Genomic DNA, 144179 nt, shown 5'->3' with positions numbered 1-144179 from the left:
TCTTTCCTCCCCCCTACCTTCCTCCCTTCCTTCTTTCCACTGTCCTTCCTCCCCTCCCTCCCTCCTTCCCTCCTTCCTTCCTTCCTTTCTTCTTTCCTTCTTTCCTTCCTTCCTTCCTTCCTTCCTTCCTTCCTTGCTTCCTTCCTTCTATCCTCCATTATTCCTTCCTTCCCTTCCTTCCTCCCTCTTTTCCTTCCTTCCTCCCTCCCTCCTTTCCTTCCTTCTCCCTCCTTTCCTCCTTCTTTCTTTCCTCCATCCTTCCTTCCTTCCTTCCTTCTTTCCTTCCTTCCTTCCTTCCTTCCTTCCTTGACTAGAGGACAATAGGAGGGTTAAGCTCATAATAGTTCTTATTATGCTGTGTGTGTGTGTGTGTGTGTGTGTGTGTGTGTGTGTGTGTGTGTGTGTGTGTGTGTGTGTGTGTGTGTGTGTGTGTGTGTGTGCTCTCGTATCAGTCACCGTGAACACACATTTTAAAACTTTACTCTTAAAATACCATCCGTGGTTTTTTTCTTTCCTTTTCCGCTCATCTGCATCTGTACAGTAGTTGCACACGGTTGCCATGGTAACCCAGCATCAGTTTAGATAAAGGAAGGTCTTGTTTCCATGGCGTTTGGATGTATATGATGCAAACACACAAACTGGAATACACACTGACCAGATATTTCAGTTCATGTAGAGTTTACTTGTACCCCCCCCCCCCTCGCCCCCCCATCCTTCACCCCCCCCCCCCCCCTCCATCTCCTCACTCAGCAGCTTATCCTCTCCTCCACGCTCTCTCTCGCTCATCTTCCTGTCTCTTCATCTCTTCCTCTCCGGCTCCCTGGAAGAATAATCTCCTCACAGCTCCAGATTTAAGCTGCAGGAAATCCCCCCCCCCCCCCCCCAACCCTAACAGCCCCCCCCCCCCCCCCCCCCCCCCAACAAACCTCAGGACTCTTCTTTGTGTCCTAAAATCTTGCAGCCGTTGGATGTTAATGTGACTCCAGCGAGGTCAGCCTGCAGAGACTTAAAAGTTGTTTCATGGTAACGCAGAGAGATTTAACCCTCCTGTTGGAAAGGAGGAGGAAGGAAAGGAGGGAGAGAAGTAGGAAGGAAGGAAAGGAGGGAGGGAGGAAGGAAAGAGGGAAGGAAGAAGGGAGGAAGGAGAGAAGTAAGGAGGAAGGAGGAAGAAAGGAAAGGAGGGAAGGAGGTAAGGAAGAAAAGGAGGGAGGAGGAAGGAAGGAAGGAAGGAAAAGGAGGGAGGGAAGGAGGGAAAGAAGGAAGAAGGAAGAAAAGGAGGTAGGGAGGGAGAAAGGAAAGAAGGAAGGAAGGAGTAAGGAAGGAGGGAAAGAAGGAAGGAAGGAAGAAAAAGAAGACTAATAAAAGTCTGATGATAAAAATAAAAGACGTCACTTTAACAGAGTTCATTCAGACTGTCACGTCTTAACTCTGCTGTGTGTGTGTGTGTGTGTGTGTGTGTGTGTGTGTGGTGTGAGTGTGTGAGTGTGTGTGTGTGTGTGTGTGTGTGTGTGTGTGTGTGTGTGTGTGTGTGTGCTTCTTGAATGGAGGCCAGCTGACTGTAATCTTGGTGTAATCCTCGTTATCTTCAGTCAGACTCAGCGAGACGAATCACAGCCATCAGTAAATGTTTCTACTTCCTGTTGATCAGCTGATGCTCTCACAGTTTTATTATAATTAACAAAATAAAAGATCATTTCAACAGTCAGAGGATTAATGGATCAGATCAGAGGAGTCAAACTCATTTTCATTAAGAGCCACATACTTCCCAATTTAATCTCACGTGGGCCGGATCATTACAAGATGAAAGGAAGGAAGGAAGGGAGGATGGAGGAAAGAAGGAAGGAAGGAAAGATGGAAGGAAGAAAGGGAGGAAGGAAGGACAGATGGAAGGAAGAAAGGGAGGAAAAGAAGGAGGAGAAGGAAGAGTAGACAGGAATGAAAGACGGAAGGAATAAAGGAAGGAAGGATGGAAGGAAAGGAAGGAAGGAATGATGGAAGGAAGAAAGGGAGGAAAAGAAGGAGGAGAAGGAAGAAAGGGAGGAAAAGAAGAAGGAGGAGAAGGAAGAGTAGACAGGAATGAAAGACGGAAGGAATAAAGGAAGGAAGGAAGGAAGGTAGGAAGGAAAGATGGAAGGATGGAAGGAAAGATGGAAGGAAGGAAGGACCATCTTCCCTTCCTTCCTCACTCCTTGACTCCTTCCTCCCTCCCTCCCTTCCTTCCTTCCTTCCTTCCTTCTTTTTAATGATCCGGCCCACATCAGATCAAATTAAGTTTAAAAAAAAAACTTTAAATATGATAAAAACTAACGAGGACATTTAACTCAGGACGAGTCGATGAAATGAACAGTTTCATATAAACTATAACATTTATATTCTGTTTAAAGTCATCATCAGGAGTTAAAGAGTTTCTTTCTGTCTTTTCTGTGAGATCCTGAATGTGGAGCAGCGACTCTAAAAAGGACTGATGGGTTTTTTTAATAAGTGGGTTACAGTTTGTCCTGCTTTCAAAATAAAAGTCCTTCCTGTCAGATTCAGCAGAGCAATTATAACAAACTTTACTTCACTTTAAACCAAATCATCCGTCCTCCACTTTTATCCAGTTAATAAAGATTTTATATCCTAGTTTAACCCTCCTGTTGTCCTAGAGTCAAGGAGGAGACAAGGAGTGAGGAAGGAAGGGAAGATGGTAGGGAGAAAGGCCAAATGGAAGGAAGGAAGGAAAGGAGGTAGGGAGGGAGAGAAGGAAAGAAAGAAGGGAGGGAGAGAAGGAAAGAAAGAAGGGAGGGAGGCAAGGAAGGACAGACGGAAGGAAGGAAGGAAGGGAGGGAGGGAGGGAGAGAAGGAAAGAAAGAAGGGAGGAAAGAGGGGAGGGAGGCAAGGAAGGACAGACGGAGGGAAGGAAGGAAGGAAGGAAAGGAGGGAGGGAGGGAGAGAAGGAAATAAAGAAGGGAGGGAGGCAAGGAAGGACAGACGGAAGGAAGGAAGGAAGGGAGGAAAGGAAAGGAGGAAGGGAGGACGGAGGAAAAGAAGCAAGGAAGGAAGGAAGGAAGGAAGGAAGGAAACGAACAGGAACCTTCATGTAACCTCTGAAATCATCCTGACTGAACCACAGAAGAAGAAGAGCAGCAGACTTCAGTAAAACCTCTAATTACGAGTAGAGACGCCTCCTGACCCGCTCCCACACATTTCAGTCGCCATGGCAACAGACGGCGTTGTCACTGCAGATGTTCGATCACATCTGGTTTGAAGTTTGGAAGGAAGATAAAAACTAAAATGTTCTTTATTAAGTTAATTAGATTTGATTTATGTGATTTGTGTTAAATGATAAAATATATATAAAAACACACTTCTGGTCAACAGTTCAAACACTTTTAGAAAATCTGAACTGGAGGTTAATTAAACTGCAGGTAACCATGGCAACAGCATTGATGCTTCAGGCTCCATTAGCAGATAAAATAACCCTCAGTGTTTCTACTTGTTATATTATCCTCCTGAGACGAGATGATACCATCATTTACATTATAGCAGCAGTAAAAATAGAAAGAGCTAAACAGTAACATTATATATAAGAGTAATATTTTAAACAACAGTAAACCTGAATACTGATATTATAACAGTGTTTATCTGCTTAACTAAAGCACATTTATGAAGCACGTGTAGAAGTTTTGATCTTTTTGACTCTGCAGTTATAAAAATATAATAATTCATCTTCAGTTTTACACGTCGACCTCGTCTCGTCTTCTGAAAGATGAAACGCAGCGACCTATTTATCATGTGTGTTTGACATGAGTGAAGAGCTGGGTGTCCTACTTCCTCCTCAGGGTGTGTGTGTGTGTGTGTGTGTGTGTGTGTGTGTGTGTGTGTGTGTGTGTGTGTGTGTGTGTGAGTGTGAGTGTGAGTGTGTGAGTGTGAGTGTGAGTGTGTGTGTGTGTGTGTGCATCGTCCGCTCCGCTCAAATCAAAACAATGAACACACAGATTGATTTTATTGTCGGGGGCTTTATGCCCCTGGTAGAGTCACCCATGGCAGACAGGTCCGGGGGGGGGGACCAGACAAAATGTAGTTCCTACGGTTCCCTCGCCCCGGACGCGGGTCACCAGGGCCCCGCCCTGGGGGTGGGGCTCGGTGGCGAGCGCCTGGTGGCCGGGCCTTCACACATGGAACCCGGCCTGGCACAGCCCGAAAAGGGGACATGGGACCCTCCTCCCACAGACCCACCACCAGTGGGGGGGGCAAAGGGGTCGGGTGCGCTGTGAGCTGGGCGGCAGCCGAAGGCGGGGACCTTGGCGGTCCGATCCTCGGCTGTAGAAGCTAGCTCTAGGGACGTGGAACGTCACCTCTCTGGTGGGGAAGGAGCCTGAGCTGGTGCGTGAGGTTGAGAAGTTCCGGCTAGATATAGTCGGCCTCACCTCGACGCACAGCAAGGGCTCTGGAACCAGTCTCCTCCAGAGGGGTTGGACTCTCTTCCACTCTGGAGTTGCCACTGGTGAGAGGCGCCGGGCAGGGGTGGCAATACTTATTGCCCTCCGGCTTGGTGCCTGTATGTTGGAGTTTACCCCGGTAGACGAGAGGGTGGCCTCCCTCCGCCTTCGGGTGGGGGGACGGATCCTGACTGTTGTTTGTGCCTATGGTCCAAACAGCAGCTCAGAGTATCCACCCTTCTTGGACTCCTTGGAGGGGGTGCTGGAGAGTCTTCCTCTGGGGATTCCCTCGTTCTGCTGGGGGACTTCAACGCCCATGTTGGTAGCGACAGTGAGACCTGGAAGGGTGTGATTGGGAGGAACGGCCCCCCCGATCTGAACCTGAGCGGTGTTCTGTTATTGGACTTCTGTGCTCATCACAGATTGTCCATAACGAACACCATGTTCAAGCATAAGGGCCTGGGAACGCCTCGGGATCCCCCGGGAAGAGCTGGACGAGGTGGCTGGGGAGAGGGAAGTCTGGGCTTCCCTGCTTAGGCTGCTGCCCCCCCGACCCGACCCCGGATAAGCGGAAGAGGACGGACGGACGTAGTTGTTTGGGACAATGTAAATGAACACTGTGCAGTAACTGATGTTCTTCATATAGAGGTTATAGCTGCTGCTGGTTCTCATCTCCTGTCTGTGTTGAAGTTCTGAAGGGTTAGATAATAACTCTCATATTTAAAGAAGTGGAAAAGATTTCATGTTTGTTATTTGCTGGCTCGCGGCTCTCAGCAGCAGCAGAGTGTTCGTAGAGAACAGGAAGTGAATGTGTTTCTATGCTGAGAGAGAACAGGAGACGAGTGCAGTGATGCAGATTTCAGGTCAGTTTGAAGAGTTTGTTGTGAAGTATAACAGCTGACCTGTTTCTACGGCGACTACAAACACATACACACATACACACACACACAAACACAAACACACACACACACACACACAAACACAAACACACAAACACACACACACTCATACGTAATGAAGACGCTGTGTGTGTGTGTGTGTGTGTGTGTGTGATGTCAGCGCTGATGGCGTGGCTCCAGCTGGGTAACAGCTGTGTCTCTGCACACACACACACACACACACACACACACACATTCTGTCACACACACACACACACACACACACACACACACACACACACAGCCTGCAGCTTCCAAACACTGTAAACAACAAAGCAGAGCCGAGCGTCACGTTTGATTGGTCACGTGATCAAAGTGAGATGAAGCTGAAAGAGAAACATCAGAGAGAGAACGATGAAACCTTCTGCTGCGTGTTCGTTAGGAGAGAAAGATGGCAGACGTATCAGGAGGAATGTTTACTGTTTATTACAGCCGGCAGAGTTTCATTAAGATACAGAAAACACTTCTGTATCACCTGAAAGACGGAATATGATAAGAAAAGATAAGATACGATATAAGATACGATATAAGATACGATACAAGATATGATATAAGATACAATACAATAAGATACAATATAAGTTACGATACGATATAAGACACGATATAAGATACAGTACAATAAGATACGATATAAGATACAGTACAATAAGATACGATATAAGATACAGTACAATAAGATACGATATAAGATACAATATAAGATACGATATAAGTTACGATACGCTATAAGATACGATACAATAAGATACGATATAAGATACGATACAAGATACGATATAAGATACGATACAATAAGATACGATATAAGATACGATACAAGATACGATATAAGATACGATACAATAAGATACGATATAAGATACGATATAAGATACGATATAAGTTAGAATACGATATAAGATACGATACAAGATACGATACAATAAGATACGATATTATATTTCTATATTGGTCATGTGACTGCGGAGGCGTCAGTGTTTGGTCATGTGACTGTGGAGGCGTTAGTGTTTTGGTCATGTGACTGTGGAGGCGTTAGTGTTTGGTCATGTGACTGTGGAGGCGTTAGGGTTTGGTCATGTGACTGTGGAGGCGTTAGTGTTTGGTCATGTGACTGCGGAGGCGTTAGGGTTTGGTCATGTGACTGTGGAGGCGTTAGTGTTTTGGTCATGTGACTGCGGAGGCGTTAGTGTTTGGTCATGTGACTGTGGAGGCGTTGGCGTTTGGTCATGTGACTGCGGAGGCGTTAGTGTTTGGTCATGTGACTGCGGAGGCGTTAGTGTTTGGTCATGTGACTGTGGAGGCGTTAGTGTTTGGTCATGTGACTGTGGAGGCGTTAGTGTTTGGTCATGTGACTGTGGAGGTGTCAGTGTTTGGTCATGTGACTGTGGAGGCGTTGTCGTTTTGGTCATGTGACTGCGGAGGCGTTAGCGTTTTGGTCATGTGACTGTGGAGGCGTTAGTGTTTGGTCATGTGACTGTGGAGGCGTTGGCGTTTGGTCATGTGACTGTGGAGGCGTTGGCGTTTTGGTCATGTGACTGCGGAGGCGTTAGTGTTTTGGTCATGTGACTGCGGAGGCGTTAGTGTTTTGGTCATGTGACTGCGGAGGCGTTAGCGTTTTGGTCATGTGACTGTGGAGGCGTCAGTGTTTGGTCATGTGACTGTGGAGGCGTTGGTGTTTGGTCATGTGACTGTGGAGGCGTTAATGTTTGGTCATGTGACTGCGGAGGCGTTAGTGTTTGGTCATGTGACTGCGGAGGCGTTAGTGTTTGGTCATGTGACTGCGGAGGCGTTAGTGTTTGGTCATGTGACTGTGGAGGCGTTAGTGTTTTGGTCATGTGACTGCGGAGGCGTTAGTGTTTGGTCATGTGACTGTGGAGGCGTTGGCGTTTGGTCATGTGACTGTGGAGGCGTTGGCGTTTTGGTCATGTGACTGCGGAGGCGTTAGTGTTTGGTCATGTGACTGTGGAGGCGTTGGCGTTTGGTCATGTGACTGTGGAGGCGTTGGCGTTTTGGTCATGTGACTGCGGAGGCGTTAGTGTTTGGTCATGTGACTGTGGAGGCGTTAGGGTTTGGTCATGTGACTGTGGAGGCGTTAGTGTTTTGGTCATGTGACTGCGGAGGGGTCTGCTGATGTCGATGTGTGAAGAGTCTCTTCTGGTATTTTGGGCTCTGAGCTTCACTCTACTGCCGTCATTTAAATGTAATTTAACAACTCAAATCAAACCTTAAAGCCAGACCACTGATGTTATGAACGCTGGTTTAAAGACTTTATTTGACCTATGACCTCGAGGTCGGTCACTTGACGTCTGTTCCCACGACGACGAGCCGCCGAGCCGATACTCCGTCTGAGAGGAGACGCTAAGACGGATCAGACATTGCTCACCGCTCCCGTCATCGCTCAGTCAGCCTGCCGTCATTTCCCAGGAGGCTTTGGGGCACTCGAATATGAATCAGCCGACCCCAGCTGACCCGACCTCAGATGACCTCAGATGACCTCAGATGACCTCCGGACTGTCAGGATTTGGAGAGATGCTTATAGAAACCTTTAATAAACACCTGGTAGTCCAATGAAAGACTTGACTCAGTAAAAGTTTTCTTAGTGCAAGTCTTTATTTTTTAACATTTAAAACATCATTAATTTGACTTTTCTTTGCCCAGAAATCAAAATGTCTTTAGTACGAATGAATGGACGAATAATTAGAGACGTCTGAATGTGACGGACGGAGCTCAGGTGTCTTTAATGGAGATTAGATGCTTTTATCAAACCCTCCGAGGTTCCCTGCTGTTATCCTCACATTAAATAAACTGGTTAATAGTTTTGAGGCAGCTGTGGATCAACGTGTGGAGCCGAGCGTCTGCTAATCTGACGGTCGGCGGTTCGATACCCGACTCCTCATGTACCAAAGTCATCTTGTAAATTGTTGTTTTTTTATCATTTTAATACAAAATAGTGAAGTTAGATCACAGCTTGTGTCTCTCATGTCTTTAGAAGGAGACTTATTTCTCTTCATTTGCTTTGAGTCGTGTCCAAATGAGACAGAAGCTCTGAGGTTTGGGATGTGAGAACCATAAAGAGTCAATAAATCGTCTAACTTACATGTGAAAGTAAATGTCTGGTGGTTGTTTTAATCATACAGGCTGATGTGTTTGACCGATAGATGAACTGAAGTGACTCTGCTGTCTCCTCATTGTTCAGTAAAAGCTGTTTAAAGGTGCAGTTTGTAGAATTTAGGAACATAAGTATATTTTAATTAGTGTGTAATCTCATGAAAATCAGGATCATTGTGTTATTGTGTCTTCATCCCGTGTGTCGTGTCCTGTGTGTCCTGCAGGCTCAGATCGCCTTCCTGCAGGGAGAGAGACGAGGTCAGGAGAACCTGAAGAAGGATCTGGTGAGGCGGATCAAGATGTTGGAGTACGCTCTGAAACAGGAGAGGTATGAAACCCAACGCTGAGGAAACTCCTCACTCTTACTCTCTGGAAATGTCAACTAGAGACTGTGTAGTAAAAAGATGAATGATATATATATACATATATATATACATGTAATACATGATGTCATTTTTCATCCTCAGAGCTAAATATCATAAACAGAGATACGGGACAGAACTGAACCAAGGAGAGATCACAGCTCCCAGTTATGATTCAGGTACGTTTAAAGCTCCTCTGCAGACACACAGGGTCTTGTAGTTATCGTCCTCAGTGTGCACGGCTCTTTAAACAGCTGCTGCATCATCTGATCAGAGCGCCTCCTTGTGGACGCTATCTGCACATCCAGCTGGAAGAACACTGGATCACACTAAATATAAACCCAGGGTCCCTCCTGGGAGCACGGGGGATCCCAGGAGGATCAGAGCAGAGGAACATCCGGACCGCTTCTTTCCTCCCTCTCTCCCTCCCTCCTTCCTTTCCTTCCTTCTTCCTTCCTTCCTTCCTTTCTTTCCTTCCTTACCTCCTTCTCTCTTTCTTTCCTCCCTCCTTTCCTCTGTCCTTTCCTTCCTTCTTCCTTCCTTCTTCCCTCCTTTCCTTCCTTCTTCCTTCCTTCCTTCCTCCCTCCTTTCCTTCCTTCCTTCCTTCCTTCCTTCCTCCCTCCTTTCCTTCCTTCTTTCCTTCCTGACCTCCTTCTCTCTTTCTTTCCTCCCTCCTTCCTTCCTCCCTCCCTCCTTTCCTTCCTTCTTCCTTCCTTCCTTCCTCCCTTCTTCCCTCCTTGTGGACGCCATCTGCACAGACTGAATTACACTAAATATAAACCCAGGATCCCTCCTGGGAACACGGAGGATTCCAGGAGGATCCCAGGAGGGTCCCAGGAGGGTGCTAGGAGGATCAGAGGAACATCCGGACCGCTTGGCTCTGGGAACAGAAACATGAGTGATTGTGTTGTGTGTTTGATTCTCAGACGAAGGGAACGACAGCGAGGCTCCCAGCCCCCCCAACAGCAGCCATCAGCTCAGCTGGAAACAAGGACGCCAGCTGCTCAGACAGTGAGTTTACACACACACACACACACACACACACACACACACACACACACACACACACACACACACACACACACACACAGTGTCATGGGACGGCGTGTGTGTGTGTGTGTGTGTGTGTGTTTAAGTGTCTCAGAACAGAAAGCAGAGAGTCAATCTTCTTAAAGGAGATTAACACTTTTAATGGGAATCAAACACTAATCCACTGTGAACCTGTGTGTGTGTGTGTGTGTGTGTGTGTGTGTGTGTGTGTGTGTGTGTGTGAACATCATTTCCAACATATATATATAATTAACTTATATAATTACTACCAGTGTCTGCTTTTACCTTTTCACATCTGTGTAATTAATTAAATCGGTTTATTTATTATTAAAGCCCGGTTGCCATGGTTACGGTCAAATCGAGCCGCCTCACACTAACCTGATATAACAGAGTGTCGTGTTTTAATACTGATAACTTTATTTATAGATCACTTTTCAAAATCCTAAAGCAAGAATATAAAAAACATATTTAAAGGAGATGAAAGGAATAATTTAAGGAAGATTATTTATTTATAATATTATACATTATTATGTCATTTACTCACAGTCAGAGGAATAAAAGCTCTGTTCTGATTTCTTTTAACCAGACCTTTTCCTCATGTGACCAACAGTTTACAAACATGGAAATAAAATGCATCTTTTATTTTTTATTTTTTATTTTTGTGCAGCTGATGAACATTTTTATATACGTAAATGCACAAATCAGCATCAGTGAGAGTGTGTGTGTGTGTGTGTGTGTGTGTGTGTGTGTGTGTGTGTGTGTGTTTGTGACAGTGTGTGTGTGTGTGTTACTGTGTGTGTGTGTGTGTGTGTGTGTGACAGTGACAGTGAGTGTGTGTGTGTTACTGTGTGTGTGTGTGTGTGTGTGTGTGACAGTGACAGTGAGTGTGTGTGTGTGTGTGAGTGTGTGTGTGTGTGACTGTGAGTGTGTGTGTGTGTGTGAGTGTGTGTGTGTGTGACTGTGTGTGTGTGTGTGTGTGTGACAGTGACAGTGAGTGTGTGTGTGTTGAGCAGTGAATGGAGGATTGTGTGGAGCGGTGGAGGCCTCCTGCGATCGGAGAGGCTGGTACAGACGGAGGGAGGGAGGCCGACCTTCCTCCCTCCGTCTCTCCGTCTCTCCGTCTCTCCGTCTCTTCTTCTCTTCTGTGAACAAACACACTAGAAGCTTTCACATTCAGCGTCGCTCCGCTGGGGATAAAACCTCTCCGTTAAACACACACTGCTCACCAGTCAGACTGTCGCGCTGCTGCTCCTCTGCTTGCCTGAGAGACGAGGTACAGTACAGATACACTTCTATTCAACTCTAGATAGTTAAAGGCTCATTCTGCTAATTTAAAAACTCTAACATGAAGCATTTGTTGGTTTAAACAAAGTTCGAAATCAGCCAGAAAAAGCTTGAAAGTGTCATAAAATAAGCAGCTAAATAAAGGAGCTTTGACTTTTCAGAGCCACACAATAGTAATCTAAGTTAAAATCATAATCACGATTATTAAAACTTTAGAAACTTGCTGCATTTCTCGTCCATTCGGTTTAATTAATTTTCTCTCCATCAGCAGCCTTTTATCAACGCACAGCAGAAAATGTTTGGAGATATTACAGCTGAGCTGGTTACCATGACGACAGTTCACACATCACATCCTGGTTTTTAATAATTAATCAGTAAACTCAGCATCGTCTGACGCAGGCTGGAAACTCTGCACTTTTATTTACAAAGTTGGGGCTCGTAAAATTACGGGAGAAAAGACAAAACAGGAGAGTGGCGGGAGACAGGTCTAAAAATACAGGAGAAACCTGGGAAAACAGGAGTGTTGGCAGCTACAGTGATGCATGATGGGAGGAGGGACGGAAATACACGTGCAACTTTTCGCAGACTGTTTCTAAACAACGTTGCACAACTGAAAATGACAAAAAATCGTTTCCCCACAATTTTATTAGTTTTGAGATCGTTTGGCCCCAAAATCATAATCACGATCACATTTCGATTAATTGAGCAGCCTTAATCTAAGTATGCATGTTTTAGGTTTCTCTCCACTCTACCTCACCTGATTATAATTATTACCTCGTTATCAAACCCTTTGATGAGCTTCAGCTGCTTGATAACGAGTCAATCATTAGAGTCAGGTGAGTTAGAGCGGAGAGAAACTCAACAAATGCACCTGATTCGTCATCCTTTAAGCAGAACCAGATTCATTCCTCCAGTTTCTAGCTTCATGTACGATCTAGAGATATGGACAAAATCAAATATCACGATATTTTAGACCAAATATCTCGATATTGATATTACAACGATATTATAGAGATGACTGTCGATGAAATGTTTGATAAATAATCATCAGTAATGTGGATACAATGACAAAGTGGGTAAAAGGTTAATACCAGAACAGCTAGAACAGTCTGGTAAGTTCAGAAAATTATATATTTTACTGTAATGCATCATTTAAAAGCAGGAAAAGACGACTCTGATGACATATCGGGATATTACGATATCCTAAATCTAAGACGATATCTACTCTTAATTTGTTTATTAGTTTAACCACGTGATATTTGAAGGATCTGTTCTCATCGATCCAAATTACAAGATGTTTATATTCTGTAATAAATATTTGTATCATTGGTAGAGATGATGAGGTTATCATAAACAATATTTTTGGCTCTGGTGAAAAGGTTTAATCTGCGTTTCGGACAAACATTTATAATTTGAAGCATCTGCAGGACAGTACGGTAGAAGAGAGTATCGTCAGCATAACGATGTATTTTAATCCAGTTACAGCAGAAACGGTAATATTTCTACAGAGAGGACTGAGACTTGTGGAAGCTCTGAAACCATTTATATGCAATGTAATCAAATCTGATATTGTGAAGCCTTTTTAAACCCATTGCTTGGCCAACTGTACTGAATGCCTTTCAAAGACAAACAGAAAAGAGCTGCACAGTGTTTCCTTTCTTTCTTTCCAAAGCCGAAGTCATTCACAGTGGTTGTAACAGTGCTGCCTGGTCTATACTCACAATACAGAGAGCTAAGAGGAACGAGTTAATGATTTAATGATTTAAACTAAACATTTAGTGGAGATTATTCTGGTATCTTTGCTAGGTATGATGATTAAAAGACATATTTATAATAGTTAATCTGGGTTGTTCCACTGCTGTAATGTAATGGAGTTACTTAAACAGCTTTCCAGATGCTAGGAACAAAGGTTAAAAAGAATATTATATATCAGTGTCATTTCAGTCAAAGCCAAACAGTTTTGTTATCTTTCAGGAAAAAGTATGTTTTCAGAAGTTACTTTATTGGTCCAAATATAAGATGAGTCTTTATTAAGACTTTATTCTTAAAAAGTGGGATTGTCTTATTTCATAGATGAGACAAAATAAATGTGTTCAACAACATCAGAGATCCTTTCATAATGAACCACTACAACAGAGAGTGATGCATTATGGGTAGTTTATCTCTTTATAGTCTGTTCGAGTCCATCAGCACTAAAACTGTTTGCTTTGCTCAGTTTAACCTGCAGGACTTCCTGAAGGATCATGTAACAGGTTTTTTTTTTTTGGGAGGAAATGAATTCATGACGAGTCCAAACGACGTCTTTAGAAACACAACAAGGAACTGAATCATCTGTCAAACGGCCAAAGGGATGCTGTAACACGATGACGAGGAGCTCAAACACACAAAAACACAAAGAAACACGATCACTGTGGGAGAAAAACACAGTGAGCAGCTTCCAAGAGCCTGAAAGGAGAGACTGTCAGCGTGTAACCGATGACAAATACGCAATTAACTTTCTAATTTAAGGATCTCTTCTTCTTCTTATTCTTGGACCGACAGTGTCTCAGGGAAACCTTTCCAACAGTGTGGAAGTGTGTTATATCTTCAAAACGTTACAAAAGCAGTTTATTTTTGAGTCAATATGGTCAACTGGATCAACAACAGTCTGAAGGCACAAATTACGATTATTAAACATCATACCTACATCTTTTACGTATTAATGAATGTCCGTTCCATTCAAACTCTCACAGTGCTGATTGAACTGCTAAATAAATGTGTGTTTCAAAGTATGCAGAGCTTCTAAATCTCATGTCAGGTGTGACAGTCAGTTATGTGACACTCGAGACAATTTATCCATCTTTTCAAAGCTACAACACCAAGTTTCGGCCAATGGTGGACTGGCTCCAAGCATAATGGGATGAATCTCAGTAGGCCGATAGACCCTTAAAAAGTATGTTTTTGGGTTGATGGACCCTCTCTGTGTGCCCTTCATTGGGGATACATGTGAGAGCCTCCCATTTTAGGCGGCTGTGGTTCAGGAGGTAGAGCGGGTCGTCTGCTAATCGGAAACTTGGCAGTTCAATTCCCGGCTCCTCCAGTCCACATGTTGATATTTCCTTGGGCAAGATACTTAACCCTGAATTGCTCCTGCCATCAGTGTATGAATGGGTGAATATGACTTTTAATGTAAAAGAGCTTTCAGTGATCAGAAGACTAGAAAAGTGCTTCATAAATACAAATCATTTATCATTTACAACCTGCCTTTCTACTTCAAACAGAACTTAAAACCTTTACTGCAAAGCTTTTAGTTATTATTATTATTAGTAGTAGTAAGGCCTGACCGATACTGGATTTTAGGGGCCAATGCCAATACTGATGTTGGGGAGCAAAAATCCTCAGACATTAATATATTAGCCGATAATGTTATATGTACAGAATATGTACATAAACCCACATCTTTTTTGTATATATTACAGTTTAACAATAAACTTTGGGTTAGGATTAGGCTATAAAATTACATCAATGAACATATACATGTATATATTAAACTTGAATGGAGTAAAAGTATCAAATACACATAAAATGCCTATATCTTTAAAAATTAGGGTTAGGTTGACAGTATATTTGTTAATACTGATATTTCTATGATAGGCCAATATCTGCTGATAATATTGGCCTGACCAATACATCAGTCGGGCTCTAATTATTAGTTATTATAAGTTGACGTAATGTAAGTCTGGATTTATTGTCACTACATGGAGCGAGTTCACTGGAGTCAGAAGAGAGAAAAACTGTTGATGATCAAATGTTGGTGGTTGTCTCTCCTCCTGAGCCTCCTCTGACCCGTCTCCTGTCTCCTGTCTCCTCTCTCCTGTTTCCTATCTCCTCTCTCCTATCTCCTTTCTCCTGTCTCCTCTCTACTATCTCAGGTACCTGCAGGAGGTTGGATACACCGACACCATCCTGGATGTGAAGTCTCAGAGGGTGCGAGCGCTGCTGGGTCTGACCGGAGACTCAGGAGAGAAACCGTCAGAGAAGAAAACCGAACCGATGGTCAACGGCACCGAACCCTCGTCTCTGAAGGACAGCGGCATGGTCAGGTACGAGATCACACAGACTCAACTTCACTTTGATCACTCTACAGACATCTGAGGTTAATATAAGCTGTTCGTCTCTCTCTCTCCTTCCTGTCCTACAGTAAACCGGACATGTCCGACTCGGCCACCGTGTTGGAGGCCTTTAAGTTCATAGAGAGCGCTGCAGCAGAGTTCAGCGATGAGGATGAGGAGGAGGACAGCGAAGGACGGGATAAGACCATCCTGGATCTGGCTGCAGTAAGACGCTAGGTTTATGTGGAAGCATTGATAAATACGCTTCTGGCCAGGTGTTAAAGTCCTGCTTGGTTACATTTATATCTACAATTACACCTGATACACTCTGGGTCTGATTTATTAAAGGTCTACGTGTATAAAAATGTGCAAACTTGACATCACCTGCAAAAAATGTGCAAGCTGATCTACTAACGCAACGCACTGAGATAATACACGCTGTCCATTTAGTACATTTACCGTAATGAATGTAATATGAGGCGTTTTAACTCCTGTGTGCAAAATACAGGGAGCAGAAAATGCGAATTTACCAAATCTGAAGGTAATATTTCTCACGGTAACTGCGTCTATAAATAAAACCTTTGAAGGGCAGGTATTAACCGGCTGTTACTATGGAGACGAGGAGACGGAGACACAATGACAGAATACACACAGGACGGAGATTTTGTCCCTAATAATCTCCTATGTGTGGGTTTTTCTGGTAATATTAGTTTTTGTTATAACTCAATAGATTAGTTAACCTCTTCCACTAGAACCTGATCACATTTATAATCAATATATTAGTTAACCTCTTCCACTAGAACCTGATCACATTTATAATCAATATATTAGTTAACCTCTTCCACTAGAACCTGATCACATTTATAATCAATATATTAGTTAACCTCTTCCACTAGAACCCGATCACATTTATAATCAATATATTAGTTAACCTCTTCCACTAGAACCTGATCACATTTATAATCAATATATTAGTTAACCTCTTCACTAGAACCTGATCACATTTATAATCAATATATTAGTTAACCTCTTCCACTAGAACCTGATCACATTTATAATCAATATATTAGTTAACCTCTTCCACTAGAACCCGATCACATTTATAATCAATATATTAGTTAACCTCTTCACTAGAACCTGATCACATTTATAATCAATATATTAGTTAACCTCTTCACTAGAACCTGATCACATTTATAATCAATATATTAGTTAACCTCTTCCACTAGAACCTGATCACATTTATAATCAATATATTAGTTAACCTCTTCACTAGAACCTGATCACATTTATAATCAATATATTAGTTAACCTCTTCCACTAGAACCTGATCACATTTCATTTTGTTCTTGCAGCTTTCTGCTCGTCCAAACTCTCCATTAAGACACGAAACCCTCATTTAGATACTGCTGTCTGCACCTGTTGCTCCTGTTTTCATTAAGCAGTTATTCTTAGTAGATCACCTGCCAAAACACACGCTAATGAAATGTACAATCTATTACACTGTGCACGCTATTTACTGTCTTTTATTTGGGATCTTAGTAAATCAGGCCCTCTGTGAGCTCGTATTTTAACTTGCTGCTGCAGGAAGACGATGAATCTGTTGGATGACCGAACACCACCTCAATTTATTGGTGGGTGGTTGAGTTTAATGTAAAATCTCTTCACAGATGGTGAGGAAGAAACAGTCGTCCACTCCGTCTTCCACGACCTCTGACCTCAGCGACGACCCCGACACAGAGGAGGCACTGAAGGGTTTCGATTTCTTGGCGAGTCCCGACGAAATGGACGGATCACCTGACCGGAGCGGAGAGGACAGCGGAGAGTGGGGTGAGTCCACAGCTCAGTGGTTCACATGTTAAACCGAGATTTAACATGAGCTTCAAGAGACTTTACAGCCGATGAATGTGAGAAAGAAACTCTGCACAGACAGGAGAACAATATCCAACTGAAGGAACAAGAAGAAAAAAAGGTTTTTGATGTGAAGAGGACTTTAAACTGTAGATTTATAGATTATAGTCCTGTCAGTCTTCTGTAGGTTTGGATGCTTGTTGCAGAAACAGAAAAGAAAACACAGATGCAACAAATCTAAATACTTAAAAACAAACAAAGCCAATGTATCTGAGTGGGTCGATCCTGTACAGTTAAATGTAAAACTCTCTTTTACAAAATAAAGTTCCCAACTGGTGACCTGGCTGCCCCCGCAGTTTACACAAAACCCCCTTTTACCACCGTTACCTAGCAACACATTCAATGTCATCGGGCCAATGACAAAGAGCATCCCCACGCAGTTCGTGATTCAACACTTCACAGTCCAGATAGTTGTAAAGGAGTGCTGACTCAGCACAGCTCGTCCGATGTCTCTCTCCACACACACACACACACACACACACACACACACACACACACATCGAGGCATTAAACTGAGTGTGTGGATTTGGTTAAAGAGGGAAAATTTAGCGTTTTTCTTTGTAATTTTTCTATTTTCAAAATCTTAAGTGTTTTATTTTCCCTTTACAGACTGAGCTAATCAGCCCACACGTAACAAAGGACAGTCAAAAACAGTCTGTTTGGCTGCGTGCCGCTCTGTTATGAAACACATTTGTCATTTCTCACTCCGAAGCCTTTTCTTCTTGAACCCACGCCACCTCCACAACCCAGCGCATCAGTCGCCCCGGGCTACCAGGAGGGATGATGAGATCCTTTCTTTCCCTCTGTCGGCATGCTGTTATCACGGCTGCAGTCGTTCCTGCACACTCCCCCACAGCGATCACGAACCCTCTGACCAACCTCACACCACGGCTATTTTTATCACCGTTTCAGTCGACAGGGAAAGTTGAAGGAATTCTGTTGTCTGAACTTTCCACAAGTAGAAAGTTAATCGTCAAACTGATCTGACAGCAGGAACGTCAAGAACCTACAGATGCCATTTTCATAACACTTTGCAGATGATTCTCCACAAGGACGCGCTGTTTGGTCCTTTTCAGACCAGTTTATACACCAGAAAACTCATAACCATGGATGTATAAAGAGAACTGGATACAGCATCGGAGGTTTGGCCGCACTCATTCCTATGAAAGTTGCTCAATGGTGCATTAACCCAAAAAAAGACACTTCCTGAAAGCATACTGTACATATTCTACGGACTGAATGTGAACATTTGAGCATAGAGACGTCTGCCAGTCATTAACTTTCGGTTGAGCCCTCAGACTAACTTTGGGCATAAAATGCTTCAATCATGTGACTCTTCTATACTTTAAAAATGTACTATTATTACTATCAGATCAATTTGGTCCGATAATATTTAAGAAATTGCAAAGATCCATCATTATATCCCCATTCAAGTGAGTGGAGAGTCAACAAGTTAGCCGGTTTGGCCAGAGGAAGTCTCTACTGAGCCCAACAATCAGAGAGAGGGAGCAGCATCCCTGTAATGTCAGTCTGGACTAAGGTACTGGACTAAGAAGCAGACTGACAGCTAGCACTACTAAAGACATGCAGATTTAAATATTTGTCTGTAGGTGGCAGCAACATTAAAAAATCCAGCTGCTGTTACTTTCTGTTCTTGCAGGAGGCGACATCAGGAGGCTCCGCAGTTAGACGACGTTAGCTGAGCTGTTTTTCAGACGCTATTCAAAGACACTGATGATGTCATGTGTCTTTGTAGTGGTTTCATTACTTTGACTGTAATTCAGGGGTTTGACTTCTGGACCTTTTTACACCTCTGCTGTTTCCAAGGAGACTTAAAGATGTTTGTGTGTCTCTGATGAGTCATGACCATCCCTGTGAAATGTTGAGTTCTTCTTCTCACACTTAAAAGCGTTTTGTTCTTTATGTGAAAAAGTGTCTTTATTGTCTGCATTTACATTTCACTTTCAGAACAGCTGAGAAGCATCGAGAATTGTTGAGTTTCATGTGGACGTGGTTATTCTCCATGTGTGTGTCCGTTGAATCTTTTTTGGTCTTGTGTTCATTTGTGTTTCACTCATTCACTAACACAGACACACTTCCCTGTTACCTGTCTGTCTGTCAGTCAGTAGAGGAGAATTTGAGAGAAATTCTCCGACAAATCCTTAAAATCCTTTCTCATCATCCTATGTGCTGTGTGGTTTGTCAAAATAAAGTTGTTGGATATGTAGTGCATCCAGACACTTACCACAGGTTTCTACCCCACCTCCTTCCTCCTCCTCCTCCTCCTCCTCCTCTTCCTCCTGCTGGCCTGTAGAAAAGGAAGAGCAGTCTCCTATGGGTGAACTGGCCTGGGATGTGGACCAGGGACTGATAGCCCAGCTCAAGGAGCAGTACAGGAAGGAACGCAAGGGCAAGAAGGGGGTGAAGAGTAAGTCCAGCACCGGGCCTGTGGTTCATCCTGTTTCTTCCAACTCTCTTTCATCGCTCTTCTGACTCTTCTTGTTTTTTCTGTCATTTTTCTCACTCGGTTTTATTTCCTCTTAGTCAGACGGAACGATTTACGCTGCAGCTCAGGATATGACTACACCTTTTCTTACAATAACGACAGCAGTGTAATTAAGTTTAAAAGCAATTTTTACGATACCAGTACTAATTCAAGTACCTTTTAAAGTGATACTGATACCAGCTGAGTACTTCATCAGATTCCCATTAACATATTTAGGTCTCTGTCTTTTATGGTGTGTAACAGGCGTGTAGTGTAGACTCACTTTAGAGCGTTTAGGAGGCATCTTGGCTACTGAACTGCTAAATGTGCTAACTCAAATTCACCACGACTTCACCACCACAGACGGGTCGTAGCTGCTGTGGCGGTGGGCCAATCACAAGATGCATTAAATCTAAGACAATTTGTGTTGATTGGCTGTGAGCCAAGTCCATACAAATAGTTATATTTTCTAAGTCTGGGTGCAAAAAGGATCGATTGCAGGTATCGATTGATGGGAAACAGCCTTAATTATGAAGAGTTTTATCATGTTAGTTTGTTTAGTCTCCAAAGACTAATAACTGTGATCATTTTCAGTCTCTGAGTAGTTCTGTGTAAGGCAGACGCCATACTTTGGAGCCGTTTCTACTTAACATTTGTGGCTCTTCCCAAAAGTCCTGGTTGGATTTTTTATATCCACCAGTTTCAGACATATTTCTGTATTTTTCAAACATTGTTGAGTTACAAGAATGAATCGGCCGCTGCACTGGGTGACATGTTTTTAATAGTTTTTGAACAACAACGGAGGACTAAGATATCAGACTTTGATAAACACACAAACGTGAGATTTGTTGGAAATAAGTAAAATATAGAAAATCACCAGAATTATCTTTTAAAATAACATCAATACTGCTGTCATCAGAGGTTTGAGTGGACATCACTCCCATCTTCTTTGTCTTTTTTATTCTACTCTTTTCTTGGTGGTACTCCTCCTTTCTTTTATTCCTCCCTCTTTTTTATCATCTTCACCTCTTTTTTTAACTTCTTGTTGATGTCCTGAATCTCTGCACGTTTCCCAAAACTCTCAAAGAAATTCACCGACTTTAATCACTTTCATTAAACACATCCTTCACTCTGATCCATGATTGAACTGTTAGTTTAAAGAAATGATTCAGTTTAAATCTGATTTTTAGATCTGCTTTACTTTGGATTCTGTTGTCATGCAGTTTTCTAATCCTGATGAATCCAGATAATAACCATAATGATATCAGTGCATCTCTGTTTCTGTCTTTGTGTCTGTGTGTTGATGAATCTGCAGCTGCTTCTTGTACATTTCATCTGTTTCTGCAGAGATTCTTCTTATTTCTATCCATTTTTATTTTCTCTTTCTTTCTGTTGGATCCTCTCAGAGCTGCTGCTGCCGCCACTGCATCCATCTAATGCTTTACTTTCATCCTTCATGCTGTTTGCATCACTCAGATTTAATTGTATTTTTTATGACAATACAAACTCTTTAATCTTCTGCCTCCATTTCACTGATATCTGTTTGCCATCTCTCTCCCAAACTCCTTTTCTTTAAATTTTTTTCCTTTCCTCTCTCCTGCCTCCATATTTGTGTTTCCCTGTTCATCTCCCATCTTCTCCTTGTTGTTGCGTCACTTTCTTCCTCCTCTTCCTCCTCCTCCAGGACCAAACCGGTCCAAGCTCCAGGACATGCTCGCCAACCTGCGGGAGGCTGAGGATCTTCCCTCCATGCAGCCTCCTGTGACGCCCCCCTCTCGGCCCAGTCTGCCCAGACTCAGTGAGCACGAAGTGGGACGCCCGGAAGATGGTCAGCTGCTGATTCACCAGTTCATTTACTCATTTAAGGTCCTAACACCTGCAGTAGATGACATGGCCAGGTGTATTTAAACCCTGCTACCTCTGTTCTCTCCGTAGAGGCCATGACGTTCCTGCCATCGTCGGGGAAGTCGTTCATACTGGGCAGAGTGGACGAGGCGGTTTCTAATGAGCTTGGACTGGGAGAACTGGCTGGGCTGACTGTCGCCAACGAGGCCGACAGCCTGGCGTTTGACGTGAGTTAAAGCAACACGCAGAAAGACGATCTAATGGGCACTGAGAAGAAAAACAGCCTGTCGTTACAGCAATGCAAATATTGTGTTTGATGACCATGATATATGATCCACGGAGGCCAGTTAGAGAAGGAGAAGGTTTATCAGACTGTAAAAACAACGGCTTCTAATATGAGACAAGACTCACAAGATAAAGCAGTAGAAATGTAGTGTTCACATTAGAAAAAGAAATCCAAGCATTGCATACTTACACAGACAGACAGGCTGTTTTTGTTTGTTTTGTGCATTTTTTGAGCAGGTGTGAAGTCAGTCTGGGGGTTAATTGTATGTTTTAAGTTTCTCAAATTACATGTTTTTCTGTTTTATGTAAAGCACATTGAGTTGCCATTGTGTATGAAATGCGCTATACAAATAAAACTGCCTTGCCTTGCCTTGAACGCAGCCTTTCTCTGGATTTGAGGCATAGAAAGGCTGCGCTCTTTAGCAATCCTCCCAAAACTTGAAGTCAAATGAAAAGCTGGCAAATTTAACTTTAAGTTACCCCAACAGTCAGTTTTGGATTTGTTTTCCATTTTTTTCAATTTGTCTTTTTGTGTTCTTGATTTGTTATCTCAGTACATATTTACTGGTTGTGATTTCGTTTTTCTTTTTTGGCTCTGCTCTGGTGTTGTTTTTACTGTTTTTACTGTTAGTTTACTCTTTGGTTGATCTGTTATAGCATTCCTCTTAAATTCTGATAATAGTTTTATGTCTATACACAGTAAATGTAGAAATAACAGGGTTTTTTTTTAAGTATATTTTTTCAGGCTTTTTTTGCCTTTAATGTACAGGACAGTGAAGATAGACAGGAAACAGGAGGCAGAGAGGGGGGGGAATGACACGCAGGATAAGACCGCTTGGCTCGGGATTCGAACCGGGATCACCTGCACCGAGGACTATAGCCTCAACACATGGGGCGGTTGTTGATGTTTTTGCTCATGTGTCTTTCATAGTGAAACAGCATAAAACCTTTTGCTGACATTTACACCAAAGGTTCACTGCCTCAGAGATCCAGAGCTGTGAAACGCTGCTTTAAAGAGCAATGATGTCCATTGGAGTAAATGAGAAACTTCCTTTGTTTCAGATCACCAATAACAAAGACGCCCTGAGGAAGACGTGGAACCCTAAGTTCACCCTGAGGAGCCACTTCGACTCGGTGCGCGGCCTGGCCTTCCACCCGGTGGAGCCTGTCCTGGTCACCGCCTCCGAGGATCACACCCTCAAACTGTGGAACCTGCAGAAGACGGCGCCCGCCAAGAAGTGAGACGCATTCATATACTGTTAATCATTTGTTTACCTCAACTGAAGACGGATACACAACTTTATTTAAAACAGCTTTATATAAGATACAATCCTTTATTCATCCACTGTTTTATAAATATATTCCATCATATCTGAGTGAGATGTTTCTTACATTTTTTTATTTTGGCTCATGTCCCATCTGCTAACATAGAGGGGATGACCTATACTGCAGCCAGCCACTAGGGGGCGATCCAGATGTTTTGGCTTCTCTTTCGTGGAGCTTATATACAGTGAATGGGCTCAACAGTGAGACATTATATATCAAATGTTAGATGATGAACAGTGTTGCTCTCTGCTTTAATGTTCCAGATGTGCTGCTTTAGATGTGGAGCCCATCTACACATTCAGAGCTCACAGGTGAGGTCAGGTTCATGTCTTACCTGTTTGTTTGAAAGGCAGAGCTCTGACAGTAAACATCCACCGGCTTCGACCATAACTGTGACTGTAGATATCATGTTGGTTATTATAGCAGCTGCAGGTGTGTTTGAAACTATGACCATGTCTCTACTCTTTACATCTCATTATCAATGAACCTGCTGATTATTTTATTGGTTCATTGCTTCATTGTTTGGATTTTAATGTCAGAAGTTGATGAAAATGTTGATGACTGTTTCCCAGAGTCCTCAAAACTCTTATTTTGCTCCAACCAACCCGAAGATATTTAAAGACTAAAGAAACCAGAAAATACTCACAATTATTTATATATTTATATCTTAACTCTTTCTTAATATGTGACTCAAAATGTTTAATCGATTATCAAAATTGTTTCTTCTCAACGCCAGCAAAGCAAGTCAAGTCAATTTTATTTATATAGCAACAAATCACAACAGAAGTTATTTCAGGGTACTTTTCACATTGATCAGGACTTTAATTTACTCAGACCCAATGTTCCTCCATGAGCAGCACTTGGCAGCGAGGAAAATCTCCTTTTTAATGGGAAGAAACCTCAAGCAGAACCAGGCAGCATTAATCCACTGCACACACACACACACACACACACACACACACACACACACACACACACACACACACACACACACACACACCCATTAAAAACTAATGTGTCACTGCCATGGCATTTATAAAGCACAGGCAGTGTTACAGAAGCCGAGAGTCATAACACACTGCAGAGAGTTCATTAAACTCGCCCTCACTAGTTATCTTCACATTAGCTGCAGAGATACAGACCTGCAGCTGAGGATTCAGCCTCTCACACTACAAGAAGAGCCTGTAATCATCTTACATTATACATCCATACTGTATGTTACTGTTAAAGGTTGGCCTTCCTCAAAAATGGGGGCTGTAATTTTGAGTAAATCATGAAATAGTGATGGTAAACGTCATGATTCTTGTGTAATATCAGCGTAAAATTGAGATGAATCCTAAAAGTCCAAACATGTCGCTTTAATCCTGTTCCATAAACGTCTCATTTTAAGGCTTTTCAAGTGAAATTGCATTCGAGAGACAGTCAGCATGTTGGACCTTCAGGGTTGATGAGTTACTGAGGTATAATAACTTCCTGCTGTCTGATCCCGTGCAGTGGTGCGGTCCTGTGTGTCACCATGAGCTCTACTGGTGAGCAGTGTTTCAGTGGAGGGGTGGACGGTACCATTCAGAGCTGGAACACTCCAAACCCCAACGTCGACCCCTACGACTCATATGGTACGTTCCAGTTAGTCCCATTGATACAACATCATGTGTTTCGTTTTGTTTTATTCTTCCTCTGAAGCCCATTTCAAGTGTAGAATGTAAGATATATGTTGTAGAAAATGTATTTTAAAGGACTGGTGTGTGGGATTTAGTGGCATCTAGTGGTGAGGTTGCAAACTGCAGTTAAATGAATGTCCCTCCTCTCACTCTCTATTTTTGAGAGAAGGCAAAAGTCCCTCTTTTGAGTCTGTTTGGTTGGCCCGCTCATGCAACGCTTCTCATTAATTTCCATTTCTGCTCGATGCCACTACGTTGTACACAATGCACCTTTAATTAGTCTTCTCTCTTTCTCTCTCTCTCTCTGTGTCATGTTTTACTGCAGAGTCGTCGGTCCTGCGGGGGGCGCTGTGCGGTCACACAGATTTTGTGTGGGGTGTGGTCTACAGCGCTGCTCACCACCGCCTCCTCTCCTGCTCGGCTGATGGAACGGTCCGACTCTGGAACGCCGCCGACACCTCGCCGTCTCTCGCTGTTTTCAACGAGCGAGGAGGTTAGAAACGTTCAGAGCTACTTCCTGCTCAGTCACAGTCAAGCTTTTAAAAATCTGTCATAGCACTTAGCGACATCGTCCAGTCTGTGAGTCCATCTCTTAAACATCGTGACAACCAGTTTTCGTCTGTCCTCTGATTGGTCTCTGCTGTCTGATGTCTCTCAGAGCTCGGCGTCCCGACCTCGGTGGACTTGGTGAGCAGTGATCCGGCTCACATGGTGACGTCGTTCACCACCGGTCACATCGGACTCTTCAACATGGAGACGCAGCAGCTCGTCCTGAAGCTGGAGTCTGCCGGCCCGCCAGGTAAGTCAACCAATCACAGACCCAAACATGGTGACCTCGATACTCAGAGAGAGAATGTTTGGTGCTGTTTGATTTGTGAGTTTGATAAGTGTATTAAACATCAGACATCTCCGACTGTTTAATTACTTTCATATTTAAAAATCACACATTTTCTTACGGTTTTGTTCTACTGGAGAGAAAGTTTAAGCAGATTTATACATTTAGAGTTGTGACTGACTAGTGTCTTCAAGACCAAAAATCAACCTGTCAGGTACTAAAATTTGGCGAACATTTGTTAGATATGTACTCGTGTTAACATATTTACTGATCAAGGCTGTCCTGCCACGAAAAATGACACAACAGGTCATAATTTCAGTATTTCAGTCGTCCAAAAATGATCTATCCATCTACTGACCGTAGTAATGCAGTAGTAGTGGTGCTTCTGGCCTGCAGTAGTGGTGCACTAAAATGTTTTCATGTACACATCGTCCATGTTTTACTGAGGATGACTTCAACAGAAAAATGTGCTGTGTTGCCTACATAAAGGTCTGACTCCTACCTGAGACGTTTTCACTCAAAGATATGATTGAATGATAATTATAGCAGTTATGAAACAGGACTTTTGTAACTTATTCCCATCATGCGGTTCTCAGTCTGACAGCTTGTTGCCTCGATGCTTTCAGTCTGTGACAGAAACCATCTTTCACAAAGTGCCTCCAGTCCTTGTTGATGGACTGAAGATTGTAGGTTTTAAAGACTAATGTTTGCTCTTCTCACGTCCGCCTCCACGCAGAAGCTCCCTGCAAGATCAACAAAGTGCTGAGTCATCCCACGCTGCCAATCACCATCACAGCCCAGGAGGACCGGCACATCCAGTTCTTCGATAATAACACAGGTGGACACACGGAGGAGGAGTGACTGTCACATCTGTTAGATCCACATTTAAAATGACAAAGCTGTCGATTTTCTCTCTCTTGTTACTGTCGACAAATCTCATGTTTAGCTCCATACTAACAATTCAGCGGTGTGTCATTGTTGGATCCAAACATGAGATTTGTTTACAAGAAAATAATTTTGAAACTAGACACATGCTTTGATAGAATAAATCTTGTTAGTAAAGAAAAATACTTTGTCAAACTGTGATCAGCTCAGCACATTGGGTCTTTAAAGACTTTTACCAAAACTGGAAAAATGATTTTTTGTTTCATCCGTTTTGAATTTGCAGGTAAACTGATTCACTCAATGGTCGCCCACCTGGACTCCGTCACAAGTCTCGCTGTGGATCCAAATGGACTGTACCTCATGTCTGGAAGTGAGTACAACCTTTTTAGTGACCAGTGATTTAAAACATTATGTTGACTGAATTTCTACTGACACTGGATAAAAACTCCATATCTGCCTCCTGCAAATATTATTCTCAAAACATCTGGTTTGATATTAAAGACCTACTACCGCCTTCAAAATAAAATGCATGTATTGTGAAACGCGTGCAGGAAGTGAAGAGTCAATATCAGCAGTAGCTTTACACATCACTATTAACTTACAGCAAATGAACAGGTGCAGAACTTTATTTGGCCTAATACATGATCTGATTAATAGGTCAGCATTGAAGCCAATATCATTCCAACAGATTGGATTCCTGCGTCTCCGATGTATTTGTCTGCTGCCCTTTTTCTTAGTCTTTACTTTTTGTCGTCTGATGCAGTACGCTAATGTCACTGTAGGTGGCAGCAACACACTGAAACTGCATCTACACTGGAAGCAAGTCCAAGCATCGACTTCACATTATTAACACTAAAGTTTTCACCTCAGCTAAACAAGACTTCTCTCTTTTTTTAATCTTATTTATGCCTTTGTTTTGTCAGTTGCTACCACATAAAATATATACTGTATATATTAAGTTATGAAATTAAATATCTTGCAGGGGAGGGGTTGTCTTTGTCCTGTTTTCACCTTTGATAAAAAGTCAGAAACAAAAACAGAATTCTTTGATTTCATGATGACGTCCCCTAATTTTACAATCACTCAGTTAGATATGGTTCCATAATCTGTCAGTACCAAGTTTGAACTCCAAAGTCCAAACTCTGTATGAAGAAAACAGAAGAGTAGGAGTGCTACCTGGAACTTTTGAATTAAGAGTAAAGATGGTGCTCTTTGGCTAAGGGCTGAAACAACATTGAAAATAAGAAGACACCAAGGCGCTCTATTTTAAGGGCAGTACATGTTTCGGCTAAGGAGCCTTCGTCAGGAAGTGATCAATGAATCTGCAACATGTCAGGTTAAACATCCAACAGGTGTGGACAATCAATAATTAGCCAGTGGCAGACTCAGACAAAGGAAGCCAGAACCACACAGGGTAACCAAAAAACTAAATACGAAATACAGGTGAACAGCAGTGGGCCTTGTATCTCCCCAAGAGAGTAGAAATCTGTATAGAAGAAAAAAATCAAACATCAAACACACAAGCAAACAATGGAAAACAGCTGCTGTCAATCAAACACAGACACGCCTCTTTCCAAAAGACTAACATTAGTTTTAACTGCAGAAACTGTGATCTCAGGTATATTTTATACACAAATTAAATGCTCAGGTGGATGTAAATGTACTTTTATAAGTCTGACATGCATCCTCACTGACTTCCTGTCTTCTTCCTTACAGGCCACGACTGCTCCATCCGTCTGTGGAACATGGAGAGCAAGACGTGCATCCAGGAGTTCACCGCCCACCGCAAGAAGTTCGAGGAGTCCATCCACGACGTGGCGTTCCACCCCACCAAGTGCTACATCGGCAGCGCCGGGGCCGACGCACTCGCCAAAGTTTTCGTATGACCCGACACCGATCTGCAGCTGACTGTCGGACTCGAACGTCACGAACGGGAGATGCTGTGATGGAAGAGGGTTTGTTTTGGGTTTGTTTTGGACAATTGGAGGAGGAATCATCAGGTGCTCAGCTGGTGACAGTGACCCTGACTGCTCATTAAAGATTTGTCAAATATTTTCCCCCACCCCTCCACCCACTGGACTCGGGCTGGCCTGGGTCCCGAAACAAACAAACCTCTGGATGAAATGATGAATGAGAGTGAAAGAGGAAAAGGCAAACAAAAAGAAAGAAAGAAAGAAAAACAGGAACCCTCGGTACACTTTACTAAAGCTGGAATCTATTTTCTTTTTCTTCAACACACAGTAAACACACAGACTCTCCTCATTAACCCCGAAATCATCCTGTCCACATGTTGCTTTGAAACATTTGTCATGATAATGTGCCTTTTTTTCTTCAGAGCATAAATTCTTTTAGGTGTTGAGGAAAATTGATTTTGAATTGATCAGAAGAAGTGGAAGCCAGTTTGAGGTTTTTTCTTCCTCCAAACAGCAAATTAACAAACCGAATAAGTATCAAGAGTTTATCCAACATGTGAAGAAGGAAACTAAAGCCCAACGTTTATGATCCAAACTATAATGAGCGCTATGATTTCACCTCAAGATGACGTCCGACTGCACAGGACTTATGCTTTTAAATTCATTTGGTGTGATTTTTATTTTTTCTTGTCTGAAGTATTTTCCTGAAACCTGAAGAAGAAGAAGAGTTTGATTTTGGAGAGCGAACGACGTCACGATGGCAGAGATTCATTCCTCTGGAGGTCAGATCTGAGACACCTGAAAATTTACTTCTATAAGATTCTTTTTAGATGTTTTGAACACTGTGACGTCTGCTAAATGATATGAAATTAATTCTTCGTACTCAGTCTGACCAGAAAATTTGTTCCCACATTCTCAGAAAATAGGTTGTGATAGCAGTTTTTCTGTAAAAATGGTTCTTCACACAGTAGATTCAAGGAAAGAGAGATTCCTGTCTCTTTATTGAGACAACGCAACATCTGTTTTGTGCAGTCGTTTATACTGAAGCAGAATCAGACATTAACTATCTGCTCCCTCACAGGTAGTCAGAGTTGAGCTATAGATGAAAGTAAGTCCACTTATCATGGTCACTGGTCTGAAATGTTTCTGTTACTTGCAGAAATATGCTCCAACCAATCCAACAATGAACAGATCTACCAACATGTATTGTATGTGTATCAAAGTCTGATACATCCGATTCCTCTGTTGTTGTCCAGAAGCTATTAAAAACCCACCAGAATAATAAAGGAGCACGTTAGTTTGTTTAGAAAAGTTTCGATACACTTATACAGTCTCCATTAACAGTCCTGTGAGTCAGAAGCTGCTGTCTGCTGTGATGGTCCAACAACTAGCACTGATCACTGAGATACTGTCATGTTAGTTTAGAAACGTCTCTGAAGACTAATAACAGTGATCATGTTTTCAGTCTCTGAGAGTCCTTCTATGTAAGGCAGACGCTACTGAGCATGTGCAGACACGTATTTAACAACTACATTGTAAAGAACTTCAGTACAAAGTCCAGAGGTTGTGAAATGCAGCAGCTACAGAACTACGTTCCTGCACATGCTCAGTAGCCTCACCCAGTGCAACGTTGTGACCAGGCGGGGAGTTCTGGTCCTCTGAAATGAGGCCAACGCGGAAGTAACTTAGAACTGCATTCTATCAAAATGCCACCAGGGGGCGACCGTCTCTATACAAGTCAATGGAGAATTCACCAACTTCTCACTTGATTTCTAACCTCAGTAAACGTTTTCAAAATGTGTTTATGGTCTCAATCGCTAGTTTAAAGCCTTCTTCAATGCAGTATGATGTTCATTTGGGACATTTTGGCCTCCCTGATTTTATATGTGACGATAAAGCAGGGTATGCATTAGGGCGTGGCTACGTCCTGATTGACAGGTTGATTGCCCAATGTCCTCGAGATCCAGCCCTTGTAACTATAGCAACCTCCCCGCTCCGCCGTTGGCTGCGCCCATACTTCCACCCATGGCCCCGCCTCATGCCCATATAAGTAGAATCCGTGTTTTTATTTTTCCTAGCATGCACCTGAAATTTTCAAGATGGCGCTGCCCAGATTCGATACTATTGGCTTCCGAGCAGCAGTCCACAAACCAATGGGTGACGTCACGGATGTTACGTCCATTTCTTTTATACAATCTATGAGTGTGACTCACTGATGTGTTTCAATAGTTTTTGGACAACAACGGAGGAATAAGATCAGACTTTGATACACACACAATACTTGTTCGTCTTTTCAAACCAAAGCTTATGAACGAGGTTATACACACAGTCTAGTTTGATTTCCAACATTTGTGACTCTTCCCAACCATCCTGGTTGGATTTTTAATATCCTCCAGTTTCAAACATCTTTCTATATTTTTCATACATTGTTTAGTTTCAAGAATAAACCTCAGACTTCAGTTTCTTTGTAGAATAACTGATTTGATGAATTAACTGGGAGTTTATGTCTGTTGGCTGCAAATAATCTAGTTCCATTAAGTTAAGATATTTTTGTAAAACGAGGTAAAAGTGGAGTTAAGGTGTAGCCAAGTCGGCTTAGTGATTCTTCTTGACATCACTGTGCTGCTGCAGTTTTTTAAAGTCAACACAGATTTATTTTAAATCCTCCTTATTTCCACCTAAACACCACAAACGCTCTCACTTTATGATCTATTTTCAGCCCCACACTGAAAGAAAATGAACACTATTTTCTCTTTTCTTACAAAGTATCTATCATTTTGAGATGTGAGATGAAGTGTTTGGAGACGCTGCTGCGACCGAGCCTCCACATCTGCTTCTTTTAAATCTCCACTCAGACCCTTTTTTTTAAACTGTCCTAAAATGACAGAAAACGTTTCAGGTTTGAGATCTTGGCCACCAAGTGTCAGGTGGATGTAAAAATGTTTTAGATTGAGTTTCTTCTGATCGTGTAGTTTTGATCAACGTTGTCTTGACGAGGCTCGACGTAAAACCCTGCTGCTTTTTATTGTATATTTATAGTCGGAGATCCTGACGAACTGCAGCAAAAAATAATCTGCAGTGAAGTTTTTTCTCATTTATTTTACTTTGACCACAAAAAGTATTTATTACGACTCTAAAACGCCAAAAGATTAAACCAAGTGTCGTCTTTAGCGACAAGATGCTTCCTACTAAACCTGACAGCTGCTGTTGCTAATTAGCTCATTTTGTTTTGTAACTCCCGTTGAGTCTCCAAAATGCACAAAAGCCCCCAGTCTGACTTGTTTCTGCTTTATATGCTGAATGCCTGAAAATATTGTATTTTGTGTAATTATTATTATTATTATTACTATTATTATTATTATTATTATTTGGAGCAATTACTAGTTTTTTAAATGACTCTTTGTGTTTGGTGACAGATTGTAAGATACAGCTAGATATTTTTTTTAAAGACGTGTTCTCTGTTTTACTTGAAAAGTGAATTTATTCCTTTTAGGTGTCTGCTGGTGTTATAATAAGAAGTATGTAGGCTAAACATGACGTCACCTCTCAGCACTACGTTATATTTTTGTTGCTTTTTACCAAAACGGCAGATGATTTATTTACCTGGAACAGACGGAAACTTTAAAATTACAAAAAGGTTGTTTTGTGTTTTTGCTTTTCTTTAAAGGTAATTAGCCAAACTGTAAAACGGGAATGTGTGTGTGTGTGTGTGTGTGTGGGTGTGTGTGTGTGTGCGCGCGCGCTGTTTTAAGTATTAAATCAGATGTATTTATTATTCTGGAGTTAAGGGGACATTAAGGGACATTTCAGCCGCAAAGTGAATTAGCTGATGATTTAACTTGTGTGTGTTAGCCGAATGATCAAACATCCAACTACAAAGACACACAGCGAGTTAGCAGCTGCATTTCAAAGTCTGATTTGATTTAAATTATACAGAAAAATGAATGGAGTTTGGTTGTTTGGGTGTTTAGATTCAGTTCCTGCTCCAGTGTGACGGAAAGGTTTTAATTATATCTTTAATTCTGGCTCTTTGTACGTTCATCCATCATGTCAATAAATACTTGTCAGTTTAAAGCTGTCGATCTCAAACCAAAGCTCCTCCAGCAGCTGCAGCCTGGAAACTGAACCGGACACTAAAACTCTCATTTGATGGTTAAAATTTGAAGCTTTGCGTTTTTAATCGTATTTTTATTTTGTATTTAGACAGGTTTTTTTTGTGTGTGTGTGTCAAATGAAAACTGGAAAACCATCCGCAGCAGACGTTTGGGTTTTCAGAAACAGAAAAAATGATTAACAAGACGGGAAATAAGAAAAACAACATATTTATTAATTCTGTTTGATTTCTTTTTTCATTGTGAAATACTGGAAGGGTTTTATCTATTCAGGCCTCTAAAACGGTTAAAATGAAACAGTCAGAAAGAAGAACATGAGACGTCTTGATGAGTTACAGGAAATGATTTTCTTTTCTGATTTTCTTCTTTTTCCGGACAAAGTGAATCATAGATAAGAGAGAGAAAGAGATGAGTCGATAATGTAAAAAAGTGCAGGAAATAAAGCTGAAATGTTGCTTTCATCTGCCTTTTCCAATTAAAATGACAAGAATAGAAACAGAATGAGAAAATAAAACCATGAACACGTTAACGTCGTCTCTTTGGTTTCACTTTCAGAGCAGTAGGTTGAGTACGTTTGCCAACATTATGATTAATTCTTCACCATTTTCACACCAGAATCTGATTATTAAACCTTTCAGAGCCACTCATACAGTACACACGTTGTCTGTCTCTACACAGACACAGTAACACCGGTCTGTATGAAGCAGCTGAACTGTGTCACTCTAACTTTCCTCAACATCACATTTTGTCGTCAGTGGCCAAAAAAAGCAGAAGTGAAACCTGGAAGCTTGTCAGGTCTGGTTTTCCTGTAAATGATTATTATTGCCCCTAAACATGTCAAGTGAAACGTATTAAACAGAGATTATAGACGCTCATACATGAAGTACACTGAGCTGTTTTCTTTTTTCATTGTTCTTTTATTATTTTTTCATTTTGAAAATGGGAGAGTGATTTATTGGTAACAACAATAAAGGAACATGTTGTGTATCATGATGATGTGTTTAATGAACTCAGTGTGATGAGTTATTTTTAAAGCTTCACATATTAAATACATACATACGTATTATATATAAACAATAAAACAATGCTTTCATATAAATTAAGTTCGTACCGTACCTTACCGTCCTCTTCCGCTTATCCAGGCTGGGTCCCCAGCCACTTCGTCCAACTCTTCCCGGGGGACCCCGAGGAGTTCCCAGGCCAGCCGAGAGACATAGTCTCTCCAGCGTGTCCTGGGTCTTCCCCGGGGTCTCCTACGGTGGGACGTGCCCTGACTAGATACCCGAGCCTCCTCATCTGGCTCCTCTCGATGCGAATTAAGTTCGTAATAAAAGTAAAATGTATTTGAAGATCATCTGCAGACATGTAAAAGATATAAAAGTACAATAATGTCACTGCTGTTGATTTATTGGCAGAATTTTAATTTTTACTTTAAATTATGATCATTTATATTTCTTTTTTTTTGATCAAGGTCTCTTTTATTTTTCAAATATAACAAACAAAGGATACACAACTCACACATGAAATAGTCAAGTCTAGTTCCTGTCCATACAAACCAACCAAGATATATTTAAGGTCAGCATCAAACTTTAACATCTTAAAGTGGAGTGTGCTTTTTAAACTTCTTGCTGTATTTAGAATGAAAAGAAATCTCATATAAGGTCTACATCAGGACTGATTATTTCATATTATATAAGTCAATATTAATAATCTTGCACTGTTAAATTCTAAGATGTTCATTTTGGGTGATGGTGTTTATCCCGTCGACTGCTGACTCAACTAATTAAAAGTTTATATGTCCAAACTTTTTTTTTTTTCAAGGATGTTAAAAAACATAAAACCATCAAAAACTGAAGTCATCCAAAGTTAATCAGTACTGACAATAAATAGGTTTGATTGTAGGAATCATATAGTAGGAAGTTGCTTCTGCATGATGTCAACCTGAGTCATCACTGACTGAAATACAGAAAGTTTAGTAATGATATTAACAATGTTATCTTTAATTACAGTTATCACAAGAAACACAACAATTAGGTCACATTATAATGTACAAGGAATATAAAGGAATGTTGAAAAGAAAAGATTTAGTGTTTGAGGTTGTGCTTTTTTTGGCTTTCACATAAGAATCACGGAGTGTGTAACTATATTAGACTAAATATGAAAGCAGAACTGACTGCCAGCTCATTGAACGTGCTTTGCGTAATGAAATGTCGAAAGGTCAGCAAGTCACACTAAAGAGGAAGTAAAAACCTCATAAAAAAGCTGCAAAAGAAAAAAGCCTCAAATATTCTCAGAAACACGAGAAGCTGCTGGTGACACAACTCTTTTCTCTTCATTCTCAACGACCGACTGAAACACTGGTGAGTACAGCTGATTATATTTACTGTGTTTCAACAACCAGCATTAACACAAAACTTACGTCTCTCCTCACAAGCTAAAATACAAACCAACTGTGACTGGTTTCCAGTATCACCTCAGAACTGGGATGAACTGCAACACAGTTAAACAGCTTAAAGTAAACGATCTTCAAAGTTAGAGTGGAAGCGTCAGTTAGCTTGAGTGTGAGAGGCAGTAAAAAATAACCTTAGTTTTTATTTTTAACTCGAGCTAACGGCCAAACCGTAAAAAGGAGACAAATATTTTTTTGTCAAAATGTAGACATATGTGTTGGGATTCATAAAATGTGAAATTGACAGGCGGGGTCTACACAAAATTTAAATGGGGGGGCCGAGACCGGCAGCAATACCTGTCTCACTCCCCACTGACTCTAATGTAATTGTCTTTTTTTTTTTTTTTCAAAAGACTCTCACTCGGTCTTCACACTGAGCTTACTCGCTCATTTTAATGAATATCTGAATAAAATAAACTCTGTCAGAATCTGCCGGCTTCTGTGTCTCTCACAGTGTTTTCGGTTTTTGGACAGGAGTTACCGTTTTCTCACAGTTTGAAATTGTTCGGACCTTGTCAGAAGCCAAATTCTGGGGCATTTTGAGAATTTTTTCTAAACAGATTCTCACATCGCCGTACCAACTGTAGGGCTTTAGCTGCCCTTAGCAACCGTAGGGCCTTAGCAGCCCTTAGCAACGGCAGGGCCTTAGCTGCCCTTAGCAACCGTAGGGCCTTAGCTGCCGTTAGCAACCTGTTGCTGGGCAGAAACTGGGCTACTTTTTTGTGATTGGCCAATTCTTCCTGTCTGTCTGTTTTGCCAGTTAACCGAGCTAATATATATATATATGAATTATTTTGACACTCTTACTACTCAAAAGCAGGCAGGTATGGTGTGTGTGTGTGTCTGTACACACTGTGTTGTGTGCTAATACAGGGTATGTGTGAAGAACTAATTATGAGAAATGGTTGTAAACCTTGGGAACTAACCTGGAAGACATTATGATTACTACTACTACAGTCTACAGTTAGCCAGTTAGCTGAGTTAACTGCCGAGCTAGCTGCTGAATTAGCCGCCGAGCGGTTGAACTCAGATTGTATGTTGACTGAGCCCATGTATGAATATGTGCATACACCATGTATGTTTGGTCAGAAACAAAGAGTATGTGAAGCAGAGCTCTAAACTTTCTGTTAAATATGTGTGTAGCTTAAATTTAATTCAGTTAAGTTGAGTTTTATTTATATGGTGTCAAAGCCTTTACTGCTCAATCAAGTGTTTTAATAAAAAGTCTGGATCATGCTCCTTTTGCACCCAGCACTGATTTTCAAGCTATGAGCATAAATACACAGACTAGACCGTCTTTCTTTAAACCGTTTTTTCTTGATTTGCTTTGTGCAAAAACCTCCATGATATCTAGATCAAAGGTTCAGGTCCTATTCATTTAGCATCTGATAGTTATTACTGTGTCTCATTTAAAAACAAGACATTGGAGACTAAACAAAAAAAGTTGATGTATGCTTCTTTCTACTGCCTGTTGTCTTTTTGTGGGAAAACAGAGGAAATCAGGAATCAGCTGCAGGGCTCTCTTTCAGTTAGGTACAATGTATATTAATTACATTGACTTACATTCTCAGAGCAACAAGCTGCCAAACCAAGAGTCTGTGCTGGAACCAAACTGAAGGCCTGTCTGGTGTTTCTGGGGATTCTGATGTTTCTGGTGATTCTGGTGTGTCGTGTCTTCATCTGCTGTGAGGCTCAATTCAATTCATTAATATATACATATAACTAAAGGAGATGGCAGTGAGTAGAATATGGTCATTTGAAGTGAATGTCTACCTGTTGTGACAGGAAGTGACATATTTAGCAGTTTCATCTCAAGTTTTGGAAATGATTGCTCTCTAATATTTCTGTAGTGTTGGCATCCAAAGACGGGACTGTGATCAGCGTCCACCATCCATCATCATATAATGAGACAACAACTGTGGGGACAACTGTGGGGACAACTGAGGGGACAACTGAGGGGACAACTGTGGCTCAACTGGAGGAGACGCTCAGCACACAGATGAAGAACCAGTTTGAGGCTGAGCTGAAGAGGGTCCAGCAGTATGCAGTGGATGTGACTCTTGATCCTGATACAGCACATCCTAATCTCATCCTGTCCGCTGATGGGAAACAAGTACATCATGGTGATGTGATGAAGAATCTCCCAGACAACCCAGAGAGATTTTCTAAGAATCCCTGTGTTTTAGGAAACCAGAGTTTGTCTTCAGGCAGATTTTACTTTGAGGTTCAGGTTAAAGAGAAGACTAAATGGGATTTAGGAGTGGCCAGAGAGTCAATCAACAGGAAACAAAGAATCTCACTGAGCCCTCAGGATGGTTACTGGACTATATGGTTGAGAAATGGAAATGAGTACAGTGCTAATAGTGGCCCTGCAGTCCGTCTCTCTCTGAAGTCTCCTCCTCAGAAGGTGGGGGTGTTTGTGGATTATGAGGAGGGTCTGGTCTCCTTTTATGACGTAGATGCTGCAGCTCTTATCTACTCCTTTACTGGCTGCTCCTTCACTGAGAAACTCTACCCATACTTTAGTCCCTGTAATAATGATGGTGGTACAAACTCCACCCCTCTGATCATCTGTCCTGTCAATCAAACTGTCTGATCTAGTTTCTATGATCAGCAACTTATTAAGCAGCACCAACAATTAATTTACTTCATGTGTTAATGATTGTTTTACATGTACAGTGTAAATATGCACAGTAGTCTATACTAGCAGTCAGTAGATTAGAGACCATACAACAATAATTGCATTTAAAAATCAGGATTTTACCTCAAACTTGTCTTTTTACTGCTTCAGTGTCCTCCCATTATTCATTCATTAACCTCTTCACAGTTGTTGGATCCATCATGAGGAACATGTGAAGAGAAACTTAACAGAGCTTTAAAATCTAGTGAACATCTCAAAGTTTATAAAGATACCAAGTGTGTATCAAGACTAAATTTTAAGGAAATATATCTACAGTGATGTTCAATATATCTATATCTATAGTTTTTTATTAAATGTAATGATGCAGCCATAAAATTCACATTGTCGTAAAACTTGAATATTTCATTGTGTGTCATTTAGCTTCAAGGTTTGAACATGAACAGAAAAATAATATTCAGCTGCAGCTTGTTTTCATATTACATATTATTTATATTCTTTATTTTATAGTTGATGTTTCATGTAAAGAACTTTGGATGGCTGATCTGTGTTTGAATGTTATAATTATCACATTACATTGTTTTCCAAGTTCATGATAGAAGGTTTTAAACGTGTGACTTTGTCCATCGTTGAGTTCTCAACCTACTAAAAGACAGAAAATGTGGATGTATGTCAGAGACTAAAACATTATTTTGCTATCAGTCTTCCTCTCAAAGTCACTGAGGTTTGTACAAGTTGTCTGTGTTTCCCTCCTGTGTCCAGCAGAGGGCAGCATAACAGCACACATCAGAGAGAGGACAGTTTGATAAAGGCAGGGACAGACTGCACACACCTCTCAACTTCCTCATCTGATTTATTAACAACTACAGGAGAAAAGAAAGTTAACACAGAGGAGCTGCAGTCAACACAACTGTCTGTTTCTGTCTGAAGAAAAAGTTCTTCACTTCTTTCTCAACAACTGACTCAAACACTGGTGAGTACAGCTGATTATATTTACTATGTTTCAACAACCAGCATTAACACAAAACTTACAGTTCAAGACAAGTACACTCTTCATTTCTGACATTTGTCAAGTAAGGGTTGAGTGAAAGTAAGCATTGTTCTCTTTATGATTACAAAACACAACAAATAATGAATAATTCTGTAATTAAATACTCACAATTGTAAAATAAATATAAATATAAAAAGAACAATACCTCCAATAATATTCCAGCAACACTCATGAAAAGAATTGAAGAATAAATGTATAAATGAGTTCTTGTTGTGGGAAACTGCTGCACGGATCATTATCTTCATGCAAAGTTTAAGATTTCTATTAAATAGTATTCATGTTAAACTAAATGAGCGAGGTTAAACATTTACAGGACACACAATGAGCTGAACTTTGGACTAACTGTATGTTACAGAGTTGTAAAGGATTGTAAAGGGACTGTTGCTTCCTTATGACCCTGATCGTTTATATTCATTTATAACGACAACACATCAATAAACAGTTCCATAAATGGCTCATTTTCTAATGCTATGCATTGGAGAGATATTTTGAAGCCTTTAACATAATAAAAGTTTGAGTTTGCTGTGGCACCAACCTGCAACTCACAAGATTTAAAACGTTTTGAAGACTTTTCATTGAAATGTTCAGACGATTTTTCTTTGTAGGGTTGAGTTTTGTTCCCTGTTTTGTTAAAATATTCAACCACTGTGAGATGGTGTGTTGTTTTCTGTGTTTCCAGTTTAGTAAAATACATTTATTTCTACCAATAGAAGTCATTATTGGTGCTGATGTTGGATGTATTTTTTTATTATTATTATTTATTGGAAGAGATTTGGTGGAGTCAGTAGAAGATAAATGTTTGTATGATGTTGACAGACGTTTCATTGAGTTAGCAATTAATGTTGTCCAATAGGGTTGATTGTTGGAGGTAATTATTGGATGTGTTGGTTGTTGCCTTGATTTTAAGCTTTAATTGTGTATATTGAAGTACTGGTCTCCTGTATATGCCATAATTTTAATTACCTTTGGAAAGCTAAGGTTAGGGTTAGGGTTAGTCATGGGTCACAGTCCATGTGATGAATTGGATATCGTCCGTCCATCCGTCTTCTTGCCGCTTATCCGGGGTCAGGTCGCGGGGGCAGCAGCCTAAGCCCAGACTTCCCTCTCCCCAGCTACTTCGTCCAGCTCTTCCCAGGGGATCCCGAGGCGTTCCCAGGCCAGCTGAGAGACATAGTCTCTCCAGCGTGTCCTGGGTCTTCCCCGGGGTCTCCTACTGGTGGGACGGGCCCTTAACACCTCACCAGGGAGGCGTCCGGGAGGCATCCTAACTAGATGCCCGAGCCTCCTCATCTGGCTCCTCTCAACATACACGAGCAGCAGGTCTACTCCGAGCTCCTCCCGGATAACCGAGCTTCTCACCCTATCTCTAAGGGAGAGCCCAGCCAGCCTACGGAGGAAGCTCATTTCGGCCGCTTGTACCCGTGATCTTGTTCTTTGGGTCACGACCCAAAGCTCATGACCAGAGGTGAGGGTAGGAACCCAAAGCTCATGACCAGAGGTGAGGGTAGGAACCCAAAGCTCATGACCAGAGGTGAGGGTAGGAACCCAAAGCTCATGACCATAGGTGAGGGTAGGAACGAAGATCGACTGGTAAATCCAGAGCTTCGCCTTTCGGCTCAGCTCTCTCTTCACCACGACGGATCTGTGCAGAGTCCACATTACTTCAGACGCCGCACCGATCCGCCTGTCAGTCTCACGCTCCATCCTTCCCTCACTCGTGAACAAGACCCCGAGGTACTTGAACTCCTCCACTTGGGGCAGGATCTCATCCGCGACCCGGAGACTGCACTTCACCCTTTTACGGCTGAGGACTATGGACTCGGATGTGGAGGTTCTGGTTCTCATCCCGGCCGCTTCACACTTGGTGGCGAACCGATCGAGTGAAAGTTGGAGGTCACGGTCTGAGGGGACCAACAGGACCACATTAAAAAAGCAGTGACCCAATCCTGAGGTCACCAAACCAGAACCCCTCAACACCCTGGCTGCGCCTAGAAATCCTGTCCATAAAGATAATGAACAGGATCGGTGACAAAGGGTGACAAAGGGCAAGTGGGTGTTGGCGGAGTCCAACCCCAACTGGAAACAAGTCCGACTTATTACTGGCTATGCGGACCAAGCTCTGACACCGGTCATACAGGGAATGGACGGCCCGTACCAGGGGTTCCGATACCCCGTACTCCTGGAGAACCCCCCACAGTACTCCCCGAGGGACACGGTCGAATGCCTTCTCCAAGTCCACAAAACACGTGTGAACTGGTTGGACAAACTCCTATGCACCCTCAAGGATCCTGCAGAGGGTGTAGAGCTGGTCCACTGTTCCACGGCCTGGACGAAAACCACATTGCTCCTCCTGAATCCGAGGTTCGACTATCCGACGGACACTCCTCTCAAGTACCCCCGAACAGACCTTACCAGGGATGCTGAGGAGTGTGATCCCCCTGTAGTTTGAACACACCCTCTGATCCCCCTTCTTAAAAAGTGGGACCACCACCCCAGTCTGCCAATCCAGAGGCACTGCCCCCGATGTCCACGTGATGTTGCAGAGTCGTGTCAGCCATGACAGCCCCACAGCATCCAGGGCCTTGAGGAACTCCGGGCGGATCTCATCCACCCCCGGGGGCCCTGCCACCGAGAAGCTTCTTGACCACCTCGGCGACCTCAGCCCCAGAGATAGGAGAGCCCATACCCGGGTCCCCAGGCCCTGCTTCCTTACCGGAAGGCGTGTCGGTGGGATTGAGGTAGTATTCGAAGTATTCCTTCCACCGACCCACAACGTCCGGAGCCGAGGTCAGCAGTGCACCGTCCCCATGGTACACAGTGTTGACGGCACACTTCCCCCCCCTGAGACGCCGGATGGTGGTCCAGAACCTCTTCGAAGCCGTCCGGAAGACCTTCTCCATGGCCTTTCCGAACTCCTCCCATGTCTGGGTTTTTGCCTTAGCGACCACCGAAGCTGCATTCCGCTTGGCCGGCTGGTACCTGCCAGCTGCCCCCAAAAAGGCCTTATAGGACTCCTTCTTCAGCTTGACGGCATCCCTCACCGCCGGTGTCGACCAGCAGGTTCGGGTATTGCTGCCGCGACAGACACCGACCACCTTGCAGCCACAGCACCGGTCGGCCGCCTTGACAATGGAGGCACGGAACATGATCCACTCGGACTCAATGTCCCCCACCTCCCCCGGGATATGGTCAAAGCTCTGACCCGCGTCCGGACAAGGCAAGGCAATTTATTTATATAGTACATTTCATACACAATGGCAACTCAATGTGCTTTACATAAAACTGAAAAACATGCAATTTGAGAGACATCAAAACATATAATTAACCCCCCACCCCCCCATAATAAAGACAAACTACAGAAAAATAGATAGAGAGAAATAAAATACTAGAATAGAGCATTAAATATAAGATTGCAGCATAAAATAATGATTTTCTTTTAAATCATTAAGGACATAGATTGCAAATGAAAGATTAAAATGTAAAGTGCTTTAAAAGAGCTCAATCATAAAACTGGATTTAAAAATGTTCACAGTTGGGGCTGATTTCAGTTCTGCTGGTAGTTTGTTCCAGTTGTGTAAAAGCTGCTTCATCATGTTTAGTTTGAACTCTGGGCTCAACTATCTGACCTGAGTCAGTAGATCTCAGAGCTCTACTGGGTTTATATTCTACTAACATGTCATTCATGTATTCTGGACCTAAACCATTCAGTGATTTGTAGACCAGTAGCAGAACTTTAAAATCTATTCTATAGCTGACTGGGAGCCAGTGTAAAGACTTTAGAACTGGAGTAATGTGCTCTGATCTCTTTGTTCTGGTTAAAACTGGAGCTGCAGCATTCTGAATGAGCTGCAGCTGTTTAATGCTTTTTTGTGGGAGTCCAGTCAGAAGACCATTACAGTAGTCGAGTCTACTTTAGATGAAAGCATGAATCAACTTCTCCTGGTCTGTTTGAGACATAAAACCCTTCACTCTGGATATGTTCTTAAGCTGATAGAAGCTGTTTTGGTGACTGATTTGATATGACTGTTGAAGGTCAGATCTGAGTCTATCAGCACGCCAAGGTTTCGGACTTGGTCCGTAGTTTTTAGAGAGAGTGACTCGAGATGTTTACTAACAGCAATCCTCTTCTCTTCATTACCAAAAACAATGACCTCAGTTTTGTCCTTATTTAATTGAAGGAAATTTTGGTTCATCCAATTAGTTACTTGCTCTAAACAGTGACACAATGACTGTATTGGACTGTAGTCATCTGGGGACAGTGCTAGGTATATCTGTGTGTCATCAGCATAACTGTGATGGTCTACATTAGAGTTCTACAGAATTTGACCCAAGGGCAGCATATATAGACTGAACAGAAGGGGTCCAAGAACTGACCCCTGAGGAACTCCACATGTCATAGCCACTCGATCAGATTCATAACTTCCAATGGTCCTTCCAAGTAGGACCTGAACCAGTCTAGGACTTTTCTGCTGAGTCCTGCCCAAGTTTCCAACCTGTTCAACAGTATACTGTGATCCACAGTGTCAAATGCAGCACTGAGATCCAACAGGACAAGAACTGACACCTTGCCTGAGTCAGTGTTCAACCTTATGTCATTTAACACTCTAATAAGAGCTGTTTCTGTACTGTGGTTAGGTCGGAAACCTGATTGAACTTTGTCAAAAAGGCCACTGGAGTTCAAGAAATTGCTTAGTTGATTAAAAACCACTTTCTCAATGATCTTGGCTATAAAAGCAAGATTTGAGGTCTGTGGTTGGTTAACATGGAAGCATCCAGCGCTCTCTTTTTTAAGAGTGGCTTAATGGCAGCTACTTTTAGGGGTTTAGGAAATGTGCCTGATTGAAGTAGGCTATTTATTACTTGTTGCAAATCTGTTTGGACAGAGTTCACAATAGTTTAAAAAAATGTTGATGGCATTGTGTCAAGTCAGCATGTTGATGGTTTTAGATGCTGCACTGTTTCCTCTATGGTTTTTGGTCAACTGTTTTAAATTCTGACATCGTAGTTGAGTTATTCCTGGGACGTGTTAGGGATAGGGTCATTTTATTGTTTTGTGTTGATATTTAACCTTATGGACTGGATTCTTTCACTGAAAAAGCAAATTCATTGCATTTTTCTGTGGAAAGGAGTTCTGGAGCTATCTGTTTAGGGGGGGTTGTAAGCTTATCAACCGTAGCAAACAGTGTATGAGTGTTGTTGATGTTCTTATTAATAAATTCAGAAAAGTGTCGCTGTCTAGCTTTGAGTAACTCATAGTTACAATAACAGAGACTTTGTTTGTAGAGGTCAAGGTGAATTTGAAGTTTAGTTTTTCTCCTTTATCATCATAGTGTTCCTCCATGGTGTTTTCTTTCTGCTCAAGGTCGGAGGCACACGACATACCAGAGGATATATGCACACATTGTGTTGTTTCAAAAATTAAAATAAAGCGCAGTAGTCTACATGGAAGAGTTGTTAAGAGTTTAACATGTTAAAAAACATATACACTCTTTCACTGCTTACAGAGACATTCATCCTGGGAGAGATGGCTACAGTGCCACAATTCTGCTAGAGATGTCTTTTCAGTGTTTAATGAAATATATTTTTTACAATTATACAAATACAAATAAGACAGTTGGGCCTACAGTAAGACCATACATCCATGTAAAATAAAGAGCTCCTCAAAGTGACACCCTAAAGTATGAAAAACAAAGAGAGAATGATATATATATATAGATTCATCTGACTGTCTCTTCTAGAAATAAAATAAGAACTGTTTAGTAAACTCACAATGAAAGAAAAATAACACATTTGAACTCCACATCAAGGAAAGGCAAACCTTCACTCTAAATACGCTGTAAGGGCAGAGAAAGAGTCCGTCCCTCCCTACATGAAACGTCCCTCTTCATTCTGCTAACATTTCGGCTACTTCTTACCGGGCTGACAGTAGCTATTCTGACCTCTTCCTCAATCTGTCCCTGCTGGGTAATGTCTCTCTCCTCCTCCGAATTCACCTGAATAGCTACTTCTCCTTCCTCTGTGTTACTACACTGTTGCACATCAAAGCTGTGTGCCACTGCGACAGCCTGTGTACTCGATGGGACTGCTTCTGCACTTGTCGACGTCCCTGCCCCAGCTGTAACAGTCGAACTTGTGGTGAACATATCAGTGATTTTGGCACATTTTGCTGCGTCCACTTGTCTTGTCTCGCAGCTTCTCTGTGCCCCCCTTGCGCTTTTGTGGTTTATATCCATTTCCACAGATGGACACATGGCTGATATTGAGTAGAGCTAACCTTGTGGAGATAACAGGAGACACTGGTATATTTCGAGGTTGACATGCTATACTTAATAAATTGGCAGATTTAATTGAACCCTTGTTATTTCTCACCAGTTTAACAATTTTTCTGTTACCTGTCATCACAGGGATTGATTGAGAAGGCTAACTGAACTCTATAGGGCCCTGACTTTTCCTGGGGGAGAACATTATTGGTATCAGTATTGCAGCCTGGACCCGGCACATATCAGTCAGATTCACAGATGAACTGAGTCAAAGGAGGTGGGGGGGCTCTGTGACTTTTGGGTGATGGTGTTTTCCAGCGTGGTGGAATGGGAGGAGCTGGACGAGGAGGGAGGTTGAGGGGAGAAAAAATGGGATTTGGGCGTGGTGTGAGTTGGATTCCAAAATTGACAAGGTCATTCATCCTGTTGGTGAAATCCAGAAGTGGGGAGTCCAGACTGTGTGGAGAGAATGAAAGGCTGGATGGGGTCCTGGTGGGTGAAAATTGGGAGTCTCCTGGTGGGGCTGGGGGAGATCCCACTTGTTGGGCTGTTAGGGCTGGGGGACACTCCTCCTGTTGGGTTGTTAGGGCTGGGGGAGACTCCTTGTGTTGGGATAAGGATGATGACGTTAAATCCTCTCTCTGGGTGTGCTGACTTTCATGGTCAGTCCTTATCTCAGGCGTTAGCAATTCTTCTCCAGAACGCTGTCTCATCTGTTGTTTTGGATTGTCTCGCCTCTTGTCCTTGGCAGGGACTGCTGGTGACTGACGCACAAAACAAAAAATATTGTAGCTTAGCAGCTGTACTCCTGGCTTGTTAAGGCAAAATCCATCTGCCTTAAAGAGGTGTCTGCGTTCCCATAAAAATTTGAAATTGTCAATAAAATTCACTGATTGAGCGGCACACGTATCTTTGAGCCATCTGTGAACCGTAGCACCAAATATTTTGTACATCATAAGGGGTGCTGTGAGCTACGTTTTGTCTGATCCCTCCCCCCGGACCTGTTTGCCATAGGTGACCCTACCAGGGGCATAAAGCCCCGCCAACTGAGCTCCTAGGGTCATTGGGAGACGCAAACCCCTCCACCACTATGAGGTAGTAGCTCAGGGAGGGGTATGGATATTGTATCAAATTGAAATGAACTCAATTTGTCAAAATTTGGTTAGAGACACAACTTACTAACTACTTTTAACCTATCATTAACTTTTTCTCTCACATGAGGAAATGTGAAGTTTCAGTTCCTGTTTGAGACGTTCATCTCTCTTCATGTCTCTCAGCTCTGCTGACCGGCTCATAAAGACTCCACAGATTCAGTTCTCTCAGTCTGCAGAAGAATCTACAACCAACAAGACTTCAGTCAGGAAAAAGACAGCTGTTGTCTCTCTGTGAGTGTTAAACACATTTCTGTCTCTTCACTGTTTTAAGGAATGGTCGACCTCATTTAAGTTTACCAACCGATCTGACATGTTGTGGTGGAGTGTTGAGTCCTGTAGCATTAATGTCATTAAGACAGCAGGGTCTGCTAATCATTGTCTCTCTCTTGTAGTTTAGCTAGTCAGGAAGACTTTATGTTGATTCAAATATGAATTCTCCAAATGTCATTTTTTAAAATGTTCATGAACTTTTTCATGAAGAAAACTGAATTGTCAGACTTTGAGCTATCTTCCATTTACGATTCATGTTTGTCACACATTCTGACAATCTTCCTCAAACTGATCAGTCTAACACAGATTGTGACTGAGGCATTGTTCACGTAGTCTGACCTGCAATAAACTTACATAACTGATGTTGTTGCAGTCTTAACCATTGTTTTAGTCTTGCTGACTTCATACATATCAGCTCTCTGTGGCTTCTTCCCATCTTGATTTCACATGTGAGTCCTTATTTTCTGCACTGTTTGTACATTACATGTGAAATGCTTTTTTTTCTTTTTTAAGTAAGAAAATACAGAATTCTGACAGTTAATTATCAAACAGCTAACATTTCTAGCCTCAGGCTCCAATACAAATTTACAAATCTGATCCAAGCCTTTACCGCTAAATCAGTCGTAAACATTATAACTGCCATTGAATTCTCACCGTACTGTCTCACATCTTACAGCACAAGTAGCATGTGATACATGGTGATGTTTTGATTCAAAAGCAATACTCAGCATCTGAGCAGGGAAGATAGTCTGGCTGTAGAATAGTGTTTCTGGAAATAAGTCATTCATGAAAATATTCTATGATTTTAACAGGGAAAGATGGTGAATATAGTGGAGCTGTTGAACACTTTGAAGGATTTAACAGAGGAGGAATTTGAGGAATTCAAGTGGCACCTGAAGCATGGAAGTCTGGCAGGCTACCAAACCATCAAAGAATCCCAGCTGGAGAATGCAGAGAGACAAGACATCGTGGGTCTGATGGTGAAGACCTACCAACTTCCTGGAGCTGTGGAGGCGACCAAGAAGCTTTTAAAGATGATCAACAGGAATGATCTGCTGCAGAGTTTATCAGACATCAGCTCAAGACCAGAAGGTCAGTCACAGGAAGACAGAAACATGATGTCACTGCAGGGTGAGAGCTGCATTTAGATACTGAAACAAGATATTAACCTGTTCACAGAAGATGAATCTCTCACATCCAGACTGTGGAGGTCACACAGAAATGTTACATTCATGTTATTTATTAGTTGTTGTTTTTTTTAAGTATATTTATTTTTTGGGTCTTTTTGCCCCAGGTAAGTAGGGAGAGACAGGAAACTGGAGGCAGAGAGGGGGGAATTACATGCAGGATAGGACCACTCGGTGCGGGATTCAAACTGAGGACTGTAGCCTCAACACATGGGCCTATTTCTTAGTTTTAACACTGAAGAACTTCCACATTCACACAGACCTCCATCTGTCCACCATGATTAACACAAACATCTCTGCTTTCACTATCAGTGGAAAAGTCTTCACTTCCTCTCTGATACAGTCATCCTCAGTTTTAAACTTTATTCACAAGAAAACTGTCACATTATTATTATGTTACATTATTTTCATAGATAAATTCCATATTATTATATTTTATTGATTATTAATTATCTCTTTCAGTGGATGTCAGTACTGATCTGGAGGCTTCAGAGAACAGAGGACCTTCCTACTGTCAGACACATCCTCTTCTTGAAGTTTCCACTATCAGCAGTCACAGTGAAGATAAAGCTGCTGTAATCTCTGGTTTGTATTTGTTGGTGTAGTTCTCACATTATTAACAGGTGAGAACTCCTCTGGACCTCTGCTAAATATTGTTTCAGGAAGGAATAGTTTTCCTAACTTAAGAACACTGCAGCATATTTAGTGACTTTAAAATGTGGCTCATTTACATCTCAGGTCTTTTATGGTGATGTGAAGTTTTGTGCCTCTCATGTTAATTTACTACATTTTGAATGAATCTTTGTCTTTTCTCTATGTGCCAGATAAAATTAATGATAAGGAGTCTTCAGAGAACAGAGGACCTTCCCCCTTTCAGCCTCTGACTGACAACAGTCAGAGTGAAGGTAAAGCTGCTCAAAGCTGCACATGCTCAGTAGTGTCTGCCTTACACAGAACTGCCATGTTTGTAGTTTATTTAATTGGTTGGATTCATTTGGCTTTATTGAAAGATACAATTGAGTGTTGTCCGCATAACAATGAAAATGTATGGAGTGTTTCTGAATAATATGACCTAAAGGAAGCACATATGAGGTGAATAGTCTTGGTCCAAGCACTGATCCTTGAGGAACATCATGTGCATGGAGGATTTGCAAATGTGCAAACTGAAATCTATGTAATAAATAAACCAGCTTAATGCAGTCCTTTTAATGGACATTAAATGTCCCAGTCTCTGTAACAGGATGTAGTGATCAGTGGTGTCAAAAGAAATTACATACCTAAACTAGCTATGGACATAAATACACAGACTGAGCTGTCTTTTTTTTAACTAGATGTGGCTTTTGATTTGATCTATGGAAAAATCACACTTACGCACACACAGCATACAGACTGAAGAAGCTTACGCCCAAAAATACTGACAGGTCTGATTTAATTTAAGTGAAGTTAAACTACAGTTCCTCATAATTGTCATACCCAACATACAATTAATATTTCTGCAATTAAATTTATTTTGACATTTCCGCTTTTGTTCTCTTTGTATAGATACATCTCGTGCCACCAAACGGAAGGTCCTGAAGTTCTGTCAGGTGCCTCTGATGGTTCTGGTGGTTCTGGTGGTTCTGGCGGTTCTGACCTTCATCTTATGTGAGAGTTAATTCAGTTCAATTCATTAAGTTCCATTTAAAGTAAGAATAAATATGTGTTTGACATACCACAGAAAAGTGTGTTGTTAACCACCCTGCCAAATTTGAATGATTAAAAAATCACCAAATATATGAAATTAGGCTTCAAAGTTGTGTAAAAATCAGCCTCTTTCTCTGCTACCAAACACTGTGGGCGTTCCCGCCGAGTTCGCTGAAACCCCGCCCCCTACCAAGTGTCACCTGTCAATCAAAGAAACAGAAACATGGACATTACGTCTGAGAGCTTTCTGCTGCTAACTCAGCTACTAACTCAGCTACTAGCTCAGTGGCTAACTTATCTGGTGTAACACTTGTACACAAGACAAGATAACTAAAGAAAACCTACTGATAATAAAATAAATAATGTTAATAGTAAAGGTAATACAAGAGCCATTTGTCTATAAATAACATTGGAAAAACTAAAGATGGCGGTGAGTAGAATATGGTAATTAGAAGTGATTTTTATAAATGTCTATCCATCTTTATGCCTATGACTTGCCTGTTGTGAGAGGAAGTGACATATTTAGCGTCCAACACTGAATATTCTTCTTTTGCCTCAGAATAAGGGGTTATTTTTCTCTTTCTGTCAGACATCAGAATTTGGGGCAGTTTCATCTCAAGTTTTGGAAATAATTCTTCTCTAATATTTCTGTAGTGTTGGCATTGACAGACGGGACTGGGGGAAGCGGTGTTGCTCTGCCGGAGCTGAAGAGGGTCCAGCAGTATGCAGTGGATGTGACTCTTGATCCTGATACAGCAAATCCTAAACTCATCCTGTCTGCTGATGGGAAACAAGTAAATTATGGTGACGTGAAAAAGAATCTCACAGACAACCCAGAGAGATTTACACGTTATGTAATTGTTTTAGGAAAGCAGAGTTTCTCTTCAGGCAGATTTTACTTTGAGGTTCAAGTTAAAGAGAAGACTAAATGGGATTTAGGAGTGGCCAAAGAGTCGATCGACAGGAAGGGAGAAATCACACTGAGTCCTGAGGATGGTTTCTGGACTATAGTTTTGAGAAATGGAAATGAGTATAAAGGTTGTAATAGTCCTCCAGTCCGTCTCTCTCTGAAGTCTCAGCCTCAGAAGGTGGGGGTGTTTGTGGATTATGAGGAGGGTCTGGTCTCCTTTTATGACGTAGATGCTGCAGCTCTTATCTACTCCTTTACTGGCTGCTCCTTCACTGAGAAACTCTACCCATACTTTGGTCCTGGTACTAATGATGGTGGTAAAAACTCCGCCCCTCTGATTATCTGTCCTGTCACTCAAACTGCCTGATCTAGTTTCTATGATCAGCAACTTATTAAGCAGCACCATCAATTTATTTACTTCATGTGTTAATGATTGTTTTACATCCTCTGTATAAATATGCACAGTAGTCTATACTAGCAGTCAGTGGATTAGAGACTAAACTTGTCTTTTTACTGCTTCAGTATCCTCCCATTATTTAGCTTTAAAATCTAGTGAACATCTCAAAGTTTGTAAAGATACCAAGTGTGTATCAAGACTGAATGTTAGGGACGTATATCTACAGTGATGTTCAATATATCTATATCTATAGTTTTTCATTAGATGTATTGATGCAGTCATAAAATTCAATAAAGTGAGCTTGAATATTTTATTGTGTGTCTTTTAGCTTCAAGGTTTTAAATGAACAGAAAAATAATATTCAGTTACAGCCTGATTTCATATTATTCTTTTTTAATTTGCTGAATATTTTAAATTGATTGAATATTTGTTAAAATCCTTTGACTGCTGTTATTCAAAAATATGATACGTGTATTAAATTAGAATTGATCTTCATTGAATATATTCTTATTGTTTCTACTGTTTTATCTTTTGATATCTTTGATTTTTTTATTACCTTCATAGTTTCATGTAAAGAACTTTGGATGGCTGATCTGTGTTTGAATAATTACCAAATAAAATTGTTTAAAAAGCCTCATAACAAGTTCATGATATATTGTTTTAAACATGTGACTTAGTCCATCATTTAGTCCTCAACTTTCTTCCTAAAAGACAGAAAATGTGGATGTATGTCAGAGACTAAAACAGATGCTGTAAAGTGAATAGAAAGACATTTTGTGGTGAATGAAGCTACTCTGCTATACAGTATCACTGCAGTTAAATCCTGTGCAGAAGAAGAAACTGTGTGTGGAAGTGTTTTATTTTGCTCTCAGAGTCTTCCTCTCAAAGTCACTGAGGTTTGTACAAGTTGTCTGTGTTTCCCTCCTGTGTCCAGCAGAGGGCAGCATAACAGCACACATCAGAGAGAGGACAGTTTGATGAAGGCAGGGACAGACTGCACACACCTCTCAACTTCATCAAAGTCCATCAAAGTCCGTGTAAAGTAAGAATAAATGTGTTCTGAGTTTGACATACCACAGAAAAATGTGTTGTTAACCACCCTGCTAAATTTGAATGGTTAAAAAAATCGCCAAATATATGAAATTAGGCTTCAAAGTCACTCTCTTTCTCTGCTACCAAACCCTGTGGGCATTCCCGCCGAGTCGGCTGAAACCCCGCCCCCTACGAAGTGTCACCTGTCAATCAAAGTCACCACCTCTACCAGAAACCAGGCGGGGAGTTCCTGTCCTCTGAAAAGAAGCCAATGCGGAAGTAACTTAGAGCTGCATTCTATCAAAAGGCCACCAGGGGGCGACCGTCTCTATACAAGTCAATGGAGAATTCACCCAACTTCTCACTTGATTTCTAACCTCAGTAAACGTTTTCAAAATGTGTTTATGGTCTCAATCGCTAGTTTAAAGCCTTCTTCAATGCAGTATGATGTTCATTTGGGACATTTTGGCCTCCCTGATTTTATATTTGACGATAAAGCAGGCTACGTGGCTACGTCCTGATTGACAGGTTGATTGACCAATGTCCTTGAGATCCAGCCCTCGCAACCAATCGCAGCCTCCCCGCTCCGCCGTTGGTCCCGCCCATACGTCCGTCCATGACTCCGCCTCATGCCCATATAAGTAAAATCCGTGTTCATTTTTTCCCAGCATGCACCTGAAATTTTCAAGATGGCGCTGCCTAGATTCGATACTATTGGCTTCCGAGCAGCAGTCCACAAACCAATGGGTGACGTCACGGATGTTACGTCCATTTCTTATATACAGTCTATGCCAGAAACATGGACGCTACATCTGAGAGCCTTCTGCCGCTACCTCACCTGCTAGCTCGGCGGCTAACTCAGCCGCTAGCTCGGTGGCTAACTCAGCTAACTGGCTAACTGTAGACTGTAGTAGTAGTAGTAGTGTGTGCTGAATGTATTTATACCTCTACAGCAGCAGGGGCAGGTTTATGCTAATCACTAAATCCTGAACACAGAAATCTTGAAACACAGCTCCACAATTCAAATCTAAATGGTTGAAATGCTTTTTACACCTTTTTTAGAAATACATTTATGACCTATTTAATGTGTTTAGAAGAAAATGTCTGAATTTACCATACTTTAACAACTAAAGGAGAGAAGAAAAGACAGGCATTATATGAAACAGTTAAAACATTACAGCTGAGCTCAACTTTGTACTGACAGTAAGATTTTTTTAGAGTTGTAAACTCAGTTAATTCTGACATGATTATTAGGCCTCAAACACCCAGCTTAATGAAATTCTTGCAGTTTTGCAAAAGCACATTTGCAGATATTTTACTACAATATATTGACACCAGAACTGGCTGTCAGCTCATTGACAACATGTGGAAAAGTTAGCGCCTAACACTGAAATGACAGTTGATAGAAGGAAACAAACCCACAAATAAAACTGAAAGTCAGAAACTCCAGGAGCTGCTGTGAACTCAACTCTTTTCTGTCTGAGGAAAAAATCAACTGAATTCTTCATTGCTTTAACAACAACTGACTCAAACACTGGTGAGTACAGATGATAATATTTACTGTGTGTCAACATCCAGCATTAACACAAAACTTACAGCTTTGCTCAAACAGGAAGTTACACCCTTCATTTCAAAATCACATTTACCAAATAAACTGAAGTCAGACTGTCATATGACTGTGCTCATTTATTTTAAAGCTAAAGTACATAATTATTCAGAAAACTGAGGCATAAACTGATAATAAAATCATCAAGATAGATCAAGATCATAAATTAGTTCATTAGTTGTTGTGAGTTCCTGCTTCTGCCTTCTACTGTCCATGTTCTTATATTATACAATCTACCATACTGTACATACTTTATTATGGAGATATCCTGTTTGCTCATACTGCTGCTACTTAAACCTCTGGACTCTCTCTACCACAGAGCCTTTAGATTCATGACAGCAGACAGTTATCACAGCATCACTGTGAGTGACATGAGAAGGTCAGAGGTCATCACAGCAGACCTGTGTCTTCATTTATGAGGCCTTGTGTGTGTGTATGTGTGTGTGTGTGTGTGTGTGTGTGTGTGTGTGTGTGTGTGTGTGTGTGTGTGTGTGTGTGTGTGTGTGTATTTGTATACGTACAGGCAGAACTCAAAAGATTTAACATGGCTGATGGACTCATGTCCAAGATGCTTTATTCAGGACGAGACAAAGACACAGTGGTTGAACTCAGATCACGTGTGAACTGGAGTCAAAAATCAAATACCACAAAATGATGCAAACACCATTTCCCACGCACAAACTGCTAGACACAGAATGTGCACACCTCTTACATTCTTTAGACCAGAGGGGGCAATCCAGACTAAAATAGGAAGTAGGAATTATTCACCACTGACTGGGCCAGCAGCCCTGTATGGTCTAACTCATAAAGGGTCCCATGTGGGTTTTCTGTCGGTGGCCCACACAGCATGGATATTGAATCAAATAAAATTTAATTGAATATGTCACGAAAATGTTTAGACACCAAACATACTACTTTTAAGCAATCCTGTTCTTTTTCTCTCACATGAGGAAATGTGTAGTTTTAGTTCCTGTTTGAGGTGAATCTCTCTTCGTGTCTCTCAGCTCTGCTGACTGGCTCATAAAGACTCCACAGATTCAGTTCTCTCAGTCTGCAGAAGAATCTACAACCAACAAGACTTCAGTCAGGAAAAAGACAGCTGTTGTCTCTCTGTGAGTGTTAAACACATTTCTGTCTCTTCACTGTTTTAAGGAATGGTTGACTTCATTTAAGTTAACCAACCGATCTGACATGTTGTGGTGGAGTGTTGAGTCTTGTAGCATTAATGTCATTAAGACAGCAGCGTCTGGTAGTCACTGTCTCTCTCTTTCTTGTAGTTTAGCTACAATCAGGAAGACCTTATGTTGACTAATGTATGAATTCATTTAGCTTCATTTCCCTGCAAGTATGTGTGCAGCCTAGGAAATAAATGTTCCAATTGAATACATAAAGTTTAGTTGACAGACAGTAGAATCAAAAAGGGAAGCAGGAAGGATCAGAGACTTAAACACAATGACAGGTGAAAGTCTGGCTGAGGAATAATGTTTGTGGAAATGACAAGTCCTTCATGTTGAAAATATTCTATGATTTTAACAGGGAGGGATGGTGAAGAAAGTGGAGCTGTTGAACACTTTGAAGGATTTAACAGAGGAGGAATTTGAGGAATTCAAGTGGCACCTGAAGGATGAAAGTCTGGCAGGCTACCAAACCATCAAAGCATCCCAGCTGGAGAATGCAGAGAGACAAGACATCGTGGATCTGATGGTGAAGACCTACCAACTTCCTGGAGCTGTGGAGGCGACCAAGAAGCTTTTAAAGACGATCAACAGGAATGATCTGCTGCAGAGTTTATCAGACATCAGCTCAAGACCAGAAGGTCAGTCACAGGAAGACAGAAACATGATGTCACTGCAGGGTGAGAGCTGCATTTAGATACTGAAACAAGATACTAACCTGTTCACACAAGATGCATCTCACATCCAGACTGTGGAGTTCACACAGAAATGTTACATTCATGTTATTTATTAGTTTTAATACTGAAGAACTTCCACATTCACACAGACCTTCATCTGTCCTCCATGATTAACACAAACATCTCTGCTTTCACTGTCAGTGGAAAAGTCTTCACTTCCACTCTGATACTGTCATTCTCAGTTTTAAACTTTATTCACAAGAAAACTAAACTGTTACATTATTTTCATAGATAAATTACTATTTACAATATTTACTGATTATTAATTATCTCTCTCAGTGGATGTCAGTACTGATCTGGAGTCTTCAGAGAACAGAGGACCTTCCTGCTTTCAGCCTCTGACCAACAGCAGTCACAGTGAAGCTAAAGCTGCTCAAAGCTGCACATGCTGTGGACTAATAACTGACAAATTAGCGGTTTCTAAACAAACTAACATGACCAAACTTCTGTCTTTATAAAAATTCTACATCCTGTTCACTTTTCACTCAGCACTTGTTTGTAGAGATTTTCAATGCAGAGCCTGAATTGTGCTGCACCATATCAAACTTAACTACGACTTATAGCTGCCAAGCACCTCTGAAAACATTCATACCATTATGCACAAATTAATATCCGTCTGTTAAGCCTTCCACTGTAATACACAACTAAACACAACTAAATCAACTATGAGCATAAATACACAGACTGAGCTGTTATTCTTTCAACCAAGTGAGTTACCTTGATTTCATCCACACAAAAATATTGTATATATATATATATTTTGTATATTGTATATGTCATATAAATCCAAGAGTTAAATTCTGTTCACTTTACATCTGACTTCCTGTTTTCACAGTCTGTTAATTATTTCTCTTTGATTATTTATTTAAAAATAAGCACTTTCTCAACAAGCTGCCAAACCAGGAGAAGTTCCCTGTGACGTCTCTACTGGAACCAAACTGAAGGCCCTGAAGTCCTGTCTGGTGTTTCTGGTGATTCCAGTGTGTCTGGCCTTCATCCACTGTGAGTCCCAATTCAGTTAAATTCAATAAGAATGACATTTGTATTGCCAAAGCACAGGCTATGATTACAGATGATGATGCTCAGGAATGAAATTAACAGCACAGTATCTAGTGGTATTTGGTGATACTATAACATCAAGAGGTAACAAAAGAAAATCTATTGATAATAATAATATAAAATACAAGGTAATCACAAGGATAAGTCAAGACAGCCATCAGTCTATGAATAGCAACATAAAAAACAAAAGGAGATGGTGGTGGTAAGTAGAAAATGGTAATTAGAAGTAATTTTTTATGAATGAATGAATTTTTATACCTGTGTCCTACCTGTTGTGGCAGGGAGTGATGTACACTGTTGCCCATAAAGATGGAATATTTTTTTCTGTTTATTCCTATTTAAAAGCATCAGTAATCACTTTTGACCAGGTGCAATGATTACATTATGTGTCCCAATTACCCCAGGTGAAATGAATTCATGAATAACATTTGTTTGGAACTATAAAAGATAAGACATTTGCTGTGTTGTCCGTTTCCTGCTGTATGCAAGAGGTCCACGTTTTCAGAATTGTCTGAAATCATTTTCAACCAAATTTGACACAGAACTTCCCTAGGCTACGCCTCATCCGACGCCACTGGCAATATGCCAAAGAGTGCTTGCACTCTGTCAGGATGGACACAAACAAGCTGATATTGCTGATTTGCTTGGAATATCCCAGGATGCGCTCTGTAAAACTGTAAATCGAAGGTTGCTTCAGGATGGTTACTGACCAAGTGTCCACGCCCAGCTGTTCAACACAGAGGTGCTCGACGTCGCTGGACTAGGGAGCACAAAAGATTACAGCTTGGGTGATGGTATGGTATTCATTATGGAGAAAAGACACCATTGGTGGTGCTGGAAGGAAATGTCAACGCCGTTGTGTACAGGAACATCGTGGAGAACCATTGCCTCCCACATGCAAGACCGGTCTATGGGAACAACTTTTGTCTGCAGGACGACAACAATAGACTACATAGGGCAGCTGCAGTGAGAGAATATCTTGATGCAGAGGGGGTGCAGCAGATGCCATGGCCCGCTTGCTCCCCTGATATGAGCCCTGTGTGACATTTGAAAGAGTAATATTGGACATTCATATGGATGAAATCTTCTCGAATATGTGTTTCCTGTTAAACTGACCAAGGCTGAAGAAATGAAACAAAGTCTTAATCCTATTGTTTTAATACCCCCAATTTTGTTCAAGCCTGACTACAGTTTGAAAAGGTTAATTGTGGTTTCATTTTCATTGTGATATGTTTGGAAGAGATTGATAAAGTTTTGAAAATATATACACTTTATCTGTCAAGAATGAATCACATTGTCACAATAATTTCATGGAAAGAGGTAAAAAATATTTTATTCCAACTTTATGGGCGACAGTGTGTTTAGTAGCCAACACTGCACATTCTTCTTTTCCCCAGATTCATTTTTGGAAATTTGATCTATCTACATTTCTGTATAGTTTTGGCATTCAGATAAAAAGTGATAAAAAGTCTCTGATCCTTCCTGCTTCCCTCTGCCTCTACAGACCTTGCGGAGAACCGAGAAGACAGGATGTGTATGAAGCACAATAAACCTCTGGAGCTGTTTTGTAAGACTGACCAGAAATTTGTTTGCAAGCTCTGCTCTGATTTAGACCACAAGACACATGATGTTGTTCCTTTGAAAGAAGAATATAAAAGACAGAAGACAAAGCTGAGGAAGACACAGGTTGAAATTCAGGAGATTATTGATGAGAAACAACTGAAGATTGAAGAGATCAAACACTCAGTTGACCTCAGTAAGGAAGCTGCAGACAGAGAAAAAGCAGAAGGTGTTCAGGTCTTCACCGCTCTGAAGGAGTCTGTTGAGAGAAGCCTGAATGAGCTCATTGAGACGATTGAAGAGAAGCAAAGAACAACAGAGAAACAGGCTGAAGACTTCATCAAAGAGCTGAAACAGGAAATCTCTGAGCTGAAGAAGAGAAGCTCTGAGGTGGAGAAGCTCTCACACTCTGAAGACCACCTCCAATTCCTCCGAAACGTCCTGTCCCTGAAAGCTCCTCCACCCACCAAAGACTGGAAAGAGGTCAGCGTCCGTCCATCATCATATAAAGAGACGGCGGTGAGAGCTGTGTCTCAGCTGGAGGAGACGCTCAGTAAACAGATGAAGAAGCTGCTCGCTGAGCTCGAGCTGAAGAGGGTCCAGCAGTATGCAGTGGATGTGACTCTTGATCCTGATACAGCACATCCTAAACTCATCCTATCTGATGATGGGAAACAAGTACATCATGGCGACGTGAAGAAGAATCTCCCAGACAACCCAGAGAGATTTTCAGATTTTTTTAGTCTTTTAGGAAAGCAGTTTTTGTCTTCAGGCAGATTTTACTTTGAGGTTCAGGTTAAAGAGAAGACTGACTGGGATTTAGGAGTGGCCAGAGAGTCGATCAACAGGAAAGGAGACACCACAGCGAGACCTCAGGATGGTTTCTGGACTATATGGTTGAGAAATGGACATGAGTACAAAGCTCTTGATGACCCTCCAGTCTATCTCTCCCTAGAGTCCCAGCCTCAGAAGGTGGGGGTGTTTGTGGATTATGAGGAGGGTCTGGTGTCCTTTTATGACGTAGATGCTGCAGCTCTTATCTACTCCTTTTCTGGCTGCTCCTTCACTGAGAAACTCTACCCATACTTTGGTCCTGGTCCTAATTATGGTGGTACAAACTCCGCCCCTCTGATCATCTTTCCTGTCAATCAAACTGGCTGATTTATTTATTTTTGATCAGTATGTACAGTATTTCATTATTAAATCTATCTATTTAGTGTCCACATTGTAAATAAACACCAGACAAAGTATTGATACAATAATAATGACAGAGCAGTCAATACTTACATGGCAATAGACTACTATTTATTTACTGTCATGTCATGTAAGCATGCAGAAGTAATGTACAATATATACATGAATTAATCAGGATGTGATTAATGTGATTGATTCCATTTTACTTGTCTTTTACAGCTTCAGTGTCCTTTCAATATTCATTCATTAACCTCTTCAGTGTTGATGGATTCATGACAAATGTGAAGAGAAACTTTTTTAAAACCAGCAGAGCTTTAAAATCTGGTGTACTGTACATCCCAATTTTTTTTTTAAATTGTGTTTAAATTTCTTTATTTTGTCATGCGTTGCTTTTATAATCTTTCCCGATGCATTTCATGTTTTATGTTTCATGTTTAGCATGATGCCTTGATGGTGAAATGTGCTATACAAATACATTTCCCTTGCCTTGTCTAATACATTTATGTATTATGTACACATTGTTGATAATCCTGAAATTCAAGCTTCATTAAACCTTTAAAAAGCAGAGACTTGATCTTTGTTTTTACATATGTCTTTAGATCCAGCCTCTTGATTGGTTGTCTGAGCTGCAGATGGATGCACCATCACTCTGAGAAAGACCTCTGGATGTTTGAATTCATTTCTTAAAATGAAAGCAGAAAGAAACTATTGACTGAAATAATGGAGCAACATCACATCTCGGTAGACTGCTTTTCTGTCAGTAATAATAATACTTTAAATATCATTTTGCATCAACTGTTCAATATCAGCTCTTTATGTTAATGACACCTGAAGATGAACACATGCAAACACATATAAGAAAAGTTCAGTGTGATATTTCTCCTAATTCTGCTGGTGAGATGATATTCAGCTGCAGCCACTTTTTATATTATTATTCTATTTTCTAACTCGTAGTTAAAATGTATTGCATATTTGTAAAATACTTTGATAGCTGTTACTTGTTCAAAAATATGATCACAATGTAGTGAATTAGAATTGACTTCCTTGTTTTTAAATCTGTCTGTATTTGAGTGTGATAATTACCAGATAACATTATTTAAAAACGTTTTCTCAGAAGTTCATGATATATTTTTTTAAACGTGTGACTTAGTCCATCATTTAGTCCTCAACTTTCTTCCTAAAAGACATAAAATGTGGATGTATGTCAGAGACTAAAACAGATGCTGTAAAGTGATGAAAACACATTTTGTGGTGAATGAAACTACTCTGCTGTACAGCATCACTGCAGTTAAATCCTGTGCAGAAGAAGAAACTGTGTGGAAGTGTTTTATTTTGCTATCAGTCTTCCTCTCAAAGTCACTGAGGTTTGTTCAAGTTGTCTGTGTTTCCCTCCTGTGTCCAGCAGAGGGCAGCATAACAGCACACATCAGAGAGAGAGGACAGTTTGATAAAGGCAGGGACAGACTGCACACACCTCAACTTCCTCATCTGATTTAGTAACAACTACAGGAGAGAAGAAAGTTAACACAGAGGAGCTTCAGTCAACACAACTGTCTGTTTCTGTCTGAAGGAAAACTAAACTGAGTTCTTCACTTCTTTCTCAACAACTGACTCAAACACTGGTGAGTACAGCTGATTATATTTACTGTGTTTCAACAACCAGCATTAACACAAAACTTACAGCTCAACACAGACAAGTACACGCTTCATTTCTGACATTTGTCAAGTAAGGGTTGAGTGAAAGTAAACATTGTTCTCTTTATGATTACAAAACACAACAAATAATGAATAATTCTGTAATTAAATTCTCACAACTGTAAAATAAATGGTCGTCTGAGTTTGGACACATTTTTTTTTAAAGACTGAAACATGTGTATCATTCATTACGAACAATGTCTCCAATATTATTCCAGCAACACCAATGAAAAGAATTGAAGAATAAATGTATAAATGAGTTCTTGTTGTGAGACACTGCTGCACCTGTCGGATCATTATCTTCATGCAAGATTTAAGATTTCTATTAAATTATATTTTACGTTAAACTAAATGAGCAAGGTTAAACATTTACAGGACACACAATGAGCTGAACTTTGGACTGACTGTATGATTGTTGCAGAGTTGTAAAGGATTATAAAGGGACTGTTGCGTCCTTATGACCCCAAGACATGTGCTTTTATTTCTATATTAATTTCTGTTAGAGCCATTTAACTTAATTATGATTTAATTTATTACATTATGATATTATTGTTTGATTAATTACTTTTATGGATGTAAGAGTGCTGACCTAATTATATTGGTATTATTTATGGATATGTATGGTTGAAGGTCTTCCCCTGCTGTCTGTAATATGTATTGCATCTGTGGTAGGGCGGTGGCAGTGACCAATCCTATAAATGAATGAGTAATTGGAGACAGGTGGGTTGAACTCATGGTGAGAAGGAGAGATCAGCGATGTCTTTTAACCACACACGAGAAAGTTTAAGTTTATGTTCATGATACTGAATGCAGTGCATTATAAAAATAATAGGCCCATGTATAGGCAAAACTCAAAAGGTTTAAATTGACTGATGTACACATGTCCAAAATGAGTCAGAGACCACATATTGATTTGTTGAGAAAGAGACAAAAACACAGTGGTTGCATTCAGATCATGTACCGACTGAGACCACGTATGCTTGGCCACAAACAAAGAATATGTAAAGCAGAGCTTTATTTGCAGTTTAATTCAGTTTTATTTATATGGTGTCAAATCCCAACAGAAGTTAATCTCAGGGCACTTTTCACATTAATCATGGGTCAAAAATCACAAAACCACTTCCCACACACAAATTGATATTTATAGACACAGAATGTGCACACTTCATGTATTTTTAGACCAGAGGGGGAAATCCTGACTAAAATTTAAAAAAAAACATGACAATAATCAAGCAGGGATTATTCACCACTGATTGGGCCAATGCCAAAGTCTTAATCCAAAAGGTCCAAAATACTGTGGGCCCCGCACAGGCAAACCCACAGGCAACCCATCTGGTATTAGTGTAGGTTTAACCTGCCCACACTGCCTCACAATAAACCCACAGTGGGCCCACATGGCAATGCTTGCTGGGAGATTCATAGTCCATGTGATAAGTTAGCAATACAGATATTTTATCAAATTGAAATGAACTGAATATGTCACAACAAGTCACAACATACTGGACTACTTTTAAACATACTTTTATTTGAGGAAATGTGAAGTTTCAGTTCTCAGTGTTTTCCAATTTTTTATTTAAACATTTTACAAAACATTTCCTGACATATGACTGAAAATGTGTGATGGACTGTACAGTGGAATGAGTTAAAATAAGAGTAAATAAATAAGTAAATAAATTATAAAATGAATAGATAAATTAAAAGGGAAGGAAAGGGGGGGGGATTAAAATATCTATCAATTACATACCTTCAAACATGTATATACATATGTATAATTAGATTAAGGTAAAGAGGTATATTAATGCGTAAAAATAATATATTAAAACAGGATAAGTAAATATAGCGCAGACTAGCAGACAAGAATTTACATAATTATGATATTAACAATATTAAAAGCACTGACAATGACAAGTAGAAGAGCAAATATCTATAGATGGTAGCTGAGCAGGGTTTTCCAAAGAGGAGTCTCCAACAGTACTCCATCACATCGTCCCATCTATTGTACACCCAGGTACCTTGAAATACAAGTCCATCTTTTAATAATAATAATAATAATAATGCATTTTATTTAAAGGCGCCTTTCAAAGCACTCAAGGTCACCTTACAAGGCACACATAACACAAAAACAGTACATCAAACAATATAAATCAGGTGACATTTAGTGCAGAGATAAAGAATAAAGAAAGAAAATAAGTAAAATAGATAAATAAAAATAAATATGAACGTGACTTCAAAGTGCATTAATATAATAAATAAACAAGACTGAAGATTGCATAGTTAATGGGAGACAGACTAGGCCACTCTGAATAGGTGTGTTTTCAGGTGGGATTTAAAGGTAGAGACAGAGTCTGAAGTCTGAACCAGAATGGATAGAAGTCCAGAGTCAGATGCCATCAGGAGGTCATTGGTGATTATCACTAGGGCTGTCTCAGTGCTGTGGAGGTGACGGAAGCCTGACTGAAATTGTTCATAGAGGTTGTTGTCAGAAAGATGGATGTGGACCTGAGCTGCAACCGTTCTTCCAAGTATTTTGGAGAGAAATGGCAAGTTAGAGATGAGACGGAAGTTGTTCAAGTCATTTGGATCGGCGCCAGGTGTCTTGAGTGTAGGAGTTATTGCAGCAGTCTTTAGTGAAGATGGAACAACACCAGAAGTCAGTGAGGAATGAATGATGTCAGTTATTAACGCAGACAGGGCAGGTAGGCAGCTTTTGACCAGGTGGGTAGGTAGTGGGTCTAACTGGCAGGTAGCTGACTTGGCTTTATGAATGAGACCACTTATTTCAGAGACAGTTGGCAGTATGAAGCTGGTGAGCGGAGAGCTAGAGGAAGATGTAGGCCAAGAGTGCAGAGAGGATGCATAAATACTCATAAATAATAAATACTCATTTATTTGTATTATTTATTTGTACTATTACATTATTTTTTATGTTTTCCATATTGTGGGTCTTTGTGTGGAATAACAGTGAAAACTGTGAAACATACAGAAAGAGTTATGATGGAGATTAATTTTTGCATATTTGTAAATAAAGCATTGTGCTGAGCAAGGCTGAACTGGACAGAAGTAACACCAACTGTCTCATCTTTTCTCCTGTTTATTCAGGTATATTATCTGTATTCAGGCTCTCAGCTGAAACCTGTAACAGTAAGATGAGTGTAAGCAGGATTGTATATGTTATAAATTGAGTGAAGCCAATTTCTGTTTATATGAAATATGTTGAATTATTTTGAATTCACGTGCAGCTATATTTCTTTTGGTAGAATGATTTTTATTATTTACTATTAGTTTGGTTACACTGTCTTTTATTCTATTAGGTTAAATATGTTGGTATTGAGTTTACATCCACTAATCAGAGAATTAAGATGGAATGTGAATTGTATATAATTGTGTGTCAGAAATAAACAAGTTCAGGCATGAGCAAGACACTAACTTTGGTCCTCTCTCTATTAATCCACAGAGCTATTTAATGTGTATATATTGGCTACGCAGTGCTCCCTAGCCTGTGTAACCCTTGCTGCTGGTCCAAGAATTACATGAAAAGGTTAAAACATTACAGGACAAACAGTGAACTGAACTTTGGACTGACTGATTCTTTCAGAGCAATCAGTCAGTTCAATCAGGAGGGAATTAATTTCTTTTAAGTGACATTTCTTTTATTGAACATGCATATAATGAAGACATGTGGTAAAGTCTGTGGTGATTAGACCCCATCATGATGTCATCATATCTATAATGGTATATCCCCTGTTAGAGTCTAGATACTGGTGGTGGTGATGAATAAAGGCAGAGCTGAGATCTGGATAATGAGAGGAAGACCAGATTCTGGTGATCTCAGAATTTACACAGATCAAAAGAAACGTAGGTATCTCACAATTATACATGTTGATGTGAGTTTTATTGCCCCCTAACTTGATGGGTGTTAGGAGAAGTCGCTGTACATGTTAACACAGAGGCAGACAACATTAGCTTCCTTTCCACTCAGCTGCAGGATGCGTTCTGCAGTGCTGCCTCTGTGGGGTTTCAGGTTCCTCCTAACCGCTATGCGCCCTCTGCTGACAGCTTTTAGTATTACATAACCATTATATACAGTAAAGTACACTGCAATTGGCATTTAAATCAACTGTAACGTAGTCCCTTAATGAACTGACCGTAATGAAACATCTTTTACATTTCCTTTATATCACCTTTCAAATACATATATTGCATTTTTTTTTAACCCTTTACAGTTGGATAGTACCTGTGGTGAGGGAGAAGGAGGACTACTGAGGTGAAGTATTCCCACTATGCTGATGTAGCAGAGTGTATATAGTATATTCCTGTCTGGTTTATTAATATATGTGTTGCTGCACGTCTTGAATGATTCATCACAAGCCAATCATTTTCAGACAGGTGAAATATAAAATCAGAGAGGCTCTTTTACCCATTTTCCACCAAAGCAGAAAAGCCGGTTGTGGCATTCGGTACACGCCTTGTTCCTGCTCACCTGACTTCCGTGAACACCTCAGGTATGCAAAGCTTCTTTATGTATCTGCTTCCTTCATTGTTTAACTTATTCTGATGCTTATTGTAACTAATTTATGCTCCTTTAGATCCTCCACATTCTCCGCTCTGTAATTTTTAAATCGATAGTACATTCTGAGTCCACTGTGTATATAAAGTATATGAAGGTAAAATATTTATAGTATAATACTGACACAACAGTCAATACGAATAGTTTAGAGACATAAAATAACCCCTAATAATGATAAACTGATAATAATAATGAAAATACATATTCCGTAGCATAGTATAAACTTGGCTCAATCACAATGTGATTAATGTTGTCATTGGGTTTACTTGTCTTTTTTACTGCTTCATTATTCATTTATTAACCTCTTCATAGTTGATGGATCCATCGTGAGAAACATGTGAAGAGAAACTTTGTTCAAACCAACAGTTTGTAAAGATATCAAGACTGAATGTTAGGTAAATATATCTACAGTGATGTTCAATATACTGAGATATTCTTTTCAAGAAATGTAATGATGCAGCCATACAATTCAAATTATCATAAGCTTGAATATTTCATTGTGTGTCATTTAGCTTCAAGGTCAGAACATGAACAAAAAAATAATATTCAGCTTCAGTCTTTTTTTCACATTAATCCATTTTTGAAATTCACTAAATAGTTGAAATTGAATTTGTAAAAATGCTTTGATGGTTGGTTCTAATTCAAAAATATAATAAGACTAAAACAGAAGCTGTAAAGTGAATGAAACTAAACTGTTTATGGAAGTGTTTTATTTTGAAATCTTTGTCTAAAGGTCACTGAGGTTTGCAGAGGTTGTATGCGAGGTCAGCATAACAGCACACATCAGAGGGAGGACAGTTAGTTCAGCCTCCTGATCTGATTCACTACAACTACAGTAAAGAAGAAATTATGACAGTTATATGAAATGGTTAAAATACGTCCTGTGAGATCTTGTGCTGAATTTGATCACGTCTACACATCAGAGCTTTAGTACGAGATGAGGCAGGACTGGATATAAAGGACAGGTTCAACGTCAGATTCTCCAGATTAAACTGAGAGTTTGTCAGAGTGACTCAGCTGCAGTCGAGATACGTCTCTGTGTTTCTGTCTGAAGACTTTACCAGAGTTCAAAGATCTTTCTCAACAACACATCTGAGTCTTTGCAAACACTGGTGAGTACAGAAGAAAACATTTACTGTGTTTCAGAAGGTTTTAACATAAAACTTTTACTCAACTTTATATATTAGTGAAACTTTATGGCTCGTATTGGGGGAAATATGAAGTATCATAGTGTAGGCCATCTGTTCAATATTTTAGTGTCTAGAATAGTGCACTATGTTGGTGTGTATGTTCTGGTGTATATGTGAATCTGCATGTTAACTGTAGTTTGATTGTACGTATACTGATATATTGTGTGTATATGAAGACGCTGTGTGCTGCTACATGACCTGTGTTCTCTCTAATGTCTGAGACCTGACCTGTCCTGAGCCTAATCTTATCTCTTATTTCATCTTAAACTTTTGTAAATAAAACAGTGGAGGATTCTTAACATTTTTTCAATTCAAGTATTGTTTCCGCCTTCCAACCTGTTGTTGGCACCTGGCAGACCTGTTTTTTTTTTGGTCAGTGACGCAATCTGCCTCAAAATAGCAACGTGCCAACAATGGGCCTGACTACACCCCATTTTGATACCAACACACCCACAGGCGCATACACTGTTGCAAGTGCATTTGCTATTTAGACAACAAGGGCGCAGGGCAAAAAGATGATAACTGCGTCAATCTGAAACTAGCAAAGACACATGCCTTGCACCTGCCATGAGATAGGGCCCACAATGTTAATGCTGTAGAGCAGCACTAACAAACATGACAAACTAACAAAGACAACAATTATTAAATGAAATCAAAAGACTAAAATAAAGATGGTGTTCTGGTGGTTTGATTTTTTTAACAATGACATTAAAAAATGTAACACTGGCACCCATATTCAGCATATCCAGACTGGTTATTTTGTGGTCTAAAAGCCTTTTCTAATTTAATCATTTCTATTGCTTCAGTGATCCATCCATGTACAATACATTAATGATTTTCCAATTTTTCTGCTAGGTGATTTTTGGACTGAAAAGGTAGACTTAGCAACAGAGTAGGTATGATAGAGTTTTAAAAAGAGTTTTTGATTGAGGTTGATGACAAATCAGCAGTCAGCAGAAAGGGAAGCAGGAAGGATCAGCAATAGAATAAAACATCTGTGGACTAGCGTTTGGGAAAACTCCAAGTCCTTCATGTCGAAAATATTCTGTATTTTAACAGGAAGAGATGACGACAAAGGTTCAACTGCTGAAAATTCTGGAGGATTTGATAGACAAGGAATTTGAGGAATTCAAGTGGCTCCTTAAGGAGGAAAGTTTAGCAGGTTACCAAACCATCAAAGCATCCCAGCTGCAGAATGCAGAGAGACGAGACACCGTGGATCTGATGGTGCAGACCTACCAACTTCCTGGAGCTGTGGAGGCGACCAAGATGCTTTTAAAGACGATCAACAGGAATGATCTTCTGCAGAGTTTATCAGACATCAGCTCAGGACCAGAAGGTCAGTCACAGGAAGAGCTGCATTTCGAGACTGAAACAAGATACTAACCTGTTCACACAAGATGCATCTCTCACATCCAGACTGTGGAGGTCACACAGAAATGTTACATTCATGTTATTTATTAGTTTTAATACTGAAGAACTTCCACATTCACACAGACCTCCATCTGTCCACCATGATTAACACAAACATCTCTGCTTTCACTGTCAGTGGAAAAGTCTTCACTTCCACTCTGATACTGTCATTTTCAGTTTAAATAAACCTTATTGACACAAATGTCTAGCTAAATAACAAATTATGTTATTTATTAATTATTAATTATCTCTCCCAGTATCTGTCAGTACTGATCTGAAGGCTTCAGAGAACACAGGACCTTCCTCCTCTCAGCCTCTTCTTTCTCATCCTCAAGTTTCCACTATCAGCAGTCACAGTGAAGGTAAAGCTGCTGTAATCTCTGGTTTGTATTTGTTGGTGTAGTTTTCACATTATTAACAGGTGAGAACTCCTCTGGACCTCTGCTAAATATTGTTTCAGGAAGGAATAGTTTCCTAACTTAAGAACACTGCAGCAGATTTAGTTACTTTAAGTCTGAACTGTGGCTCATTTACATCTCAGATCTTTTATGGTGATGTGAAGTGCTAATGCTAATTTAATACAGGCTTACTACATTTTTAATTTTTGTCTGTGTCTTTCCTCTATGTGCCAGATAATATTAATGATAAGGAGTCTTCAGAGAACAGAGGGCCTTCCCCCTTTCAGCCTCTGACTGACAACAGTCAGAGTGAAGGTAAAGCTGCTCAAAGCTGCACATGCTCAGTAGTGTCTGCTTTACTTAGAACTACTCTCTGAAAACATGATCACTGTTATTAATCTTTGGAGCCATTTATAATCAAACTAATGTGATCAACAGCAGAGGAACAACAGATATCAGACTTTGATACACATACAAGTTCATTTTTGATTTGGATCTAAACATGAGATTTGTTGATGATGAGAAAAATACAGAAATTTATCAGACCTATGGCTGCTGGTGGTCAAAGTAATGCCATCCAGAGTAGTTACATCATTAGATAATGGGCCCTATCTTGCGGTCGGCGCACAGCGGATGGCGCATGTGTCTTTGTTAGTTTCCCCCGGCGTAGTTGTCATTTTCTCGCTGTGTGCCCACATTGTCTAAATAGCAAATGCACTTGCACCACTTGCTATTTTGAGGCGATATAGTAGTATAGTATATAGGCGCAGACACTGTACCTGTTACCACATGGACGCGCAGCAGCACACAAACATGCAAAACATTACAAATAAAAGGACCACAATGTGAATTCATATTATGATGTTTATCAACATATTAAAACTGCATATCATATTAGTTAGTCATAATATTTATCAGATTTAATTAATTGTAAAAAAAAAAAAAAAATGGAGAGCGCCGCTGTGGACAGTCCTAACAACCTATGAAAGTCTGTAGCCTCTGATGCTGCACAGAGCGCAGTGCCATTACACACAGCCACTCACTGTTTATTAAATCAGCTGATGACACCAGACTGCTGCAGTTTAACTACACACACCTCTTTCATCAGACTGGTTGGTTATATGTCCATATTCTTCCTTTATATGAATTAAATGTGAGGTTAGCAGCTCATCATCATGTTATATTATTGAAACACATTGCTGGTAAATGCACCGTTATAATAGCAATCCGCCAATGTGACAGCGCTCCTTGATATTAAAGGTAGATGCCACTCTGATTGGTTTACCTCGTGTTACGCCCAAAACACACCAATGATTAATGAGGGGACTTAAGTCCATCCCTTTTAGACCATGCGCCTGGCGCAGTGACCATTTTTCCGCCGTTAAAATAGCGGATTTGGATACGCCCCAAAGGCACTTGCGTCACGTGCTTCACGCCATGCACTACAGATTGTTAAAATAGGGCCCAATGTGTTTCTCATGTGTTTGGGGCCAAGCACAATAACTTGTAAGTAAGCAGGTCATCCAGACCTTTATGAGTGTTTACAAATAATATGACCTAAAGGAAGCATATATGAGGTGAATAGTCTTGGTCCAAGCACTGAACCCTGGGAAACACTGTGTGCATGGAGGATTTATCATTAACATGTGCAAACTGAAATCTATGTAATAAATGAGACTTAAACCAGCTTAATGCAGTCCTTTTAATGGCAATTAAATGTCCCAGTCTCTGTAACAGGATGTAATGATCAGTGGTGTCAAAAGTAATAACATACCTAAACTAGCTATGGACATAAATACACAGACTGAACTGTCTTTTTTTGAACTAGATGAGGTTTTTGATTTAATCTACGGAAAAATCACACTTCGGCACACATAGCATACAGACTGAAGATGAGGCCCAAAAATACTGACAGGTCTGATTTAATTTAAGTGAACTACAATTCCTCATAATTGTCATACCCAACATACAATTAATATTTCTGCAATTACATTTATTTTGACATTTCCACTTTTGTTCTCTTTTTGTAGATACATCTGCTGCCACCAAACTTAAGGCCCTGAAGTTCTGGCTGGTGCCTCTGGTGATTCTGGTGATTCTGGTGGCTCTGATGTGTCTGGCCTTCACTCACCGTGAGACTCAATTCAGTTCAATTCAATAATCATGACACTTCACATTCACACGCAACACACCCACAGATGTTGTACCTGGAATCTGCTGGAGCCACTGTTATTTGTCCATCAACACGATGTCCGGTTGGTTAGCCATCACCAGTTTGTCAGTCTGGATTAGGATCAGGATATTAGCCCGGTCATTCTCAGCCACCTTAGAAGATGACTTCCATTCTGACCTCAGGACTTCCAGCCCATACTCAGTGCAGATGTTCCTGTCCACTATGACAGTCAGAATTGAAGGCGCCCTAAGGTGGCTGAGAATGACTGAGATAAGATCCTGTGGGACAAACTGGTGATGGCTAACCAACCGGACATCGTGTAACAGAAGAAATAACAGAAGAAAGCAGTAGTGATAGACGTAGTGATCCTGAGCGACAGCAACATCAGGAAGAAGGAACACGAGAAGCTTTGAAAATACCAAGGGTTGAAAGAGGAACTAGTGAAGATGTGGGGAGTAAAGGTAACAGTGGTGCCAGTGGTGCCAGAGGTAATGGGAGCACTGGGAGCTGTGAGCCACAGACTGGGAGATGTGGCTCCAGCAGTTTCCAGGTACAACATCTGAGGTCTCTGTCCAGAAGAGTACAGTCCTAGGAACAGCTAAGATACTGCAGAACCCTCAAACGATAGATAGATAGATAGATAGATAGATAGATAGATAGATAGATAGATAGATAGAAAATCTAATCATAATAATACATGTAGTGGTATCTAGTGTAACACTTGTAACACAAGACAAGATAACTAAAGAAAACCTACTGGAAATAAAATAATTTAATGTTAATAGTAAAGGTCATACAAGAGCCATTTGTCTATAAATAACATTGGAAAAACTAAAGATGGCGGTGAGTAGAATATGGTAATTAGAAGTGATTTTTATAAATGTCTATCCATCTTTATGCCTATGACTTGCCTGTTGTGTGTGACATATTTAGTGTCCAACACTGAATATTCTTCTTCTTGCCTCAGAATAAGGGGTTATTTTTGTTTTGTTTTACATCTACAGTGTAAATATGCACAGTAGTCTATATTAGCAGCCAGTGGATTAGAGACCATACAACAATATTCACATTTAAAAATTAGGATTTTACCTCAAAGTTGTCTTTTTACTGCTTCAGTGTCCTCCCACTATTTATTTATTAACGTCTTCATAGTTGATGGATCCATCATGAGAAACTTGAGAAAAGAGAAAACTGTTCAAACCAACAGAGCTTTAAAATCTAGTGAACATCTCAAAGTTTATAACGATACCAAGTCTGTATCAAGACTGAATTTTAAGGAAATATATCTACAGTGATGTTCAATATATCTATATCTATAGTTTTTTATTAAATGTAATGATGCAGCCATAAAATTCACATTGTCGTAAAACTTGAATATTTCATTGTGTGTCATTTAGCTTCAAGGTTTGAACATGAACAGAAAAATAATATTCAGCTGCAGCTTGTTTTCATATTACATATTATTTATATTCTTTATTTTATAGTTGATGTTTCATGTAAAGAACTTTGGATGGCTGATCTGTGTTTGAATGTTATAATTATCAGATTACATTGTTTTCCAAGTTCATGATAGATGGTTTTAAACGTGTGACTTCATCCATCATTGAGTCCTCAACCTGCTAAAAGACAGAAAATGTGGATGTATGTCAGAGACTAAAACATTATTTTGCTATCAGTCTTCCTCTCAAAGTCACTGGGGTACAAGTTGTCTGTGTTTCCCTCTTGTGTCCAGCAGAGGGCAGCATCACAGCACACATCACAGAGAGAGGACAGTTTGATAAAGGTGGGGACAGATTTCACTCACCTCTCAACTTCCTCATCTGATTTATTAACTACAGGAGAAAAGAAAGTTAACACAGAGGAGCTGCAGTCAACACAACTGTCTGTTTCTGTCTGAAGAAAAAGTTCTTCACTTCTTTCTCAACAACTGACTCAAACACTGGTGAGTACAGCTGATTATATTTACTATGTTTCAACAACCAGCATTAACACAAAACTTACAGTTCAAGACAAGTACACTCTTCATTTCTGACATTTGTCAAGTAAGGGTTGAGTGAAAGTAAGCATTGTTCTCTTTATGATTACAAAACACAACAAATAATGAATAATTCTGTAATTAAATACTCACAATTGTAAAATAAATATAAATAATTTATTGTACAGCCATCTGAGTTAGACTGAAATATGTGTATCATTCATTAAGAACAATACCTCCAATAATATTCCAACAACACTCATGAAAAGAATTGAAGAATAAATGTATATAAATGAGTTCTTGTTATGAGAAACTGCTGCACTTGTCGGATCATTATCTTCATGCAAGATTTAAGATTTCTATTAAATTGTATTTACGTTAAACTAAATGAGCAAGGTTAAACATTTACAGGACACACAGTGAGCTGAACTTTGGACTAACTGTGTGTTACAGAGTTGTAAAGGATTGTAAAGGGACTTTTGTGTCCTTATGACCCTGATCGTTTATAACGACAATACACCAATAAACAGTTCCATAAATGGCTCATTTTCTAATGCTATGCATTGGAGAGATATTTTGACGTAATAAAATGTAATAAAACGTAATAAAAGTTTGAGTTTGCTGTAGCACTAACTCACCAGCAACTCACAAGATTTAAAACGTTTTGAAGACTTTTCATTGACATGTTCAGACGGTTTTTGTTTGTAGGGTTGAGTTTTGTTCCAGTTACCTATTTTGTTAAAAGTTGTTTTCTGTGTTTCCAGTTTAGTAAAATCCATTTATTTCTACCAGTAGAAGTCATTATTGGTGCTGATGTTGGATGTATTTTTTTATTATTATTATTTATTGGAAGAGATATGGTGGAGTCAGTAGAAGATAAATGTTTGTATGATGTTGACAGACATTTCATTGAGTTAGCAATTAATGTTGTCCAATAGGGTTGATTGTTGGAGGTTATTATTGGATGTGTTGGCTGTTGCCTTGATTTTAAGCTTTAATTGTGTATATTGAAGTACTGGTCTCCTGTATATGCCATAATTTTAATTACCTTTGGAAAGCTAAGGTTAGGGTTAGGGTTAGTCATGGGTCACAGTCCATGTGATAAATTAAAAATATGGATATCGTCCGTCCGTCCGTCCGTCCGTCCGTCCGTCTTCTTGCCGCTTATCCGGGGTCAGGTCGCGGGGGCAGCAGCCTAAGCCCAGACTTCCCTCTCCCCGGCCACTTCGTCCAGCTCTTCCCAGGGGATCCCGAGGGGTTCCCAGGCCAGCCGAGAGACATAGTCTCTCCAGCGTGTCCTGGGTCTTCCCCGGGGTCTCCTACTGGTGGGACGGGCCCTGAACACCTCACAAGGGAGGCGTCCGGGAGGCATCCTAACTAGATGCCCGAGCCTCCTCATCTGGCTCCTCTCAACATGCACTAGCAATGGGTCTACTCCGAGCTCCTCCCGGATAACCAAGCTTCTCACCCTATCTCTAAGGGAGAGCCCAGCCAGCCTACGGAGGAAGCTCATTTCGGCCGCTTGTACCCGCGATCTTGTTCTTTTGGTCACGACCCAAAGCTCATGACCAGAGGTGAGGGTAGGAACGAAGATCGACTGGTAAATCGAGAGCTTCGCCTTTCGGCTCAGCTCTCTCTTCTCCACGACGGATCTGTGTCCACATTACTTCAGACGCCGCACTGATCCGCCTGTCAATCTCATGCTCCATCCTTCCCTCACTCGTGAACAAGACCCAGAGGTACTTGAACTCCTCCACTTGGGGCAGGATCTCATCCCCGACCCGGAGAGTGCACTCCACCCTTTTACAGCTGAGGACCATGGACTCGGATGTGGAGGTGCTGGTTCTCATCCCGGCCACTTCACACTTGGTGGCGAACCAATCCAGTGTAAGTTGGAGGTCACGGTCTGATGAGACCAACAGGACCACATCATCTGCAAAAAGCAGTGACCCAATCTTGAGGTCACCAAACCGGACCCCCTCAACACCCTGGCTGTGCCTAGAAATCCTGTCCATAAAGATAATGAACAGGATCGGTGACAAAGGGTGACAAAGGGCAAGTGGGTGTTGGCGGAGTCCAACCCCAACTGGAAACAAGTCCGACTTATTACTGGCTATGCGGACCAAGCTCTGACATCGGTCATACAGGGAACGGACGGCCCATACCAGGGGTTCCGATACCCCGTACTCCCGGAGAACCCCCCACAGTACTCCCCGAGGGACATGGTCGAGTGCCTTCTCCAAGCCCACAAAACACATGTGGACTGGTTGGACAAACTCCCATGCACCCTCAAGGATCCTGCAGAGGGTGTAGAGCTGGTCCACTGTTCCACGGCCTGGACGAAAACCACATCGCTCCTCCTGAATCCGAGGTTCGACTATCCGACGGACCCTCCTCTCAAGTACCCCCGAACAGACCTTACCAGGGATGCTGAGGAGTGTGATCCCCCTGTAGTTTGAACACACCCTCCGGTCCCCCTTCTTAAAAAGTGGGACCACCACCCCAGTCTTCCAATCCAGAGGCACTGCCCCCGATGTCCAAAAGATGTTGCAGAGTCGTGTCAGCCATGACAGCCCCACAGCATCCAGGGCCTTGAGGAACTCCGGGCAGATCTCATCCACCCCCGGGGCCCTGCCACCGAGGAGATTTTTTCCACCTTTGTGACCTCAGCCCCAGAGATAGGAAAGCCCACACCCGGGTCCCCAGGCCCTGCTTCCTTACCGTTAGGCGTGTCGGTGGGATTGAGGAGGTCTTTGAAGTATTCCTTCCACCGACCCACAACGTCCGGAGCCGAGGTCAGCAGTGCACCGTCCCCACGGTACACAGTGTTGACGGCGCACTGCTTCCCCCTCCTGAGACGCCGGATGGCGGTCCAGAACCTCTTCGAAGCCGTCCGGAAGACGTTCTCCATGGCCTCGCCGAACTCCTCCCATGTCCGGGTTTTTGCCTCAGCGACCACCGTAGCTGCATTCCACTTGGCCGGCTGGTACCTGCCAGCTGCCTCCAAAAAGGCCCTATAGGACTCCTTCTTCAGCTTGACGGCATCCCTCACCGCCGGTGTCCACCAGCAGGTTCGGGTATTGCTGCCGCGACAGACACCGACCACCTTGCGGCCACAGCACCGGTCAGCCGCCTTAACAATGGAGGCACGGAACATGACCCACTCGGACTCAATGTCCCCCACCTCCCCCGGTATATGGTCAAAGCTCTGACCCGTGTCCGGGCAAGGCAAGGCAATTTATTTATATTGCACATTTCATACACAATGGCAACTCAATGTGCTTTACATAAAACTGAAAAACATGCAATTTGAGAAACATCAAAACATATAATTAACCCCCCACCCCCCCCCCCCCCCCCCCATAATAAAAACAAACTACAGAAAAATAGATAGAGAGAAATAAAATGCTAGAATAGAGCATTAGATTGCAGCATAAAATAATGATTTGCTTTTAAATCATTAAAAGGACATAGAGTGCAAATGAAAGATTAAAATGTAAAGTGCTTTAAAAGAGCTCAATCGTAAGCACAGGAGAAGAAGTGTTTTTAACCTGGATTTAAAAGTGTTCACAGTTGGGGCTGATTTCAGTTCTGCTGGTAGTTTGTTCCAGTTGTGTAAAAGCTGCTTCACCATGTTTAGTTTGAACTCTGGGCTCAACTATCTGACCTGAGTCAGTAGATCTCAGAGCTCTACTGGGTTTATATTCTACTAACATGTCATTCATGTCTGGACCTAAACCCTTCAGTGATTTGTAGACCAGTAGCAGAACTTTAAAATGTATTATATAGCTCAGGGGTTCTCAACCTTTTGCAAGCTGGGCCCCCCCAAAGCTGGTTCATTGCAGTTGGGGCCCCCTCCTCCCAGTGTCACCCTCCCTCGCGGCCCCAACCCCACTACACCACCTTGCATAGATAGATAGATAGATAGATAGATAGATAGATAGATAGATAGATAGATAGATAGATATATAAAATAATAGATTTGTTATTTTTAGGCCCACACTATTATTATCATTAATAGCCTATTATTATTATAATTATTATTATTATTATTATTATAATCATCAGGTAGGCCTATCATCATTACTAGGCTATTGTTATAACTGGCAGTAGCACCAGACTTCTAATGTGAGCTTGTAGGCATTATTATTATTATTATTATTATTATTATTATTATGAGATTATTATCATTACTAGGCTAGCTATATAATTATAGTTACATGCTTTGCTGTTATTATTATCATTATTATTATTATTAGTAGTAGTAGTATTACTATTATTATTATTATTATTATTATCATTATTATTATTATTATTATCATAGGCCTATTATCATTACTAGGCTATTGTTATAACCGGGAGGTAGGCAATGTTAATGTGAGACCTGAGCCTGCTTTGCCATGCAAAGATCCTCAATTCTTGGTGCAATGTCTGATAAATATAGCCTCAAATCATCCTCAATTTGTGCACGATTCCGGTATTTCGTTTTGAGTGCAGTCATTTTCGAGAAGCCTGCCTCACACAAATATGTCGACGCGAAAGGGAGGAGAATCTTCAATGCGACGTCACAGAGTTGAGGGTATTCCTGCATCAATGCTGCCCAGAATGACGAAAGAGGGCAGGAGGTGAAACGTTCCTTCAGCCTACTGTCACTCTTCAGCTCAATAAGCTGTTCCTGCATGTCAATTGACAGCTCGTTTGCTGTGCACACAAATGGATCTCGAACCCATGCGAAAGAGCGATAATCCTCTTTGAAATACGTCGCAAATTGTTGTCTCATTGCAGACAGGTGCTCAGACGCTGACTGAAATAAAGAGGTGAAATCGTGTGACGTGCCTGCATCAGTGATAAAGTCTGCAAGGCTGGGGAACATGTCGCAGTTACCTCGACTGATACTGTCTGTATCAGTTTCATACTGTCTGTATGAAACTGTCTGGTTGATTTGTTTCTGTGTTGTAGTAGTCCAACCACTTGCATTTTCGACATGGGGATTTTCGCGATTTGTTTTTAATGATTTTTTTTTATTTTTATGATTTTTCCCTCCATCCTGTTGCCTACTCGCGCCCGCTCGCGCCCCCCCCCCGGAGAGTGTTCGCGCCCCACCGGTTGAGAAACACTGATATAGCTGACTGGGAGCCAGTGTAAAGACTTTAGAGCTGACTGGGAGCCAGTGTAAAGACTTGAGAACTGACTGGGAGCCAGTGTAAAGACTTTAGAACTGACTGGGAGCCAGTGTAAAGACTTGAGAACTGACTGGGAGCCAGTGTAAAGACTTAAGAACTGGAGTAATGTGCTCTGATCTCTTTGTTCTGGTTAAAACTCGAGCTGCAGCGTTCTGAATGAGCTGCAGCTGTTTAATGCTTTTTTGTGGGAGTCCAGTCAGAAGACCGTTACAGTAGTCGAGTCTACTTGAGATGAAAGCATGAATCAACTTCTCCTGGTCTGTTTGAGACATAAAACCCTTCACTCTGGATATGTTCTTAAGCTGATAGAAGGCTGTTTTGGTGATTGATTTGATGTGACTGCTGAAAGTCAGATCTGAGTCTATCAGCACGCCAAGGTTTCGGACTTGGTCCCTAGTTTTTAGAAAGAGTGACTCGAGATGTTTACTGACAGCAATCCTCTTCTCTTTATTGCCAAAAACAATGAGCTCAGTTTTGTCCTGATTTAATTGAAGGAAATTTTGGTTCATCCAATTAGTTACTTGCTCTAAACAGTGACACAATGACTGTATTGGACTGTAGTCATCTGGGGACAGTGCTAGGTATATCTGTGTGTCATCTGCATAACTGTGATAGTCTACATTAGAGTTCTGCAGAATTTGACCCAAGGGCAGCATATATAGACTGAAGAGAAGGGGTCCAAGAACTGACCCCTGAGGAACTCCACATGTCATAGCCACTCCATCGGATTCATAACTTCCAATGGTCACAAAATAACTCCTCTCTTCCAAGTAGGACCTGAACCAGTCTAGGACTGTTCCGCTGAGTCCTGCCCAAGTTTCCAACCTGTTCAACAGTATACTGTCATCCACAGTGTCAAACGCAGCACTGAGATCCAACAGGACCAGAACTGACACCTTGCCTGAGTCAGTGTTCAACCTTATGTGATTTAACACTCTAATAAGAGCTGTTTCTGTAGTGTGGTTAGGTCGGAAGCCTGATTGAAATTTGTCAAAAAGGCCACTGGAGTTCAAGAAATTGTTGAGTTGATTAAAAACCACTTTCTCAACGATCTTGGCTATAAAAGGAAGATTTGAGGTCTGTAGTTGGTTAACATGGAAGCATCCAGCGTTCTCTTTTTTAAGAGTGGCTTAATGGCAGGTACTTTTAGGGGTTTAGGAAATGTGCCTGATTGAAGTAGCTTATTTATTACTTGTTGCAAATCTGTTTGGACAGAGTTCACAATAATTTAAAAAAAAATCTGATGGCATTGTGTCAAGACAGCATGTTGATGGTTTTAGATGCTGCACCGTTTCCTCTATGGTTTTTGGTCAACTGTTTTAAATTCTGACATGGTAGTTGAGTTATTCCTGGGACGTGTTAGGGATTGCGTTATTTTATTGTTTTGTGTTGATATTTAACCTTATGGACTGGATTCTTTCACTGAAAAAGCAAATTCATTGCATTTTTCTGTGGCTCTCTGGAGCTGTTGGAGATCTGTTTAGGAGATCTGTTTAGGGGGGTTTGTAAGCTTATCAACCATAGCAAACAGAGTACGAGTGTTGTTGATGTTCTTATTAATAATTTCAGAAAAGTGTTGCTGTCTAGCTTTGAGTAGAAGAAGGAAGGAAAGGAGCTTTGAGTAACTCATAGTTAAAATAACAGAGACTTTGTTTGTAGAGGTCAAGGTGAATTTTAAGTTTAGTTTTTCTCCACTTACGCTCTGCTTTCCTGCATTCTGTTTTTAAAGCCTTTACCATCATAGTGTTCCTCCATGGTGTTTTCTTTCTGCTCAAGGTTGTCTTAGTTTTAATAGGTGCAACAGCATCCATGACATTTGGGATTTTCCAGTTAAATTTATCCAGGAGTTCATCAACTGACTCTGCACTCACAGTTGGTGACATAGCTATAGCCTCCATAAACTTTGCATTGGTATTCTCATTTATGTACCTTCTCCTAACAGACACAGAGGTTAACTGAACATCTGGAATGATCTGTAAGTCAAAGAACACACAGAAATGATCAGAAAGAGCCAAGTCCTTAACATCAACAGAAGAAATATCAACACCTTTAGAGATAACCAGATCCAGAGTGTGGCCTTGAGTGTGTGTGGGCCCTTTCACATTGCAAGAGGCCAAAAGTGTCAAGTAGAGCAGAGTTCTTTGGCATTACTGTCCATGTTATTGTCTACATGAATGTTAAAATCCCCTCTTATGATAAAAAAAGTTGTAGTCAGTGCAGATAACTGACAACAGTTCAGTAAACTCATCAATGAATTTTCCTGAGTATCTTGGAGGTATAAATGATTTAAAAAAGAACTTTTGGATCACCTTTTAATAAAAAACAGATGTTCAAAACAGCTAAAAAATCACCTAATGTAATTTCCTTGCACTGAAATACAGATTTAAAGATGGCAGCAACTCCCCTGCCTTTCTTACCAGTTCGACACTTGTTCATAAAACTGAAATTTGTTGGTGCTGCCCAGGGCTGGACTGAGACCAAAAAATGGCCCTGGCATTTTTGGCCATGGCGGCCAACCATGATTATTTATACGATATGCGGAGGCACACGACATACCAGAGGATATATGCACACATTGTGTTGTTTCAAAAATTAAAATAAAGCGCAGTAGTCTACATGGAAGAGTTGTTAAGAGTTTAACATGTTAAAAAATATATACACTCTTTCACTGCTTACAGAGACTTTCATCTTGGGAGAGATGGCTACAGTGCCACAATTCTGCTAGAGATGTCTTTTCAGTGTTTAATGAAATATATTTTTTACAATTATACAAATACAAATAAGACAGTTGGGCCTACAGTAAGACCATACATCCATGTAAAATAAAGAGCTCCTCAAAGTGGCACCCTAAAGTATGAAAAACAAAGAGAGAATGATATAAATTCTAGAAATAAAATAAGAACTGTTTAGTAAACTCACAATGAAAGAAAAAGAACACATTTGAACTCCACATCAAGGAAAGGCAAACCTTCACTCCAAATACGCTGTAAGGGCAGAGAAAGAGTCCGTCCCTCCCTACATGAAACGTCCCTCTTCATTCTGCTAACATTTCGGCTACTTCTTACCGGGCTGACAGTAGCTATTCTGACCTCTTCCTCAATCTGTCCCTGCTGGGTAATGTCTCTCTCCTCCTCCGAATTTACCTGAATAGCTACTTCTCCTTCCTCTGTGTTACTACACTGTTGCACATCAAAGCTGTGTGCCACTCCGACAGCCTGTGTACTCGATGGGACTGCTTCTGCACTTGTCGACGTCCCTGCCCCAGCTGTAACAGTCAAACTTGTGGTGAACAAATCAGTGATTTTGGCACATTTTGCTGCGTCCACTTGTAGGCTTTTGAGCCTTTTGTCTCGCAGCTTCTCTGTGCCCCCCTTGCGCTTTTGTGGTTTATATCCATTTCCATGGATGGACACATGGCTCATTCTCTCCGCGCCGCGGTCAGCTCAAATGGCGAAATTTGATAACGTTGGGAGGGGAGGGGCGGGCCGAGGAGTGAGGAGAGGGGCGATAATTTAAAAAAAAAAAAATTAATTATGACAGCCCCAGCCCAAAAATGTGCGTCGGCCCACCGGGCCAGTGGTCTGTCCATGCCTGTTGCTGCCTCATTGAGAATAGCACCACAGCAACATTCAGTCATCCATGTTTCACTAAGAAGTAAAAAATCTAAATCATAAGTCATAATGACGTCATTAACTAGCAGTGATATGTTGGCTAGTGATCTGATATTGAGTAGAGCTAACTTTGTGGAGATAACAGGAGACACTGGTATATTTTGAGGTTGACATGCTATACTTAATAAATTGGCAGATTTAATTGAACCCTTGTTATTTCTCACCAGTTTAACAATTTTTCTGTTACCTGTCATCACAGGGATTGAGTAGGCTATCTGAACTCCATGGGGCCCTGACTTTTCCTGGGGGAGAACATTATTGGTATCAGTATTGCAGCCTGGACCCGGCACATATCAGTCAGATTCATAGATGAACTGAGTCAAAGGAGGTGGGGGGGGGCTCTGTGACTTTTGGGTGATGGTGTTTTCCAGCGTGGTGGAATGGGAGGGGCTGGACGAGGAGGGAGGTTGAGGGGAGAAAAAATGGGATTTGGGCGTGGTGTGAGTTGGATTCCAAAATTGACAAGGTCATTCATCCTGTTGGTGAAATCCAGAAGTGGGGAGTCCAGACTGAGTGGAGAGAATGAAAGGCTGGAAAATTGGGAGTCTCCTGGTGGGGCTGGGGGAGATCCCACTTGTTGGGCTGTTAGGGCTGGGGGACACTCCTCCTGTCGGGTTGTTGGGGCTGGGGGAGATTCCACTTGTTGGGTGGTTGGGGCTGGGGGAGACTCCTCCTGTTGGGTTGTTGGGGCTAGGGGAGACTCCTCCTGTTGGGTTGTTGGGGCTGAGGGAGACTCCTCCTGTTGGGGTAAGGATGATGACATTAAAGCTTCTCTCTGGGTGTGCTGACTTTCACGGTCAGTCCTTATCTCAGGCGGTAGCAATTCTTCTCCAGAACGCTGTCTCATCTGTTGTTTTGGATTGTCTCGCCTCTTGTCCTTGGCAGGGACTGCTGGTGACTGACGCACAAAATAAAAAATGTTGTAGCTTAACAGCTGTACTCCTGACTTGTTAAGGCAAAATCCATCTGCCTTAAAGAGGTGTCTGCGTTCCCATAAAAATTTGAAATCGTCAATAAAATTCACTGATTGAGCGGCACACGTATCTTTGAGCCATCTGTGAACCGTAGCACCAAATATTTTGTACATCATAAGGGGTGCTGTGAGCTACGTTTTGTCTGATCCCTCCCCCCGGACCTGTTTGCCATGGGTGACCCTACCAGGGGCATAAAGCCCCGCCAACTGAGCTCCTAGGGTCATTGGGAGACGCAAACCTCTCCACCACGATGAGGTAGTAGCTCAGGGAGGGGTATGGATATTGTATCAAATTGAAATGAACTGAATATGTCATGTCAATTTAGTTAGAGACACAACTTACTAACTACTTTTAACCTATCATTATCATTTTCTTTCACATGAGGAAATGTGAAGTTTCAGTTCCTGTTTGAGACGTTCATCTCTCTTCGTGTCTCTCAACTCTGCTGACCGACTCATAAACACTCCACAGATTCAGTTCTCTCAGTCTGCAGAAGAATCTACAACCAACAAGACTTCAGTCAGGAAAAAGACAGCTGTTGTCTCTCTGTGAGTGTTAAACACATTTCTGTCTCTTCACTGTTTTAAGGAATGGTCGACCTCATTCAAGTTAACCAACTTATCTGACATGTTGTGGTGGAGTGTTGAGTCCTGTAGCATTAATGTCATTAAGACAGCAGGGTCTGCTAATCATTGTCTCTCTCTTGTAGTTTAGCTAGTCAGGAAGACTTTATGTTGACTAAAGTATGAAGTCTTCAAATGTCATTTTTTTGAAATGTTCATGAACTTTTTCATGAAGAAAACTGAATTGTCAGACTGTGAGCTATCTTCCATTTACGATTCATGTTTGTCACACATTCTGACAATCTTCCTCAAACTGATATCATACAGTCTAACACAGATTGTGACTGAGGCATTGTTCATGTAGTCTGACCTGCAATAAACTTACATAACTGATGTTGTTGCAGTCTTAAGCATTGTTTTAGTCTTGCTGACTTCATACATATCAGCTCTGTGTGGATTCTTCCCATCTTAATTTCACGAGTCCTTATTTTCTGCACTGTTTGTACATTACATGTGAAATGCTTTTTTTTCTTTTTAAAGTAAGAAAATACAGAATTCTGACAGTTAATTATCAAACAGCTAACATTTCTAGCCCCAGGCTCCAATACAAATTTACACATCTGATCCAAGCCTTTACCGCTAAATCAGTCGTAAACATTATAACTGTCATTGAATTCTCACCGTACTGTCTCACATCTTACAGCACAAGTAGCATGTGATACATGGTGATGTTTTGATTCAAAAGCAATACTCAGCATCGGAGCAGGGAAGATAGTCTGGCTGTAGAATAGTGTTTCTGGAAATAAGTCATTCATGAAAATATTCTGGAATTTTAACAGGGAGGGATGGTGAAGAAAGTGGAGCTGTTGAACACTTTGAAGGATTTAACAAATGAGGAATTTGTGGACTTCAAGTGGCACCTAAAGGTTGAAAGACTGGCAGGACACCAAACCATCAAAGCATCCCAGCTGGAGAATGCAGAGAGACGAGACACTGTGGATCTGATGGTGAAGACCTACCAACTTCCCGGAGCTGTGGAGGTGACCAAGAAGCTTTTAAAGATGATCAACAGGAATGATCTGCTGCAGAGGTTATCAGACATCAGCTCAGGACCAGAAGGTCAGTCACAGGAAGACAGAAACATGATGTCACTGCAGGGTGAGAGCTACATTTTGATACTGAAATAAGATATTAACCTGTTCACACATGATGCATCTCTCACATCCAGACTGTGGAGTTCACACAGAAATGTTATTTATTAGTTTTAATATTGAAGAACTTCCACATTCACACAGACCTCCATCTGTCCACCATGATTAACAAAAACATCTCTGCTTTCACTGTCAGTGGAAAAGTCTCCTCTCTGATACAGTCATCCTCAGTCTTAAACTTTATTCACAAAAAAACTGTCACATTATTATTATGTTACATTATTTTCATAGATAAATTCCATATTATTATATTTTATTGATTATTAATTATCTCTTTCAGTGGATGTCAGTACTGATCTGGAGGCTTCAGTAAACAGAGGACCTTCCTCCTGTCAGACACATCCTCTTCTTGAAGTTTCCACTATCAGCAGTCACAGTGAAGGTAAAGCTGCTGTAATCTCTGGTTTGTATTTGTTGGTGTAGTTTTCACATTATTAACAGGTGAGAACTCCTCTGGCTACATATTGTTTCAGGAAGAAATCGTTTCCTAACTTAAGAACACTGCAGCAGATTTAGTGACTTTAAAATGTGGCTCATTTACATCTCAGATCTTTTATGGTGATGTGAAGTTTTGTGCCTCTCATGTTAATTTAATACAGGCTTACTACATTTTGAATGAATCTTTGTCTTTTCTCTATGTGCCAGATAAAATTAATGATAAGGAGTCTTCAAAGAACAGAGGACCTTCCTCCTCTCAGCCTCTGACTGACAACCGTCAGAGTAAAGGTAAAGCTGCTCAAAGCTGCACATGCTCAGTAGTGTCTGCCTTACACAGAACTGCCATGTTTGTAGTTTATTTAATTGGTTGGATTCATTTGGCTTTATTGAAAGATACAATTGAGTGTTGTCCGCATAACAATGAAAATTTATGGAGTGTTTCTGAATAATATGACCTAAAGGAAGCACATATGAGGTGAATAGTCTTGGTCCAAGCACTGAACCCTGAAGAACACCGTGTGCATGGAGGATTTGCAAATATGCAAACTGAAATCTATGTAATAAATAAGACTTAAACCAGCTTATTGCAGTCCTTTTAATGGACATTAAATGTCCCAGTCTCTGTAACAGGATGTAGTGATCAGTGGTGTCAAAAGAAATTACATACCTAAACTAGCTATGGACATAAATACACAGACTGAGCTGTCTTTTTAACTAGGTGAGGTTTTTGATTTCATCTATGGAAAAATCACACTTCGGCACACATAGCATACAGACTGAAGAAGCTTAGGCCCAAAAATACTGACAGGTCTGATTTAATTTGAGTGAAGTTAAACTACAGTTCCTCATAACTGTCATACCCAACATACAATTAATATTTCTGCAATTAAATTTATTTTGACATTTCCACTTTTGTTCTCTTTGTATAGATACATCTCGTGCCATCAAACGGAAGGTCCTGAAGTTCTGTCTGGTGCCTCTGATGGTTCTGGTGTTTCTGGTGTTTGTGCTGCCTCTGACCTTCATCTTATGTGAGAGTTAATTCAGTTCAATTAATTAAGTTCCATGTAAAGTAAGAATAAATATGTGTTCTGAGTTTGACATACCACAGAAAAGTGTGTTTTTAACCACCCTGCCAAATTTGAATGATTAAAAAAAATGCCAAATATATGAAATTAGGCTTCAAAGTTGTGTAAAAATCAGCCTCCTTCTCTGCTCCCAAACGCTGTGGGCGTTCCCGCCGAGTTCGCTGAAACCCCGCCCCCTACCAAGTGTCACCTGTCAATCAAAGTCACCACCTCTACCAGAAACATGGACACTACGTCTGAGAGCTTTCTGCTGCTAACTCAGCTACTAACTCAGCTACTAGCTCAGTGGCTAACTTATCTGGTGTAACACTTGTACACAAGACAAGATAACTAAAGAAAAAAAATAATTTAATGTTAATAGTAATGGTAATATGAGACCCATTTGTCTATAAATAACATTGGAAAAACTAAAGATGGCTTTGAGTAGAATATGGTAATTAAAAGTGATTTTTATAAATGTCTATCCATCTTTATGCCTATGACTTGCCTGTTGTGAGAGGAAGTGACATATTTAGTGTCCAACACTGAATATTCTTCTTTTGCCTCAGAATAAGGGGTTATTTTTCTCTTTCAGTCAGACATCAGAATTTGGGGCAGTTTCATCTCAAGTTTTGGAAATAATTCTTCTCTAATATTTCTGTAGTGTTGGCATTGACAGACGGGACTGGGGGAAGCGGTGTTGCTCTGCCGGAGCTGAAGGGGACAACTGTGAGGACAACTGTGGGGACAACTGAGGGGACAACTGAGGGGACAACTGTGGGGACAACTGAGGGGACAACTGAGGGGACAACTGTGGCTCAGCTGGAGGAGACGCTCAGTACAAAGATGAAGAACCAGTTTGAGGCTGAGCTGAAGAGGGTCCAGCAGTATGCAGTGGATCTGACTCTTGATCCTGATACAGCACATCCTAATCTCATTCTGTCTGCTGATGGGAAACAAGTAAATTATGGTGATGTGAAAAAGAATCTCACAGACAACCCAGAGAGATTTACACGTTATGCAATTGTTTTAGGAAAGCAGATTTTCTCTTCAGGCAGATTTTACTTTGAGGTTCAGGTTAAAGAGAAGACTGACTGGACTTTAGGAGTGGCCAGAGAGTCGATCAACAGGAAGGGAAAAATCACACTGAGTCCTCGGGATGGTTTCTGGACTATAATTTTGAGAAATGGAAATGAGTACAAAGGTTGTAATAACCCTTCAGTCGATCTCTCTCTGGAGTCTCGTCCTCAGAAGGTGGGGGTGTTTGTGGATTATGAGGAGGGTCTGGTCTCCTTTTATGACGTAGATGCTGCAGCTCTTATCTACTCCTTTACTGGCTGCTCCTTCACTGAGAAACTCTACCCATACTTCAGTCCTAGTAATAATAATGGTGGTAAAAACTCCGCCCCTCTGATCATCTCTCCTGTCAATCAAACTGCCTGATCTAGTTTCTATGATCGGCAATTTATTAAGCAGCACCAACAGTTTATTTACTTCATGTGTTAATTATTAAGTATAAGTTTTACATCCTCTGTGTAAATATGCACAGTAGTCTATACCATGTGTTAATGATTGTTTTACATCCTCTGTGTAAATATGCGCAGTCAATCAACATCAATGCTACTTTATAATACTGCCACAGTAGTCTATACTAGCAGTCAGTGGATTAGAGACCCAACTTGTCTTTTTACTGCTTCAGTATCCTCTCATTATTCATTCATTAATCTCTTCATAGTTGATGGATCCATCATGAGAAACATTTGAAGAGAAACTTTGTTCAAACCAACAGAGCTTTAAAATCTAGTGAACATCTCAAAGTTTGTAAAGATACCAAGTCTGTATCAAGACTGAATGTTAGGGAAATATATCTACAGTGATGTTCAATATATCTATATCTATAGTTTTTCATTAGATGTATTGATGCAGTCATAAAATTCAATATAGTGAGCTTGAATATTTTATTGTGTGTCTTTTAGCTTCAAGGTTTTAAATGAACAGAAAAATAATATTCAGTTACAGCCTGATTTCATATTACTCTTTTTTAATTTGCTGAATATTTTTAAATTTATTGAATATTTGTAAAAATCCTTTGACTGCTGTTATTCAAAAATATGATACGTGTATTAAATTAGAATTGATCTTCATTGAATATATTCTTATTGTTTCTACTGTTTTATCTTTTGATATCTTTGATTTTTTTTATTACCTTCATAGTTTCATGTAAAGAACTTTGGATGGCTGATCTGTGTTTGAATAATTCCCAAATAAAATTGTTTAAAAAGCCTCATAACAAGTTCATGATATATTGTTTTAAACATGTGACTTAGTCCATCATTTAGTCCTCAACTTTCTTCCTAAAAGACAGAAAATGTGGATGTATGTCAGAGACTAAAACAGATGCTGTAAAGTGAATAAAAAGACATTTTGTGGTGAATGAAACTACTCTGCTATACAGTATCACTGCAGTTAAATCCTGTGCAGAAGAAGAAACTGTGTGTGGAAGTGTTTTATTTTGCTATCAGAGCAGAGGCGGCCCTGGCTAGTCTTGCGCCCTGGGCGGACCGACTATTGGCGCCCCTCCCCACAAATCCTTCATCACACAAAAAATAAGATAAATAAATGAAATATAGTATGTAAACACCAAAGTAAATTACACACATCCGTCATCATACAAATGAATAAAATAAAATAAATAAATGAAAAATACTAATAATTAACGTAATCTGACAGAGTTTCACCCTTTTTACAACTGGCATTAAAATGTTTTCTGGGTGATTAGATTGCTATCAGGGAGTTCTTGACCACATGAAAGTGCAGGTGTAAAGTTATTTATTCATTTATTGCATTTTCACATAACCCAATAACTTACATGTAGCTATAGCGGGTCTGTATTAATTTTATAAATGTATTATAATAATACATTTATACACAAACTGCTGCTTCCAAATAAATAATAATAGTATTATTATTTATTTGGAAGCAGCAGTTTGTGTTGTGTGGCCTGGGATCATAATCATCACAGGTCAGTCTATCCCCCGCCCCTCTCCCCCCCTTGCTTTTCCTCTGAGAATGAGGGTAGCCTATTAAAGCCCATAGACTGTATATAAGAGAAGTTAAGATAAGTTAAAGCCTTGGATGTACATCCATGGCTGAGACTTTATCTGTTGACTGTATGTTATCACAGTGGAAGGCTAAGCTCGAGGGGTGTGGCGATGACATGATCGAAACGCAGGTATGCGTCTTCACCATCCACACGAACACTCAGGGGCTGCGTTTGCGATTTTTTTACCCTGGGACCAGGTTTCAGAAAGCTTCGTTTTCAGGCAATGCGTTTACAGTATTCATTTGGACGATCGGCCAAAACGATGCAAAACATCTGCGTTTAAACCAAAAAGCGTCTCCGTGTGGATGGCCCCTGAGATTCACTCACAACTTGCTCACAGCCTCTGCAGTCGCAAGTTGATCCCCCTGCCTCCCCTTTGCCTTTTTTTCTGACACACACAGCCTGTAAACATGACTGTCAGCAGCAAGTTGACGTGATAGTAGGGGCGCCTCATCGCCCACTGCACCAACTTGATGTGGAAATGAGCGGTATTAGTCTAGAAAACTGGCGATTTTTCTTTTTGAGGACGCGCTTTTCTTTTTTTGAGGAGTCGGACGGACTTTTTTTTCCTTTTTTTTTTTTTGAGAGCGCTCGTGCGCCCCCAAGTAGATTGCGCCCTGGGCAGTTGCCCATATTGCCCATAGCAAAAACCGCCACTGTATCAGAGTCTTCCTCTCAAAGTCACTGAGGTTTGTACAAGTTGTCTGTGTTTCCCTCCTGTGTCCAGCAGAGGGCAGCATAACAGCACACATCAGAGAGAGGACAATTAGATAAAGGCAGGGACAGACTGCACACACCTCTCAACTTCCTCATCTGATTTATTAACAACTACAGGAGAAAAGAAAGTTAACACAGAGGTGCTTCAGTCAACACAACTGTCTGTTTCTGTGTGAAGGAAAACTAAACTGAGTTCTCTACTTCTTTCTCAACTGACTCAAACACTGGTGAGTACAGCTGATTATATTTACTGTGTTTCAACAACCAGCATTAACACAAAACTTACAGTTCAACACAGACAAGTACACTCTTCATTTCTGGCATTTGTCAAGTGAGGTTGAGTCAAATTAAACATTGTTCTCTTTATGATTACAATACACCACAGAAATGTAATTCTGTAATTAAAGTCTCTCAGTTGTTAAATAAATGTAAATCATTCATTGTACAGCCATCTGAGTTTGGACACATTTCTTTAAAGACTGAAATATGTGTATCATTCATTAAGAACAATATCTCCAAGAATATTCCACTATTGAAGAAAATGTATAAACACATTTATAAATGAGTTCTTGTTGTGAGACACTGCTGCACCTGTCGGATCATTATCTTCATGCAAGATTTAAGATTTCTATCAAATTATATTTTACGTTAAACTAAATGAGCAAGGTTAAACATTTACAGGACACACAATGAGCTGAACTTTGGACTGACTATATGATTGTTGCAGAGTTGTAAAGGATAATAAAGTAACTGTTGTTTCCTTATGACCCCAAGACATGTGCTTTTATTTCTATATTCATTTCTGTTAGAGCCGTTTAACTTAATTATGATTTACTTTACTGTGTTACTGTGATATTATTGTTTAATTAATTACCTTGATGGGTATAAGTACCCACCTAATTATATTGGTATTATTTATGGATATGTATGGTTGAAGGCCTCCCCCTGCTGTCCTTAATATGTATTGCGTCTGTGGTTGGACGGTGGCAGTGACAAATCCTATAAATGAATGAATAATTGGAGACAGGTGGGTTGAACTCATGATAAGAAGGAGAGATCAGTGATGTCTTTTAACCACACACGAGAAAGTTTAAGTTTATGTTCATGATACTGAATGCAGTGCATTAAAAAATAATAGGCCCATGTATAGGCAAAACTCAAAAGTTTTAAATTGACTGATATACACATGTCCAAAATGAGTCAGAGACCACATATTGATTTGTTGAGAAAGAGACAAAAACACAGTGGTTGCATTCAGATCATGTACCGACTGAGACCACGTACTGTATGCTTGGCCAGAAACAAAGAATATGTAAAGCAGAGCTTTATTTGCAGTTTAATTCAGTTTTAATTACATGGTGTCAAATCCCAACAGAAGTTAATCTCAGGGCACTTTTCACATTAATCAGGGGTCAAAAATCACAAAACCATGCAAACACCATTTCCCACACACAAATTGATATTTATAGACACAGAATGTGCACACTTCATGTATTTTTTAGACCAGAGGGGGAAATCCAGACTAAAATAAAATAAAAACCATGACAATAATCAAGCAGGGATTATTCACCACTGATTGGGCCAATGCCAAAGTCCAAGTCCAAAAGGGCCAAAATACTGTGGGCCCCGCACAGGCAAACCCACAAGCAACCCATCTGGTATTAGTGTAGGTTTAACCTGCCCACACTGCCCCACAACAAACCCACAGTGGGCCCACATGGCAATGCTTGCTGGGAGATTCATAGTCCATGTGATAAGTTAGCAATACAGATATTTTATCAAATTGAAATGAACTGAATATGTCACAACAAGTCACAACGTACTGGACTAATTTTAAACATACTTTTATTTGAGGAAATGTGAAGTTTCAGTTCTCAGTGTTTTCCAACTTTTTATTTAAACATTTTAAACATTTTACAAAACATTTCCTGACATATGACTTTGAAAATGTGTGATGGACTGTACAGTGGAATGAGTTAAAATAAGAGTAAATAAATAAGTAAATAAATTATAAAATGAATAGATAAATTAAAAGGGGAGGGAAGGAGGGGGGAATTAAAATATCTATCAATTACATACCTTCAAACATGTATATACATATGAATAATTAGATTAAGGTAAAGAGGTATGTTAATGCGTAAAAATAATATATTAACATTCCGGACTACAGAGCGCACCTGATTAAAAGCTGCATGCTCTAATTTTAGAAAGAAAATCAATCTTGTACCGGATTTTAAGCCGCAGGTGTCCCACGTTGTAATATGAGATATTACCCATTTCTATCAGTGTCTGCTTAAGAAATACCCAGTCCACTTGATCAAACGCCTTCTCGGCGTCTAAGCCTGAGAAGAAACAACATCAGGATCTTTCAAATCCCGGAAGACAGTGAAAGGAAAGACATGGCTGGATTTATTAGAGCCCTGCTCCAGAAAGAACTTAAACTACCACCAGACTTGGACATTAAGATTGAAAGGGCACATTGCAGGGCACAGTGAAGGATACAATCATAAAGCAGGCATGGAGCCTGCTTTATGATTGTACACAAAGTTTATAATCTACACAAAGTAGATTATAAACTTTATAATCTATACAAAGTAAACTTATTGGGCGTTAACTGGTGAAGTGGACAGAAGGGGGTCCTTTCCCTCTTTATGTATCACTGTTAATATGGCTTCCGACCATGAATTTGGGGGGGTCTCCTGATTTTAGAACATAATTATATAATTTACACAATATTGGTGTGAGCTCATTCACAAATATTTTATAGTATTCTCCAGAGAAACTGTCTGTTCCTGGTGTTTTGTTGCTTTTAATTTTAGTAATACTTTCTTTAATTTCACTCTCTGTGATGGGTTTTATTAAAAATGCTGCTTCCTCATTTGATAGTTTATTCATTTTGAGGGGTCTTAAAAACTCCAACGTTTTCTCTTCCTTAAATTCTAGTTCTTCAGCCCTCTATAGCTGTTTGTAATATGTGGCAAATGAGTCTGATATTTTAGTGGGATCAGTCTCAACCTGACTGGTTTCAGTGTTCCTACTTTTAGGAACTGCACGGCTAGATTGGGCTTTTCTGAGTTAAAAGGCCAGTAGCCTACTGGCTTTATTCCCCATTTCATAATACTTCCTATTAGTATATCTCAGAGCTCTCTCTGCCTTATATGTCAGAACCTAACTTTCTTTAACTTTTTAAGAGTGTCTTTCTTTTCAAATTGTTTATGTTCCCTTGTCAATTTTTTTATTTCAGCTTCCAATCCTTGTTGTTTAGCAAGCCTTTGTGTCTTAATTCTGGATCCTATAGAGATAATCTTCACTCTCATTGTGGCCTTACTGGCATCCCATATGACTGAGGGAGACACGTTACCATCATCATTTATAGTAAAGTACTCAGAGTCAGAGCTAATTCCTGCCTGATATTCATATCTGTGAGTAATGAAACATTAAGTCTCCAATATCTAAAGTGGTTGTCTACTCGTAGGTTAATTTTCATGGTCACAGGACCGTGGTCCGAGATAGAGATTGGTTCGAGTGTGCTTTCTTTTATTCTATATAGTTAAGTTTTTGATATACAAAAGAGATCTATCCTTGAATAGCTACCATTTACTTGAGACATATAAGTAAAATCTCATCTCATCAGGGTGATGCTGTTGCCAAATGTCCACTAGACCAAGTTCCTTCATCATATCTGATAGCCCCTTGGACATTTTGGATTGAGATTGTCTTGTTGCGGGTAGCCTGTCCAATTTTGAATCCAAGGTGCAGTTAAAGTCACCTCACACTATTATAACCCCCTCACTTTTATCTGCTAGTAGGGTTGCTATCTTTTAAAAAAAAAATGAAGGCAGTCTTCATTTGGGGCGTACACATTAAGTATAGTCATCTTTTTCCCTCTGATTGTGCCTATCACTATAACATACCAACCTTCATTATCTTGAAAAGTTTTCTCATTGTTGTAGTATACAGATTTATTAAATAGTATAGCAACCCCTCTCTTCTTTTTCCTCCCACATGATGCGCTGTAGACCTGATCTACCCATTCTCTCTTCAGTTTTAAATGTTCAGTCTGCGACAGGTGTGTTTCCTGGATTAGAGTAACAGAACAATGCAGCTTCTTTAACTGTCCCAAGATTTTTTTCCTTTTGATGGGATTGTTAATTCCTCTTATATTGTAACTTATGAAATTCAGCTCAGCCATGATTTCCGTATGGTCTTATGATATAGCTCTCTACCTGTTTGTACATAAATATCACTGTAAGTCTAATCACTAACAAAACGTTGTCTGTAGCATGTGTCAGGAAAAACAAAGAGCAAAGAACAATAACATAAAACTGACCTTCCACTTCATCAATCTGACATTGGAACTGAACTAAAACTGCGTCAGATCCCCGGTGATATTGGGGCAGAGAGGTGTGACTTACCCTCTCTGTGGAGAAAAGCACACATAGTGCGAGTTTGACCAATATTACATTAAGATGTAAAAAAGGTCCGGATGAGTGTATTCCACTCATATATTCAAGCATAGCCTACTTCTGGACTATCTAACACTAATGTGACAACAGTATTTGTTTGAATAACTCTCAAAAATAAAACCTAATGACGCTTATGTTTGGTTTTTTTTGGTAGCAGCCTGTTAGTTATATAACCTAATGTGTGACTGTCAATCTTACGACTGGTTTGGTTGAAACAAGTCGTTTTTTCTTTGTTTTTATTTTTAACCATCCTAATGACTTCAATCTTCCTCCTGCAGAAGGGCCTTGAAATCAGCTGGTGACAAAAACACTCTCCTTTTTCTCCTCTCTTGGCTCCTCCATCCGTCCTTCAGTTCTTCCTTGATGCGTTCCCTCTCCTGGCAGCATATGTCAACCCCCAGCTCTTTCAACAGCGTCACGGCACCTGTTAGTGATGTAAATGTCTTCTCCCCAGTGTTCAGCTTGATACGCAGTTGTGTTGGGTATAGACACCTCGGCTGTATGTCTTTCTTTTTAAGTTGTTTAATAACTTTGTGTACCCTCATCCGTTTCTGCTGTAGATCGGGAGAGTAGTCTTGGTCAAAGTAGATCCGCTTGCCTTGAAAGAGGACTGGACCCTGGCTCCATGCCTGCTTTATGATTGTATCCTTCACTGTGCCCTGCAATGTGCCCTTTCAATCTTAATGTCCAAGTCTGGTGGTAGTTTAAGTTCTTTCTGGAGCAGGGCTCTAATAAATCCAGCCATGTCTTTCCTTTCACTGTCTTCCGGGATTTGAAAGATCCTGATGTTGTTTCTTCTCAGTCTGTTTTGCATGTCGTCGCATTTTGCCGAGAGGTCAATGTCGCGATGCAGCAGTGCCCTGCGCTGGCGTATTTCCACATCCTCGGCCACTTCTCTCCTCCAGTCTTACTATTCTCTCTTCGTGTTCCACCAGTTGGTCTTTTATGTCTGAAACTGTTTGTTCAACACAGCCGAGGGCAAGTTTAGTGTGGTTGTGTCCGTCTTGGTTTTCTTTTCGTAGTTTCCTCAACTCCTCCAGTACTATAATAATTATCTATAATTTTGTCCGGCGGAGCTCAGCTGCTATGCTGCAAGCACATCCATGACGTCACCGGAAGTCTTTACACAGAATTTTGAGAGAAAATGGTGTTGAGGTCCCTCTAGGGGGAAGAACATTTTGTACATTTTTAAGTCAATTTCATCATTTTGGTTTCACTCTGAGAGCATTAAGAGGTTATATCTAGAAATGCTTTATGTGCTTTCGTAATTTAACTACTGGTATGAATGGTGATGACACACCCACAAAGCACAAGAAAGATATTTTACCAGTTCACTTAATGCTCCAATCAAACAATCTAAAAAGACTAATGTCCATATTTCAGCTCTGAAACAAAGACAGCAGAAGTGATTATCTAAGTTCAACTAGTTCATTACTGATGAACATATAAAATACTGTTTCAGTAAATATCTGTTTCTATAATAACTAAACTAACTGTCTGATGATCAATAACAGACTCCAGATGTCTCAACAACTGACTCAAACACTGGTGAGTAAAACTGATAATATTTACTGTGTTTCAACAACCAGCATTAACACAAAACTTAGCAGACGGCTACGGTTACATGAGAAGGTCAGAGGTCGTCTATGAAGCCTTGTTATCTAAGTCACAGTTATTAAAAACCTTTAGTTGAGTTCAGAGCTGCTAACCATGACACAGATCACAGAGCAGGTTGACTTGAAGTTCCTCACATGAACTGTGACTGGTTTCCAGTATCACCTCAGTACTGGGATGAACTGCAACACAGTTAAACAGCTTAAAGTCAGAGTCATTTGTTCCTCTGAGTGACTTTAAAGTTTAATTAGCTGCTATTCTTCAGATTGTTTGTGATTGTGATGTGAATGAACCGTCTTATTGTGATCTGTGCGTGTGTGTGTGTGTGTGTGTGTGTGTGTGTGTGTGTGTGTGTGAACAACAAGAAAATCAATAAGTTTTGATGGTGTCTTGTTAAAAAGTCTAAAACATTAGACATTTACAGTAACTGTGTTTGTACAGTGTAAGTCAACAGCCAGCCTCTCTGCTCACATGAACATGTTAAAATAATTAAAGATAATTTAAATTTTTTAAAGAGAATTCAGTGAAGACTTTACAACCCAGAAAAGTTTACAGGCATATCTATATAGTCTACACTAAATTAGGCTATTGTAATAAAAATAGAAACATTTAATAATACCTAAGGGTGTTTATTTATCAAACCTTTCATTATTTTTCATTTGGGTTTTTGAATATTTCATTTTAGAAAGTGATGCCTTGATATAATTAATTATGGGGGAAAAATGTCATTGATACATTAAAGTTATATCACATTCATATTCAGGTGAATACTGACCTAGAGTAGAGTAGAAACATACTAATGATAGTCAGTTCTGTAAATGGGACAGAAGGTTTCTCGGTTTCACAGGTACAAAGTTAAAACACTGTGTGTGTGTGTGTGTGTGTGTGTGTGTGTGTTTGTGTGTGTGTGTGTGTGTGTGTGTGTGTGTGTGTGTGTGTGTGATTTAAAATGGCTGATGGACTCATGTCCAAAATGGCGTCTGAGACCAAATGTTGCTTTGTTGAGAAACAGACAAAAAGAGACGCAGTGGTTGAGCTCAGATCATGTGGGGACTGAAACTACGTATGATCACCATATGAATGGTGTGAGACCACATATGCTTGGCCAGAAACAGAGTAGGCTATTTAAAGCAGAGCTTTACACCTCCTCTTAAACATGTGTCTAGCTTCAATTCCATTCAGTTCAGTTCAGTTTTATGTGGCGCCTAATGACAACAGAAATGATCTGGATCAACACAGACACAATGTATGAAAGAGCAATACTCTGGATATTGTTAAGAAAAGTTGGGGCAACTCCGAAGCTAGCAAGCCTGTCACAATCGGAAAGTCCACCACTTTCAGTCCACTAACTATGAGCGGTACTCCTGGCTCACAGGCTCCGAGGAACACTGCAACTTGTATTGCTGGAAGTGCTTGTTATTTGCTACTGATCAACATGGTGTTTGGAGCCACACTGGGTTTGCAAATTTGACTTACCTAACCAAGGCAGCAACGAGACACCAAAGCACTGCCGGACACTTACAAGGCAAGGCAAAGCAGTTTTATTTATATAGCGCATTTTATACACAATGGCAACTCAATGTGATTTACATAAAACAGAAAAACATGTAATTTGAGAAACTTAAAACATACAATTAACCCCCCCCCCCCAATAATAAAAACAAAGTACAGAAAAATAGAAAGAGAGAAATAAAATGCTAGAATAGAGCATTAAATATAAGATTGCACCATAAAATAATACATTAGCTTTAAAATCATTAAAAGGACATAGAGTGCAAATGAAAGATTAAAATGTAAAGTGCTTTAAAAGAGCTCAATCATAAGCTCAGGAGAAGAGAAATGTTTTTAACCTGGATTTAAAAATGTTCACAGTTGGGGCTGATTTCAGTTCTGCTGGTAGTTTGTTCCAGTTGTGTAAAAGCTGCTTCACCATGTTTAGTTTGAACTCTGGGCTCAACTATCTGACCTGAGTCAGTAGATCTCAGAGCTCTACTCGGTTTATATTCTACTAACATGTCATTCATGTCTGGACCTAAACCCTTCAGTGATTTGTAGACCAGTAGCAGAACTTTAAAATCTATTCTATAGCTGACTGGGAGCCAGTGTAAAGACTTTAGAACTGACTGGGAGCCAGTGTAAAGACTTGAGTACTGACTGGGAGCCAGTGTAAAGACTTTAGAACTGGAGTAATGTGCTCTGATCTCTTTGTTCTGGTTAAAACTTGAGCTGCAGCGTTCTGAATGAGCTGCAGCTGTTTAATGCTTTTTTGTGGGAGTCCAGTCAGAAGACCGTTACAGTAGTCGAGTCTACTTTAGATGAAAGCATGAATCAACTTCTCCTGGTCTGTTTGAGACATAAAACCCTTCACTCTGGATATGTTCTTAAGCTGATAGAAGCTGTTTTGGTGATTGATTTGATTGTCTATCAGCACGCCAAGGTTTCGGACTTGGTCCCTAGTTTTTAGAGAGAGTGACTCGAGATGTTTACTGACAGCAATCTTCTTCTCTTCATTGCCAAAAACAATGAGCTCAGTTTTGTCCTGATTTAATTGAAGGAAATTTTGGTTCATCCAATTAGTTACTTGCTCTAAACAGTGACACAATGACTGTATTGGACTGTAGTCATCTGGGGACAATGCTAGGTATATCTGTGTGTCATCTGCATAACTGTGATAGTGTACATTAGAGTTCTGCAGAATTTGACCCAAGGGCAGCATATATAGACTGAACAGAAGGGGTCCAAGAACTGACCCCTGAGGAACTCCACATGTCATAGCCACTCGATCAGATTCATAACTTCCAATGGTCACAAAATAACTCCGCTCTTCCAAGTAGGACCTGAACCAGTCTAGGACTTTTCTGCTGAGTCCTGCCCAAGTTTCCAACCTGTTCAACAGTATACTGTGATCCACAGTGTCAAATGCAGCACTGAGATCCAACAGGACCAGAACTGACACCTTGCCTGAGTCAGTGTTCAACCTTATGTCATTTAACACTCTAATAAGAGCTGCTTCTGTACTGTGGTGAGGTCGGAAGCCTGATTGAACTTTGTCAAAAAGGCCACTGGAGTTCAAGAAATTGCTGAGTTGATTAAAAAACACTTTCTCAACGATCTTGGCTATAAAAGGAAGATTTGAGGTCTGTGGTTGGTTAACATGGAAGCATCCAGCGTTCTCTTTTTTAAGAGTGGCTTAATGGCAGCTACTTTTAGGGGTTTAGGAAATGTGCCTGATTGAAGTAGGCTATTTATTACTTGTTGCAAATCTGTTAAAATAATAATAAAATAATAAACCTTCAATCCAAATACGCTGTAAGGGCGTAAAACTACTTTTAACCAATCATTATCTTTTTCTCTCACGTGAGGAAATGTGAAGTTTCAGTTCCTGTTTGAGACGTTCATCTCTCTTCATGTCTCTCAGCTCTGCTGACCGGCTCATAAAGACTCCACAGATTCAGTTCTCTCAGTCTGCAGAAGAATCTACAACCAACAAGACTTTAGTCAGGAAAAAAACAGCTGTTGTCTCTCTGTGAGTGTTAAAAACATTTCTGTCTCTTCACTGTTTTAAGGGATGGTCGACCTCATTTAAGTTAACCAACCGATCTGACGGAGTGTTGAGTCCTGTAGCATTAATGTTATTAAGACAGCAGGGTCTGCTAATCACTGTCTCTCTCTTTCTTGGAGTTTAGCTGCAATCAGGAAGACTTAGATTGATTGAAATATGAATTCTCCAAATGTCATTTTTTTAAATGTTCATGAACTTTTTCATGAAGAAAACTGAATTGTCAGACTGTGAGTTATCTTCCATTTACGATTCATGTTCGTCACACATTCTGGTAGTCTGACCTGCAATAAACTTACATAACTGATGTTGTTGCAGTCTTAACCATTGTTTTAGTCTTGCTGACTTCATACATATCAGCTCTCTGTGGTTTCTTCCCATCTTGATTTCACATGTGAGTCCTTATTTTCTGCACTGTTTGTACATTACATGTGAAATGCTTTTTTTTATTTTTAAAGTAAGAAAATACAGAAAGAAGAAAGAAAATAAGAAAATATTCTGACAGTTAATTATCAAACAGCTAACATTTCTAGCTCCAGGCTCCAATACAAATTTAGAAATCTGATCCAAGCCTTTACTGCTAAATCAGTCGTAAACATTATAACTGCCATTGAATTCTCACCGTACTGTCTCACATCTTACAGCACAAGTAGCATGTGATACATGGTGATGTTTTTATTCAAAAGCAATACTCAGCATCGGAGCAGGGAAGATAGTCTGGCCGTAGAATAGTGTTTCTGGAAATAAGTCATTCATGAAAATATTCTGTAATTTTAACAGGGAAAGATGGTGAAGACGGTGGAGCTCTTGAACACGTTGAAGGATTTAACAGAGGAGGAATTTGTGGACTTCAAGTGGCACCTAAAGGTTGAAGGTCTGGAAGGCTACCAAACCATCAAAGAATCCCAGCTGCAGAATGCAGAGAGACAAGACACTGTGGATCTGATGGTGAAGACCTACCAACTTCCTGGAGCTGTGGAGGCGACCAAGAAGATTTTAGAGATGATCAGCAGGAATGATCTGCTGCAGAGTTTATCAGACATCAGCTCAGGACCAGAAGGCCAGTCACAGGAAGACAGAAACATGATGTCACTGCAGGGTGAGAGATTTAGATACTAAAACAAGATATTAACATTAACTTGTGTGAACAGCACAAGATGCATCTCTCACATCCAGACTGTGGAGTTAACACAGAAGTGTTACATTCATGTTATTTATAAGTTTAGTATATTTTTTGGGGCTTTTTGCCTTTATTGTACAGGTAAGTGGAGAGAGACAGGAAACTGGAGGCAGAGAGGGGGGAATGACATGCAGGATAGGACTGGGGTCACCTGCAGCAAGGACTGTAGCCTCAACACATGGAGCGGGTGCTCTACCCACTGAGCTATACTCAACCCCTATTTATTAGTTTTAATACTGAAGAACTTCCACATTCACACAGACCTCCATCTGTCCACCATGATTAACACAAACACCTCTGCTTTCACTGTCAGTGGAAAAGTCTTCACTTCCTCTCTGATAAAGTCATCCTCAGTTTTAAACTTTATTCACAAAAAAACTGTCACATTATTATTATGTTACATTATTTTCATAGATAAATTCCATATTATTATATTTTATTGATTATTAATTATCTCTTTCAGTGGATGTCAGTACTGATCTGGAGGCTTCAGTAAACAGAGGACCTTCCTCCTGTCAGACACATCCTCTTCTTGAAGTTTCCACTATCAGCAGTCACAGTGAAGGTAAAGCTGCTGTAATCTCTGGTTTGTATTTGTTGGTGTAGTTTTCACATTATTAACAGGTGAGAACTCCTCTGGACCTCTGCTAAATATTGTTTCAGGAAGGAATCGTTTCCTAACTTAAGAACACTGCAGCAGATTTAGTGACTTTAAGTCTGAACTGTGGCTCATTTACATCTCAGATCTTTTTGTGGTGATGTGAAGTTTTGTGCCTCTCATGTTAATTTAATACAGGCTTACTACATTTTAAATGAATATTTGTCTTTCCTCTATGTGCCAGATAATATTAATGATAAGGACTCTTCAGAGAACAGAGGACCTTCCCCCTCTCAGCCTCTGACCAACAACCGTCAGAGTGAAGGTAAAGCTGCTCAAAGCTGCACATGCTCAGTAGTGTCTGCCTTACACAGAACTGCCATGTTTGTAGTTTATTTAATTGGTTGGATTCATTTGGCTTTATTGAAAGATACAATTGAGTGTTGTCCGCATAACAATGAAAATTTATGGAGTGTTTCTGAATAATATGACCTAAAGGAAGCACATATGTATAAGTGAATAGTCTTGGTCCAAGCACTGAACCCTGAGGAACACCGTGTGCATGGAGGATTTGCAAATGTGCAAACTGAAATCTATGTAATAAATAAGACTTAAACCAGCTTAATGCAGTCCTTTTTAATGGACATTAAATGTCCCAGTCTCTGTAACAGGATTTAGTGATCAGTGGTGTCAAAAGAAAATACATACCTAAACTAGCTATGGACATAAATACACAGACTGAGCTGTCTTTTTAACTAGGTGAGGTTTTTGATTTCATCTATGGAAAAATCACACTTACGCACACACAGCATACAGACTGAAGAAGCTTAGGCCCAAAAATACTGACAGGTCTGATTTAATTTGAGTGAAGTTAAACTACGGTTCCCCATAATTGTCATACCCAACATACAATTAATATTTCTGCAAATAAATTTATTTTGACATTTCCACTTTTGTTCTCTTTGTATAGATACATCTCGTGCCATCAAACGGAAGGTCCTGAAGTTCTGTCTGGTGCCTCTGATGGTTCTGGTGATTCTGGTGGTTCTGACCTTCATCTTATGTGAGACTTAATTCAGTTCAATTCATTAAGTTCCATTTAAAGTAAGAATAAATATGTGTTCTGAGTTTGACATACCACAGAAAAGTGTGTTGTTAACCACCCTGCCAAATTTGAATGATTAAAAAAATTGCCAAATATATGAAATTAGGCTTCAAAGTTGTGTAAAAATCAGCCTCTTTCTCTGCTACCAAACACTGTGGGCGTGGCCGCCGAGTTCGCTGAAACCCCGCCCCCTGCCAAGTGTCACCTGTCAATCAAAGTCACCACCTCTACCAGAAACATGGACACTACGTCTGAGAGCTTTCTGCTGCTAACTCTGCTACTAACTCAGCTACTAGCTCAGTGGCTAACTTATCTGGTGTAACACTTGTATCTGGTGTAACACTTGTACACAAGACAAGATAACTAAAGAAAACCTACTGATAATAAAATAATTTAATGTTAATAGTAATGGTATATGATAAATAACATTGGAAAAACTAAAGCTGGCGGTGAGTAGAATATGGTAATTACAAGTGATTTTTATAAATGTCTATCCATCTTTATGCCTATGACTTGCCTGTTGTGAGAGGAAGTGACATATTTAGTGTCCAACACTGAATATTCTTCTCAGAGGTGTTCACAAGTCATTTTTTGCAAGTCCAAGTCAAGTCTCAAGTCTTTGAGTGAGAGTCTGAGTCAAGTCTCAAGTCTTTGAGGGTCAAGTCCAAGTCAAGTCTCAAGTCTCTGGTTAAGAGTCCAGGTCAAGTTTCAAGTCTCTCGCAAACACTAAATCAAATTCTATAAGCTGTAAAATCCTCTATATAAGACAGTATTGATGATTGTTTCACTAGAATCTACAGCAATGTGATGTGGAAAAAATAATTCAATTTCATAACTTTATTTTTCTTTAACAAGAGTTTTTTTTAACAATGCTGTAAAATACAATAAAAGAAATATATCGCACCAACAATGTATTTTGATAACAGGCACGCAGCACACAATATTTTGCATTTTAACAATAAATGAAAAAACACACCCACAATGGTGCAAGTAAATTATGAGTTGTACTCATTTGACTTACTAACTTAAAAATGAAAAACTGGTTCTTTAAAACCTCTTTCACATTCCTGAAAAAAAAACAAAAACAAATATTTTCCTTAGCAAGAAATAACTGTGTCTTAGTAATGTTGTAAATGATAACACACACTGCTGTCCGTTTGTTGGCTGACTGCGTGAAGGCATTGTAGCCAAATGTAACGATCCAAGGGACTCCTGTTGGGCTTCTTTCACTCGCCATTGTCTTGAAATCAGAGAGTTTCTAATACAGTATACCGTAGTAGACGGGCTCTGCTCAAAATGCGCACGTACACACGGCGCGTGCGTGATGTTGGTGTTTACTGTCAGCCTTAGTCACAGCCAGAGATCACTTCTCAAATGCAAACAGAGAAGACGAATGACAGATAATAAATAATGAGAATATAAATAACATGAAAATAATGGTCATTTGCGAGTCTCCAGCCTCGAGTCCGAGTCGAGTCTGAAGTCTTTTGAGGTCGAGTCCGAGTCGAGTCTGAAGTCAATGTGTAGTGCGACTTAAGTGCGACTCGAGTACGAGTCGCAAGTCCGAGTCACCAGCTCTGATTCTTCTTCTTGCCTCAGAATAAGGGGTTATTTTTCTCTTTCTTTCAGACATCAGAATTTGGGGCAGTTTCATCTCAAGTTTTGGAAATAATTCTTCTCTAATATTTCTGTAGTGTTGGCATCCGAAGACGGGCCTGTGGGAAGCGGTGTTGCTCTGCCGGAGCTGACGACGGTCAAGCAGTATGCAGTGGATGTGACTCTTGATCCTGATACAGCCAATCCCTGGCTCAACCTGACTGATGATGGGAAACACGTAAATGATAGTGATGTGATGAAGAAGAATCTCCCACACAATTCAAAGAGATTTTTGTCTTCTGTTAATGTTTTAGGAAAGCAGAGTTTCTCTTCAGGCAAATTTTACTTTGAGGTTCAGGTTAGAGGACAGAGTTGCTGGGATTTAGGAGTGGCCAGAGAGTCGATCGACAGGAAGAAAAAAATCACACTGAGCCCTGAGAACGGTTACTGGACTATAACGTGGAGAAATACAGATAGTTACCATACTGTTCATAACTCTATACTTAATAGCACTGCAGAGACTCCGCCTCAGAAGGTGGGGGTGTTTGTGGATTATGAGGAGGGTCTGGTCTCCTTTTATAACTTAAAATGTGCAGCTCTTGTCAGCGCATTTACTGGCTGCTCCTTCACTGAGAAACTCTACCCAGTCTTCAGTCCCTGTCCTAATAATAGGGGTGGAAAGTCCTACCCTCTGTCCATCTCTCCTGTCAATCAACCTGCTTGATCTAGTTTCTAAACAATTTATTTACTTAATGTGTTAATGATTGTTTCACATCCACAGTGTAAATATGCACAGTAGTCTATACTAGCAATCAGTGGATTAGAGACCATACAATGATGATACATTTGAAAATGAAAAGTTCTCCATTATTCATTTATTAATCTCTTCATAGTTGATGGATCCATCATGAGAAACACGTGAAGAGAAACTTTGTTCAAACCAACAGAGCTTTAAAATCTAGTGAACATCTCAAAGTTTGTAAAGACACAAAGTCTGTATCAAGACTGAATGTTAGGGAAATATATCTACAGTGATGTATTGTTCAATATATCAAGATTTTTTTTAATTAAATGTAATGATGCAGCCATAAAATTCATGCTGCCCTGAGCTTGAATATTTCATTGTGTGTTTTAGTTTCAAGGTCAGCTAAATTGTTGAAATGTATTCAATATTTGTAAAACCCTTAAACTGTTGTTGCTTATTCAAAAAATGTAATTACAGTGTATTAAATTAGAATTGATCAACTTGTTTCTGCATTGATTATATTCTTTGATTTTTTTTCCTACTGTTTTACTTTTGACATCTTTGAGTTTTTATTCTTTCATTATTTTATAGTTGATGTTTCATGTAAAGGATGGCTGATCTGTGTTTGAATACCATAATTACCAGATAACATTAAATGCTTTCACAAGAAGTTCATGATATATTTTTTTTAAACATGTGACTTAGTCCATGTCCAGTCATTAATAAAATTGTTTAAAAAGCCTCATAACAAGTTCATGATATGTTATTTTAAACATGAGAAACTGTGTGTGGAAGTGTTTTATTTTGCTATCAGAGTCTTCCTCTCAAAGTCACTGAGGTTTGTACAAGTTGTCTGTGTTTCCCTCCTGTGTCCAGCAGAGGGCAGCATAACAGCACACATCAGAGAGAGGACAGTTTGATAAAGGGAGGGACAGACTGCACACACCTCAACTTCCTCATCTGATTCTTTCACAACTACAGGAGAGAAGAAAGTTAACACAGAGGAGCTTCAGTCAACACAACTGTCTGTTTCTGTCTGAAGAAAAACTAAACTGAGTTCTTCACTTCTTTCTCAACGACTGACTCAAACTCTGGTGAGTACAGCTGATAATATTTACTGTGTTTCAACAACCAGCATTAACACAAAACTTACAGTTCAACACAGACAAGTACACTCTTCATTTCTGACATTTGTCAAGGGAGGTTGAGTAAAATTAAACATTGTTCTCTTTATGATTACAAAACACAACAAATAATGAATACTTCTGTAATGAAATTCTCACAACTGTAAAATAAATGGTCGTCTGAGTTTGGACACATTTCTTCAAAGACTGAAACATGTGTATCATTCATTACGAACAATGTCTCCAATATTATTCCAGCAACACCAATGAAAAGAATTGAAGAATAAATGTATAAATGAGTTCTTGTTGTGAGACACTGCTGCACCTGTCGGATCATTATCTTCAAGCAAGATTTAAGATTTCTATTAAATTATATTTTACGTTAAACTAAATGAGCAAGGTTAAACATTTACAGGACACACAGTGAGCTGAACTTTGGACTGACTGTATGATTGTTGCAGAGTTGTAAAGGATTATAAAGGGACTGTTGCGTCCTTATGACCCCAAGACATGTGCTTTTATTTCTATATTAATTTCTGTTAAAGCTGTTTAACTTAATTATGATTTAATTTATTATATTATGATATTATTGTTTGATTAATTACTTTTATGGATGTAAGAGTGCTCACCTAATTATATTGGTATTATTTATGGACATGTATGGTTGAAGGTCTCCCCCTGCTGTCCTTAATATGTATTGCATCTGTGGTAGGGCGGTGGCAGTGACAAATCCTATAAATGAATGAGTAATTGGAGACAGGTGGGTTGAACTCATGGTGAGAAGGCTGTATGGATAGTGATATATAATTAAAGTCCATGATGGTTTGAAACAAAGAGTGGTGAGTCAGAAACCGCTTACAGAGGCAAGGGTCTATATAAAATACACTAAGAAGACACTACAATGTCCATTTCCTTTTATTCTGTTTCTTTCATTTGTAACATCAAATACTTTGTATTGAGTACGTCTTGTGTTAGTGTTCATGGGCATATTTTTGCATGTTTGAGTCCAGAAGTCATTACTGGTCCTGTTGTTAGATATTTTCCCCATTTATTTATTGGAAGAGGTTTGGTGGAGTCAGTGGAATATAAATATTTGTATAATTTTGACAGACATTTGTTTGAGTTAGCAGTTTTATTGATGCTGTCCAGTAGGGATGGTGGTTGAAGGTTATTATTGGATATTGGTTTTTGCCTTGATTTAAACTTTAACTGGGCTTTTGTAAATATCGCCTTCCTCTATACCGTATTTTTTGCATTTGAAGGTGTTTTTCATTGACTGGGAGTCATAGTGAATGTTCAACTTAAAAGTTATTCTCATTAACATCAGGAGTCAACCAGGAGGACATGTTCTGTATCTAATGACAGGATTAACTTTTTGTATTGGTTTGGTTTTGATGGAAACGTTCATCAGATTGAAGAGGCAGCATCAATTTTTTGACGAATGTCTGCCTTTAGTGATACCTGTTTGATCAGGGTGAATTAGACATGAAATGACTCATTTAATTAAAAATGTTAATACTTTGCTAATGATTTTAATATCTGTGCTGATTAATGATATGTGGCAGTAGCTTATGCAAATAGTTGTGTCTTTATTAGTACTGAGATTAAGTACTGTATTCATGTTGTGATAGATTTAGATGTTTTTATCTCATCTGCCATTCTAATGCATAAAGGTGAAATGTCCCTTTTCACACACTGTAACTTAAATTATACATAACATGAACATAAATGAATCAAACAAGAGCAGTGCATTTAAAATACAAAATGTAAATCTCCCTAACTAATTACCTGCACTTTAATTACACACTTGCAGTTTTGCAAAACTAGACTTGCAGATATTTTACTTTGATGTAGTGATGACAGGAATGGCAGGAAAATGACTGCTGAGACAGAAAATCAGACTCAACATGAAACAGTGTCAACAAATGCTGCATTTTCTATCTAAAGCCATTCATTTCCTATGCGGTATGAAAGTAAATTATGATTGATAGATGCCAAAAAGCCTTGTAAATAGTTTTAATGTTACACACAACCTGATATTTAGTGTTCTCAATCATGTCAAGATTATCGCTCCATTCTACATATGTATGGGGACTGACCACACTGAGGCAGCTGTTGTGGATTACTCTTTAAGACACTTCACCTGTGGTGGCCACACACTGATTGGCAACCTGTGGCTATATGAGCACTACATCTGTGTGGCTACTCCGATTCCTTGATTTCCACTGCAAGCAGTTGTATGTGTAATTCTCTTGAGAGCCTAAAGAGAGTAACATGTGTTTGACATATTGTGTGCAGTATTATCCACCTACTTTGTGTTTGGGAGAGCTGGTCTACATGCCCCTCTCTCTGTGAAGCTGCAATCTTTTTTATCACACAGACTGGTTAAAGAGTGTTGCCTTGTGATGTTGGTTGTACCGGTCCACATGCATAGCCATTGTCTCCCATGAAATCCTGCACTGCCATTAAAGTTCCTCATTGAATCAGACCTAGTTGGAGGGCGACGGGTGTATTTTGGCCGCTGGTAATACCTACGGGAAGCTGTACGGAAGTGCAACAAGCATGCCTCCACAGGCTAAAACTTTGCTTTCGTGTTAGCGTGTGATTCTAAGGCGAGTGATTAGTGCCACTAGTGCATGCATTATTTTCAGTGAGTGCTGTATAGAGGAGCAAATAGCGAGCTGTGGGATAAATATTTGGAAGATGGTCACAACCAGTGTGTACATTGCATGAATTGTTTTATCCTGCCAGCTGTAGTGAGGGAGGCTAGGGCTCAAGTGTTTTCTATCAAAGGTCCAGGCACTCTCACTGAGCGGCTGTATAATACAAAGTGGCCAAGAGTGTTGGTTTGGAATGACCCAGTTGCACAATCACCTCATACCCCTGGAGTGGCTGTCAGGGTAAGAGTGGCAATGCCCCCTACTGCAGCTATGGTTATGGCCCCATCTACTATCCAGCACCCTGCCCCCATCTGGTTAGGGCAGGAAGAACTGCATTTGGTATCCCCCATGTCTGATGCAGGGGGCATCCTGGGCATTAACTCAAAGGATGAAGTCCTCTTGGCGTCCAAGAGGGATTCATCCTTTGAGGTAATGCAGGGACTCTTTCCTTGACTCCTGTGAGACAGGCTGCCCCCAGGGCTTGCTTGTCACAGTTCTGTTTTGGGCCAGGGTGACCTGGACACTGTGTGTCTGCCTCTTGGGGTTGATGGCAGCCACAGTGCATGTTGTGCCTCTGGCTCTTCTGAACATGCATGGCCCTTGTCATCCTTCAGTTCCTCCAGGAGATGTTGGAGGCAAGCAAGTCTCCCTCAACTTTGAGAAGGATGGTAGCAGCCATGAAGGGCCTCGTAGACTGGCAAGGGGTTATTGTGACCTTATTGCTCAGTTTCTTAGGCTTGCTTGTAGAGTTGAGCCCTCTTCCAGGAGGCCCCCCATGGAATTTGGAGATGGTTCTATCAGCCTTGTGGCATGGCCCGCTCGAGCCTCTGGAAACGGTTAGGCTGCAATGGCTTTCCCTCAAGACAGCATTCTTATTGGCTATTGTGTTGGCAAAAGGGGTGAGTGAGCCCCATGTTCTTTAAGTGTATGAGGACTGTGCAACCTCTTGCCTAGGGGTGCTAGGGTGGTGCTGTACCCAGATCCTGCATTACACCCTCAGATGTAATGCCCATGCCAGCCAGTCCAAGCCAGCTTGGCCTGGGTGGCATCTTGCGCCTAGGTCATGGATGTGTACATAGTGTATATTTGTAAATAGTTCCTTGGTTTGAGCACATGAGAGATTCTTGTGGCGGTGACGTCTCTGTAGCGGCTTTCCAGTACCTTTTTAAAAAGTCGCTGATGAGGCAGAATAGGTTTTGTATTTGAATGACACGCTGCTGCTGTTCCATGAGAAGCACACTGAGTCCAAAAGAAGTTTCAGAGTTTTAATGAATGAAATGAATACTACAGCGGCTTTACACGTGCCCATAGGATGTTATATGTGTATCAGAGCAAACAAACAGCGATAATAAAATGCGGTCAACAAAAATTACGGCTACCTAGACTCGCCTCCCTCCCCAGTGCAGGTGAAGCAGGTACTGATATAGCCTACCGGCTGTGGCTACAGTGCCCACGTGACCCCAAACACTACATATCACCATGGCAACAAGACAAAGCTAATTAAACACAGAATAACTGATAAACAAATCAATATATGGCTCCTACAGTCTCATTTGAAGTCATCAGCTGCTTGTGCTCCCACAGGTGCAGCATGGTGTAATTGGTTTCCTTGTGGTGTGTCTTACAGAAACCCCATAGTCTTGACATGACATAGAACTGATGGTTACATGGTAATGTAGGTTCTCTGAGTGGAGAGACTATCTCTCCAGCTACTACCTGCTCCGAAACGCTTTCCAAACAATGGTTACCGGAGTGGCCACACAGGTGTAGTGCTTATATATTGCCAATCGGTGTATTGCCACCACAGGTGATGTGTCTGAAAGAGTAATACACAACAGCTCCAGTGGGATCAGTCCCCATACATATGTTACACAACTAAACCAGACACAAACTTAAAGACACAGATTGAGCTGTATTTCCTTAAACCAGGGGAATTTCCTTTACTTCCTCTGATCAATAAACATTATCAAAATCTAAGACTCAGGGCCTAAAACATTAGTGTTACAGCAGCAAAAAGACTTAAATACAAACATACAAAAATAATGAGGTTGGTATTGTTAAGTCAAGTGTAGTTGCATTGAACAAAAAAGGTCATGTTTTTTTCATCATAACTGCAACATTTATGAAATACTGACTTACTTAATGAATATTCTTGCAATTCTTTTTTCAGTTTCACGTTTGCTCTCAGTGCGTAGATATGTCTGCTGCCAGCTATCTGCAATCTGAAGATCAGTTTCTGTGCTCCATCTGTCTGGATGTGTTCACTGATCCAGTCAGCACACCATGTGGACACAACTTCTGCAAAAACTGCATCAATCAACACTGGAACAGTAATGGCCAGTACCTGTGTCCAATGTGTAAAAAGGTTTTCATCACAAGACCTGAGCTTCACATCAACACTTTCATCTCTGAGATGCTTCCTCAGTTCAGACAGGAAGCTCAACAGAAAGCCAGCAGCAGCAGCTCAGAGCAACAAGCTGCCAAACCAGGAGAAGTTCCCTGTGACGCCTGTACTGGAACCAAACTGAAGTCTTGTCTGGTGCTTCTGGTGTTTCTGGTGATTCCAGTGTGTCTGGCCTTCATCCATTGTGAGGCTCAATTCAATATTCATGACTTTTTGACATGTATTCTATGAATAACATAGAAAACTAGAGGAGATGGTGATAAATAGAATATGGTAACGAGAGGTAACTTTTATAAATGTCTGTCTATATGTCTATGTCCTATCTGTTGTGACAGAAAATGACTCATCAGCCAACACTGCACTTCTTCTTTTCCTCCAGAATGAGGATTCTTTCCTCTCTCTTTTTTTATTTTGGAAGGAATCCCTTTCTAATATTTCTGTAGTTTTGGCATGCTGATAGAAAGTGTAATTATGTTTAAAGCTCCCTCTTTACAATTACAGCAGAACCTGTCTTCTGAGCAGGTCTGCATGTGTCTGCCAGACTGTGGTCTCTCAGTCTGTACATTGTCACCTTCTTTCTCAGGTTATTATCAATTACTGTGGTCAGGTACTTTGTCACTGTGTACTATCTGTTTAGGGCTAAATTTGTTTATAATGTTGTTGACATGAAATATCATACCAATCCAAATGTGTTTTTCTTTTTCTTTGGTTACACTTTGGTTAGTTCGAACACACCGGGAGCCTCATCTGACACCTTCACATGAGGAAAGACATCAGCTGATCGACCCTGTGGAGAACCTGGAAGACAGGATGTGTATGAAGCACGATAAACCTCTGGAGCTGTTCTGTAAGACCGACCAGACATGTGTCTGCACACTCTGCACCTCTTCTGACCACAAGACACATGAGTTTGTTCCTATGAAAGAAGAATATGAAAGACAGAAGGCAGAGCTGGGGAAGACAGAGGCTGAAATTCAGGAGATGATCCAGAAGAGACGACTGAAGATTCAAGAGATCAAACACTCAGTTGACCTCAGTAAGGAAGCTGCAGACAGAGAGAAAGCAGAAGGTGTTCAGGTCTTCACTGCTCTGAAGGAGTCTGTTGAGAGAAGCCTGAATGAGCTCATTGAGACGACTGAAGAGAAGCAAAGAACAACAGAGAAACAGGCTGAAGACTTCATCAAAGAGCTGGAACAGGAAATCTCTGAGCTGAAGAAGAGAAGCTCTGAGGTGGAGAAGCTCTCACACTCTGAAGACCACCTCCACTTCCTCCAAAACTTCCCATCCCTGAAAGCTGCTCCACCCACCAAAGACTGGACAGAGGTCAGCGTCCGTCCACCATCATATAAGGGGACTGTGGTGAAAGCTGTGGCTCAGCTGGAGGAGACGCTCAGTAAACAGATGAAGAAGCTGCTCGCTGAAGCTGAGCTGAAGAGGGTCCAGCAGTATGCAGTGAATGTGACTCTTGATCCTGATACAGCATATCCTAAACTCATCCTGTCTGATGATGGGAAACAAGTACATCATGGTGATGTGAAGAAGAATCTCCCAGACAACCTAGAGAGATTTTCAGATTGTGGTAATGTTTTAGGAAAACAGAGTTTCTCTTCAGGCAGATTTTACTTTGAGGTTCAAGTTAAAGAGAAGACTGACTGGGATTTAGGAGTGGCCAGAGAGTCGATCAACAGGAAGGGAAAAATCATACTGATTCCCCAGAAGGGGTTCTGGGCTATATGGTTGAGAAATGGAAATAACTACAAAGCTCTCACTGGTTTTTTAAATGATCTCTCTCTGGAGTCTCGTCCTCAGAAGGTGGGAGTGTTTGTGGATTATGAGGAGGGTCTAGTCTCCTTTTATGACGTAGATGCTGCAGCTCTTATCTACTCCTTTACTGGCTGCTCCTTCACTGAGAAACTCTACCCATACTTCAGCCCTGGTCCTAATTATGGTGGTAAAAACTCTGCCCCTCTGATCATCTCTCCTGTCAATCAAACTGCCTGATTTATTTTTTATGATCAGCAACTTATTAAACAAGAAACCATTGCCAATAATGAAGTGTTTAAAGTAAATCAATTAGTACATTTTGAGTCTACTGTGTAAGGTACATGAAGGCTAAGTATTTATACTACGATAACGACACAGCAGTCAATACATGGCAATAGTTTAGTGACATAAAAAACACCAAACAATGATGATCTGATTGTTATTATCAAAACATTTAAGATTTACAGTCATTCAAGGTAAATAAATGTACAAAGGAACATGTTCAGTGGTAATGTGAAACTTGACTTAATCAGGATTTGTTAGTTTTTGTGTTTTTATATCTTGGATTTTTACCTTTTACTCATATTTTTACTGCTTCAGTGTCCTTCCACTATTCATTTGTTAACCTCTTCAGTGTTGATGGAGCCGTCAAGAGAAAAATGGTGATTTGATGCAGCCATTCAAATTCATGATGTCCTGAGTTTGAATATTTCACTGACTGTTTAGCTGCAATGCTTGAACATAAACAGACAAATAATATTCAGCTTGTTTTCATATGACTTTTTTAAAATTAACAATATATTTGAAATGTAATCATTTGGATGTTGTTTTTAAATCTACATTGATTATATTCTTTCACTGTTTCTACTGTTTTACTTTTTATGTCTTTGAGTTTTTTATTTTGTTTTATTTTTGATGTTTCAATTAAAGCACTTTGGATGGCTGATCTGTGTTTGAATACCATAATTACCAGATAACATTGTTTAAAAAGCTTTTCCAAGAGGTTCATGACAGATTGTTTTAAACGTGTGACTTAGTCCATCATTTAGTCCTCAACTTTCTTCCTAAAAGACAGAAAATGTGGATGTATGTCAGAGACTAAAACAGATGCTGTAAAGTGATGAAAAGACATTTTGTGGTGAATGAAACTACTCTGCTATACGGTATCACTGCAGTTAAATCCTGTGCAGAAGAAGAAACTGTGTGTGGAAGTGTTTTATTTTGCTATCAGAGTCTTCCTCTCAAAGTCACTGAGGTTTGTACAAGTTGTCTGTGTTACCCTCCTGTGTCCAGCAGAGGGCAGCATAACAGCACACATCAGAGAGAGGACAGTTTGATAAAGGCAGGGACAGACTGCACACACCTCTCAACTTCCTCATCTGATTTATTAACAACTACAGGAGAAAAGAAAGTTAACACAGAGGAGCTTCAGTCAACACAACTGTTCTCTTTATGATTAAAAAACATAACAAATAATGAATACTTCTGTAATGAAATTCTCACAACTGTAAAATAAATGTTAGTGAGAGGATTTTGTATGGTCATCTGAGTTTGGATACATTTTTTTAAAGACTGACACATACGTATCATTCATTAAGAACAATATCTCCAATAATGTTCCAGCAACACTAATGAAAAGAATTGAAGAATAAATGTATAAATGAGTTCTTGTTGTGAGACACTGCTGCACCTGTCGGATCATTATCTTCATGCAAGATTTAAGATTTCTATTAAATTATATCTTACGTTAAACTAAATGAGCAAGGTTAAACATTTACAGGACACACAATGAGCTGAACTTTGGACTGACTGTATGATTGTTGCAGAGTTGTAAAGGATAATAAAGGGACTGTTGCGTCCTTATGACCCCAAGACATGTTCTTACATTTCTGTTAGAGCCGTTTACCTTGACGGGTGTAAGTACCCACCTAATTATATTGGTATTATTTATGGATATGTATGATTGAAGCTCTCCCCCTGCTATCCTTAATATGTATTGCATCTGTGGTTGGGAGCTGGCAGTGACAAATCCGATAAATGAATGAGTAATTGGAGACATATGGGTTGAACTCATGATAAGAAGGAGAGCTCAGTGATGTCTTTTAACCACACACAAGCTCTTTTGTTATTTTGTAAGGAGAAAGTTTATGTTTATGTTCTGAATGAGTTCATGATACTGAATGCAGTGCATTATAAAAATAATAAGCCCATTTACAGGGAAAACTCAAAAGGTTTAAATTGACTGATGTACACATGAGTCAGAGACCACATATTGATTTGTTGAGAAAGAGACAAAAACACAGTGGTTGAATTCAGATCATGTACTGACTGAGACCACGTATGCTTGGCCAGAAACAAAGAATATGTAAAGCAGAGCTTTAAACATTCACTTAAATGTGTGTGCAGCTTAATTCAGTTTTATTTATATGGTGTCAAAAATCACAAAACCATGCAAACACCATTTCCCACACACAAATTGATATTTAAAGAAACTGAATGTGCACACTTCATGTATTTTTTAGACCAGAGGGGGAAATCCAGACTAAAATAAAAAAAATACCATGACAATAATCAAGCAGGGATTATTCACCACTGATTGGGTCAATGCCAAAGTCCAAGTCCAAAAGGGCCAAAATACTGTGGGCCCCGCACAGGCAAACCCACAGGCAACCCATCTGGTATTAGTGTAGGTTTAACCTGCCCACACTGCCCCACAATAAACCCACAGTGGGCCCACATGGCAATGCTTGCTGGGAGATTCATAGTCCATGTGATAAGTTAGCAATACAGATATTTTATCAAATTGAAATGAACTGAATATGTCACAACAAGTCACAACGTACTGGACTAATTTTAAACATACTTTTATTTGAGGAAATGTGAAGTTTCAGTTCTCAGTGTTTTCCACATAATTTGTTTTTTTTAGAACTTTTTATTTAAACATTTTAAACATTTTACAAAACATTTCCTGACATATGACTGAAAATGTGTGATGGACTGTACAGTGGAATGAGTTAAAATAAGAGTAAATAAATAAGTAAATAAATTATAAAATGAATAGATAAATTAAAAGGGAAGGGAAGGAGGGGGGGGATTAAAATATCTATCAATCACATACCTTCAAACATGTATATACATATGTATAATTAGATTAAGGTAAAGAGGTATGTTAATGCGTAAAAATAATATATTAAAACAGGATAAGTAAATATAGCGCAGACTAGCAGACAAGAATTTACATAATTATGATATTAACAATATTAAAAGCACTGACAATGACAAGTAGAAGAGCAAATATCTATAGATGGTAGCTGAGCAGGGTTTTCCAAAGAGGAGTCTCCAACAGTACTCCATCACATCGTCCCATCTATTGTACACCCAGGTACCTTGAAATACAAGTCCATCTTTGCATGAAAGTGTCCATTGTGAGCTGTAGACTAGCCGTCATTCGCTCCATCATATATACATTTTTCAGTCTCTGGGTCCATTGGCCTATAGTTGGTGGTTTTACTTCTCTCCAGTTCACAGTAATCATTTTCTTCGCTACTAATAAGAGAATCCTCAGTTCATATCGTTGGTCTGTATTATATATATCTTTGGGTATGGCTCCCAACAAAAACAACATTGGTTCTAGAGTAACATCCATCTCCAAAATAGTATTGATTTCCTTTTTAATATCATCCCAGAATCTTTGGAGTACTGGACAGTCCCAGAAGATGTGTGTGGTGTCGCCAATATTTCCGCATTTCCGCATTTCCGCCAACATAGTGACACATTAGGGTTTTTCACATATGAAGAGTTATTAAAGGGAGTATTAAAAAATCTGATCTTTACCTTCCAGTCAAACTCTTTCCACAGTTGACTACTTATTCCCTTTGATGGGAGGTCAAATTGTTCTTGAAGTTGAGAAAATGATTTAAATTCTGTTCCTTTGAAAAGTTGATTAATTGTACCAAGACCTTTGTCGACCCATCTTCTAAACCCACTGTCCCACAGGGAGGGTGGGAACTCTATATTTCCTACTATCAATATGGCCCTTCAGATCGACTCCGGTCCCTTGAGCATTTTTTTTACTGTTGTCCAGACATTTAAAGTGTGTTTTATCCATTCGTTCTTTATTTAGATTTTATTGACTGACCTTATATCCATAAATGGGAGTACTGATAAGGAAATGCCTTTAACGGAGTCCTGCTCTATCTTGGTCCATATTGCCTCCCGATCATTTCCAAACCATGCCACTATTGCATTTATTTGTGCAGCCCAGTAATATATTTTGAGGTTTGGTAGACCTAAACCTCCCTTATCTTTGGGTAATTGGAGGGATTTTAGTCTTACCCTTGGTCTTTTCTTTTGCCATATAAATGTTAAGATTAGTTTATCTAACATTTTTAAAGTGGAAGCGGGTACTCTAATAGGGAGGGATTGAAACAAAAAGAGAAGCCTAGGTAGTAGGTTCATTTTTACCGTCTCTACTCTACCAATTCACGAGCAAGGAACACACCACCAATGAAATACGATTTAACAGATTTATTGACAGATTGAATGAATGTGCATGATTGATGATGAGTGGTCTTGGTACGGAGATTCTGGATGCGGTGTGGGGAGGTCGGATGAAGGATCCGCCGCTGCGCCCGGGCAGCGACGAACCCGCTAGGAACCTGTGAGAGAGGAGAGAAGAACAGAAGAAAGAGGGAGTGGGGGGGGGGGGACAAGAAATCAAGCGAACAAGGGGGCAGATGGTTATGTCTGTTTATATAGGAGCCGGAAGGGGTGTAATTGGTGTGTGTTTCCGCTCCTGAAACTGCGCTTGTCAAGCTTTGATTAAAGACAGGGGTAGGACCTCCCAACGTTTCACATCGTTTTTTATTTGTTTAATTAATTTGTTGTAATTTGCCTCAAATAGTTGGGTGGGGTTAGGTGTAATAATTATTCCTAGATATCTAAATCCTTGTTTGGACCAGTGAAAAGAGACACTGTTATTTAATTGTGTAGGCCAGGTACCTGAAATCATCATGGCTTCTGATTTATTTTCGTTAATTTTGTATCCAGACACCGAGCCATATTCATGTAAGCAATTCATAAGTGCAGGGACAGAGGAAAGTGGATTTTTTACAAAAAGCAAAATATCGTCTGCGAACAGAGCTATCTTATGAATTGAACCTCCTTCATCCATTATCCCTTGAATTTGTACATTTTGGCGTATTGCCTCTGCCAGAGGTTCAATACTAAGAGCAAATAAGAGGAGTGACAATGAATCTCCCTGTCTCACCCCTCGTTCTATCCGGAAGAAATCAGAACAATGACCATTATCTCTAACTTTGGAGCTGGGCTCTTTATATGATAGGTTTGTCCAAGCCACGAATTCCCTCCCAGAGCCCATTTCTATCAGTGTCTGCTTAAGAAATACCCAGTCCACTCGATCAAACACTTTCTCGGCGACTAAGCCGAGAAGCAGTGATGGTTGTTTATCCCTTGCCACTATTGCTTGCTGGTTCAGGGCTCTCCTGATATTGTTTGTTCCTTGATGTCCTAATATAAATCCCATCTGGTTGTATTAATTTTTTTATGTTTTTTTGGATTCTAGTAGCTATTATAGAGGTCCTTTCCCTCTTTATGTATCACTGTTAATATGGCTTCCGACCATGAAATTGGGGGGTCTCCTGATTTTAGAACATAATTACATAATTTACACAATATTGGTGTGAGCTCATTCACAAATATTTTATAGTATTCTCCAGAGAAACCGCCTCTTCCTGTGGTTTTGTTGTTTTTAATTTTAGTAATACTTTCTTTAATTTCACTCTCTGTGATGGGTTTTATTAAATGTTCTGCTTCCTCATTTGATAGTTTATTCATTTTGAGGGGTCTTAAAAACTCCAACGTTTTCTCTTCCTTAAATTCTAGTTCTTCAGCCCTATATAGTTGTTTGTAATATGTGTCAAATGAGTCTGATATTTTAGTGGGATCAGTCTCAACCTGACTGGTTTCAGGGTTCCTAATTTTGGGAACTGTACGGCTAGATTGGGCTTTTCTGAGCTGAAAGGCCAGTAGTCTACTGGCTTTATTCCCCATTTCATAATACTTCCTATTAGTATATCTCAGAGCTCTATCTGCCTTATATGTCAGAACCTTACTTCCTTTAACTTTTTAAGAGTGTCAATTTTTTTTATTTCAGCTTCCAATCCTTGTTGTTTAGCAAGCCTTTGTTTCTTAGATAGAGGAGGGACAGACTGCACACACCTCTCAACTTCCTCATCTGATTCTTTAACAACTACAGGAGAGAAGAAAGTTAACACAGAGGAGCTGCAGTCAACACAACTGTCTGTTTCTGTCTGAAGAAAAACTAAACTGAGTTCTTCACTTCTTTCTCAACAACTGACTCAAACACTGGTGAGTACAGCTGATTATATTTACTGTGTTTCAATAACCAGCATTAACACAAAACTTACAGTTCAAGACAGACAAATACTCTTCATTTCTGACATTTTGTCAAGTGAGGTTAAGTGAAGGTAAACTGTTTTTGTCTATGATAACAAAACACCACAAAAAATGTAATTCTGTAATTAAAGTCTCAGTTGTTAAATAAATGTAAATCATTCATTGTACAGCCATCTGAGTTTGGACACACTTCTTTAAAGACTGAAATATGTGTATCATTCATTAAGAACAATATCTCCAAGAATATTCCACTATTGAAGAAAATTTATAAATAAATGTATAAATGAGTTCTTGTTCTGAGAAACTACTGCACCTGTCGGATCATTATCTTCATGCAAGATTTAAGATTTCTATTAAATTATATTTTACGTTAAACTAAATGAGCAAGGTTAAACATTTACAGGACACACAATTAGCTGAACTTTGGACTGACTGTATGATTGTTGCAAAGTTGTAAAGGATAATAAAGGGACTGTTGCGTCCTTATGACCCCAAGACATGTTCTTACATTTCTGTCCGAGCCGTTTACCTTGACGGGTGTAAGTACCCACCTAATTATATTGGTATTATTTATGGATATGTATGGGTGAAGGTTTCCCCCTGTCGTCCTTAATATGTATTGCGTCTGTGGTTGGGCGGTGGCAGTGACAAATCCGATAAATGAATGAGTAATTCATATGGGTTGAACTCATGATAAGAAGGAGAGCTCAGTAATGTCTTTTAATCACACAGTTTAAGTTTATGTTCATGATACTGAATGCAGTGCATTATAAAAAATAAATAATAAGCCCATGTACAGGCAAAACTCAAAAGGTTTAAATTGACTGATGTACACATGTCCAAAATTAGTCAGAGACCACATATTGATTTGTTGAGAAAGAGACAAAAACACAGTGGTTGAATTCAGATCATGTACCGACTGAGACCACGTACTGTATGCTTGGCCAGAAACAAAGAACTTAAAGTAGCTGTATGTAACAAATATATTCCAAATAATCATAAAATGGCGCTAAAATGTAATCAGACATTAAGGAATCATGTTAATTTCAAACACTGATATCACTGACAGTAGTAGTCCAGCCAGAATATTCACATCTGAAAAGTTCAGTTGCAGCCCTCAAGTCATGTTTATGTTGTCATTCTGTGTTTTGGCCCGATGCGCCACCCACCACCTAGCTACCAATCACCAAGTCAGTAGTGTTTCAGCAGCCAGGTTGCCAGTTGCCACTGAGCTGCAGCTAGGAACACTGCAGATAATGTCTGATGTTACAAAACCAAAAAAGCCTCATTATGACTCTCAAATACGTCTTGACAATTTGAGAAACAAAACAAAGGTATGTATAGGAGATGCCTTTGAAACATGGAGACGGCTGGAGACGGTTACAGCGTCGCGATACGGAGGAGGATATTAAGGATAATTAACTCATCAGCCAGGACAGCTGCATTAGTCACTGATGTCACTTGCTCTCTGTGCTTTTTTGAAGTCTGTGAGTTATTCTTCCATTTATGATTCACATTCATCACACAAAAATCTGACAAAAATCTTCAAACTGATATCATTAAGAACAATATCTCCAAGAATATTCCACTATTGAAGAAAATTTATAAATAAATGTATAAATGAGTTCTTGTTCTGAGAAACTACTGCACCTGTCGGATCATTATCTTCATGCAAGATTTAAGATTTCTATTAAATTATATTTTACGTTAAACTAAATGACCAAGGTTAAACATTTACAGGACACACAATTAGTTGAACTTTGGACTGACTGTATGATTGTTGCAAAGTTGTAAAGGATAATAAAGGGACTGTTGCGTCCTTATGACCCCAAGACATGTTCTTACATTTCTGTCCGAGCCGTTTACCTTGACGGGTGTAAGTACCCACCTAATTATATTGGTATTATTTATGGATATGTATGGTTGAAGGTTTCCCCCTGTCGTCCTTAATATGTATTGCGTCTGTGGTTGGGCGGTGGCAGTGACAAATCCGATAAATGAATGAGTAATTCATATGGGTTGAACTCATGATAAGAAGGAGAGCTCAGTAATGTCTTTTAATCACACAGTTTAAGTTTATGTTCATGATACTGAATGCAGTGCATTATAAAAAATAAATAATAAGCCCATGTACAGGCAAAACTCAAAAGGTTTAAATTGACTGATGTACACATGTCCAAAATTAGTCAGAGACCACATATTGATTTGTTGAGAAAGAGACAAAAACACAGTGGTTGAATTCAGATCATGTACCGACTGAGACCACGTACTGTATGCTTGGCCAGAAACAAAGAACTTAAAGTAGCTGTATGTAACAAATATATTCCAAATAATCATAAAATGGCGCTAAAATGTAATCAGACATTAAGGAATCATGTTAATTTCAAACACTGATATCACTGACAGTAGTAGTCCAGCCAGAATATTCACATCTGAAAAGTTCAGTTGCAGCCCTCAAGTCATGTTTATGTTGTCATTCTGTGTTTTGGCCCGATGCGCCACCCACCACCTAGCTACCAATCACCAAGTCAGTAGTGTTTCAGCAGCCAGGTTGCCAGTTGCCACTGAGCTGCAGCTAGGAACACTGCAGATAATGTCTGATGTTACAAAACCAAAAAAGCCTCATTATGACTCTCAAATACGTCTTGACAATTTGAGAAACAAAACAAAGGTATGTATAGGAGATGCCTTTGAAACATGGAGACGGCTGGAGACGGTTACAGCGTCGCGATACGGAGGAGGATATTAAGGATAATTAACTCATCAGCCAGGACAGCTGCATTAGTCACTGATGTCACTTGCTCTCTGTGCTTTTTTGAAGTCTGTGAGTTATTCTTCCATTTATGATTCACATTCATCACACAAAAATCTGACAAAAATCTTCAAACTGATATCAAACAGTCAAACACAGAGTGTGACTGAGAGTGTTGGTGCTGTCTGACACAGTGTGACATGTAATAAACTTACACAACTGATGTTGTGGCACAATTTCTTTTAGTTAGAATTTTGACAATTAATTAAGAAACAACTAACATTTCTAGCCCCACACTCCAATAATAATTTATAAATCTGAACCAAGCCTTAAGTCATAAATATTATTACTGTCCTTCAGTTCTCACTGTAATGAACCCTTATACCCTGCAATACATGTGATACATTTATCATTATCATATTTTATGTTTCTGGTAGGTATTTTTGGACTAAAAAGTAAGACTAAGCAACAGGTAAGATGAACATTTAAAAAGAGTTTTTAACTCAAGGCAAATTTTAGTTGGCAGACAGTAGAATCAAAAAGGGAAGCAGGAAGGATCAGAGACTTAAACACGACAACAGGTGAAAGTCTGACTGAGGACTGGTGTTTGTGGGAATGGCAAATCTTTCATGTTGAAAATATTCTGTAATTTTAACAGGAAAAGATGGTGAAGAAGCTGGACCTGCTGAACACTTTGAAGGATTTAACAGATGAGGAATTTAGGGAATTCAAGTGGCACCTGAAGGAGGAAAGACTGGCAGGCTACCAAACCATCAAAGCATCCCAGCTGCAGAATGCAGATAGACAAGACACTGTGGATGTGATGGTGCAGACCTACCAACTTCCTGGAGCTGTGGAGGTGACCAAGAAGCTTTTAAAGACGATCAACAGGAATGATCTACTGCAGAGTTTATCAGACATCAGCTCAGGACCAGAAGGTCAGTCACAGGAAGACAGAAACTAACATATTCTCATTCACTATTCATATTCATATGATATTGTACAAAATGAAATATAAAAAAGTGGGAGGGAACAGAGGGGTTCCCACTGATCTAAATGGGATTTCTTTCTTGTTTCACAGCCTTATTATTATCCTCATAGAGGCTGTAGACAACTATGAGCAGAAAATTTGAGACATGAACATTTTTTTCTCTTTTCATTCCTCATAACAAGTAATTATAACTATTGTGAAACAGCAACAACCAGCATTCAAACTGATGGTCATAACATTCACTCAGCATTTCATTGAGTTATCCAGGACACTTTCTTGTTGTTGTGTTAAGAAATGTTGAGGATATAAATAAAATATCAGTGAATTATCTGTCGTGCCTGGGAATTATAGAGACACAACATGGTAAAATCTCCTGGTTAAATAATAATTATATTGGTTATATTTTCAAAGTACTATAATGTCCTCATGGAGTCCAGACACTGGTGGTGGCTGAGCATTGATAGATTTAAGATTATTGAGACAGATACCATATAGTCGGTGGTTGCTACAATGTCTTTGTCCATGCCATCAGTTCTTTAAGATCAAATGATGTCTGCCCCTGTTTCTGTATGTCAGTCAATATTAGTGATGAGGAGGCTTCAGAGAACAGAGGACCTTCATCCTCTCAGACTAATCTCTGGTTTGTATTTCAATCAGGAGAGACCAGAGAATAAAGTAAAGAATGTTTATTATGCAGATGATATTAATGATTAGGTATTGTCAAAGTCTTTGGCGCTTTGACTCTGCAGAGAGAATTTATGAATCGAAGGACGTCCTCATGGAGTCCAGACACTGGCTGATGACTTCAATCAATCAATCTCAGGTCAAATCACAACAACAGTAATCTTGAGGCACTTTTCACATAGAGTAGGTCTCTTGAAGTTACTCTTTATTTAATTTGAAGAGACCTAACATTCACATATGAGCGAGCACTTGGCGACAGTGGCAAGAAAAAACTCCTTTTTGGGAAGAAACCTCAGTCAGAACCAGACTCTAGCTGGGCAGCCATCTGCCTTGACTGGTTGTGGAGAGAGAGAAGGAGAAGAAAGGGAAAAGGGAGAGAAGAAGAAGAGGAGAGAGAAGGGAGAAAGGGATAGAGGAGAGAGAGCACAGAGACAAACAATGTCAATCAGACTCTGCTGAGACTGATCAGCTGATGAGGATGACGTGTTGCATTGAGGAATGTGAAGACTGGGAGGTGGTGGGTTGCACAAAAACAGCATCAAGAAAGTACCTCAGAGGTCTTCAGAGAACAGAGGACCTTCCTCCTTTCAGCCTCTGACCAACAGCAGTCAGAGTGAAGTTAACAAATATGGATTGAAGCAGATAATTTCATTAGGTAAAATGTGTTCTGAATTTAGGAAATGATTACATCGATGTTTTTTCAATAAATATAAACTTTTGAACTTTACAATGCTGTTGCGGAGTTGATATTATGTTGAATTTCTGCAAAATGTTCTAGTTGTGTGTTATAGGCATTCACGCCTGCCGCTATTGTACGAAAGCCAACGCTTCAGATGCCTTAACGTGTTAATGTGTAGACTGAAATAGCCTTAACAGTCTCATCGTTTTCTCCTGGGAATACATGTACTGCTTGAATTATGAAGCGAAGCAACTATTAAACTCAAAATTCCTAAATAAATCATAATCTCTGACGTCCTACTACACAGTTCAGGTTTTGACTAAAGGACATTGAGCTCTAGTTGCTGGTTTTTCATTATTCTGTCTCTTCTCATTCAGCTACAACTCAGAGAGACGCAGGAAGCACAACAACCACCGCCCAGCATGGATCTGTCATCAACCAACCTCAGATGAAAGATGTTCATGTTAAAGGGAACATGGAAACACATATCCACTATCATGGTAATGTTTCCCCTGAATTTATAGGTCAAATAAATACTTACATATATGTTTAATTATGCAATTGCCACAAATATGTCCATCGTAATGGCTTTAATTTTTCTGCTTCTCACAAGATATGTTATATGTTTCTGTTTCAGGCCAACCTCCTGCCAGAAATGAGACAGGCTGAAACCTGATGTGTAAGTGTTTGTTCACTTTGATTCATTAAAACAAGGCAGCACATGTTAAAGTAGTTTAAATCAAAAGCTTGTTTATCTGCATTTTATTCTCAAAAGAAAATCCAAAAAATGAAGAAAAAGATGAAAGTTGTATCTATTGATATCTCATATATATTTTTATTTATATCTCATTGTCCGGTTCTCTCCATCAGATATCTCGATGTCATCAGAGTCAGCACACAAATACTTCAAACTATGTTGGCAGCTGATGTCACTCATAATATTGTACTTCAATCTCAATCAATCAATCATTACTTCTATTTCATCGATTAGTTTGTTATAATTAATATTATATGTTTCTTATCCCTCTTACTGATTTTATTTGTCTTTTTTTGTTTTATATTTTATCTTTTTAATCTCTTTTATTGAGTTTTTAGTCTAGTTTATAAGTTTTTTTTTTCATTAGATGTATCGATGCAGCCGTAAAATGCAATATTATGATCTTGAATACTACATCTTGTCTTTTAGCTTCAAGGTTTTAAATGAACAGAAAAATAATATTCAGTTACAGCCTGATTTCATATTACTCCTTTTTATTTTGCTGAATATTTTAAATTTATTGAATATTTGTAAAAATCTTTTGACTGCTGTTGCTTATTCAAAAATATAAGTGTATTAAATTAGAATTGATCAACTTGTTTTTAAATCTTCATTGATTATATTCTTTCACTGTTTCGACTGTTTTACTTTTGATATCTTTGATTTTTTTTATTACCATCCATCCTTACCATAGTTTCATGTAAGTAACTTTGGATGGCTGATCTGTGTTTGAATAATTACCAAATAAAATTGTTTAAAAAGCCTCATAACAAGTTTGTCATAGATTGTTTTCCTCTCAAAGTCACTGAGGTTTGTACAAGTTGCCTGTGTTTCCCTCCTGTGTCCAGCAGATGGCAGCATAACAGCACATGTAGTAGGTTGGAAATGTTACAGATTTAGATTTTATGTAAACAGGCACCCCCAACCCCCTTAATTTTTGTTAATAGTTGAACTACTCTAACATTTATACTAATAGCTAACATTTTACAAAGACATTCAGATACATTCATACGGTTTTACATCAAAGTAATACACATTTACGCCAATAGATGGTGCTCTAGTACTGCTGTGGATCATTAGGGAGACTGTAGCTACCCAGCTCAGCTCATGCGCAGCTCAGAAATAAACAAGTTCAGGAGCAAGACGCTAGGTTTGGTCCTCTCTATTAATCCACAGGTACGGTAAAATTCATTTTTCTGCATTTAGCATGGTTCAATATCTTATGTAAATGCTTTAGAAGTTGTTTGGTAATGTTGTGACATGATTTTGAGACATGTAGTGTGTTTAGTAAGCTGCTTCTGTAGTTAATTATACCGACGTGCATCAGCTGGTTAAACTGTTTTTCATGTCGATCTATTGTTAAGAGTATCAGCCAGCAGTGAGTAGCGGTGTTAAGAGAAATGTTATTCAAATTGCATTTATGTTTCCGGCGCGGTATCGCCATTTTGTTAAGTGTGTGTGTGTGTGTGTGTGTGTGAGTGAGTGAAAGAGCGTAACCTGTAAGAATATTGTAGAAAGGGTTTGTTTATATATTATCCTAGTGTAACTAATGTGACGCACACTAAATATATGGTCACAATTTATGTCATTTTGGGTTGTTTATTTATGTCATTTATGTGAGAAGAGTATTTTATGAGTCATAATGCTCAAATATTGTCCCTTGTTTAACCCATAAGGCTTCCTTGCAATATGCAGATGTGAGTGTTGCCAGCAGGGGGCAGTGTGGCGTGTTACTTTTACAATATACACTGCAGATGTGAGTGTTGCCAGCAGGGGGCAGTGTGGCGTGTTATTTTTACAATATACACTGCAGATGTCCGTGTTGCCAGCAGGGGGAAGTGTGGCGTGTTGCTTTTACAATATACACTGCAGATGTCCGTGTTGCCAGCAGGGGGCAGTGTGGCGTGTTACTTCGTTGTTGGACCCTCTTCTGAATGGACTTTCGTGTCCTTGTTCATTCTGCTGAGTGAGGCTGAACTGGACGGAAGTGACGCCAACTGTGTCATCTTTTTGTCCTGTTTATTCAGGTTTGTGAAGTATTAACAACTTTGATAAGAACATGTACATGTTACTGAATGTTTAATGTACAGGTTAAACTGGTTTTGGAAGAGTGAAATATGTATTTTTGTGCTTTTCTGAACAAGTAGAGAAATGGGGTTTTTTTTCGTTTTTTTTCAAGATGCCACCAGCCGTTAAATTTCTCTGTTGATACCAACATAAGTTTAGGTCTAGTTTTGGCTCCAGTACATTTCATACCGTTATGTGAATATTATCTGTTTGACTGTTTAAGGTATAATGTTAATATTTTCATGTATATGGCATAATATAAGCGGTGTTGAGAGAAGTTAGCTTTGCCAGCCAGCAGCTCATGCATTTTTGCTAACTGATACATTAGCAGTATTTAGCTCTTTTTTATTTGATTTCACACTGACAGAGGTTAGAGAGAAACTGTATTTGAGTGTTTTCTGTTGTTGGATGTGAACTAAAATGTAAATGTAAGCTCAGTGAAAGGACTGAATGATAATGTGTTAAAGCAGCAGTATACTGATTGAACTGAGGGTTTAAATAGTGAATGAAAAATTGTTTTATCTGGAAAAAGAGGTTATAAATACTCATTTATTTGTATTATTACATTATTTTTATGTTTTCCATATTGTGGGTCTTTGTGTAAAATAACAGTGAAAACTGGGAAACATACAGAAAGAGTTATGATGAGATTAATTTTTGCATATTTGTAAATAAAGCATTGTGCTGAGCGAGGCTGAACTGGACAGAAGTAACACCAACTGTCTCATCTTTTCTCCTGTTTATTCAGGTATATTATCTGTATTCAGGCTCTCAGCTGAAACCTGTAACAGTAAGATGAGTGTAAGCAGGATTGTATATATTATTGAGTGAAGTCAATTTCTGTTTATATGAAATATGTTGAATTATTTTGAATTCACATGCAGCTATATTTCTTTTGGCAGAATGTTTTTATTACTTACTATTAGTTTGGTTACACTGTGTTTTATTTTATTAGGTTAAATATTTTGGTATTGAGTTTACATCCACTAATCAGAGAATTAAGATGGAATGTGAATTGTATATAATTGTGTGTCAGAAATAAACAAGTTCAGGCATGAGCAAGACGTTAACTTTGGTCCTCTCTCTATTAATCCACAGAGCTATTTAATGTGTATATATTGGCTACGCAGTGCTCCCTAGCCTGTGTAACCCTTGCTGCTGGTCTAGATTTCCCCGAGGTCTGGTGCAGGTAACACACACATCAGAGAGAGGACAGGTTGATAAAGGCAGGGACAGACTGCACACACCTCAACTTCCTCATCTGATTTAGTAACAACTACAGGAGAAGAAATACATTATCATGTTAGAACATTACATGACAAACAGTGAGCTGAACTTTGGACTGACTGATTCTTTCAGAGCTGAAATAAACCAACACTGCAGAAAAAGAAGATAACAGGAGTTCAATCAGGAGGGAATTCATTTTTTAAAGTGACATTTCTTTTATTGAACATGCAGATAATGAAGAAATGTGGTAAAGTCTGCGGTGATTAGACCCCATCATGATGTCATCATATCTATAATGGTATATCCCCTGTTAGAGTCTAGATACTGGTGGTGGTGATGAATAAAGGCAGAGCTGAGATCTGGATGATGAGAGGAAGACCAGATTCTGGTGATCTCAGAATTTACACAAATCAAAAGAAACGTAGGTATCTCACAATTATACATGTTGATGTCAGTTTTATTGCCCCCTAACTTGATGGGTGTTAGGAGAAGTCACTGTATATATTAACACAGAGGCAGACAACATTAGCTTCCTTTCCACTCAGCTGCAGGATTTATTCTGCAGTGCTGCCTCTGTGGGGTTTTAGGTTCCTCCTAACTGCTATGCGCCCTCTGCTGACATCTTTTAGTATTACACAACCACTGTAACCAGTAAAGTACACTGTAATTGGCATTTAAATCAACTGTAACATTGTCCCTTAATGAACTGACTTTTTAAAACATCTAAATTTCCTTTATATCACCTTTCAAATACATATGTTGCATTTTTTTAACCCTTTACAGTTGGATAGTACCTGTGGTGAGAGAGAAGGAGGACTACTGAAGTGAAGTATTCCCTCTATACTGATGTAGCAGAGTGTATATAGTATATTCCTTTCTGGTTTATTAATATATGTGTTGCTGCACGTCTTGAATGATTCATCACCAGCCAATCATTTTCATACAGGTGAAATATAAAATCAAAGAGGCTCTCTTGTCCATTTTCCACCAAAGCAGAAAAACAGGTTGTGACATCAGTACACGCCTTGTTCCTGCTCACCTGACTTCCTTGAACACCACAGGTATGCAAAGCTTCTTTATGTATCTGCTTCCCTCGTTGTTAAACTTATTCTGAGGCTTATTGTAACTGATTTATGCTCCTTTAGATCCTCCATTCTCCTCTCTCTCTCTCTCTCTCTCTCTCTCTCTCTCTCTCTCTCTCTCTCTCTCTCTCATGCTGCACTGGTAGTGAATGAGTGTTAAGCTTCAGGTAAATGCTGCTAGAAGCCAGATAAGGTCCACATAGAGTGATGATGATATGAGGCAATAGTACTGTTTTCATGAGTTTTGATAGACTTTGATCTTTTTATCTCATCTGCTTTTTTAGTGCATTAAGTATTTTACATACTGTAATTGCTGATATGACTGTTAGGCTAACTTCATAAATGAAGAAGAACACTGCATTTAAAATACATGTGCAGATATTTCCCTTCTAAAGCCATAAATGTGCTGTATCAAATTTAATTATGACAGCTGCCAAGTACTGCGTTAAATTATTTTAACATTAATTACAACCTATATAATATGTTTCCCTACTGTGTCCAGCAGAGGGCAGCATAACAGCACACATCAGAGAGAGGACAGTTTGATAAAGGCAGGGACAGACTGCACACACCTTTCAACTTCCTCATCTGATTCTTTAACAACTACAGGAGAGAAGAAAGTTAACACAGAGGAGCTGCAGTCAACACAACTGTCTGTTTCTGTGTGAATGAAAAGTTTCTCAAAAACTGACTCAAACACTGGTGAATACAGCTGATTATATTTACTGTGTTTCAACAACATTAACACAAAAGTTAAAGTTAAACACATTTCTGACATTTGTCACATAAGGTTGAGTGAAGTTCAACATTTTTTTCTTCATGATTACAATACACAAAAAATAATGATTAAATCTGTAATGAAACTCACAATTGCAAAATAAATAACATAGAGAAATGTATTTATTGTAGTTATCTGATTTTGGACACATCTCTTTTAAGGCTAAAAATATATAAATTTTTCATTAATAACAATATCTCCATTATATCCCAACAACACTGATAAAGAAAACTGAAGATAGAAGCACAGGTGTGCGCCAGGGCCAGCTAAACTACATGGAGATCTAGTTTCTTGTCTGTATTTGTTCCCAGATCAGCACTCACAGAGACCACCGGCACGGCGAGAGATGGATGAGGGTAGCTCTCTCTGGAAAAGTAATGTTTCAGCATGTTAACATGGCATACTCAGGATTTTCTTTTTCTATCTGGAGTTTGAACCACATGAACTATATCACAAATGTTTCATTCCACCACATATGGGCTGGAAAACTGGTCATGTAGACTGGATCCAGGTAAGGGGAGCAGTACCAGAACTTTTACACCAGGCTGAAAAGCAACAGACTTTTTGTCATTATGACGTTTCATTTTACTCTGAGGCTGGGACAGATTTTCATGGGCCATCTGACATGCATGATGGAGATGCTCACGGAAAGAACTGACATAGTCCAGCACATTTTTGTTCAGCTTTAGGCGTCTCAGACAGGCGTTTTTCTTTAAGGAGCCGAAGGGGACCACGGAACACCATGTCATGGGGTGAAACCTAAGGACCTCTGAGGGGTTTCTCTCACAGCGAACAACAGTAGAGGGAGACCTTCTTCCCAAGCGTTGTTGGCCTCTAAGCAAAAGTTCTGCAGCAGGGATTTTAACGTCTGGTGGAGCCTCTCCAGCGCCCCTTGACTCTCGGGATGGTAAGGACTTGACTTTAAGTGTTTAACTGTTAGCTCTGTCATAATCTGTGCAAATACCCTTGACATGACATGTGTGCCTTGATCGGTTTGGATGGTTTTAGGTAACCCTAAAGTTGAGGAGAAACTGTGTGAGGGCTTTAATGATAGGTTTAGCTTTTAGAGGGCCTCGGGATGTAGCAGCACACATGACGGTCAGGATATACTGATGTCCAGATTTAGTTTTTGCCAATATTCTCACACAGTCCAACAAAACTCGGTCAAATGGCTCCCCGAGCACTGGGTGGCACAGGCTGATTGGGCTTTCCCACAACTTGACAAGCATTGTTATCAAAGTCACAGTTATTAAAAACCTTTAGTTGAGTTCAGAGCTGCTAACCATGACACAGATCACAGAGCAGGTTGACTTTAAAAGTTCCTCATATGAACTGTGACTGGTTTCCAGTATCACCTCAGTACTGGGATGAACTGCAACACAGTTAAACAGCTTAAAGTCAGAGCCATTTGTTCCTCTGAGTGACTTTAAAGTGTGTGTGTGTGTGTGTGTGTGTGTGTGTGTGTGTGTGTGTAACCTGCTCTCACATCCTGTTTGCAAAGCAAATCTTAATCTCCATGAGATTTTCCAAATAAATAACACTTTATGGAAATAATGATAAATGTTTCTTCATAACATCATAAAGAAAGATCTGATGGTTACAGAATAAATGAGGGTTTATGTGTCCTTTTAAAAAGTCTAAAACATTAGACATTTACAGTAACTGTGTTTGTACAGTGTAAGTCAACAGCCAGCCTCTCTGCTCACATGAACATGTTAAAACATCGTTTATCCTTTAAAGAGAATGCAGTGAAGACTTTACAACCCAGAACAATTCAGCAGTGTCTGCATTATATTTTCCACAGGCATCTCTCTATAGTATAGACTAAATTAGGTTGTTATAAAAATATAAACATTTAATAATACCAAAGGGTGTTTTTTTCTATCACCTTTCATTATGTCTCGTTTGGGTTGCAAATATTTACTAAATAGAGAAAAACTTGAGTTTCGTGAGACCTTGAGATAACTAATTATGAGAAATGGTTGGGAAAATATAATAAACTATACTATATAACTACAAACACAATCACCATACCCATAGTTGAAGGATTTTGGAGTTATGTGTAGAGGAGAGTTTGGCAATATTCACTCCTGTACAACAATAAATAGACAGTGTGTGTGTGTGTGTGTGTGTGTGTGAAAACAGGCAAAACTCAAAAGATTTAAAATGGCTGATGGACTCGTGTTCAAGATGGTGTCTGAGACCACATGTTGCTTTATTGGGCAACAGACAAAGATACAACGCTTGAACTCAGATTGTATGTGGACTGAGAGCACGTATGCTCACCACATGTGGTGAGCATACGTGCTCTCAGTCAGCACATATTCCTATGTGCTGACACAACATATGAATATGTGCTGACACAACATATGAATATGTGCTGACTGAGATCACGTATACTTGTCCAGAAACAAAGAGTATGTGAAGCAGAACTCTAAACCTTTTGTTAAATCTGTGTGTAGCTTAAATTTATTTCAGTTCAGTTTTATTTATATGGCGTCAAACCACAACAGAAGTTATCTCAGGGCACCAGGGTTCAAAATTTTAAAAAAATTACAATATGATGCAAACAGACACAAACTGGTATTTATAGACACAGAATGTGCACACCTCTTGTATTCTTTAGACCAGAGGGGGAAATCCAGACTAAAATGAATAAATGACCATGACAATAATCAAGTAGGAATTATTCACCACTGATTGGGTCCATGTGGGTTTTCTGTTGGTTGCCCACAGTCCAAAGTCCAAGAGGGCAAGATGACTATGGGACCCACATGGGCATGTTTGCTGGGTGGTTTATATAGTCCATGTGAACTGAATGTAAATTGAATGTGTCACGAGTTGTGCAGACACACAACATACTGGAATACTTTTAAGCAACCATGCTCTTTTTCTCTCAAATGAGGAAATGTGAAGTTTCAGTTTGACTCAGGCTCAGGTGCAGTTTCAGAGGATTGTTGTGTGGTTTTACGTGTAAACTTTGGCAACTTGACTTTTCGCTCAGGCATTACATTTAAACTGCAGGATGTTGGCATGGAAAACACATTAACTCATCAGGCAGGACAGCTGCATTAGTCACTGATGTCACTTTTTGCTCAATTAAGTAGACAACTATGCGCTGACTCAAACACTGGTGAGTAAAACTGATAATATTTACTGTGTTTCAACAACCAGCATTAACACAAAACTTAGCAGACGGCTACGGTTACATGAGAAGGTCAGAGGTCATCTATGAAGCCTTGTTATCTAAGTGACAGTTATTAAAAACCTTTAGTTGAGTTCAGAGCTGCTAACCATGACACAGATCACAGAGCAGGTTGACTTTAAAAGTTTCTCACATGAACTGTGACTGGTTTCCAGTATCTAACATAACAATAATACATTTGATCCAATCTAATTTAGAGTATGTCAGATTAGATTGTATCAGATTCAATGTGAAGGTCAGCACTTCACAATAAAATAACAAGTGATAAGAGGAAGTAAAAAACTCATGATCAAGCTGCAAAAGAAAAAAGGTTAAAGTCCTTAAATATACTAAGAAACACGAATGATGAAGAAATGTGTAACGGTCAGCACTTCACACTAAAATGACAGTTGATAAGAGGAAGTAAAAACCTCATAAAAAAGCTGCAAAAGAGAAAGGCCTCAAACATACTCAGAAACACGAGGAGCTGCTGTCAACGCAACTATTTTCTCTTCATTCTCAACGACCGACTCAAACACTGGTGAGTACAGCTGATTATATTTACTGTGTTTCAACAACCAGCATTAACACAAAACTTACGTCTCTCCTCACAAGCTAATATACAAACCAACTGTGACTGGTTTCCAGTATCACCTCAGAACTGGGATGAACTGCAACACAGTTAAACAGCTTAAAGTCAGAGCCATTTGTTCCTCTGAGTGACTTTAAAGTTTAATTAGTCGCTATTCTTCAGATTGTTTGTGATTGTGATGTGAATGAACCGTCTTATTGTGATCTGTGTGTGTGTGTGTGTGTGTGTAACCTGCTCTCACATCCTGTTTGCAAAGCAGATCTTAATCTCCATGAGATTTCCCAAATAAATAACACTTTATGGAAATAATGATAAATGTTTCTTCATAGCATCATAAACAAAGATCTGATGGTTACAGAATAAATTAGGGTTTATGTGTCCTGTTAAAAGTCTAAAACATTAGACATTTAGAGTAACTGTGTTTGTACAGTGTAAGTCAACAGCCAGCCTCTCTGCTCACATGAACATGTTAAAACATCGTTTATCCTTTAAAGAGAATGCAGTGAAGACTTTACAACCCAGAACAATTCAGCAGTGTCTGCATTATATTTTCCACAGGCATCTCTCTATAGTATAGACTAAATTAGGTTGTTATAAAGATATAAACATTTAATGATACCGAAGGGTGTTTTTTCTCTGTCACCTTTCATTATCTCTCGTTTGGGTTGCAAATATTTACTAAATAGAGAAAAACTCGAGTTTTGTGAGACCTTGAGATAACTAATTATGAGAAATGGTTGGGAAAATATAATAAACTATACTATATAACTACAAACACAATTACAATACCCATAGTTGAAGGATTTTGGAGTTATGTGTAGAGGAGAGTTTGGCAATATTCACTCCTGTACAACATTAAATAGACAGTGTGTGTGTGTGTTCATGTGAAAACAGGCAAAACTCAAAAGATTTAAAATGGCTGATGGGCTCATGTTCAAGATGGTGTCTGAGACCACATGTTGCTTTATTGGGCAACAGGCAAAGACACAGCGGTTGAGCTCAGATCGTATGTTGACTGAGGTCACGTATACTTGGCCAGAAACAAAGAGTATGTGAAGCAGAACTCTAAACCTTTTGTTAAATGTGTGTGTAGCTTAAATTTATTTCAATTCAGTTTTATTTATATGGCGTCAAACCACAACAGAAGTTATCTCAGGGCACTTTTCACATAAACCAGGGGTCAAAAATCACAAAAAGATGTAAACACCATTTCCCATGTTCACATGAACATGTTAAAATAGTTAAAGATAATTTAAATTTTTTTTAAATGAATTTATCTTTTAAAGAGAATTCAGTGAAAACTTTACAACCCAGAAAAGTTTACAGGCATATCTATATAGACTACACAAATTAGGCTATTGTTATAAAAATAGAAACATTTAATAATACCTAAGGGTGTTTATTTATCAAACCTTTCATTGTTTCTCATTTGGGTTTTTGAATATTTCATTTTAGAAAGTGATGCCTTGATATAAATAATTATGGGGAAAAATGTAATTGATACATTAAAGTTATATCACATTCATATTCAGGTGAATAGGTTACTGACCTACAGTAGAGTAGAAACATACTAATGATAGTCAGTTCTGTAAATGGGACAGAAGGTTTCTCGGTTTCTCAGGTACAAAGTTAAACAGTACAGTAGAAACACACAATATGTAATCAAGCTAAACGTGTGTGTGTATGTGTGTGTGTGTGTGTGTGTGTGTGTGTGTGTGTGTGTGTGTGTGTGTGTGTGTGTGTGTGTGTGTGTAGGCAAATCTGATTTAAAATGGCTGATGGACTCATGTCCAAAATGGTTTCTGAGACCAAATGTTTGTTGAGAAACAGACAAAAAGAGACACAGTGGTTGAGCTCAGATCATGTGGGAACTGAAACTACGTATGATCACCATATGAATGGTGTGAGACCACATATGCTTGGCCAGAAACAGAGTAGGCTATTTAAAGCAGAGCTTTACACCTCCTCTTAAACATGTGTCTGTCTAGCTTCAATTCCATTCAATTCAGTTCAGTTTTATGTGGCGCCTAATGACAACAGAAATGATCTGGATCAACACAGACACAATGTATGAAAGAGCAATACTCTTCCCTTTAATGACAGAAAGTCGGGAAGCTAAGGAGAGAAAACATTCACATGTACAAAATGCTTATCCAGGCAAGTGAATAAAATAAATGACAATATTACAATTACAATAACACTTAAAGGACACATTTCCAAGTAAACCCCTTTCTCAGTTACTTCAATCCCTGAGGATATCTCAGCAGATAATGACACTGTTCAGTCCACTGTGGTTGGGGGAATTGTTTGTCCTACCTCACTGTAGAAAGTGAGGGTGTGTGTTTGGAGCAGTGGCGCAAAAAGTGGGTATGCACTATATGCGGTGCATAGGGGCGCCGCAATGGAGGGGGCGCCAAAGCGATGGGGGTAAAATTATTTTGAGTCTGCATTTTCTGTATTTAACAGCGTTTGTGCATGTGTAGTAAATGATATGATCAATATCAGAGGCACGTCACTGATTAGGCGCCCCTCCGCCTCCCTCCCCTGCCCCTCCGACAATCGCCTCCCCTCCGGGGAGAGAGGTGAGAGCACCGGAGCGCCTCTCCACACTATAGGCGCGCAGGCGCGCGCCCCCTCGAGCACGCGCTAGAGCAGGAGTGTTTTCATTTGAATCGTGTTGTCATTTGATGACAGGGACCTAATGACATGGAGAGACAGAAAATAAAGCTCTCGGGGGCACAAAACAGAAAACGGAAGAGGGAGAAAGAGAAAGATTTTGCAGGGATGAAAAAAAGCTTTTCAAAGTGGTTGAAAGACAGTAGGTAAGTTATGTCAGTGTATCAAGAGGAGGCTTATAAACATTCAGGTTAGCTAAAGCTACTACTAGTAAAACAACAGGTTAGCTAAAGCTACTACTAGTAAAACAACAGGTTACTGTTGTCTGATCAGTATTTACAATATAACATCATGACAAGAAAAATAAAGGAACTGGTTTGTGGTTATTTTGTTGTTCATACAGTTATCTTCTTTTTTAACTAGATGGTGAATCATAAAACAGATAAATTATAGAACTTGGGATACACTTGAGTTTAATGTCTTCACTCGGATATAACACTACAGTGCTGTTGTGATGTATCTGATAAGTCAGATCAGATGCAGCGTCCAATCAGTAACTGATATCCAATAAGGATATCAGTTACAATTAAAATGTCATGTTTTATATATGTGGTTTGACTGCTTGCTGTATTTTTGAAACCTCCTTAACACAAAGTTCATGTCATTCAGGTGTGAGGATGGAGAGAAAGAATCAGGACACCCAGGAGAAGGCGACAGGTTGGTCTAATATTAGGTGGAAGTGTAGGGACAGCCACTTGATACCAAGTGATTCATTTCTAAATATTATTTATATTGAAAAATTGCATTAGCAAGATGTGTAATTTATTCAAAGCTATTAAATAATTCATGAGATTTATGTATTGCAATTGCATATAAAATTTCCATCCATTTGAATTACTTAGATGTAACATAAACATAAATATTGATACGTTTTAACGGATTCAATTTCATTGGTTTCGCAATTAACAGATTTATGTTGATTTTAAGGAATCTGAATAAATACATTCTTAAAATTTGATTATTTCAATAAAATCAAATAGATGCACATACTTAAAAAATAAACTATGCCATGATTCATTTTTCTGAGTGAAGGAATAATTAAACTAGTGAGGCCACAAAAACCTAAATGCCCAGTATGGTTTTAATTTCTGCTGACCAACCTATTCACTGTGTCCTTTTGGGAAAAATAGTGCAGGCAGACATGGCGAGTCAATCACCACAGAGGAGAATGTGGAACAGAGAGGTGCAGATGAGGGAGAGGAACAGAGAGGTGCAGAGGAGAGGGCTGGGGCAAGGCCTTACTCAAAAGATCCATCTGAATGGCCTTCACCACATGAAATGAGCAGACAGGCGACACACACATGTTGCAGCTTCAACCATCTGCGATGGGGGCATTTCACTGAAATCATACAAATAATACAAACACAAATAATACTAATACAATAACATAAAGTGACTGAAATTACAGCTGGGTTACATAACCATTAAAAAAAATTCAGGCGGGGGTGCCGGGTGGGGGGGGGGGCCTGCAATGTATCTGCATACCCCTCAAAGTATGTAGTTGCGCCCCTGGTTTGGAGTTCAGGGTTTCGATCTTCAGCATGCGACTGAGTCTTTAGTTCGAACGTACTCTTTAAACTAATTTAAAGAGACCCAACATTCCCACATGAGCAGCACAAGAAAGAACTCCCTTTTAATGGGAAGAAACCTCAGGCAGAACCGGGCTGCAATGTGCCTTGACCGGTTGGGGATAAAATCAATAGAGAGAAGGAGAAGTAGAAATGAAGAGGAGAGAGAGAAATGAGAGGAGAGAAAAGCACATAGAAAATCAACATTGAAAATAGTAGGTCCAGGACAGGAACTGGTCATCCCGATATCCCCACCTCCACCCAAGGGGTGTTCTACAGTATGTCTATATCAATATCTACAATATATATATCTATATGTCAAGTCTAAATTTGATAACTGGCTGACATTGAACTGTTCACAAATCCTCAATCTTTGGTGTTCCTAAGCCCTCAGTGAACCAGGCAGCCACAGCCCTAGTCCCATCTGACTACAGCCTGAGACTCTTAGGCAAGTCCTCCCTTATCCACTTCTATCACCAGACCAGATGGAGGTTTCGCTCACAATCCAACTTTCACCATTTATCAAGCAATGCAATGTGCAATGAGAATTAAAGTCTATTTTAACTTTTGCTCTACAGTCTAAGTTTAGGGAAGCAGTTCTGCAACAGGAAGCATCTTCTGTGGGGTGATGCTTTAGGCAAGCCTCTAACCACAGGAAGCGCTGGTCATACACGTCCTCACACAGACCCCACATGCAGCATGCATGTGCCTAGCTATCGGAACATACCAGTTGCATATCGAAGCCATACCATATAAAGATATGTTCACAGGTTCAGAAGTGTGTCTTACTGGAGCTCCTTGGTAGCTGAATGGTTATGGGATCTTAGCTGCAGGTCATTCCCCCCTCGCTCTCTCTCTCTCTCTCTCTCTGTTTCCTTTCAACCTCTTTGCCACCTACTAAAATAAATCTATATACATTGATGTTTCATGTTCGTAACCAAATGTAAATGACTACATGCTTTATGCTTAAATGATTCATAACAAAGGAGTAACTTAAACAGACCATTAAATGGTTACAGACCTATATCACATACTTAAATGTTAAATGATTCAAAGCTTAAAGTATTACATGATTAAATGTTGAGTAAGAAAGTAATATAATGAAAAGAAATGAGTACTTGATTAAAGGATAAAAATATTAAGTGGCAAAAGAAAAATTTGAGATTTACTTGTGTATGTGCGTGTTGGTAGGGTGGTGTGTGTGTGTGTGTGTGTGTGTGTGTGTGTGTGTGTGTGTGTGTGTGGTTTATGTTAATATTATATTTTTCCTCATAATTGTAATACCCAACATTTATTTATTTATACATTTATTTTGACATTTCCACTTTTGTTCTCTTTTTATAGATATGTCTGCTGCCACCAAACTGAAGGCCCTGAAGGTCTGGCTGCTGTCTCTGGTGTCTCTGGTGTCTCTGGTGATTCTGGTGGTTCTGATGATTCTGGTGGTTCAGATGTATCTGGCCTTCACTCACCGTGAGACTCAATTCAGTTCAATTCAATCATCATGACACTTGACATTCACACACACACACACACACACACACACATACACACCTCTGGGAGTTTGAGGGTTCTGCAGTATCTTAGCTGTTTCTAGGACTGTACTCTTCTGGACAGAGACCTCAGATGTTGTACCTGGAAACTGCTGGAGCCACATCTCCCAGTCTGTGGCCTCCATGCATTGTGAGGAGCTTCTATGTCTTGATATCAGTGGCCTCTATCTCCTCTTTTGGCCAGCTTATTATACCAGCGGGGAATCTGATTGTAGCGACTGCTTTTCTGAAAGGCCGCTAGAGGCTCTTATCTGTGACACGTCCACAAAATCATATTGAAGTCCAGATGATGTTTTTACTGCAGTTTATTTGAATGAAAAAATCAAAAAGGACTGACAAGCAGCTGTTCCACAAACATATAAAAACCCTGATGTGATCCGACTGTGAGAATAAAGTGATGAGGCGATGGTGATGATGATGATGGTCAAACAGAAAATTGTGTTGCAAAGTGAGTTTTGTTTCTCGAAATATAACCCCCCTCCTCTAGCTCAGTTTTTTCTTTGTCTATCTATGTGTAGTGACATTGAGTCAGAGGCTTTCTGTAGTCAATCCAGGCAGTGTACAAGTTGGTCTGTCTGGTCTTGCAGTCTTGGGTGACTGCTCTATCTACCAGTAGCTGGTGCTTGGCTCCACTGGTATTTCTACCAATTCCCTTCTGGGCCCTGCTCAGGCCATGTGCCTATTCATCTTAGCCGCTATGATGCCTAACAGGAGCTTCCATGTTGTACAGAGGCAGGTCATTGGCCAATAGTTGGACGGAATCGTGCCCTTCTGGGGATCAGGACTGTCCTCCCTTGGGTAAACCAGTCTGGGTGCGTCCCATTCATTAAAAGTAACTGACTAGATTACATACTGTAATGAATACTTAAATGTGTTTAAAAATTGAAGTACAAGTAACGACTTAATTACAATAATTTGAGTAGCTGTTCCTTCCTCCCTAGTTCCTTCCATCATGGGAAATATAAAACTCAAATAAAAAACTGGCCACCCAGCTCAACTCAGTTAGGCTACTTGAAGGTAAAGTACATCCATCTGTCAAGTCTCAAGTTTTGAAAATAATTCCTCTCTAATATTTCTGTAGTGTTGGCATCCAAAGACGGGACTGTGGCTCCTCTGGAACTGAAGAGGGTCCAGCAGTATGCAGTGGATGTGACTCTTGATCCTGATACAGCACATCCTAACCTCATCCTGTCTGCTGATGGGAAACAAGTATATGATGGTGATGTGAGGAAGAATCTCCCAGACAACCCAGAGAGATTTTCCACAAATCCCTGTGTTTTAGGAAAGCAGAGTTTGTCTTCAGGCAGATTTTACTTTGAGGTTCAGGTTAAAGAGAAGACTAAGTGGGATTTAGGAGTGGCCAGAGAGTCGATCAACAGGAAGGGAGACATCCCACTGAGCCCTGAGAATGGTTACTGGACTATATGGTTGAGAAATGGAAATGAGTACAAAGCTCTTGAAAACCTTTCAGTCCGTCTCTCTCTAGAGTCTCATCCTCAGAAGGTGGGGGTGTTTGTGGATTATGAGGACGGTCTGGTCTCCTTTTATGATGTAGATGCTGCAGTTCTTATCTACTCCTTTACTGACTGCGCATTCACTGAGAAACTCTACCCATTCTTCAGTCCCTGTAAAAATGATGGTGGTACAAACTCCGCCCCTCTGATCATACGTCCTGTATATTAAACTGCCTGATCTAGTTTCTATGATCAGCAACTTATTAAGCAGCGCCAACAATTATTGTTTTAATGATTATGTTTTAAATACACTGTAAATACAGCCACAGCAGTCTATACTAGCAGTCAGTGGATTAGAGACCTTACAATGATGATCAATTTAAAAATGAAGAGTTGGATTTTACTTTTAACTTCAGTATCCTCCCATTATTCATTCATTAACCTCTTCATAGTTGATGGATCCATCATGAGAAACGCGAAGAGAAACCAACAGAGCTTTAAAATCTAGTGAACATCTCAAAGTTTGTAAAGATACCAAGTCTGTATCAAGACTGAATGTTAGGGAAATATATCTACAGTGATGTTTAATATATAAAGATATTTTTTTCATTAAATGCAATGATGCAACCATGAAATTCACATTCATCATATTAAGGTACAGCCTTTTTAAATCTGCATTGATTATATTCCTTCACTGTTTCTACTGTTTTATCTTTGATTATTTTATTCTCTAATTATTTTATTGTTGATGTTTCATGTAAAGCACTTTGGATGGCTGATCTGTGTTTGAAAAAATTACCAAATAAAATTGTTTAAAAATCCTCATAACAAGTTTGTCATAGATTGTTTTCCTCTCAAAGTCACTGAGGTTTGTACAAGTTGCCTGTGTTTCCCTCCTGTGTCCAGCAGATGGCAGCATAACAGCACATGTAGTAGGTTAGAAATGTTAGATTTAGATTTTATGTAAACAGGCACCCCCAATCCCCCTATTTTTGTTAATAATTGAACTATTCTAACATTTATTCTAATAACTGACATTTTACAAAGACTTTAATATACATTCATACTGTTTTACATCAACGTAATGCATATTTACGCCAATAGATGGTGCTCTAGTACTGCTGTGGATCATTAGGGAGACTGTAGCTACCCAGCTCAGCTCATGCGCAGCTCAGAAATAAACAAGTTCAGGAGGAAGGCGCTAAGTTTGGTCCTCTCTCTATTAATCCACAGGTACGGTAAAACTCATTTTTCTGCATTTAGCATGGTTCAATATCTAATGTAAATGCTTTAGAAGTTGTTTGGTAATGTTGTGACATGATTTTGAGACATGTAGTGTGTTTAGTAAGCTGCTTCTGTAGTTAATTATACCGACGTGCATCAGCTGGTTAAACTGTTTTTCATGTCGAGCTATTGTTAAGAGTATCAGCCAGCAGTGAGTAGCAGTGTTAAGAGAAATGTTATGTTCAAATTACATTCATGTTTCCGGCTGGGTATCGCCATTTTGTTCTGTGTGTGTGTGTGTGTGTGTGTGTGTGCGTGCGTGCGCGTGTGTGTGTGTGTGTGTGTGTGTGTGTGTGTGTATTCATGTGAAAACAGGCAAAAGAGCGTAACCTGTAAGAATATTGTAGAAAGGCTTTTTTTATATATTATCCTAGTGTAATGTGACGCACACTAAATGCATTGTCACAATTTATGTCATTTTGGGTTGTTTATTTATGTCATTTATGTGAGAAGAATATTTTATATGAGTCATAATGCTCAAATATTGTCCCTTGTTTAAGAGAGTTGTGTCTCCCTCCTGTGTCCAGCAGAGGGCAGCATAACAGCACACATCAGAGAGAGGACAGGTTGATAAAGGCAGGGACAGACTGCACACACCTCAACTTCATCTGATTTATTAACAACTACAGGAGAAAATAATGTTAACACAACTGTCGGTTTCTGTGTAAATGAAAACTGACTCGAACACTAGTGAATACAGCTGATTATATTTACTTTGTTCCCGCAGCATTAACACAAAAGTTAAAGTTAAACACATTTCTGACATTTATTAAATGAGGTTGAGTGAAGTTAAAAAAAACAATTTCTTCATGATTACAATGCACAAAAAATAATGAATAATTCTGTAATGAAACTCACAACTGCAAAATAAATGACATAGAGAAATGTATTTATTGTAGTCATCTGATTTTGGACACATCTCTTTTAAGGCTAAAAATATATAGATTTTTCATTAATAACAATATCTCCATTATATCCCAACAACACTGATAAAGAAAACTGAAGATAGAAGCACAGGTATGCGACAGGGCCAGCTAAACTACATAGAGATCTAGTTTCTTGTCTGTATTTGTTCCCAGATCAGCACTCACGGAGACCACCGGCACGGCAAGAGATGGATGAGGATAGCTCTCTCTGGAAAAGTAATGTTTCAGTATGTTAACATGGCATACTCAGGATTTTCTTTTTCTATCTGGAGTTTGAACCACATGAACTACAACCCCTGGCAAAAAGTATGGAATCACCAGTCTTGAAAGAGCACTCATTCAGACATTTTATTCTGTAGAACAAACTCAGATCAAAAACATGATACAATAATAAGGTCATTCCAAAGTGCAACTTGTTGGCTTTCAGAAACACTCAAAGAAATGAAGAAAAAACATTGTGGAAGTCAGTAAATGTTACTTTTATTGACCAAGCACAGGGAAAAAAATATGGAATCGCTCAATTCTGAGGAAAAAAATATGGAATCACTCAAATTGGAGGTAGAAAATAAGGACACACCCAGTCAATTTTCTTTCCCTAAATGGACACCTGCCTCAGATTGGATCTGCTCGTTAGTCTGCAGTTAAAAACAGTGCAGTCATCACACCTTGGAGGGCTGCTGGACCAAGTGGAGTGGCAAGAACCATGGCTCCAATAAGAGAAATGTCTCTTGAAACCAAAGAGAGGATTGTGAAACTTCTCGAAGAAGGTAACTCTTCACGCATGGTTGCTAAAGATGTGGGCTGTTCACAGTCAGCTGTATCCAAGATATGGACCAAATACAAACAGCATGGAATGGTTGTTAAAGCCAAGCGTACTGGTAGGCCAAGAAAGACATCAAAGCATCAAGACGAAGAACTGAAGGCCATTTGTCTTGAAAACCGAAAAAGTACAACTAAACAGATGAAGCATAAATGGGAGGAAGCTGGAGCCAATGTGTGTGACCGAACCGTAAGAAATCGCCTGAAAGAAATGGGATTTTCTTACAGGAAAGCAAAAAGAAAACCATTATTGACACCTAAACAGAAAAGAACAAGACTGCAATGGGCTAAGGAGAGGCAATCATGGACTGTGGATGACTGGATGAAAGTAATCTTCAGTGATGAGTCAAGAATCTGCATTGGACACGGTGATGATGCTGGAACTTTTGTTTGGTGCCGTTCCAATGAGATTTATGAAGAGGACTGCCTGAAGAAAACAACCAAATTTAACAGTCCTTGATGATATGGGGCTGCATGTCAGGCAAAGGCACTGGGGAGATCACTGTGGTTAAGTCTTCAATCAATGCACAAGTTTACATTGACATTTTGGACAGTTTTCTTATCCCTTCAATTGAACAGATATTTGGGGATGAGGAAATAATTTTCCAAGATGACAATGCATCGTGCCATAGGGCAAA

The 144179-nt window shown here is 39.9% G+C and overlaps 5 protein-coding genes across 6 annotated transcripts in view; all 5 read left to right on the top strand.

Moving 5' to 3' along the window:
• Nucleotides 1–28376, top strand: part of LOC128367748 (striatin-like) — a 39706-nt gene extending 11330 nt beyond the window's left edge. Inside the window, exons 2-18 of the mRNA XM_053328383.1 lie at nucleotides 8695–8798; nucleotides 8938–9011; nucleotides 9759–9843; nucleotides 15078–15248; nucleotides 15347–15482; nucleotides 16928–17087; nucleotides 19483–19596; nucleotides 21338–21481; nucleotides 21589–21725; nucleotides 22846–23021; nucleotides 23373–23420; nucleotides 24604–24725; nucleotides 25096–25263; nucleotides 25429–25569; nucleotides 26342–26443; nucleotides 26774–26860; nucleotides 28207–28376. Of these exons, the coding sequence (XP_053184358.1) occupies nucleotides 8695–8798; nucleotides 8938–9011; nucleotides 9759–9843; nucleotides 15078–15248; nucleotides 15347–15482; nucleotides 16928–17087; nucleotides 19483–19596; nucleotides 21338–21481; nucleotides 21589–21725; nucleotides 22846–23021; nucleotides 23373–23420; nucleotides 24604–24725; nucleotides 25096–25263; nucleotides 25429–25569; nucleotides 26342–26443; nucleotides 26774–26860; nucleotides 28207–28376 (2139 nt within the window). The remainder of the gene's footprint in view (nucleotides 1–8694; nucleotides 8799–8937; nucleotides 9012–9758; nucleotides 9844–15077; nucleotides 15249–15346; nucleotides 15483–16927; nucleotides 17088–19482; nucleotides 19597–21337; nucleotides 21482–21588; nucleotides 21726–22845; nucleotides 23022–23372; nucleotides 23421–24603; nucleotides 24726–25095; nucleotides 25264–25428; nucleotides 25570–26341; nucleotides 26444–26773; nucleotides 26861–28206) is intronic.
• An 8576-nt stretch (nucleotides 28377–36952) lies between these two features.
• LOC128378420 (E3 ubiquitin-protein ligase TRIM21-like) lies at nucleotides 36953–37560 on the top strand. Its single transcript, XM_053337934.1, has one exon. The coding sequence runs from the start codon at nucleotides 36964–36966 to the stop codon at nucleotides 37558–37560; it is 597 nt and encodes a 198-aa protein (XP_053193909.1). The 5' UTR covers nucleotides 36953–36963.
• Nucleotides 37561–47155: 9595 nt separating this feature from the next.
• Nucleotides 47156–58937, top strand: LOC128377748 (uncharacterized). The gene is made up of 7 exons (XM_053337592.1): nucleotides 47156–47429; nucleotides 48349–48429; nucleotides 49067–49168; nucleotides 49862–50466; nucleotides 54689–54938; nucleotides 55971–55984; nucleotides 57639–58937. Exons 1-7 carry the CDS (start codon nucleotides 47156–47158, stop codon nucleotides 58842–58844), a joined length of 2532 nt encoding a protein of 843 aa, XP_053193567.1. The 3' UTR covers nucleotides 58845–58937.
• A 1483-nt stretch (nucleotides 58938–60420) lies between these two features.
• Nucleotides 60421–112359, top strand: LOC128367758 (E3 ubiquitin-protein ligase TRIM21-like). 2 transcript variants are annotated; one of them, XM_053328407.1, is made up of 4 exons: nucleotides 99641–99884; nucleotides 101007–101015; nucleotides 101844–101851; nucleotides 111062–112359. In XM_053328407.1, exons 1-4 carry the CDS (start codon nucleotides 99641–99643, stop codon nucleotides 112265–112267), a joined length of 1467 nt encoding a protein of 488 aa, XP_053184382.1. In that variant the 3' UTR covers nucleotides 112268–112359. The 2 variants fall into 2 exon arrangements, with proteins under 2 accessions (XP_053184372.1, XP_053184382.1); XM_053328397.1 differs by lacking the exons at nucleotides 99641–99884; nucleotides 101007–101015; nucleotides 101844–101851 and adding exons at nucleotides 60421–60499; nucleotides 110033–110450 and having other exon boundaries at nucleotides 110991–112359.
• A 24719-nt stretch (nucleotides 112360–137078) lies between these two features.
• Nucleotides 137079–140781, top strand: LOC128377354 (nuclear factor 7, brain-like). The gene is made up of 3 exons (XM_053337299.1): nucleotides 137079–137147; nucleotides 138876–138978; nucleotides 140140–140781. Exons 1-3 carry the CDS (start codon nucleotides 137079–137081, stop codon nucleotides 140739–140741), a joined length of 774 nt encoding a protein of 257 aa, XP_053193274.1. The 3' UTR covers nucleotides 140742–140781.
• Nucleotides 140782–144179: the final 3398 nt, after the last annotated feature.

Source organism: Scomber japonicus, chromosome 2 (assembly GCF_027409825.1).
Source record: "Scomber japonicus isolate fScoJap1 chromosome 2, fScoJap1.pri, whole genome shotgun sequence".
Classification (NCBI taxonomy): Eukaryota; Metazoa; Chordata; class Actinopteri; order Scombriformes; family Scombridae; genus Scomber; species Scomber japonicus.
Note: the sequence above shows the minus strand (reverse complement) of the source record. Positions and strands in the feature narration are given on the sequence as shown.

Coding starts and splice junctions, on each gene's coding strand:
- LOC128378420 (XM_053337934.1), top strand. CDS start 36,964: ATGAAGAACCAGTTTGAGGCTGAGCTGAAGAGGGTCCAGCAGTATGCA.
- LOC128377748 (XM_053337592.1), top strand. CDS start 47,156: ATGGTGAATATAGTGGAGCTGTTGAACACTTTGAAGGATTTAACAGAG. Junction 49,169..49,861: donor GGTTCTGACCTTCATCTTAT/GTGAGAGTTAAT, acceptor ATATTTCTGTAG/TGTTGGCATTGACAGACGGG. Junction 50,467..54,688: donor CCCCTCTGATTATCTGTCCT/GTCACTCAAACT, acceptor TGATTTTAACAG/GGAGGGATGGTGAAGAAAGT.
- LOC128367758 (XM_053328397.1), top strand. CDS start 110,060: ATGTCTGCTGCCAGCTATCTGCAATCTGAAGATCAGTTTCTGTGCTCC. Junction 110,451..110,990: donor GTGTCTGGCCTTCATCCATT/GTGAGGCTCAAT, acceptor CACTTTGGTTAG/TTCGAACACACCGGGAGCCT.
- LOC128377354 (XM_053337299.1), top strand. CDS start 137,079: ATGGCGAGTCAATCACCACAGAGGAGAATGTGGAACAGAGAGGTGCAG. Junction 137,148..138,875: donor TGAGGGAGAGGAACAGAGAG/GTGCAGAGGAGA, acceptor ACCAAACTGAAG/GCCCTGAAGGTCTGGCTGCT. Junction 138,979..140,139: donor GTATCTGGCCTTCACTCACC/GTGAGACTCAAT, acceptor ATATTTCTGTAG/TGTTGGCATCCAAAGACGGG.